Source organism: Cnephaeus nilssonii (assembly GCF_951640355.1).
Source record: "Cnephaeus nilssonii genome assembly, chromosome: 19".
Lineage (NCBI taxonomy): Eukaryota > Metazoa > Chordata > Mammalia > Chiroptera > Vespertilionidae > Cnephaeus > Cnephaeus nilssonii.
In genome coordinates, this window is record NC_137090.1 from 9699451 (window position 1) to 9843629 (window position 144179).

Sequence of the window (144179 nt, forward strand, 5' to 3'; positions counted from 1 at the left end):
CATTTTTAGTTTATTGGGGACAAGATGACTTTGGCTCAGTCCTGTGCATAAGCAGGCCATAAGCCAATTTCTAGCTTCTCCTACACTTTTTAAATGTTTATTAATCTTGATTCATATGCAAATTAGGGAAGCTGGAAGTGGAAGATTTTTATCCTCTGTTATTTAAGATATGTGGCTAAAACTCCAACGCGAATTGCTCTCATAAAATCACACCCTGTATAAAAGTAAAAATAAAACAAAAACAAATCACATCCTGTACGATGTGATTTGACCAAGTTGGCAGGCCTTAATGTCTTAGGTCTCTTTTCTGAACCCCACCCTTAACCTAGGGTTAGCCAGAGGTTGAAAATTATTCTCTTTGCCAGGCTTAACTGAGGGAGAACTAATTCTGATGTAAATTCTTGTTGTCAGGAATTTCAAAAGCAAACAGAAATAGAGCCAAGGGTGGGGAAACTGAGGCCACCTGACTGTTGGCAAGCTTCTAAGATTTCTAATCCTCTTGCCTACTCTACTGGTCTGGTTCAGCCTGAGCCCTCGCTTATTTATTTACTTATTTATTTATTTATTTGGATTTGAAGTCAAGGCAACATCAGTGCTAAGTCAATTCCAGCATGCTAGCTCCCAAATACTGTAACCTTTAAAAACTTGGGATTCCACAAGAAATGTAGCAGCATTCCAGAGACCCACGCATCAGACACAGACATATGCATTCTTGCCTGCAGCAAGGGGGTGTTGGCTTTGCTCCCTAACTCACTTTCTACAAGATTCTAGTGAGTAACCCTTCTGAAGAGGGCATAGCCAAACAGGTTCATCTCCATTTAAAGATCACCAGCAAAGGGCCTGGGTTTAGTCATGTAGTTGCCAGTCACTTGGGATTGGTAAATAATCGCAGGGTAGTGGTTGTGAAAAAGGAAGCAGAAGTACTGAAATAAAAGGGAGGGGCGAAGGGGCTAGGAAGGAAGTAAGACAGGTGGAAACGTATGACTTTTTCAACTTCCTGATGGAAAGATACCAAAAGAAATAAAACTTCCAACTCTGAGAACCTTTCTGTGGCCATATTTGGATGTATATGCCATATTGCCAATTTCAAATACATATACATATATATATATACAGATATATACATATATATATACATATATATATATGCATACAGATATATACACACGTAGATATATCATATATATCATATATAGTTGTTATTCATCTGTATAGGATACATTTTATTTATTTATTTACCTACTTATTAAAGATTTTAAAATTATTTTTTAGAGAGAGAAAGGAAGAGGGAGAGAAGGGGGAGAGAGAGAGAGAGAGAGAGAGAGAAAGACATTGATATGAGAGCGTAACATGATCCACTGCCTCCTCTATGATCAAGCCCAAAACCCGGGCAGCTAGCTGCCTTGACTTGGAATAAACTGGCAACCCTTCAGTGCACAGGACATGTCCAACCAACTGAGCCACACCAGCCAGGGCTAAAGCATATGGAATTAATCTACTTCCCTTTCATGAAGAACACAGGATAGGTAGGCAACATTCCATCTACTCTCCACATTTCCAACTGTCATCCCAACAGCCACTTAAAGTTACAGAAAAGGAAGCAGAAGGTTGGGATCTTGTGGCATCAGCTTCCTATGGATTGCTCTCCAACTTTTTGTGTTCCTGGTTTTTGGAACCTCTTTACCATCTTCCGCATGTAAGATTCATATTAGTGGAATTATAGTTTTAATTTCCACGCTTGACATTGACATTGAAGGCCACACTTTCTAAGTCAGGGAGGCTAAGTAGTAACAGCAATACTTTGTTTTTGATCTAATGTGGTGGGTTTTATAACGGTTTTCCAAACTCTTCCACATCTTTCTTTTCCCCTTTCAATGTTTTACAGCTAGTGTGTCTTCCCTTCTGCCTGAATATATATATTTTATTGATTTGAGAAAGAGAGAAAGGAAGAGAGAGAGAGAAAAAGAGAGAGAGAGAGGGAGAGAGAGAGAGAGAGAGAGAGAGAGAGAGAGAGAGAGAGAGAGAGAAAGAGAGAGAGAGAGAGAAACACTGATTTGTTGTTCGACTATTTATGCATTCATTGGTTGATTCTTGTATGTGCACTGACCGGAGACTGAACCCAAAACCTTGGTGCATCAGGACGATACTCTAACCAACTGAACAACCTGGCCAGGGCTTGCCCAAATATTTTGGCTTCCTAACCCAACTCCTTTATATTCTCTTTGCTCTGAAACATTTCTTTCAATGATTTACATTTGCTTTACCAGTATATATCCTTTACACCAACTCATTATCTACAACTTGCTATGAAGACCATTCTAATATTAAGAACATTATAGTTTTATTTTTGAGAAGTCCCCAAACCACAGGTAAAATAATACCTTTTTTGTAAAAAAAAAAAAATGCATTATGCATCTTACTTGCTTTACCAATGGGGAAACTGAAGCAGAGAAATTAATAAGATTTGATCTAGGTCATAGACAAGTTACTGATAAGATTCAGACTATGAGATCAGACTCTCAGATTAGTGCTTGAAAGCTAAAGACAAAAAGTGCCTAAGATGAGGATGATCTTGATTAATTTTTTTTAACTTTTTATTAAAGTATACAACTTGCATAGGTTTTTCATTTGCAGATTTTCAAGGGCTTCTAAATAGAGATGCCTAGAAATCTGTTATAGGTAGGACTTACAACTTTTTGACACATTACTGATTTTCCCACTCCTTCTGAAATACCATGGGGGGAAATGAATTTATTTTTTTAAATCAAAGACTGTTTATTGGACCTAATATTATCATATTATACTATCGGGTATTCACCATAATTTTATTTTATATTTGAAACATTTTTATTGAAATATAATTCACATACCATAAAATTCACCCATGTAATGGTTTGGGGCAAATTCACAGAGCTATGCAACAACCACCACAATCTAAGTATAGAACATGTTCAACTCTCATTCTTTTTTGGGGGGAGGGGGTTCAATTATAGTTGACAGTCAATATTATTTTATATTAGTTTCAGGTGTATAGTATAGTGGTTATACAATCATATACTTTACAAAGTGTTTCCCCTGATATTTCTGCACTCACCTGGCACCATATATAGTTATTACAATATTATTGACTATATTCCCTATGCTGTACTTTACACCCCCATCACTATTTTGTAATCTTTTCACCTTTTTCACCCCGTTCTCCACCCCCCCACCCCCTCACCCCCGCCCGCTCCTCTCTAAGGGAAATGAATTTCCAAGAGTACATATATCCTTCATTTCAGTTATTCCAGAGAAGCCTGCCTTGAGCATATGTGAGATTGTTAGCTAGTCTTTTTAAAAAATTATGATTATGGGAACTACAAGCAACCTTCAATTCCCCTATATCAAGTTGTAGGTAGTAAGTCTGGGTTTACTCTTGACTTGCTGCATTAGAACCTTCTGAGTCATGGGACTAGAGATTGGGACAATTAAGTCCCGCTCCCCCCCCCCCCCCCCGTCCCGCCCATTTTCCTCAACAGGGTCACAAGCACTGCTGCGATGAAGCCTATGGCCCTACTACTATTTTTTTTTGTTTGTTTTTGTTTTTGTTTTGTTTTAAAAATCATTTTCTGTGTTTTTTTATAAGAGATGGTGGCCTCTAGTCTTAGGTTCACATAGTAAGGCACTGTGCTTTCTCCCTGAGGCACACATCTTATATATAAAGGAAAGGCTACAGGCTGGATAAAATACTCTCTCTTGGTCAATTGGTTAGTTGGGTCAATAACAACTGAGTTGTACTTTGTGCAAGGCTGAGTACTGACAGTTGTAAAAATAATTAGAAGTCAAGCTCTTGCTAGTAGTACATCTTGAAAAGATATACATATAAAAACAAATTTAAAATATAACTACAGAAAAAAATTTACATAAATCAGCAAAAGCCAGTACTTGGGAGCTGATATTTTTTTCTGTACTAAGGCTTTGAAATCCAGTGTGCATTTTTCATTTACAACGCATCTCAATTCTGACTAGCCACATTTTGGATGCCCAATAGCCCCATATGACTAGTGGGTTAGTGTTGGATGGAGTTAGTCAATGAGGACTTTCTGGAAAAGATGAGTTTTAAAGGAAGGGAGGAGCAAGAGGTCTTTCCAGCAATAATGCATGAGCATAGTGGGGAAGAGAGAATAAGCCAGCTGTAAGGGCCAAATGGTAAACAGGTTAGCTTGCTAAGACTAGAGAATCTATATTAAATGATAGGAAGAAACAAGTCTGAGAAAATGGTAAGGACAGTTCACAGAGAGTCTTAAATGGTTATAAGTTGAATTTTCTTTAACTGACAAAAGAGAGCCTTATGGGTTCTTGCATAATGAAAATAACTTTTTAAGAAGCTGAGATACAGATATATTAGAATAAATCAAAATGGGAGACTTAGAAAAATAGAGAAATTGCTGCAAAATTTTCTAGGAGATGAGAGAGAGAGAGAGAGAGAGAGAGAGAGAGAGAGAGAGAGAGAGAGAGAGAGAGACTGGGTCCTAATGCCAGCTCTACCATGTATCACTGAATCTCTGTGTGCCTGTTTTCTCATCTGTAAAATGGGGATAATAGTATCAACCTAACAGTTGTTGAAAGGAGTAAATCAATACATAAAAAGTGTTTAGTAAGCACTCAATACATTATTATTCAATTTTTAGCTAATTAGATTACCAATCATTATTTCTACTAGAGGCCCAGTGCACGAATTTCGTGCATGGGAGGGGGAGTCCCCCTTAGCCCGGCCTGCGCACTCATGTAGTCTGGGATCCCTCGCTCCTTACCGCCTGCCTGCTCACTGCTCTTTACTGCTCGGCTCACTGTTCCTCAGCCCGGTTTCTGGCTGAGCGGCACTCACACTGTGAGAGCTTACTGACCACCACGGGGGCAGCTCCTGCACTGAGCATCTGCCCCCTGGTGGCCAGTGTGCAACATAGCGACCGGTCATTCTGATCATTTCACCGGTAAAGGTCACTTAGGCTTTTATTATATAGATGACCAAGACGTGGTCACAGATATGCACCCATGTGCAAAAGGCCCCATCTCACATGTTAGTTTGAAAGGACTGCAGATTTTCAGTCTGTCTTAAAAGGTACGAAGGATTCAGAGGATAAGAGGGCAAGCCCAGTGTCTAAGACTGTGCTATGTAATACAATAGCCACTAGTTGTATGGGGCTATTGGGCATCCAAAATGTGGCTCGTCAGAATTGAGATGCGTTGTAAATGTAAAATGCACACTGGATTTCAAAGCCTTAGTACAGAAAAAATATCATTAATATTTGTATATTGATTACATGTTTGAAATGATAATATGTTGGATATGTTAGGTTAAATAAGATGTATCAATTTCACCTCTTTTCTTTTTCCTTTTTATAAACTTTTGATGTGGCTAATAGAAAATTTGAAGCTAGTTGGCTCACATTATATTTATTTTGTACAGTACTGGTCCAGTACAACTTTCATTACTGAGATTTGGAAATTAAGGGGGTCTACATGAGAAGGGTCTATAAAAGCATAGGGGCTTATGGATAAGTCTTGTCCTTAACACGTTAAAATGTTTAAAAATGTATACATATAATTAATATATATTTATATTAAATATATATATATATATATATATATATATATATATATATACCTCAATTTGCTAGGTAGCTACAGGACTGAGGGAGCCACAGCTAATTTACCTTTCAAGAGGCCACAATTGGGAAAGGGATTAAAAAAAAAAATTTTTTTTTTTTACTTTAAAAAAAAAAAGCAAGAACAAAGATGAAAATGGAAAAAGGTAAAGCATATCTTATTTTGAACATTAAATCATGGAAACAAAAATCTAACTTTTGAAATCACTCCCTCCAAGGTCCAAATCACACTGGTTTAAGTAACGTGGGTTATTAAAAGTTTTCTGACAAAATTTTCCATAGCATCCCTTGACGTTGCTACTTAAAATAACAGGAACGGCTCTCCACTGATCTGGGGGTACAAATCCAGTTCGGGGTTTTGCTCTGAATGGATGTTTTAACCTTTACCCCTGACAGCACTGACCCACTCAGTAGGCTTCAGTGTCCGGAGACGGCTCGGGGCGGCGAGGCGCGGGCTGGGGGGCGGCGGTCACACCTTCCCCTCGGCGCGTCCGGTCCTTCCGGCTCCTCCCGGAAGGCTATCGGGGTCCCCAGCGTCGCCGACAGGTGCGCAGCTGCCGGCGGCCTCCGGCCCGCGCCCCCGCGCCCGCCCTCCCTCCCGCGGGCCGCACCTCGCCGCCCCGCCCCCTGCCCGGCGCACGCGCACACCGGCGGGGCCGCGCCTGGCCCGCGGGGCCGCGCACGCAGCCGCCGCCGCTGCCACCGCCTCCCTCCCTCGCTCCCTCCCTCCCTCCCTCCAGGCTCTCCTCCCCTGCCCTCCCCTCCGCCCCCTTCCCCGTAGGCAGTCCGCCCGCCCGCATTGACTCCCTCCCGGCCCCTGGCGCTCGGGCTGGGTCTCTCCCCGGCCCCCCAGGACCCCCCGGTGGCTCCCCTCCGGCGGTCGCGCTCGCTCGGTGGATGTGGCTGGCAGCCGCCGCCCCCTCCCTCGCTCGCCGCCTGCTCTTCCTCGGCCCTCCGCCTCCTCCCCTCCTCCTTCTCCTTCTCAGCCGCTCCTCTCGCCGCCGCCGCCGCCGCCTCCACAGCCTGGGCCTCGCCGCGATGCCGGAGAAGAGGCCCTTCGAGAGGCTGCCTGCCGACGTCTCCCCCATCAACTACAGCCTCTGCCTCAAGCCCGACCTGCTGGACTTCACCTTCGAGGGCAAGCTGGAGGCCGCCGCCCAGGTACGGCGACCCTCGGGCGCCGGGGGCCAGCTGCCGGGCCAGCAGTTAGTTAGGCCGCGCCCGCGGGCTGGGCTGGGGGGCCGGGCGGGCGGGCGGGCCTGGGCGCTGCGGGCCCGGGGCCGGGGAGGCTGGATCCCGGACGGGCGCGCCCCTCGGGGGCGGCGGCGGGGCGCGGGGTCTGGGGTGCGCTGCCCTTGCCGGGCTGGGGTCCAGGCCGCGCTGCGGGGAGCGCTGCGGGAGCCGGCGGGCCCGGCCCGGCCCGTGCGCCCCTCCGGGGCCAGCACACCTGTGTGGGGCATCCCCACCGATCCCCGGCCCTTCCGGGCTTGGTGGTGTTCTGGGAGAGGCTTGGAGGGTGTTGGGAGAGGCCGGAGGGGTCCTCATAGTCCACGCTCTGCCTCAGCCTCCTGACTCGGTTCTTTCCTGTGGTTCTGCCCACGCCCCGCGGAGGACACTTGGGCAGGGGCGCTCATCGGGGACTCCCCCGGCCCGCCGCGCGTTAGCGAGGAGGGGAGATTCTAGAAGCGGGGAGAGGGTGAGAAGGAGAATGTTAATCCCGGGCAGCCTGGCCGAGTTCTCCCCGCCTGCTCCGGCCCAGGGGCTGGGTTTCCGAGATGGTCCGCCCCTCCCCCCTCCCCTTCTCCTCAAGTGACAGTGCAGCGGTGGCTGTTCGCTCCTGACCCCTAGAGAAGCTGCAGGAGGACCCCGTTTCCGGTTGCCCTCCCATCTTCCTAGCTTTGCAGCCCCTGAAGCAGGTGGATTTATTGCCACAGCGATGGCTGTGTAGCAGCCCCGTCCCCTGAAAGAAGCGATTAGTTTTCGCATTCCACTGGTGAAAATATTCCATTACTCCTCGTTGCAGTTTTTGGTGAATCATGCTCTCCCCACCGCCCCTCACCCTCTGCAGCATTATCTGAAGTATTGTTTGATTTTGGAGACCATTAATACTGATGCCCTACAAAGGTCCTGAACAGTAGACATTGAATACCAGATTATATGATGTATTATGTGAAACCTGTAAGGAAACATGGGAACTGTGTAGCCGTTATCTTTAAAAAGAATGAGGGTCAAAATATTTTGTTTCATTTTGCTTCCCACTGCAGTCGGGAGGAAAAATCTGTAGGCCTCAGCCTTTAAAGAACAGGGTGTGTGTACAGCGGCGAAATGAAAGAGATGTAGACTAGGGTTTGAATGAGTTGAAAGTTGGCAATTGTCTTTGAAAGACGAGTACTCAGATTAAAAATATGTCTAAAAGCGTACAATTAAAAAAGTGTACTGTCAAATTTGGGGCACTTGTGTGAAAGCATGAGGACTCTAGGGTCTGGCTGCATCAAAAAGCAAAACTTAACCCTGTGAAAGTCAGGTGATTTAGAATTTTTCCATTAAGAACATGAATCAGAACGAATGCATCTTGGGTTTAAATTAGGATTTGAAAGGGTTATTTGGGGAACGATGTTTGTTTAAGCCAAGTGACTAGAGTGTTTGATATATATTGGCAGGGGGCAGATGGGAGGGATTGTAAACAGTAGCGTGTCTTGTGACTTGGCAAAGGAAGGACCTAGTGATGAATGAGTTCGCATTATGTGAAAAGACTAACATTTAAAAACATTATTTGTTTCTTTACCACATTAGCTGGCATAATAGGTTCATAATTCTGAGAGGAATGTATATTTAGGGGAAATTTTCAGAAAAAAAATTGTCAAGAAAGATTTTCAAATGATTATTTTGTTAGGAAGTGACCGTTTTATTTAAGTATTAGGATAGAACAACAAGCAGTGATGTACTTCTTATCCCTTTTCTACTTTTCCAAAAAGATGAGAAAGACTTAAAAGATTGGTTGGGTCATTGAGGGAACACATAGTAATGTGCTAGATATTAGCAGGGACTTGGGAATTTGATACAAGGAAATAAGTGAATTTTTTTGGTAACATGAACTTTTCAAAGTGTTTCTTTTCAGAAATACTTTTCAGGCTAGGTGCATGCAACACATGAAAGATGGCATTTCAATCTATAGTGAATTCTAACAGGTGTTATTAAAGGACAGTTGGACTCTTTAATTGTGTGAATTGCCACCTTTGGAAGTGTAAAGAGGAATTAACATTAGTAAAAAGTTACATTAGTAGTAAAAAGCAGATGTTAATGTTTTTTGAAATCCATGGATTGGAGCAATAAATTGTGGCATTAGGTAGTATCTTATAGTGGAAAATTTAAAATGTGGACAAAATTATATCTCTAGAAACCAGATTTATAACTGGTATTGGGTCAGTTTCCTAATAGTTGGAATCACATTACACAAAGTATGCAAGTTGCTTGGTTGCTTTAGTTACAGAATTTTATGATAAGCCCAGAGTATTTGTACAGGTTACATATTAGAAACTTAGTGGATTTTTAACCTGGCCTGGGGTGTGGACTCTTGGGGAAGGTGAAGAAATTGTCAATGTGGATAATTTAAAAAGTAGTTGTCTTCTACACAAGTGAGTGTGGTCTAATTCAGCAGGTTTTGAAAAGGTGTTTATCATGGGCCTAGAGCAGCTATTTTCAACCTGTGCCACAAGAATTTTGAAAACATGCAATCCCTGACTATTTAGTTGTGGCACTGACCTCTTTTTCCATAGATTGTCAAGTAAAAAAATGACAACAGCCACCACAACAATAGTTGTCCAGTGTGAATGAATAAAAAGTATTCTTTTTTTGTCAGATTATAAAAAAATATTTTTTTTTAGTGTGCCACAGATGAGAAATTAGTTTATGTGTGCCACGAGATGAAAAAGATTGAAAATCACTGACCTGGAGAAATGGAACATTCCCTTTCTCGTCCCTTTAGAATATTTGAGAGCAATAGATTTTTGTAACTATTTCAAATTCTGATTTTCTTGCTTTGTGGATAATTAAGAAATAGGTTACAAGTTTATGTGAGTGGCTACAATTCTTTGTTATAATTGTATTTATGCAATAATTGGTTTTTTCCTTATGGAAATGTTTCACCTGTGCCAGGGAAATTACCATCATCCTTCAAGGCCAGAAGTCAGGATACACCCTGGCCTGCGCCAACAAAATATTCATGTTCATGGTGACTAAATTGGCACTTACAGGAGAGTTACAGATATAGTAGTTTGTTTGGAACACTGAAAGTTGGCACATAAATGGATGTTATTGTCAACCCTGTGTTATGGAATTTTCTGCCCCAATTTAGCATTTGCAGTAATTTTGGTCATTTTTATTACTTAAAAAAATGATAAAATTAATAATTTGTCTAACATTGTGCTAGAACACTAAATGGTCTTAAGAAATTAAATTTGAAAGATTGATGATAAGGAATTGAATTTGTTCAGATTTTCTATTCTGTTTTTTGAAATGTATCTATGAAGAAACACCTAAGAAATTTTTATATGTGAAGCTTTATCTAATATCATCTGGCAATGAATTCTGCAGTGAATTTTTTAGATAAATGAAGCGTACCCATTGAGGCATTTAGAATTTTAAAAATATTTACTGATTAGGATGAAAATATTCCTCAAATCTATTATTTAAAAACAATTCTATACTTCCTCATAATCTAGGTTTGTTTCTTTTCTTTTTTAAAATACTGGACATCATTCTGAACATCTGTCTTTGATACTTACAGCCATAGATTACTCAAAACTATGTACTATGATACTATACATTAGTTTCATATCTGTTCTTTAAAGTTTTTTTTTGTTTGTTTGTTTTCTTACTCTGAGGCTATTATTTTTTGCTGCTTATTGTGCCTTGTTGCTGCCTGTTGTGAAATTTCTTGCCTCTTTTATTTTACAGAACTTGATCTGAAGCGGTCTAAGTAACCAGATAAACAGGCTTGTTTGAATTTATAAAGACATTTCTAAGTGAGGGTTTGATGGATTCTCCTTTGAGTGAAGGGTATGAGCTGTGTTGTATGGACTTTGTATTAACTCTTCTGGCTTTCCCTAGAGGCTTTTTTTTTTTTTTTTTTAACTTCCTGGTTCTGGATAATTGAGACTGCCAATACAACCTGGATAAATGTGGTTTTAAGTAGTAAACTGAAACTTATGAAATGTCTCTGAACTTTGCTACATAGTAAATGGGCCTGTGCTTATTGTAAAATTAAGTCTTATTCTAATCTGTATGTGAGTCATTGGCAAAGGACTGAGTCTTCTAATAGCTGTTTTGTTGTTAACTGAGATTAGTTCTGTAGATCTTGGAGATTTCATGTTGTACACCATACATGCATGTAGTTCTCAATTTATTTGGCCACTTTGTAATCACTTTAAATTTTTATTTTAAATTAGGACATATTTTAGAAATATGGAAAAGTAACCTACCACCTAGATTTTGCAGTTATTAATATTTGGCCCCATTTGCCTCAGACTGTGCATGATTTTGAGGGAGGGGGGAATAAAATGTCACAGGTGCCACTAAAGCCGTTCCCATCTCTCCCATTCATACCCAGAGGTAACTTCTTTCTTTAGGTAGGCGAGTATTTTTCTGTGTGTAATTTAAAAGTGTTATTGTGTATGTAAGTAGCCACAGGCAATAAATAGCAATGTTTTGTATGTTTAACATTTTTACATTAATGGTACTTATTATGACTTTCTGCAACTTGCTCTTTCAATGTCTTTATTATTAGAAAACTTGGCTCAACTTGTGCTTACTAATTATTTGCTCCTTATTGTCTTTCGAAATTATAGCCCTGTTCCACAAAGACAACAATTACAAAATTTTAACGATGAAATTGTTTGTTACGCAAAGTGACTCAGGCTTCAGATTGACTGGTATTTGGAATTGTCACACTGGAGATTTCCTTTTACTAAAATCTCAGCATTTGGGCAACCAGAAAAAACCTCATGAGTCTTACTATGTGAGGTGTATTTCTGAATGATTGTAGTCTAGACTCATTCAGGGGGAGAAAAATGTCTCAAATTGCTGTCTTTCCTAGTTCATGGGAAACTTCCATTGTAAAATTCTTACAAATGGTCAAGCTGCCTCTTCAGTAGAGCTATTACTTAGCTTTGGTTCTGTTGAAGTGCAACACAATTTTATATGCTAACTTTAGCATTTGCTCTCCTTTAAGCTTGAAAACTGAAAATCCTTTGCATGGTTACCTGTATTTTTTAAAAATAGATTTTTATTGATTTCAGAGAAATGAAGGGAGAGGGAGAGAGAGAGAAACATCAATGATGAGAGAGAATTGCCCCCTCCCCCCACTGGGAATTAATCAGGCAATCTCGGCATGTGCCCTCACCAGGAATCGAACCCTGACCTCCTGATTCATGGGATGACTCTCAACCACTGAGCCACACCGACCACGCTATTACGTATTTTGATAGTGGAACACACAGGTCATATGCACTATAGGATGATGTTAGTATGTGAGAAATCAAATATGGAATTATCAGGTCAGTGCTATTGGAAAAGCATTAAAAAGAAGTGTTCTAGTGTAGTAATCAACCACTTAAGCATATGCCTAAGTCTATAGGGATATTTTAAATTGCCTTCCTTGGGCAGTACATATATGCTGATATCCAAAGTGCTATATATCACAGTACCTAGTTCTTAAATTTTATGTCATTCTGATCAGGTGCTTTATAAACTGTTAGGTGAGTGCTGTTAGATGATATTCAGAGTAACATCTTTATGATTGGAGCACATTTAATCTTGGTCTTTGTGTGTGTGCCTTAATAATATCTATTCAGTGATGACTATGTATCAGGCACTAAGTGCTACTATAAGCACTTTCTATGGATTATCCTGTTGTTTTAAGTGCATCTCTAATATAAGACAGATATACTGTCAGATTATTAAAATGTGAGTTTAATTTCATTATTAAGTATTTTTGTCCCTTTGTTTCTTTACTCCCACCCTTCCAGAAATGGCAGTAATTCTTGGGGGAAAAAATTAGTAGCTCTTCAACAAGTAGCTTAATTCATTAGTATAAACAAGTGGGTTTTCTCTAATCATGAGAGGAATTGGAATGTACTTGTAACTGGATGTTGTGCACCATGTCTTTCCAAAGTACACACTTTCCTTCAGAATGTTATAATAGTAGTGAGATAAATGGTATCATTTGTCATATGTAGTGTTGTACTGGTATCTTGACATTGGTAGATTAACTGCTTGGCTACTATTAAATTCACTGTAGATGTTGATGGATGAAAATATAGTTGCCTAGATAAAGATTAAGATACATAACTAAACTCCTGTTATTATTTTGTTGGCATAAACTTCAAACTCTGGAAAGTTTTGATTCATTTTGCCCTTTGGCGAACAACCAGTAAGTGCTTCATTTCTCTGTTTCTGAATTTTTAAAAAGTCATATTTATGAATAGGCAAAGATTTTGTTGTTGTTCAGATGTAATGGTATAAGTGGCCAGTTGTGACATAAAAGTTTTAGTGCTGTTTAAATATGTTCTGGTGAAATAATACTAAATTTAAAAAAATATGTTTATTAAATGACATTTTTTGTTTAGCAACAAGAAGATTTGATTTATGAGAAGGATTTTTTTTGTTTGTTTTTTTTGTTAATCCTCACTGGAGGATTGATTTTTCAAGAGAGTGGAAGGCATGGGGGGAGAGACAGAGAGAGAGAAACATCGATGTGAGAGAGACACATAGTTGGCAGAGTCCCTTATGTGCTCCAACCTGGGATTGAACTTGCAACCTAGCTATGTGGTCTGACCAAAATAGAAACCTGCCATATTTTTGGTATATGGAAGGATGCTCCAACCAACTGAGCCACCCAGCCAGGGTGAAGGATTTTTTTTTTAATGAGCCAAAATATATAATGAGCCAACACTTTATGTGTTAGAGATTTTGACAGTCTGTTATAGGCTTGATAGCATACTATTTGTAATATAGGTCACATAATTTTAGTTTAAAATTAATCATGTTTGCCCAGTCAAGGTGACTAAGTGGTTGAGTGTCGACTCATGAACCCAAGAGGTTACCTGTTCGATTCCTGGTTAAGGTACTGGTACATGCCTGGGTTGTGGCCTCGATCCCCAGTAGGGAGTGTGCAGGAGGCAGCCGATCGATGTTGTTATTGCTCTATTCCTCTCCCTTACCCTTTCTCTAAAATCAATAAAAACATATTTTAAAAAATTAATCATGCTTATGTATGGTTTGTTAGTAAAATGATTACTGTTAGGTATAGCTTTTTCATACAGATATTACATTACTCCTGTATCCTTACCTAGTTTTGTGGTCTGTTCAGTGTTCTCAAGGCACTATTAACCTACATATAGGTTTTGCTTGGTCTACAGAGTGTTTTTGAAATTTTTGAATTAGTTGTCACCAATTAAAAATTAAGAGATTATATATAAAATCTGAATTTGTGACTTTTTAAAAGTTGGAAGATCTGTCAACACAAAGTCTGCTTTTCAGTTCAGCAATAATTAGTTGGCTCTAAGAAGTGGCTACTTCCCCCTCCTTTATGCATAGCTTTCCTTTATGCATATCTTTCATATAACCTGTTGCACTCACCTGCTTGGCTCTGCAGGCATTTGTTTGTCATTTAGGGCATCTATATTTTTATTATTTTAGATTTAGACCATTCAAATGTCTGAAAATGAATTTGAGATTATGTTTAATGCAATAAGCATATAAAAGCAGGATTGCAACCAAATTGAAAAATGGGCAAGGACAATTTGCAGAAGAAAAACTTAATGGCAGCCCTAGCTTGTTTGACTCGGTGGATAGAGGTTCGGCCTGCAGACTGAAGGGTCCTAGGTTCTATTCCAGTCAAGGGCACATGCCTGGGTTGTGGGCTTATCCCCAGTAGGGAGCATGCAGGAGGCAGCCCATCAATGGTTCTCTCTCATCATTGATATTTATATCTCTCACTCTCCTTCTCCCTTCCTCTCTGAAATCAATAAAAAAAGATATTTTAAAAAAAACTTACTGGCAAAAAAAAATTGCTTAGTAACCAATGTTACTAGTAATCAGGGCAATTCTAATTAAAACAACAATGGAATCCATTTAATACCTATCAGATTGTCAATAATTTTAAAGTTTTTTTGGAGGATGCTGAAAGTGGGATTTCTTTATTCTTTGCTCCTGGGAGTGTCAGTTGAGACTGCTTTGAAGGATAATTTGGCAATTCTTGGTAAAAAATGTGTGCACAAAAAAATATGGATCAAGATATTTATTTTAGTACTATTTAAAATAACTATTATAGTACTAGAGGCCCAGTGCATGAATTCATGCACAGGTGGGGTCCTTCGGCCTGGCTGGCAATCGGGGCCAGCGGGGGGCCATGGGAGGTTGGCCAGCTGGGGGGAGGGGCCGCAGAGCGGGAGGTTGGCCCGCTGCCCTGATCTGGGCTGATTGGGGCCAGCTGGCTGGGGGAAGGGATTGCAAGAGGTTTGGTCAGTGCGGGGGGGGGGGGGGGGGGGGAAGGGGGGACGTGGGAGGTTGGGAGGGACCACAGGAGGTTGTCGGGCCACAGGAGGTTGGCTGTGGGAGCACACTGACCACCAGGGGGCAATTCCTGCGTTGAGCATCTTCCCCCTGGTGGTCAGTGCGCATCATAGCGACCAGTCAACCGGTTGTTCAGTTGTTTGGTCATTCGATTGAACTTTCCTCAGGAAGGAAATGGATAAATAACTGATTTATTTATAAAGTGGAATACTACTATGCAGGAGTTAAAAATGAATGAATTAGATATAAGTTTATCAGCATTTACTCATCTCAGAAACAATGTTAAGTGAAAAAAACAGGTTGTATAAAATTATATACACACAATTTGAAAGCATTTATATAAAATTAAAAACATTGCTGATTGTTATACATGTAGTGGTCTTAGGATAGTGGTTATGAAGGAATGAGGAAGAGAGGAAAGGGCTTTTATTATTTCTATATTTCATTTCTTTTTTGGATCTGAAGCAAGTAAGACAAAGCCCAAAATAAAACTTTATTTAGTCTTGGTGGAGTGTCATTAGTGTCTATTATAGCCAAAAAATTTAAAGAGTGTTTTATGAAGTTCTGATATAGTTTATGATACTAGCTTTCTTCCTCCATCCTTATTCGATCATCTGCACACCAGGTGGCTGAGCCTGGATGGCTCCAGCCTCTTCCTCCATCCTTATAAAAGGTCTCATGATGGGTTTCAAGGGTTATATAACACAAATTAATTGCAACATATAAAAAGTGTTTTCTAATTTAAGTTTTTTTGAAATTTAAGAAAATTAAGAAGTAGTTATAAATCAAGGTTTAAGAAAAAAATTGCTTTTATGTTAGCTAACTGGTCAGATGTTTAAATTCTGTGAAATACTTATACATTTGTTATTGCTTTTAATATAATATGAATTGCTTTGGATTCCTTAAAACTAGTCATTTATTTCTACCATTGATGCATAAATAGTTTAAGTTTTAGTGAGTCTGGGTTTTAAAAAGTATGCCTCTCCCTAACTGGTTTGGCTCAGTGGATAGAGCATCAGCCAGCAAACTGAAGGGGCCCAGGTTTGATTCTGGTCAAGGGCACATGCCCGGGTTGTGGGCTCCATCCCTGGTAGGGGGTGTGCAGGAGGCAGCCAATCAATGATTCTCATTATTGATGTTTCTATCTCTCCCTCTCCCCTCCTCTCTGAAATCAATAAAAATATATTTTTAAAAAATAAAAAGTTTGTCTGCTACATATATTAGGCCAAGTTGAAGATATAAATATTAATCAAGCTATTTCTGACATTGCTGGTTTTTCTTTCCCCTTAGGTGAGGCAGGCAACCAATCAGATTGTGATGAATTGTGCTGATATTGACATTATTACAGCTTCATATGTACCAGAGGGAGATGAAGGTAAGAGCTGTTTTTCATTTTAATTTGCTGTTCCTGTTTATATGTGTATGTTATGTACAGGGTGGGGCAAAAGTGGGTGTTTACAGTTCAGTACATGAAAGACAGTTTATTCTGGTATTCTTTATTAATTACTAGAGGCCGGGTGCATGGATTCGTGCACATTGAAAGGAAATTAATTAGAAAGTGGCCAAAAAAGTCAATGGGGAAAAAAGGAGACATATGCACTACTATTTGTAATACTTTAAACAATAAAATAAAATTAAAAAAAAAATAAAGAAGGTGGCCGATAGGGCAGGACTGGGCGAGATGGGCTGGATATGCCTTGGAGCTAACTTCCCGCAGTCCCTCCCTGGGCGCTGGGGCTTGAAAGGCATCTGCGGAGTGAGTGGGGTTCCTCCAGCAGGTGGGGTCCCTCTGCCTGGCCTGCAGGGATCGGCCGAAACTGGCAGTCCGACATCCCCTGAGGGGTCAAGGAGTGCGAGAGGGCACTCAGCAAAGTTGCTGTCCCTCGGCAGCTCCTGTGTTGAGTGTTTGCCCCCTGGTGGTCAGTGCACATCATACCTACTAGCCAGTTGGCCGGTCGCCCAATTGCTTAGCCTTTTATATATATAGATTGTTTATTTTTCATACAAACAACTATAAACCTACTTTTGCTGCACCCTGTATTTGTGTGTGCTTTTGTGTGCATGTGTAAATATACATTATGTTAAGATATCAGTTTTACTTTAGAAATAGGAAAATTCTTAAGATATTCATGGGAAATATTTGAATAGTATAATCTGACTGTACTACGAGATAACGGAAATGTCACAATTTTAATTCTACTTCAGACATTAACTTATTTTGTGACTCTAGACAAATCACTTTTAAGTATAAAATGAATATAATACCATGCTTTAAAAAACTGAAGAGTTATTTTAAAAAGTAAGCAATTTGAACACGAAAGGTTCATAAAGTGGGCTTAGTTCATAAGTGGTTTTCCTAAAAATTTTTTCCTCTTGAACTATAAATTAAAATTTGAGATAAGTCTTACTCTTAACTGAGAGAAAAAATTTTGCTTTGTGATATCAAATATGAAGGTTAGAAGCTAAATGATGGAGTTAGTTACAGGGGAAGAATAGATTAAAAAGAAACATGGCATAGAATGTGTAGGAACTTAATGAACATCTTTAAAATGAGAACTATTTTAGATCTTGTAATTACAATAAGGATTAAATTTAGTAATCAGTTTTGGCATGAACTTATTTCTACATAAGGTGCATATATTAAAGTTATCCAGTTTGGCATAAACTCAAAGGTATGTTAATATTGGAGCTGAATTGCTTTTAATTTTTTACTTCACCTTGACATTCCTTGTCAAAATGATTGATTGGTTAGTTTCTACTACTCTAAGACTTCCTCTTAGAAACTCTTTTTTTCATTTGGTATAAAATAAGTTAGAAATTTGACCTTTTTACATTTTGCATTGCTGGTTTCCCTCTCCTTTACATTATACTGAAAAGAAGCATAAAAGTAACATTTTAAGGCTTGGCTATATACCATATTTTCTGGCGTATAAGACAACGTTTTAACCCAGGAAAATCTTCTATACGCCCAGTCGTCTTATACGCCGGAAAATACGGTATATAACACACACACACACACACACACACACACACACACACATATATATATTTAAATCATTTAGAAACACCAAGTTAATCATTTTCCTTTTTATTTATTTATTTTTTAATATATATTTTTATAGATTTCAGAGAGGAAGGGAGAGGGACAGAGAGATAGAAACATCAGTGATGAGAGAGAATCATTGATCGGTTGCCTTCTGCACGCCCCACACTGGGGGATCGAGCCCGCAACCCGGGCATGTGCCTTGACCGGGAATCAAACCGTGACCTCCTGGTTCATAGGTCGACGCTCCACCACTGAGCCACACCAGCTGGGCTTGGCAATATTTATTTCATGAATTTTTCTTAAATTATCCATAGAAAGACAAAAGTAGGTAGCAATTGAGTATATTATTGCCAAGAAGTACTTACGTTCAATTGATTGTAAATTAGATCAAACTGCTGCAATTTTAAGTTAGAGGAACAGATTCTTCAAATGGACTTCGAATGCATGCCCACTTTAAAAAGTTGTTTGGTGAATGGAAGAGAGATTATTTAATTTCTTTAACTGAAGAAAAAAGGAAGCACATTAGCCAAGAATATCAAGGCAAGCTTTCTTTGTTGTAGGTAGAGAACATTTAAATTCAATGTAGGGTTTTAAAATGGTGTCCAGTATATATAGGTAGAGATAGTAAAAGAAATATGCACCATTCAATTGGCACGGTTTCAGCTCAGGTTTTTTGTGTTTTTTTAAAAATATATTTTTATTGATTTCAGAGAGGAAGGGGGAGGGACAGAAAGAAACATCAATGATGAGAATCATTGATCAGTTGCCCCCTGTACACCCCCCATTGGGGATCGAACCCGCAACCTGGGTATGTACCCTTGACCAAAATCGAACCTGGGACCCTTCAGTCCGCAGGCCAATGCTCTATCCACTGAGCCAAACCAGCTAGGCCTCAGGTTTGTTTTTTATCTTCCTCTACTAAACTGTCAAGAATTCCAAGGACATATTTTGAAAATGTATAACTGCATGGTGCCAACTTATAATGATCTGAACCTTAAGGAAGTAGTGTTAATGTTCTCACTAAGAGGGTCAGGAGAGAAATGAAAACTTAAAGGAAGTGAAGAGGATTTGGAGAGAATTCAGATAAAATATTAATTTATTTTAGATACATAAAATATTTTCTTCAGAACTAGCTAAGGTATATTTCTCAACCCATTTCTCCTACAGCAACAGAAAATCCTGGAGTCGTGTGTAAACCCATTTTATTTTGGAGTATAAGAGAATGAAAAGTTGTACGAATTTGGTACTTTAGGGTTTCAGTCAGAAACAAAGATAGATTTTTGCCTTTCAGATATATATATATATATATATATATATATATATATATATATATATATATATATATATGGCTTATATGGCTTAATTTTACCCTTGGACATAGTAGCATTTAAAAAAATTTTTTTAATCCTCACCCAAGGATATTTTTCCCCATTGATTTTCAGAGAATGGAGGGGAGAGGCTGGGAGGGGAGAGTGGAGAGAAAGAAAAACATCAGTGTGAGAGAGACAAATAGATTGGTTGCCTCCCACACGTGCCCCAATGGGGGACGGGGGGTGTTGAGCCCGCAACCCAGGTGCATGCCCTTGACTGGGAATCGGACCCGAAACCCTTTGGTGTGCAGGCCAACACTCTAACCACTGGCCATGCCAGCCAGGGCAGCATGTTTTATTTTTATCTTATGAGAGAGTATAACATTGTTTCTTTATAAACTAGTAGTTATGAATTTGACTTCCAGCTCCTCCCAGGGCTGTATGCTGATGGCAGGGGAACAAATGAGTCAGTAGGAGAGATACCATTTATTAACCCAGCTAATCTCATGTAGTACCTATTAATACTGGTGGGTGCCTTCTGCAAGACCAATTTACATATTTGTAGCCACCAAATCATGGTGCTTTAAGGTAAAATTAGAAAATTATTTGAAGGCATACGATTTTTGCTTTTTTGTGTAAGTTTTTAATTATTGAAAAGGCCATCTTATATGTGCAGTAACTCAGAAATATCTATTGGCATGTGTTTTTTTAAACTAAGGCACTGCCTTTTGTAAAACAGAACTAATTTATTTTAAAATCTATCTGAGATCTTACTTTGTAATATTTTAAAAATGAGAAATCAGTAAGAAAAACGGCTGAAAACTGTTTTTTTACTGTTCTGCACTTCAAGGGTTGGTGAAATCACTAGCACTTAAGCCAGTGCAAGGAATGCACCTCCCTACACAGTGCAGGGATTAGTATTGTCATCAGCTTCTGCAAGAGAAATACGAAACTTTTGAGTGCCTGAACTCAGGTCCTGACAGGTAAAGAGTCTTTTAATTTATCATTAATAGATGGCTTGGGCATAGCCACATAGAAAATGATCACTTGAAAGATTTGTATCAATGTTTCCCTCACTATACTCTGCCAGGTATATGTTTGTAAGAAAAAAACTTTTTCATCGGTGACATAATATTTCATACTACATTATAGTATACTAGAGGCCCGGTGCACGAAATTCGTGCACCAGTGGGGTCCCTCGGCCTGGCCTGTGGGATCAGGCCGAAAACGGCTCTCCAACATCCCCTGAAGGGTCCCAGATTGTGAGAGGGCACAGGTCAGGCCGAGGGACCCCACCAGTGCACAATTGGGGCTGGGGAGGGACGCAGGAGGTTGGCCAGCCAGGGAGGGACTGCAGGATGGCTCCAAGGCATGTTCGGCCTGTCTCGCTCAGTCCTGATTAGCCGGACCCCAGCCACAAGCAAACCTACTGGTCGGAGTGTCTGCCCCCTAGTGGTCAGTGCACATCATAGTGAGCGGTTGAGCAGCCTTAGCATATCATTAGCATATTACGCTTTGATTGGTTGAACAGCCAACCGGATGACCAAACACTTAGCATATTAGGCTTTTATTATATAGGATAGTTTCAGATCCACCAGCATCACTGATTTATCCATATAAGACATGTAAGCTTTAGCATGTTTATTCTTGAAGTATGATTGTAGTTTTTAGTGTGTGCATATGTGTGTTTAATAAAAGGATAAAATAGCTTAAGAAATATTGCCAAACATTAATAATTTCAAGCAAAACTATTAACTTGAAAAAAAGGAAAGGTTCCTGACACTTGATCATCAGCTTTTGTCTAGCTATTAGTAATATATATTCTGTCATATAATTATGTGTGCATTAATAATAACATTAATAAACCACCATCTTTTTTGCAATAGAGTTGCTGTATCATTCTGAAGATACATATACAACTAGTTAAGCACTAACCCTCAAATCAGGAAGATTGAAAGAGAAGGGAAAATTGCTAATACAAATGTATTGAAATATGATCTAGAATTTCATACAGAAATTTTATGTAAAGGGAATCCAAGTATAACTTTTAAAAAAAATATATTTTTTTATTGATTTCAGAGAGGAAGGGAGAGGGAGAGAGAGATAGAAACATCAATGATGAGAGAGAATCATTGATAGGCTGCCTCCTGCATGCCCCTCACTGGGGATCAAGCCCGCAACCCAGGAATGTTCCCTGCTGGAATTGAACCCAGGACCCTTCAGTCCACAGACCAACGCTCTATCCACTGAGCCAAACTGGCTAGGGCTCCAAGTATAACAATGACATATGTTAGGGGCCTCAAACCAAAGTTACCCTTGGGGTTAAGCAAATAACAAAAATGAATGAATTGGGCTGGATGTAGGAAAGTAAGCATGTTGGGACAGAAGCTTAACTGGAGAGTATATATCTCATATAAGTATATTCAGCTTTTAAAAAATATATTTTTATTGATTTCAGAGAGGAAAGGAGAGGGAGAGAGAGAAATGTTTCATCAATTGATGAGAGAGAATCATTGATTGGCCGTCTCCTGCACGCCCCACACTGGGGATCGAGCCTGCAAACCGGGTATATGCCTTGACTGGGAATCAAACCATGACCTCCTGGTTTATAGGTTGACGCTCAACCACTGAGCCGCTGTAGCTGGGTTCTCTTTCACTTTTGAAGGATAATTTTGAAGGGTACAGAATTCTAGATTCGTGTTTTTTCTTTCTCAACACTTTAAATATTTCACTCCACTCTCTTCTTGCTAGCATAATTTCTAAAAGAGAAGTCTAATGTAATTCTTATCTTGCTTCTCTATAGGTAAGGTGCTTTTTTCTCTCTAGCTTCTTTCAAGACTTTTTTTTTTCTTTATCATTGATTTCCTAATGTTTGGATATGATATGCCTAGGTGTAGTTTTGTTTGTTTGTTTGTTTGTTTTCTTATATTTATCCTGTTTGGTCTTTTCTGAGCTTCCTGTAGTTGTAGTTTGTTGCCTGACATTAATTTGAGGAAATTCTTAGTCATTGCTTCAAAAATTGCTTCTGTTCCTTTATCTCTTTCTTCTTCTGGTATTCCCATTGTGGGTATGCTTTATCTTTTGTAGTTTTCCCACTATTCTTGGTTATTTTTTTCCCCAGTCTTTTTTTTCTCTTTATTTTTCAGTTTTGGAAGTTTCTATAATCATGTCCTCAAGCTCAGATTCTTTCCTCAGCTGTGTCCAGTCTAATAATGAGCTCATCAAAGGCATTCTTCATTTGTTACAGTATTTTTTATCTCTACCATTTAAAAAAAATATGGTGTGTTGTGTTTTTTTATTGATTTCAGAGGGAGGAAGAGAGAGGGAGTGAGAGATAAAAACATTGATTGGCTGCCTCCCTCATGCCCCCTACTGGGGATCAAGCCCACAACCCAGACATGTGCCCTGACTGGGAATCAAACCGGTGACCTTCTGGTGCATGGGATGATGCTCAACCAACTGAACCACACTGGCTGCACTCTGCCATTCTTTTTTCTTTCTTAGAATTTCCATCTCTTTGCTTATATTATTTATCAGTTCTTGAATTATATCTACTTTTTTCATTAAAGCCCTTAGCTTATTGATCATAGTTTAAAAGTTTTTTAAAAATTCCAACATTCCTGCCATATCTGAATCTGGTTTTTATGTTTGTTCAATCTCTTCAAATTTTGTTTTCTGACTTTTAGTATGGTGCTTTTTTGTACTGGGTAAAAGGAACTGTGATCAATAGGCCTTTAATAATGGAATGGTAAGATGAGGGGGGAGGGGAAATGTTCTGTAGTCCTATGATTGGGTCTTAGACTTTCGTTGGGCCTTTGCCCGGGTCTATGAGCTTCACTAGTGTTTCTCAGGTTTTCTTTCCCCCTTAGGTGGGACAGGATGACCGGAGGGACTGGAGTTGGGTATTTCCCTTACCTCAGGTAGGTTAGGCTCCCATAAAACCCCAATAGGTTAAGCTCTGGTAAAATAGTTTCTCCTGAGGGCAGGTTTTATTATGAAAAACAGAATGCAGTGTATTTCAAAGTGCTTCCTTTTCCTCTCTCCCTGCAAGAAACATGAGGGGACTTTTCTCTGATATTCACTGTTAGAACCTAATAGAACTCCTGGAGGTAAAATTAAAAAAGGTATGTGAGTCCCCCTTTGACTGGGTCCTTCTGGAATTTTTAACTCTCAGGCTTCTCCACACTGAGCCTCCAGAAGTTTGTCGATTACAGTTCAGGTTTTCCTACCTTAGCACTGGTTGCTAGAGGTGATTGTTTTTTGCTTATGGATTTCTGTTCTGGTAAATTGTGATTCTCTGTATCTGACTGTCTCCAATATTTTTGGCAGCAGTTTACCTCTGTGTTCTCACTTCTCTGATGGAACTAAGGAGAGTTGTTGATTTTTTATTTAGTTCAGGTTTTTACTTGTTGTTAGGATGCAGTGGCAACTTTTAAGCTTCTTACATGCAAGACCAGAAATTTTCCTGATGATTTTATTTTTGTTTCCAATCTAATAGGTTACATTTTAATATATAAGAACAATTTGTGCCTTTTTGTGGGCATATGTTTTCATTTCTCTTGGGTAAAATACAATGGCTACATCATATGGTAAATGGAGAATTTTTGGAGAAACTGCCAATTTTCCAAAGTGGTTGCACCATTTTATATTCCCATTAACTGTATGATATGTTCAGTTTCTCCATATCCTTGCTAGCACTTGTTATATTTCATCTTTTTAATTTTTAAAAAAAATATTCTTTTATTGATTTCAGAGAGGAGGGAGGAGAGAAAGATAGAAACATCAATGATGAGAGAGAACCACCGACTGGCTGCCTTCTGCATACCCCCCACTGGGAATCTAGCCCACAACCCAGGCATGTGCCCTTGAAGGGAATCGAACCTGGGACCCTTCAGTCCCCAGGCCAATGCTCTATCCACTGAGCCAAACTGGCTAGGAATCCATCCATCTTTTTAATTTTAACTATTCAAGTGGTTGTGGTGGTATATTGTGTTTGTTTTTTTTTAATTGATTTCAGAGAGGAAGGGAGAGAGGGAGAGAGAGAAACATCATTGATGAGGGAGAATCATTGATCGGCTTCCTCCTGCACCTCCCCTACTGGGGATCCAGCCCACATCCCGGGCATGTGCCCTGACCTGAAATCGAACTGTGACCTCCTGGTTCATAGGTCGACGCTCAACCACTGAGCCACACCGTCCGGGCTTGCTGTGGTTTTAATTCACATTTCCCTAAATGCTGATGATGTTAGGCATCTTTTCATGTCCTTATTTGCCATCCATATGTCTATCTTGGTGAAATAGCTATTCAGACCTTTTGCCATTTGGGGATGGGAGTTTTTTATCTTCTTACTGAATTTTAAGAATCCTTTATATATTCCAGATATAAGCTTTTCTTGGACATGTTTGCAAATACTCTCTCCCAGTCTGTGGCTTGCCTTTTCATTTTCATTGCTGTACTTTTTAAAGAGCATAAGTTTTTAATTTCAATTAATTCCAATTTACTTAATTTTCTTTTATAGTTCATGTTTTTGTGTGACCTATTTAAGATGTTATTGCAAAATTTAAGGACGTTAAGATTATGTTCTGTGTTTTTTTTTTCTGGAATTACATAATTTTAACTTTTACATGTAGGCCTTTGATCCATTTTGAGTTAAAATTTCTATATGATATAAAAGGTCTAACTTCATTTTTTTGCATGTGTATATTCAGTTTTCCCAACACTGTTTTTTCCCCATTGAATGGTCTTAGCCCTCTCATTGAGAATCATTTGACCACCATATATGGAAGAGTTCATTTTGGGGCTCTGTTCTTCTCCATTGCTCTATATCTGTCTTTATGCTAGTACTATACTTTCTCTCTCTCTCTCTCTCTCTCTCTCTCTCTCTCTCTCTCTCTTTTTATTTCTATAGCTGTGTAATCAGGAAATGTGAGACTTCAACTTTATTATTTTTTCAAGATTGTTTTGGCTCTTTGGGGTCCTATGAGATTCCATATGAATTTTTGGATGAATTTTTAAATTTCTACAAAAAACACTGTTGGGCTTCTGAGAGGGACTGCATTGAATCTATAGATCACGTTGGATATAATGGACATCTTAACAATATTAAGTCTTCTAAATCCATGAATGGAAGATGTCTTTCCATTTATTTGTATCTTTTTTTTTTTTAATTCTCACCGAGGATATGTTTTTTTTTTTTCATTTTTAGAGTGGGGTTTGGGGGGGGAGAGAGAGAGAGAGAGAGAGAGAGAGAGAGAGAGAGAGAGAAACAGAAACAGAAACATCGATCTATTGCCTCCTGTACATGCCCTGACTGGGAATCAAACCTACAACCTTTTGGTGTACGATGAAGAAGATACAAATTGCCCTGGATTGGTGGCTCTAACCAATGGAGCCACCAGTCCAGGGCAATTTGTATCTTCTTTAATTTCTCTCAGCAGTGTTTTGTAATTTTCAGTGTGTAGGTCTTTCACTTCCTTGATTAAATTTGTTCTTAAGTATTATATATTCTTTTTTATGCTATTGGAATGGTTTTGTTAAATTCCTTTGAGATTGTTCATCATTAGTGTATAGAAATGCAGCTGATTTTTTTTAAATGATGATTTTGTATTATATAACTTTGCTGAATTTGTTTATTAATTCTTATAGTAATTTGGTTTTTTGTTGTTTTGTTTTTATTTTGTGGAACTTTTAGGGTTTCCTACATAAAAGATTATTTTGTCTGTGAACAGAGATAATTATTTTTTCCTTTCTAGTTTGGATGTCTTTTATTTCCTTTTCTTGCTTAGTCTGGCTAGAACCTCTAGTACTATATTGAATAGAAGTGACAAAAACAGGCATTCTTGTCTTGTTCTGGATCATAGGGGAAAAGCTTCCAGTGTTTTCACTAAGTGAGATCATCTTGATCCAGTTAAGTTTGTTTTTTTCCTGTCAATTTGCTCTTATTGCTGGTTTGTAGCCCTGTCAGGAAGCTTTACTAAGGTTTTCCCTTACTTTTTAGGCCCTGAAATCTAATTTTTAGTTCCATACCATTACAAAACTGCTTAAATCTAGTAGTCAGCAGATGTCTTGAGGGGAAATTAAATGATGAATGTTAAACTTTATCTGTTATTCTACTTTTCTGAGAGCTTGGCCTTGAATCCTGGCTGCTTTGGTAGTCCTTAATTCCAGTTTTTCTCTCCTCAGCCCAGTGAGACTGCTGCAAACTTTATGACTCTTCTTTCTTTATTGGCCTCTGTGTTCTACTTAGAAGTCAATAAATACATTCAACAAATGAATAAAGAGCCCGTGAATATAGAGCGAATTTTTGTGTGATTCCCAAACACTTAAAACATTTTGACCCAGTTTTTATAGTTTTTCTGACACCAGCTAAGCTGTCAGAGCCAAATCGAAAGTCTAGATGCATCATTTTAAAATATGAAACATAATTCATTATGAGAACTATAGCAAGTGATATTTCTTTCAGCTACTTGTAGGTTCAAAGGTTATTGGCCTTAATCCATATACAAATTATCATTCGCAAATATTAAGATGATCTGAAGATTGTTATTAAAGTTTAAAATACTTTTGTAAACATTGCACAGGAATAACTTTTAAAATGTGAACAATTAGAGTTTATCATCATTAAATGTTTTTTTAATATATTGTTTTGCTTATATTTTAAAATTATAAAAGAAATACATACTTGTAATGAAATCAAATATAGAATATAAGATGTAAAAGTCCTCTTCTTTCTTTCCTTCATTATATCACCTACTCCTCCACTTCTAGAAGTATCCATGTTAATAATTTGATATGAAGTCTTTTATGCATGCAACTTTTTTCTTTAATTACAGAAATGAGATTATAATACATATAATATTTTCAACTTTCTTTTTTATCTTAATCTAGTGTACATCTTTTAAGGAAGTATATGTAGTATGTCTCATAAAGGCCTAGTAATCCTTTGTATAGATGTATCATTTTACAAAGCCGTTTCTTAATATTACACATCTTGGTTATCCCTCACTTTTTTTGGCAATTATAAACAGTACATAGGACATCTTTTGTGCACCAGTGAGAGTGGTATACCTATAAATTGTGTCAAAACTACCCTCCCAATGAAATTTGGCAAAATTCATATATCTTCTGTAATGAAATTGTTCAGGTTTCTGCTTGTGTTTTAATTTAGTTGCTATCTTTTTACCATTGAGTTGTAGAAGTGTTTATGTATCTCTGGATACAAGTTCTTTGTCATATAGATGACAAAAAAAATACACGCACATGATTTGCCTATTCATTTTCTTAACTGTATTTTAATAATCACAAGTTTTAAATATTAATTAAATCAGATCTATCATTTTTTATGGTTAGTGCTTTTTTTTTTTTTCCTCTCTAACAAATAATTGTCAACTTCAAATAGACTGAGCCTTTCATGCTGAATATTTTGGGACTCTTACTAGAGGCTTTGATCTCTCATTACCCTGGCTGATGTGTGAAGAAGAATAGATTATAAGGCGGCAAGAATAGAAACAGTTAGGAGGCTATTTTGTAGTGGTCTAGGAGAGAAATAATGGTATATTGGACTGGGGCTATAGTGGTGGAGGCATTAAATAGTCTGGGATTAAAGGTATAGGCTATTAAATCTGCATATTGGATGTATGGTATGAGAGACAGACACACATGGAGGGAGGCAGTTAGGATGATTCCATATTTTTGCCTTGAGTTACTGGATGAATGGTGGATATTTACAGAATATCCAAAACTATGTTGACCAAGGTTATTTCAAACTCTAATGTATATTTGCAAAGTAGTACGTTTTCCAGTGTAAAGTAATTGGAAGAGTATTCCTTAATACATGAGGCTTTTAAAAAATTCAAATACATGGCTACTCTCTCTTTTATAAGAGAAAATTTTGGAGGAAATTTTACTCTTTTTTTGTACACATGTAATATAATGTAGTTGATGTGTACATTAATGGAATCTAGAAATACAATATTTGTTTCAATTTTAAAACTGCTATTCTTTTGTTTTTCTACTTTCATTTCTTACCAGTTTGAAGCTTCTTTGTGCATTTTTTGTACATTCTTAAGCAAGCATGTCAAACTCAAAGGTTAACACTGGTCAAATAAACAAGGTTTAAGTTTATGTGGACCGCAAGAAAACAGAAGCTTCAATTTTCATAGAAACATAGGTCTATTTCGATAGAGACATGCTGAATACAAAGGGCTGAAATAAATGAGTAATTGTTAACATAAAATAAAAGAATATTTTAATAAAAATTAATATTTTTTGAACATTAACTTACCAGACACTGAATAACTGCACAAATTAATAAGTGTAACGCAAATAAACCTATTTTTCTTGTTCTCTGAAAGCAAAATATTTCCTGTTGCGCACACCAAACAAGTCAGTACAAGACTAATGATGTGGCCATCGGCGGCTAAGATATTCGCTGCTAGTATTAGTGATGTGCCTGCGAGTAAGGCCTGTAAACGAAATGAATGAAACACGATTATAGTAATCAGTCATTAGCGAATGTTGTAGTTCGTTATTAATAACTAGAGGCCCATTGCACGAAGATTCATGCAATAGGCCTTCCTTCCCTTGGCTGCTGGCACCGGTTTTCCTCCGGCACCTGGGACCCAGGCTTTCGCTCTAGCTGCCGCCTTCCGTCTTTGCTCCGGCCGGAGCCTTCAGTCTTTGCTCCAGCCAGAGCACTGCTCCTGTAGCTCCCTCTGCCCCCCCCCGCCCTCCCCCTCATAGCAGGCATCCTGCCCCGCCTGGCCGCTCCACACCTGCATGCATGCTGCCCAGAAGCTCGGAGCGGCTGGGGGGTGGGACCGCCGCCATCTTTGTCAGGTTAATTTGCATACTCCTGATTGGCTGGTGGGCATTGTGAAGTGACCGTCAATTTGCATGTTTCTCTTTTATTAGTGTAGATTATGTATAACAAGATATTGTAAAAATTAAGTTACAAAATTTTTATTAAAACATTTCTTACATATTGTTATATTGGCTGGGCCACAAAAATATTTGTTGTGGGCTGCATGTGGCCCGCAGGCCACGAGTTTGACATGCTTGTTCTTAAGCGTTAAGTTGATTCTTGGCTTTCCTATAGGCTAAGATCTAGTTTTTGCCAGCAAAAGTCATTGTTTCAATAGAGAGTTCATCAGTATTGTATATGTACCAGTTCTTGAGTTTCTGTTCAAATTTAGGAGCAAGCATATGATAGTAGAATGAATTTTCATTTTCTTCATCTATAAAATGAGGAGTAAATTTATTAAAGTTCTTTTAAAGTCTGAAATTATAGTTTCTTTTTGGTTTTGTAACGATTTTGGCTTTATAAAGATATTTGAACTATAATGATATTAGAAACATTGGCAATTCAGTCTTTGGGTGATTCATTTAAAAAAGAATGAATTGTGGGCATCTTGCCTGGCTCATGGAGTGTTATTAAATCTGAATCACTGTTACCTGTATCAGACTTAAACCTGTGGGTGATAAGGCTACCTCTCTCTCTCTTTTTTTTTTTTTTTTTAATATATTTTATTGATTTTTCACAGAGAGGAAGGGAGAGGGATAGAGAGCTAGAAACATCGATGAGAGAGAGACATCGACCAGCTGCCTCCTGCACACCCCCCACCGGGGGATGTGCCCGCAACCAATGTACATGCCCTTGACCGGAATTGAACCTGGGACCTTCCAGTCTGCAGACCGATGCTCTACCCACCGAGCCAAACCGGTTTCGGCCTACCTCTCTCTCTTATTTTTTTTTTTAATTAAAAAAATTTTTTTTGTTAATCCTCACCCAAGGATACTTTTTGCCATTGATTTTTAGAGAGAGTGGAAGGGAGGGAGGGGCAGAGGTCAAAGAAGGAGAGGGAGGGAGGAAGGGAGAGAGGGAGAGAGAGAGAGAAACATCAATGTGAGAGAGACACATCGATTAGTTGCCTCCTGCACACTCCTTATCAGGGCCAGGGATTGGACATGCAACCCAGTTATGTGCCCTTGACCTGGAATCAAACCCATGACCCTTTTTGGTGCATGGGCCAACATTCTAACCATTTAGCCACACCAACCAGGGCAGCGAGCTACCTCTCTCTTTAAAAAAAATAAAAATAAAAATTATTGATTTTTTTATAGAGAGGAAGGGAGAGGGATAGAGAGTTAGAAACATCAATGAGAGAGAAACATCGATCAGCTGCCTCCTGCACACCCCCTACTGGGGATGTGCCCGCAACCAAGGTATATGCCCTTGACCAGAATCGAACCTGGGACCCTTGAGTCTACAGGCTAACGCTCTATCCACTGAGCCAAACCGGTCAGGGCTACATCTCTCTCTTAAAAAAAAAAAAAGGGTGTGTGTGTGTGTGTTTGATTTTTTTAGAAAGAGAGAGGAAGGGAGAGCGAGAGATAGAAACATCTATAATAGAGAAACATCAATCCGCCGCCTCCTGCAGGCCCCCTACTGGGGATTGAGCCTGCATCCTGAGCATGTAACCTGACTGAAATCGAAACAGTTACCTCTTGGTGCATTGGACAGTGCTCAGTCTAGTGAGCCACATTGGCTGGGCTCTCTCTTTTTTAAAAAAAAATATTTTTAATATGTTTTTATTGATTGTAGAGAAAGAGTGAAGAAGGGAGAGAGAGATAGAAGCATCGATGAGAGAGAAACATCAATTGGTTGCCTCCCACACGTTCCCCACTGGGGACGGAGCCCACAACCCAGACATGTGCCCTGACTGGTAATCAATCCTGTGACCTCAGTGTATGGGTTGATGTTCTACCCCTGAGCTACACTGGCTGGGCTAGGCTCTCTCTTTAAATCATAGTTTTATTGAGAAATAGTTCACATTCCATACAATACATTCATTTAACATGTAAATTCATTGGTTTTTAGTATATTCACAGAGTTGTTTGCTATTATGAACATTTGTGTTTAAGTTTTTGTGTGAACATAGGTATTCATTTCTCTTGAATGTATACCTAGGAGTGGAATTGCTGGGTCAGATTGGTAACTCTATATTTAATTTGAGGAATTGCCAAACTGTTTTCCAAAGCTACTGCACCATTTTACATTACTACCATCAAGCAATGTATGAAGGTTCCCATTTCTCTGCATCCTCCCTTACACTTACTATTATATTTTTTGTTATTATTATAGTCCTACTAGTGGTTGTGAAGTAGTATCTCTCTGTGGTTTTGACTTGCATTTCCCTGATGGTTAATGATGTTGAGCATCTTTTCATGTGCTTATTAAGGCTACATCTTTGACAGGCTGACTTTTCATTTGGGTTGGGGATGTACTATGATTGGAAGTTGATCTGCTTAGCTCTTTCCCGAAAGTGTCAATTAAGTTTTCTAAAGTCTCAGTCAAATAAGCAGTCTCTTCTCACTCCTGGCAGAAATCAAATCAAAGCCTTAATTTAACCCACACACCTGTTTTCACCTTCTTTATTTCTGTAAAATGTAACAACAAAGAATTTTGCTGGACGTTAGTATGATTTATGTCTTAGTTGGAATTGTTACCTATCTTTGGGTGGGAAACAGAACTTACATGGATATCTCTAACACTGAAAGCTCAGCAATTTTCTCAATCTTCAAATGATCATGAGTAAGACTGAAACATAAAAAGCAATATTGCCACACAAAGGCAAGAATGAAGCAGGTCTGAGAATCTGGTAGAAAGCCTTTTCACATTAATAGTAACTCCATTTCCCTTATATCATAAAGTGTGAATTAATGTAGGATGTATAAGGATTATTTTTAAGGAGTATATTTAATGAAGGTCACATATCCTTAAGAGGTTAGTTTGAAATGACACTCTTCTTCGTAGGAGCTTAATTTATTAAGTTAAGAATTTCGTTTTCGTTTTAGTAGAGATTTTGCTCTTGAAAATGTTAATTGCTGCATTCTGCATTTAACCTTATTCAGTCAGATTTATTGTAACTTTTTTTTTTCCATTCCAGAAATACATGCTACAGGATTTAACTATCAGAATGAAGATGAAAAAGTCACCTTGTCTTTTCCTAGTACTCTCCAACCAGGTAAGAGACGTGGCTTTTGTAAAAGTCCGATGAAGAATAGTGGCATCGTACTTCTTCCAAAGAAATTCATTGTATGCCATTTTCCCCACTCATGTTTTAAGCAGATTAAAGTCAGGTATATTGCAGCTTTTGGACCACCAGGGGGAAAATGAGAGAGAGAGAGAGAGAGAGAGAGAGAGAGAGAGAGAGAGAGGGAGGGAGGGAGGGAGGGAGGGAGGGAGGGAGGGAGGGAGGGAGGGAGGGAGGGAGGGAGGGAGGGAGGGAGGGAGGGAGGGAGGGAGGGAGGGAGGGAGGGAGGGAGGGAGGGAGCCAAAAGTAATGCTCATTTTACCCTAGAACATAAGGCATTATTTTTCACCTTTTCAGTTTCAGTTTTTTAAAAATAGCCGAAACCGGTTTGGCTCAGTGGATAGAGCCTCAGCCTTCGGACTGAAAGGTCCCAGGTTCGATTCCGGTCAAGGGCACATACATTGGTTGCGGGCATATCCCCAGTGGGAGGTGTGCAGGAGGCAGCTGATCGATGTTTCTCTCTCATCGATGTTTCTAGCTCTCTATCCCTCTTCCTTCCTCTCTATAAAAAAATCAATAAAATATATTTTAAAAAAATAAAATAAAAATACATTTACCTAGCTCCATCTTTAACTAATTGATTCCAAATCTCTGAGATGAATATTCCATAGATAATTTTGATGTACAACTGGAGACTAGATAGATAAAATGTTAGTGAGGGCATGGAAGGAAAGATTTAATATGTTACTATTGGGTATAAAACCACAAAGAAAATAGAAGATTTTTCAAACTTAAAATAGTGGGAAAAATTATATACAAATTTGTTGGTAAAGCACTAAGACTTTGATTAGCCCTGGCCAGTGAAGTGAAGTGGTTAGAGTGTTGGCCCGAGAACCAAAGGGTCACGGGTTCCATTCCCTGTCAAGGGCACCTTCGTGGGTTGCAGGTTTGCTCCCTGCTCCCCAGTCAGTGATTCTCTCTCATCATTGATGTTTCTATGTCTCCCTCTCCTCTCCTCTCTGAACTCAATAAAAATATATATTTTAAAAAAAACACATGTGAAAAGATACTAATATTCAGCTTCCTAGTCATGAGAAATATCAAAACAACAGTTACTGATATACCAGTTTTTGTCTGTTCTATAAGCTGAAATTTAAAAAATATTCTTGATAATATGACTGACTTGATATTTTTGGTGGGAGTGTAAATCCATGTAATTTATTTAGAAGCAGTCTGGCAGTATGTTTCAAGAGACTAAACATGTTTATGTCCTTTGACCCAGCAATTCTGGTAATAGAAATATATCCTAAAGAAAAATCATAAATATGGAAAAGGCTTTATGCCAAGGTTATCTACGGAGACATTACTTAAGGTAGTAAAAAATTGGAATTAATGTGTTTGTCCAACATTAAGGAAATAATCAAGCTATGACATATTAGGACGTGTCTGTCTGGTGGAATATATATACTAGTAGCAATTAAAAGTGAGGTTTGTGAATTCTTAACATTGTAAAGTGCTTATTATAATGTGAAATTAAAAAGCAGAATACAAAATTACATATACAGGGTGATGAATCATAACTCTGAAATGGTACAAATAAAATTATATGTCTGGTTGTTGAAGTAATTGATGATTTTTATTCTGATTAATACCTTTCTCTCTGGTTTTTATAATTTTTAAACTGAGAATACATTGCCTTAATATAAAAGTATTTTTTTAAATATATTTTTATTGATTTCAGAGAGGAAGGGAGAGGGATAGAGAGATAGAAACATCAAAGATGAGAGAGAATCATTGATTGGCTGCCTCCTGCACGCCCCCTACTGGGAGGATCTAGCCTGCAACCCCAGCATGTGCCCTTGGCCGGAATCAAACCTGGGGCCCTTTAGTCCACAGGCTGACGCTCTATCCACTGAGCCAATCCACTTAGGGCTAAAAGTATTTTTAGAAAAAATTTAATTGGGCAAGTTATCTTTTATTCTGGGCTCTTATCGACTTTTCATTTTGCCTTTTTCTAACTAGGATTTTTTGTATGAAATTATTATAAATATAAATGTTTTGCTATGATCATTAACAGATACCTAAGAATATAACTTAAAAATTGAAATTCCCCCTCAAAGTTCAGGGATCAGAATAGCAGTTGATTTACCATCACCAATGGAAACTAGCCCTGGCCAGTGTGGCTCAGTTGCTTGAGTGTCATCCCATGCACCAAGAGGTTGCCATTGGACTCCTGGTCAGGGCACATGCCCAGATTGTGGACTCGATCCCAGGGGGCGTGCAGGAGGCAGCCAGTCGATGGTTCTCTCTCATCAGTGTTTCTCTCTCCCTCTCCCTCCTCCTCTTTCCTTTATTCCCTTCCCCTCACCGCCCCTCCCATCAAATCAATAAAAAAACATATTTTTAAGAAATGGAAACTAGACTCTAATGAAGCCATTCCTTCAAAGTTATGAGATTCTAATTTTCAACCTAGAATTCCATGCTTAGCCATTTAAAGAGGTTAAAATAGCCTTGGCCAGCATGGCTTAGTTGGTTGAGCATCTTCCCATGCACCAAAAGGTTGCCAGTTCAATTTCTGGTCAGGGCACATGCCTGGATTGTGGACTTGATCCCTGGTAGGGGGCATGCAGGAGGCAGCTCATTGATGTTCTGCTCTCACATTGATGTTTCTCTCTCTCACTCTCCCATCCTCTCTCTCTAAGTAAAATATCTTTTCTGAAATTGGCATCATTCTAGAATAGTGTTAAGTTACCATAATCTTTGTAAGACCTAACAACCTCAGAATCAGTGGTTAAGGATCCTGTAGAGTGGCATTTATTTGGAGAAACACTAGAAGGTATTAACATTTTGAAAGATCATAAGAAATTATCACACAGAGGCAAAGACCTTTACTCTCTTTTTCTATAATCTGTCTTGGATTTTATTGTATTTAGTAGGTTCATTAAATTTGTATTAAAGTATTTCAAGATCTACTTCAGTTTTTATAATAATTATTATACTCTCCTAAATATTAAATAATTAAAGTTTTTTAGTGGAAGTCTCAATTTTTCAGTTGTTTAATTTGTAAATGAGCTCATTGTATGTTTTAAAAGGGTTACCACCCCAAGCAGATAAATATTGGATATCAAAATATTATATATAATTTGAGGAAGCATTGTAATTTATATGTGCAAATAGGTATAAAATTAGACAACCTGGCAATCAGTTCTTCAATATGGAGTAAATCTGATAAGTGAAATTAATTTTTAAAAAGTTCTTTTTTTCTCCTGCTCTTTCTTGGCCTAAAATTCTACTACATTAATAATAAATACTTTGTAATTAATATTGTGCAATGTGACACTAATTAAATTTATTAATGATTAAAAACATTTTTAACTTGTGTTTTGTTTGAATTTCAGGTAATAACCCTTCCTAATACTTTGTATTTTGTTTAATATGCCACTTTTGGCAGTGGTCACTGTCAGTATCTTGTTATGGTTTGATGGCCTTGGAGATTTAATACCAAGTAAAAGTGTAAGCAGCCTTTCTTATTTAGTTTTGAGTTTTATTCCAAATAGAAAAAGTTGAAAGTAGATTTACCATGGAATCTGAGTTATATAAAAGACACCTTAACAGTTAATTTAGTGAAAACAGACTTACCAATTCTATTAATTGAATTGTAACATAGAAGGGAATGGGTTTTGATAATTTATTAGATATTCCTTGTAACCTTCATTAATGTCGATATATCTGCTTTTTTAAAAAGTCAGTGAATTCCTAAAGAAAAGAGAGAAATTTTGTAGTTAAATTTTTAAATTATCAGTAATTTAGAACTCTTTCAGATTCTTTTACTATATTCACATTTACTGTCCTTGTAATCTATCATTCTCTTTAAAAGAAAAAAACTATTCATTGTTCCCTTAAGACAGAATGTCTGATTTCAAAAAATATATATTTTTATTGATTTCAGAGAGGAAAGGAAAGGGAGAGAGAGAGATAGCAACATTAATGATGAGAGATAATCATTGATCAGCTGCCTCCTGCACACCACACACACTGGGGATTGAGCCCGAATCCCCGGGCATGTGCCCTGACTGGGAATTGAACCGTGACTTCCTGGTGCATAGGTTGACATTCAACCTCTGCGCCTCGCTGGCCAGACCAGAATGTCTCATTTAAAAAAAATAATCACAGCCCTAGCGGGTTTGGCTCAGTGGATAGAGCGTTGACCTGCGGACTGAAAGGTCCTGGGTTCAATTCTGGTCAAGGGCACATGCCTGGGTTGCGGGCTTGATCCCCAGTAGGGAGCATGCAGGAGGCAGCCAATCAATGATTCTCTCTCATCATTGATGTTTCTATCTCTCTATCTCTCTCCCTTCCTCTCTAAAATCAATAAAAATATATATATTTTTTAAATCACAAATGTCTATTCAGTTGAACTTCAATTGAGTTGTTTTCCCAGTATGATTACTTTAAGAATGTGGAACTTGCTTTAGTGATGAATTTGGTGCAAAGGTCTGAAATTTTCACTTGAAATTACTTTCAGAACCAGTTTGTGGCACATAAGAAAATCATCAGTTTAAGTAGTTAATAAATACACTTAGTGTTTTGTTTAGAAATGGTTTACAGCTCATCATTCACTTATTCGTAGACATGGACTCTATAACTTTTGGATCTTTCTGAAAAGCAAATTCAATTTTGGAAGATGAAGATTTGAGTTTTTGAACATCCAAGAGGATATGTTTGAAAACTAGAGGGAGAAATACCAGAGCATTTTGAACATTGTCAGTGTCATTGTTTCATGGCATTCTAAAATGATAGTTTAAAACTTTATGATATAAAAGTTTGGGTATGATTGGCCAATTAATTTATAGTTCTACTATATCTTGATTCATTATACTTCCACACTCTAGATCCTGTAATATATATGTATAGGCACTTTAAAAGGATCATTTTTAAAGTCAACATTTTTCTATTTCTTTTTGTGACTTGATTTGTAAAATGTAGGATGGGATTACTATTATTTTGTCGTGCATCTGAGTTTAGTAGGTGACTACTAGATAGTAATTTCTTTTATGAAAAAAGTATATATACTCAACAAAAAAATTCCATTTTGTCTGAGTTGGTTTTGTATCTGTACAACAATCTATCTATATATATATAAAAGCCTAAGTGACCATAATGACCAGTCGCTATGATGCACACTGACCACCAGGGGGCAGATGCTCAACTCAGGAGTTGCCCCCAGCCCGAAGTCCTGATTGCTGATGGGGCCTACTGGCCAACTTCCTGGTTCCTCTCTCTGGCTGGCAGGCTCTGATCGCCTGATTGGGGCCGGGCCCCCGGGCTGGGACGGGGAACTGGGGGTGGGTGGTGGCAGATGCGGCCCCTTTCCCAGTAGGGCCGAGGGCCAGCTCCCTCCTTGAGGCTGGCGGCAAACCTCCCTGGTCCCTCCCCGCAGCCGGCAGGCCCCGATCGGCTATCACGGTTGCAGTTGACTCCTCTCCCCTGCAGTGGCAGTTGGCCCCCGGGGCTGGTTCGGGGAACCAGGGGGTGGGTGGCAGTGGCGGATGCGGGCGGCAAGGGAAGGAGGAGGTGGGGAGTTGGGGACCTGAGGGGCCCTGATCTTCGGTCAGGCCTAGGGACCCCACCCAGTAGGCCCCATCAGCAATCATGAATTTCGTGCACTGGGCCTCTAGTCTCTCTCTCTCTCTCTCTCTCTCTCTCTCTCTCTCTCTCTCTCTATATATATATATATATATATATATATATATATATATAAGCCTAAGCTACTGTTATGACCAGTCAACCGGTCGCCATGATGCGCACTGACCACCAGGGGGCAGACACTCAATGTAGGAGCTGCCCCCTGATGGTCAGTGCACTCCCACAGCTAACTCCTTTGGCTGGCCAATCTCCTATGGTCCCTTCCCCCCCGGCCGGCTGGCCCCAATCGGCCTCGATCGGGACTGAGCGAGAAGGCTTTGATTGGCCCTGATTGCTGACGAAGCTGAGGGACCCCACCTGTGCACGAATCTGTGTACCAGGCCTCTAGTAGAATATATATTCAGGTTGAATATTCATTTTTATTTGTATTTAATAATTATTGATTAAATGTATTTCTTTCATATCAGATTGCAAATGATTGAGGTGGCTCTAAGAATTGTTTTATGCTCTTTGGATGATCAAATCATTGGTATTCCCTGTGGCTCCTTACAAAAGTATGGAATCACTGTTCCATTTAGATTGAGCAGATAGTGTCTTGTCTTAATGATAAAGGTATTGACATGAATTCATCTAAAAGGACTAATGTATGGTAAAATGGGCAGGAAGCATGAACTTTAGATTAAACAGGTTTAAGTTTTTATCTCATTTTTGCTACTTAACTAATTGTGTGATCTTAGACAAGTTATTTAACTTTGCAGCCTGTTTCCTCATCTGAGAAAATAGAGACAATACCTACTTGCAAGTTTATAAATACTTTTAAACCACAATAGCATGTTATACATTTAATAATAAATATTCATTTCCTTTTCTGTTTTTATCTTCATGTAGTGGTCATTTGAGACTAACAATACAGTTGAAGAACTTTCTAAGCAGTTACCCACCCTAAACATGACTTCAAATTTACTTTAGGATTAGTCGGCCATGTACTTTAGTAAATACTATATTCTCTCCATTGCCAGGAGGAGTATTTGAGAAAGGAAGGATTGATTTAAACATTGTAAATAGCCTGTCGAATTAGTGTCTTAAGGACATATTTTTGATAACTTGTACTTAACATTTCCCTAAAAGTGGTTTTCATTTATCTTCAATCACAGGTACAGGAACCTTAAAGATAGATTTTGTTGGAGAACTGAATGACAAAATGAAAGGTTTCTATAGAAGTAAATATACTACCCCTTCTGGAGAGGTACGCTATGCTGCTGTCACACAGTTTGAGGTATGGTATTCTTTTCTGAAGTATTAACGATCTTAAATGAGATATTCTGACAAAGGTTTATTTTATTATTTGTGTGATTATTTGATGCTAGGTGCCTTTGGCCATAATTATATTTATGATTTTTAGATTTTTATTTTATATTCAGCCAATTATTTTCATTATAAGAGGGAGAGAAACAGCATTACTATTAATTTAGTAGGAAAAACCACAGGTGTCAAATACTAAGGATAATTTTAATTAAGAAAGGTACATAGTATAAAAGCAATTCAAGAATTGAAAATTTATTGCCTGCATGTATTTGTGTGTGTGTGTGTGTGTGTGTGTGTGTATGTGTGTGTGTGTACATATTCTGAGCTCTTCCTCAGGAACTTCAGTTAACAATAGGTGTAACTCTAGTGTCTATCGCTCAAATGTGCCTTTGATTGCTTTCATTACTTTAGCCTTTGAATATTTCAGAAACCTTTAAATTTTGTTATTTGTATCTTTCATTTAATTTCCTCTAGTATAAATTTCTTTCTGTACTGCTTCTGCTCCTAATTTAAGTTTTTTTATACTACCATTTCTTTTCTTACACTCTACTTACTTTTCAAATGTCTTATTTATTCTTTGATAGAATTTATAATTTAATTTTTTTGAGAGTGCAATCAGTCATCTAACATTTTTCCTCTTTAGAAAACCCTTTTCAGGGTTTCTCTGCTTCTGTATATTTTGCTTTCTCTACCTCTGGATATTTTGTTACTTCCTTTTCATGACACAGAATATTGTCATTAGTTCTTTTATTTCTGTTTTGTTCTTTTATTTAATTCCTTCCTTTTGCAACTGATATTCTACTGAACCACAAAATTTTATTTTGCTTTAACAACTGTGCTCTGTTTTTACTTTTAAAGAAAGAATGAGGTCTATTTAAGTAGGTCACGTGGTGACAGTTTTATGTTTAGTATATGGAAATGCCATTGAACAAATTACTTGCTTAGAATTGATGGAACGTCTGTCTTTATTCCCATTGCTAACATTCCAGATAAAGAACAAAGTACATCAAAGATTCTGAAAATATTTTTACTTTTGAAATAAAAGCCAGAGAGGCAACCTATCATATTTTCCCAGTTCTGAATTCTTACAGTATACTATTGACCCTCCCTATGCTCTTGTTGTGTTAACATTATTGATGGAGCCATTTGCATTACATTTTCAAAATATTTTTATTAAAAATATAATTATAGCCCTAAACGGTCTGGCTCAGTGGATAGAGAGTCAGCCTGTGGACTCAAGGGTCCCAGGTTTGATTCCGGTCAAGGGCATGTACCTTGGTTGTGGGCACATTCCCAGTGGGGAGTGTGCAGGAGGCAGCTGATCAATGTTTCTCTCTCATCGATGTTTCTAACTCTCTATCCCTCTCCCTTCCTCTCTGTAAAAAAATCAATACAATCTATTTTAAAAAATACACACACACACACAACACAATTACAGCCCTGGCCAGTGAGGCTCAGTTGGTTGGAGCATCATTCTGTACACCAAAAGGTTGTGGATTCGATTCCTGGTCAGAGCACATACACCCAGGTTGTGGGTTCCATCCCTGGTCAGGGTGCAAACAGGAGGCAGCTGATCAATGTTTCTCTCTCACATTGATGTTTCTCTCTCTCTCTCTCTCCCCCTTCCTCCCTCTCTAAAAATCAACAAAAATATAATATATATATATAATTATAAATAACTCTAATACTATAAACCAGCAATTTTCAACCCTTTTCATCTTATGGCACACATAAACTACTAAAATTCTGCGGCACACCAAAAAATAGGTTTTTGCCAATATGGCAAAAAAATAGGTATAATTTTTATTTATTCACACAAGACAGCTATTGTTGTGTTGGCTGTTATCATTTCTTTATTTGGTAATCTAAAGGAAAAGAGGTCAGTGCCCTTGATTAAATAGTCAGATATTGCATGTTCTAAAAATTCTTGGGACACACTGGTTGAAAATCGATGCTATAAATTGTTATGACCTATAGAAGATCTAGTTCCTTACTATGTGGCAATTATAGTAAGCCTTGTGTTTCTTTGTAGTTAGTGCCTAGCTTGTTGCCTGGCACTGAGTAGAAAGTAAATATTTGAACAAGTGAAGGAATGATAGAAATAGAGAGGAAGAGATGACTGCTAGGTTAACCAGTGATACTTACATTTCATATTCTTTTTTTTTTTTTTAGGCTACTGATGCTCGGAGGGCTTTTCCTTGCTGGGATGAGCCTGCCATCAAAGCCACTTTTGATATCTCATTGGTTGTTCCTAAAGACAGAGTAGCTTTATCAAACATGGTATGTATGTGTTTGTAAGTATATTTAAATTTTGAATTTTAGCACATTTAGTTTACTAATTAGATGGGATAGCATGAAACCACCTAACACATGCTTCATAGATAATAGTTACACAAATGTTAGTTTTTTTATTTCTAGTAAGCCCTCTTTTTTCTAATTGCCTTATTTGGAGAGTTTTCCACCTCATGGGAGAAATTCCTTCTAAACCAGCGATCGCCAACCTTTCGGACCTCACGGACCACCAGTGGTCCACTGGTTGGCAACCACTGTAAACCATATCAACCAGATTATCTTCTTTTCATTTAGAGGCATAAATAAGTGATGAGTTTAATAAATATAACCCAAAAGAAAAAAATCTTACTTTTTAAATTGAATTTATTGGGGTGACATTGATTAATAAAAAAGTATATAGATTTCAGGTGTACAATTCTATGATACATCATCTGTATATTGTATTGTGTGTTCACTACCCTCAAAAAATCTGACTTATTAATTATCAAAAGATATAACCACATAATGAATTGTATTTAGATTTTTGGCTGATTGTATTTTTGGAATATGCACTGATCTCATTCATAAATAGAGTAAGCATTCACCACTTGAAGTGTTTTGTCTGGGACTGCTTTCAGACATAGAGTATATCCTATAGCTTATAATGTGAATCTGGGGAATTTGGGAAAGCCTACTGCACCTGAAAATAACTGGCTTTTGCCTCCTTTATTGGGGGAAAGAGTTCACAGATAGAATGCCATTCTCTTCTCAAATATTCTTAGAGAGCAGGCTAATATATTAAACTAAAATATTCATTTACAATTTAGTATGAATTTATCAGGTCTGTTTTTGAATAAGTCTTCCTTGGAAGAAAGATCAGAGAGATCTTGGGGAAACTGAGAGCCTGAATAGGAAAAAGGGGGAGAAGACCAAAGGGAAATTAGGGACTCCCAAAAGTATAATGGAGATTTCTTCACAAATTTGCTTAGAGCTAGTCTTAGTACAGAGAATGCTCTAAATCTAAATATCCGTTCCCTTTGAAATGTAGATTTCACAATTGCACTTTCTCTTTATTAATAATTATTGTCTCCTAGCCTTATTTCACTTAAAAAGTATTGAGCTCTGTCTTAAAACATCCCAGTGCCTGGCATATAATAGGCATTCAAAAAAAGTTGTTTCTTTTTACTCATTTTTTTAACACTTTAGCCTGGAACTTTTTAATGTGAATGCATGATCAAATCACTTTCCTTCTTAATAGGAAAGATTTTGACAGCATTAAAGCACTGGTTGAATTGGCATAGATAAGTTCTGGAAATGAGGACGGAGAGGCAACAAAGCCTACAGTTTTGGACTAGTGTTTTCTCTATATTTAATGTAAATCTGTTTAAATTTTATCTTTTTTTTTTTTTAAAGAATGTAATTGATCGGAAACCATATCCTGATGATGAAAATGTAGTGGAAGTGAAGTTTGCCCGCACACCTGTCATGTCAACGTATCTGGTGGCATTTGTTGTGGGTGAATATGACTTTGTAGAAACAAGGTCAAAAGATGGTGTGTGTGTCCGTGTTTACACCCCTGTTGGCAAAGCAGAGCAAGGAAAATTTGCGTTAGAGGTAAATGTACTTGAAGAGGATTGTTCCAACAGTCCATAACTCCAGGTTGGGGAATTTACATTTCTGATCAATTATTAGTACATTTATTTATAACTTAAACTGAAATTTGTTGTGCTACTTTGGTTTTATTTGTAATAGAATTTTTGAAGTACCAACCTTGCTGTTGCACTAACATTTTATGAGATAATGATTAAGAGAATATTGGAGTAGAATTTATTTATCCAGAGAGTGAGTGGGAAAATATGTAATTATATTTTTCATACTGAGTTATATATAACTAAAGTTTGGCCAACAAAGCTTATGGCTAACACATTCTTTGAACGTAGGGCCCCTGGGATTGATTTCTAGTAACTTGAGATAATTTGGCTTGCAACAGGATTCCTTTGTGGATTTCTATATGAATTCCAATAAAATATTTATTAGATGGTTTTTTTGTTTATACTTTTATAGGTTGCTGCTAAAACCCTGCCTTTTTATAAGGACTACTTCAATGTTCCTTATCCTCTACCTAAAATTGATCTCATTGCTATTGCAGACTTTGCAGCTGGTAAAGTAAATTTCATTTTATTGCTGAATTGTAATAACTTTTTTGATTTTGTGATTTTTGAGGAAGAAGTATGTATATATATCAATAAATGTTTATATTTATTTTATGAAGGTGCCATGGAGAACTGGGGCCTTGTTACTTATAGGTATGTTAATGATGCATTACCCTGCCTTATCTTTTCAATCACTGATTTCATAAAAGCTTCACTCATAATCACAGTTGAGTATCTTCTGCTTTATGATCTACCATAAATATTCCTACCTCCCCTCACTTCTGTGCACATTTCAAAAATGTGGATGAACACCCTCTAGTGCTACTATCTGAGATTGTATGATTTTTAGTGAGCATCTGGCATTAGTAACATTTTTAGATATGTTTTGGGCTCAGTTTCTCAGTTCGGTGCCTTCTATTCCTCCCAGTAGTTTCATAGTTATTTATCTAGCTTGACGAACCTTCCCTAATTTAAAATATTTTCTAGCCAAATTTTTACATGTCTGTCACTACATTATAAACATGTGGGTTATATAATTTTTGGAGCAGGGTCTATAAACAAGTTTTTGCCTTCTACTTGCAATTGCCTTCTTCAATGAGCCAAGTTTTAGACAACCTTCTTAGAGTTCTTTTTAGGATTTTGGAATGCATCTTCCCCCACTTGGCACTCCCATTCTTTTAATGGAAGAACTGTCTTCTCTCTATCTAGCACAGTAATCCCTAAATCACTAAGACAAAGTTCTTCCAAAATTTCAGGCAGCTGTCCTATCAATAACCTGATAATTAAACTTGTGTCACAGCTTTGTCTTCTGTTGTATGACTTCTACTGATGTAGTCTTTAATCTTCCTGGAACTTTTTCTATTCTTTATACTAAGAAAATGTTTTCTTGACATCTCTAAAGCCTAATTTGACCATTTTATTTACTATTTGAATCTCCCTTTCCTACTTGTGCATGTTTTTATTGTAATATTTTTATTGTTTAATTATTTTATTCTTTTTTTTTAACACAGGGAGACTGCATTGCTTATTGATTCAAAAAACTCCTGTTCTTCATCACGCCAGTGGGTTGCTCTGGTTGTGGGACATGAACTCGCCCATCAATGGTTTGGAAATCTTGTTACTATGGTATTTAATATTTTTAAGTGCTCAAATATATTTATCTTCATCCTGCTGCACATTATTTCGGCTACATAGTATTTCAGGGTTGCCTGGAAAATTGTCCCACAAAAATAAATTGAGCATCTGCCCTCCCGCCGAGAGGGAGGCGACAGGGAGCGGTGATCAGGGGGCAGGGCCGGCCAGCGGACGGTGCCAGGCCGCCAGCCAAGGCAGGTACCAGCAGGGCCCCCCAATCACTCTGGTCACCCCCGATTGCCCTGCCCACCGGTTGCCCCACAGATGGGCTCTGATTGCCGGAAGGCCTAGGGACCCTACCCCATATATTGGGAACAGTCTCTTAGAGTTAAAAATTAAAACCTGGCAAGGTTACTCTAACACTGAAAAAACAGGATGATGTAGTGATGATATGCATGGACTCTGGCTTGCACATTTTGTGGCCAGCCCTGATTCTGACACTTCCAATTATTTAACTTCTCTCTGCTTCAGTTTTTCTACCCATAAGATGGGGAAAATGGTAGTACTGCCTCAGAAGGATCATGCTATGTACTACTTTTTATAATCAGGACAAAAATGTAGCTGCCCATACAACAGCAAGATGCCTTTCACCTGTATGAAAAGTATGGTCACTGGTGCATGCAGCATCCCGGATTGTGAGAGGGATGTCTGACTGCCAGGTTAGGCCCCTAGGGATTGGGCCTAAACTGGCAGTCAGACATCCCCCGAGGGCATAGGCCAGGCTGAGGGACCCTCCTCACACACATGAATTTCATGCACTGGGCCTCTAGTTTGATTATATTGAAATGTTTTTAGGGGTCAGTTTTTTTATTGCCTAAAATGTTACATTGAAATTTAATAGAAATTCAAGCAAAGAAATTGCAGAATGAGTGTAAATAAATACCATCTACAATAGCCAATTATTTAAAGCATGGGAGCACAGGCTTTAACAAGTGAACTAGAAGTACCTCTGCAAAGGAAGAGCTGGAGACTCTGGAGTCAGCCAAATCCCTGATGGCGTTTTAGGCTGCCAAAGAGCAAAACCTGACTTGGATGTTAGTTGAGACCATATGTCACAGAAATAAGCAAGAAAGTAAGACATGTAGCAACTATGACACGTCTGAGAGAGTTTCTAAAGGAAGTCAGCTCTTGAAAGTAAACTCTATCCTTTTACTTTGGATGTTTAAAATTTTACTTAGGGGTGAAAAAACATTTTTTTGAAATATAATTTTATGTGAAATTAAGTATGCTTGTACCTGTATTCAGATATGTACATCAATGTTCTTTTCTACTTAATGCAACAAGTTTGTTGCTACTCAACAATTTCTTTTTTGGCTCAGCTTTCAGCCGACTTTATTTTTTATGATTTTTATTTTGAAACTACCAGTAATAACTCTTGGGGAAATGTGTGCATTATTATATTGATTTTAGGCAGCTTTTTACCTGATTTGAGTAACTATTGTAGTTATTAGATACTAGTTGTTTCAATAACTGAAATTCAAGGGCTTGGAGATAGGTTGGAGAATAACTAGCTCTGTACCAGCTATCTTAATGGAGGCTAGTAGTTAAATAAGTGTACAAAACACTTAGACAAATAGCCATTTATCACTTAATATTGGAAAATCTTGGTCTTTTCAGAATTTTAAAATGCCTTTTTGTTTTTTACCATTGCATTAGTCCTTTAGCATTTAGCATGGATTCATAAATATCGGAAAACACAGATATTTACATTACGATTCATAACAGTAGCAAAATTACAGTTATGAAGTAGCAACGAAAATAATTTTATGGTTGGGGGTCGCCACAGCATGAGGAACTGTATTAAAGGGTCGCGGCATTAAAAAGGTTGAGAACCACTGCCTTAGGTGCATGTGCCAATACTCTAACCACTGAGCAAGGACCTGTGTGTGTGTGTGTGTGTGTGTGTGTGTGTGTTTTAAGAGAGATCTTTATTAAGCTAAATTTTACATGACAATACAGGAAATAATATAGGGGGAAAGCCTACATTTATCCACTCTCTTCCCCTTTCCATATTAGGGCTTTCCCACTATTCCCCCCTCCTTCCTCTGTTTATACCTTTGGTAGTAAAATGTTACTTATTAATGTTTTGAAATGTCTCTTAGGCATCTCTTTAGTTCAGATATATGAATTATTGCCCTGGCCTGTATGGCCCAGTGGGTTGGAGCATCGTCCCATACACAAAAAGGTTGTGGATTTAAACCCGGTCAGGGCAAGTACAGGAGACAACCAGTTGATGTTTCTCTCTCTCCCTCCCTCTCTCTGACTCTCTCTCTCAAATCAGTAGAAACATATCCTCAGCTGGGGATTAAAAAAAAGAGAAATGTGAGTTATTTACTAATTTTTTTTTTATTTTAGTTCATTAAGTTGGCAAGTTTTAGAGTATAGTGGAAGGGACATGTGAGTTTTTCAAATGAGTGGAATGACAAGTATTTTGTTTTCTTTACATATTTCTCCTTTGTTTTTAGGAGTGGTGGACACATCTTTGGTTAAATGAAGGCTTTGCGTCCTGGATTGAATACCTGTGTGTAGACCACTGCTTCCCAGAGTATGACATCTGGACTCAGTTTGTTTCTGCGGATTACACGCGTGCCCAGGAGCTGGATGCCTTAGATAACAGCCATCCTATTGAAGTGCGCCGTAATTCCAACCATTGCTCTCATTTTTAATGAAGTAATTTGTTACAGAGATATTTAAAACTCTGAAAATTGCATGGGTGATTCACTTGTTTTTATAGTTTATATTTCCAGTCTTGAAAATCTAGCAAGACTGGTCTAATTATGTTTCTTCTTAAGATAGACACTGTAAAAATTGATCTTAGTAGAGTCAAGTACTATGTACCCTTAAGCATTCATTAAATACATTTTTATTGAATAGTATGGGAGAACCATACCTATTGAGTAATATGCATAGGGGAACATTATCATTCCATTGTTTGTTTCAAAGAAAATTCTGAACATATTCTTTTATTGTTGTCATTATCTGTTTATATATATTTTTTAATTCTCTTGACTTAACTTTTTGTTATTTTAGCTAGTTTATATGTATAAATTTTGCCTTCAAAGAACTAGACTTATAATCTACTTTGACATATTTAACCAAGGTCCTATATAATTATAAACCATAAAGAAAGAAAGAAAGAAAGTGTTTTTCATCACTCTCTTCTCCACTCCCACTCACCACCACCACCAATAAACAGATTGATAGTGACTTGCCTCCCAAGCAAAGTAGAGCCAAGACTGGACCCTAAGAGTTGACGGGGTCCACTTAAGTGTGTGTGTGTGTGTGTGTGTGTGTGTGTGTGTATACACACACACACACACAAGGATATACACACACACACACACACACTCTTAAGGATCATCGTTATACATTATGAGGGAGCTAAAGGTAGAAAAGTATCATATTAGAAGTGTTTTCCTAGAAAGCTTTTTATGTAATTCAGTGTTATAGATTGTCTGCTTCCTGTCATAACCTTGAATTACACTGTCTGCCAGGTCAGTGTGGGCCATCCTTCTGAAGTTGATGAGATATTTGATGCTATATCATATAGCAAAGGTGCATCTGTCATCCGAATGCTGCATGACTACATTGGGGATACGGTAAAAAAGCAATTTTAAAAGTTTTCTATTCTTTTATGGTGAAAAATGTCAGATCTTAATTAGATTAAGTTCCTAAGTAAATTTTTTTTTTGCATCTAGAAGAATATTACACTACTGAATTGTCTTTATTTTTTTTTATATTGACTCTTGTGATCTCTTAGATGAATGATATACAAATATGTTTGGAAGTGGGTGGAAGTCTGGTATAAAACTTAAAAGGAGAAGGCAGAGTATGCATTCTTTTTTTATTATTATTGATTTTTCTTTTTTTAAGAGAGAGAGAAAAATCATTGTGACAGTGGAACATCGATCAGTTGCCTCCTTTATCCACACAACCTGGGTATGTGCCCTGACTGGGAATCAAACCCATGATCTTTTAGTATACAGGACTTGAACGAACTGAGCCAACCAGTCAGGGCCAGAGTATGCATTCTTTTTTTATTTTTTTAAATATATTTTATTAATTTTTTACAGAGAGGAATAGAGAGTTAGAAACATCGATGAGAGAGAAACATCAATCAGCTGCCTCCTGCACACCCCCTACTGGGGATGTGCCTGCAATCAAGGTACATGCCCTTGACTGGAATCGAACCTGGACCCTTCAGTCTGCAGGCTGATGCTCTATCCACTGAGCCAAACCAGTCAGGGCCAGAGTATGCATTCTTAAATAAAAGGCAGTAGCCTGACCAGTGTGGCTCAGTGGTTGAGCATTGACCTATGAACCAGGCGGTCATGGTTTGATTCCCAGTCAGGGCACATGCCTGGGTTTCGGGGTCAATCCCTCGTAAGGGGCGTGCAGGTGGCAGTTGATCAATGATTCTCTCTCATCATTGATGTCTCTATCTCTCCCTCTCCCTTCCTCTGTAAAATCAATAAAAGTATATATTTTAAAATAAATAAAAGGCAGTAGACATATATGTATTTCAGTAAATCTGGCACTCAATAATTTTAGTAAAGTAGCTTTTGAGTATTAACATGTAAATATACTATAAATTCTAAGGTCTGACTCTTGGATTTTAAAAATTGTATTTTCTCAGGACTTTAAGAAAGGAATGAACATGTATTTAACGAAGTTCCAGCAAAAGAATGCTGCCACAGGTAATCTTTAATAGCTTGAGAGAGAAATGGAAGTGGGACATTTACTTTTTTCTAGCTGCTTTACTTTCTTTGTGATGGATAGGAAATGAAGTTGACTTATTTTATGCCATTTGTTAAGTCAGGGCCCATTGTCCTTTGGCCATCCTTCAATAGTCAGCTTTCCATAGCTCAATGTTTTGCCACTTAAAAGAGTCTGAAGAGTGCTGTTTACCTTACCAGAGCTTGTTCTTTTTTGACTATTTGTTGGTTTTATTGCCTTAAATTAATCATTAATTATTAAAATAGCTGCAGATTAACCATTTTTAGAAGTTAATATATGGAATTAGAGTTTCAATGAAGTAAAATCTTAAGAAATTTTTGCGTATGATGGTCTATAGTTTATTTGCTATCAGAGTTAGAAGGATGAATGAAGGCTTAAGAATTGATTGGATATGAAAAAGAGCCAGAGTCATAGTTTTGAGTTCTTTAGTGAACAGAAATATAGTTTAAAAACAACAACAAGATTTATGTAATGTCATTAGTGTTTAATAGAATGACAAAAGTTCGGAGTCCTGGCTATAAGGGTGTTCCTTAGGTTTGTAACCTGTGATTTAAAAATACAATCTCTCCTCTGTTCAGGACATGATGTAACCTTCACACCCCACTCCCAGCCCCATAAATTTCCATTTTAGTTTGTAAAATAGAGGCATTCTGTTCCTTAAAGAAAGGCTACAGAAAAATGTACTCTTGCAAGTTTTATGAATCTTTGGCATGCGTATACAGGCATACCTTGTTTTTATTGTACTTCGCAGATATTGCATTTTTTACAAATTGAAGGTTTATGGCAACCCTGCATTGAGCAAGTCTGTCAGTGCCATTTTTCAAACAGGCTCAGACGATGGTTAGTATTTTTTAGCAATATAATATTTTTTAACTAAGATATGTACATTTTTAGACATAATACTATTTCTCACTTAATAGATTATATATAATATAAACATAACTATTATATGCACTGGGAAACCAAACAATTTATGTGACTCACTTTGTTGAGATATTTGCTTTATTGTGGTGGTCTGGAATAGAACTTGCAGTATCTCCAAGGTATGCCCGTATATAATATATGAGGAAAGTACCTTGTGCTTCTTTAATTATAATGGACATATAATCACCTGGGATCTATTAGAATGGTTATAATTCAGTAAGTCTGGGGTAAGGTCTGAGAGTCTGCATTTCTAACAGGCTCCCAGGTGAAGCCAGTGCTACTAGTTCAATAGGCCACATATGAATAGCAAGGCCCACCATATACCTTTTTTCGGTTTGTTTTGTGGTTTATGAAAGACATTTGGCAGTTCAAATACATTGCAGTTACCATCCATGCTATTTATCCTCTCGCAGCAGTTCCAGTGCCCTCTTTCTATCTCACTGCACTTTCCTTAATTCATGCCTTCCTTCGTGATCTATCTATTGAACTTTGCAGTTGCCTATTAACTCACTACTTGCCTTGCCCCACTCTCTTCAGTTTCATCTCTCTCTCAGGCTAGCTAGGATTATCTTTCTGAAGTGAATGTCTGATTGCATCACCCTACTGATTAAAAATACTGGGATTGTGGAGGGGGTCCATGGGGAAAAGGGACATATGTAATACTTTCAACAATAAAGATTTTAAAAGTAAAATAATGGGTATGCCACATTCCCTTCACGATAGTCAGTACTTCTTTGTAAATCATACAGTCTTCAGCAGTTCAGCCCTACCTACTTTTATAGCCTCATTGCCCGTTATTCCCACACATGTGCCCTCTATTTTCAGCTAATTGAACATATTGCTATTTTTTGTTATTTTCTGTCTTTTATTATACTTTCATCTTTGTACATAGACCATTTATTCTGCCTAATTGGAATGAGCTAGTGGTTCGTATCTGTCTAACGAACAACTCCTTTTCAGGATGCAGGCCAAAAGTCAACTCTTGTGAAGCCTTTATTTTCTTTGGATTTTCCTTTAAGTGCTTTTTCTCTGTTCATACCCCCATTATAGTATGTGTCTCATGGCATTACTGTTTTGCTCACTCTACCACCACATCAGCTTTATTGAGTATTTTTTAACTCTGTTAATTGAGTGAATATAATGGTTTTATGTTTGTGAATGATTGTTTAGTTGTGATCTTAAATGTGTTTCCATTTGTTTGTTTCTATTTATTCTTGTTCGAACTCACCTGTTTGTCTTTGGTTTATTATAATTTGTAATTTTTAATAAATTGGAAAAGTTAGGAACATCTTAGAATATAAGACCAGTTTTTGTAATAGAGTTAACTTAATGAGAAGGCAAGGAGGATGTTAATTTGGCCCGCTGTTTGTTTCCTGAACATGAAAGAATCAAAGAGTTGGTCAGCAATGCATTGTCAAGAGATATATAAAACTTCTGCGGTTTTTTTAGGAAAATAAAAATGTAAACAATTACATTTTCATTGTTTGTGTTATCTCCTAGAGGACCTTTGGGAATGTTTAGAAGGTGCTAGTGGTAAACCTATAGCAGCTGTGATGAATACCTGGACCAAACAAATGGGATTCCCCCTCATTTATGTGGAAGCAGAACAGGTAAACTTAATAAAAAGTCCCTCAATTTGTCTAATATTAAGTGAAATTCAATCAATGGTTTCAAATTTATTTTTATGTACTTTAAGAATTCTAGGTGACATTTAAACCAGCTCTCAAAATGCAGCCAAATTTACATGGTACATTACAGTGTAAGTTAACCTTCCAAAGCCACATCTTAACCTTAAACACGATTGTATCCTCTATAATAAAACCCTAATATGCAAATTGACCGAACAGCGGAACAACCGGTCGCTATGATGTGCACTGACCACCAGGGGGGCAGATGCTCAACACAGGAGCTGTCCCTGGTGGTCAGTGCGCTCCCACAGCGGGAGTGCCACTAAGCCAGAAGCTGGGCTCACGGTTGGCAAGCGCAGCGGCTGTGGCAGGAGCCTCTCCCGCCTCCAAGGCTGTGCTAAGGAGCAGTGAGCCCGGCTTCTGGCTGAGCAGCGCTCCCACAGAGGAGTGGGCCTAAGCCAGCAGTCGGACATCCCCCGAGGGGTCCCAGACTGCAAGAGGGTGCAGGCTGGGTTGAGGGACACACACACACACACACACACACACACACACACACACACTGCACCAACGTTGTGCACCAGGCCTCTAGTTTTATAATAAAAAGGACACACATTGGAGGACCTCTCAGATTGGCTGTAAGCATTTGAAAAGGCAGTTTAGTGAATGCATCAATCATATTTGGTGGGAAATAGGAGAGCTCTTAAAAAAAAACAAATTTTGGATTTCTTCCTCTCCCCCTTCCTCTCTCTCTCTAAAAATCATGTACTTGCCTTTGTTGCTTCTGGCTTTTTAGCTTCCCCCATACTTTTTTGTTTCATTGCAAAGCTTATCCTTTAAAAACAAGGTGTGTGCTTCTTTTATGCTTATCAGTCATTCTAAAAGTTTTAATTCTGAACATTGAGTTCACATGCTAATCTAAAACAACTTTTTGTAGTATTACTTATTGTTATGTATCCTTTTGAGAACTTTAATCCTTTAAAGTTCTTATCTGGGTACATATCTCTTCTGAGGAACCATATTACATAGAAACTGCTCTTTTATTTAGACTACTAGTGGCCCGGTGCATGAAATTTGTGCACTAACGGGGGGTCCCCCAGCCTGGCCTGTGCTCTGTCACAGTGCGGGATCCCCGCGATCTATCACCCCAAAGAAGTAGACCTCTACGAGCCTCTCGTCCCTGGGGCTAGCTCCACAATCCTCACATCCCCGGGCCTGGCACCGGGAGCGGGGATGCAAGCCTCTGAGATCCTCACGTTCCTGGGCCCAGTGCCAGGGGCGGGGACACAAGCCTCATGCAAGTCCCCGACACTTCAAGTCCCTGCCCACCCGCGCCTGCTGCACATGCAGCCTTCTGCTGATCGGTCGTTATGCATCAGGGCATCACGACCATTTGCATAATAGCTCTTTATTATTTAGATTGTTATTTTGAAGCCTAAATAAGAAATAGTGACCTTTCACTATTCTATAGCATCATCATCTTCATCATCATTGCATTTTTTGTGTACTTACATGACATTTGATTATACTGGTTTTACCTTCTACAGGCAGTCCTCGGGTTACATCAGAGATTTGTTTCTACGGCACAACGTAACTCAATTTTCGCCGTAAGTGGGAACCCACCTACATAAGCACCTACGTCACTCACTTGGAATACATACAGCAGTAATGAAGTGAAACAGTAAAAAAAATTTAAAAGAAAGATAACAATCCCTGACCTTTACTTGTGGTAAATAAATAATAAAAAACATAAAGCACATATGTACATATATTGAAATGACAGAACTTTTTATATATATATATAAATACTGTAAATGGGAGACGTAACCATGAAACGACGTAAGTCGTCTGACATAACCCGAGGACTGCCTGTACTTTGTCTCAGAAATGTTGCCTCCTCCAAAAAAGAAAATAATTTTATACTACTATAGCCTTTGTTTTGTTTCTTTAGGTAGAAAATGACCGATTACTGAAGTTATCCCAAAGGAAATTCTGTGCCAGTGGACCATACGTTGGTAAGCAAAGGGCTGTAAGTGGCAGTTGATCAATGACTTTGGACACCATACCAGTAGTGTTCCAACTAATAGGAAATAATTATCCATTTTTAAAAAATTTTAATAGAATTAAATAAAAACAAGGAAGTGGTAATACAAGGAAGTGGTAATATAATAAAAATGAAATCCAGAAAATCAAGAAAGGAGATTCATGCTGTGGCTGGGTAGGTCAGTTGGTTGGAGCACTGTCCTGATATGCTAAGGTTGTGGATTTGATCCCTGGTCAGGTCACATACAAGAATCAACCAGTGAATGTATAAATAAGGGCAACAACTTATCGACGTCTCTCTCTCTCTGTGTTCCCCCACCACCACTTCCCTCTCTCTCTCCCAAATCAATTTTTAAAAATTAAGAAAAGAAAGGAGATTTACGAAGTATATATAATGTCATATTCTTAGATTTTTTTATGTTCCATGTCTCTGTGTATGAAGAAGCATAGGAACACCCAAGCAGTGATGCCTCTAGCCTTAATCCCTAAAAGAAGACTTAATACACGTTTGTGTGGGTGGCTAATTATTTTTTTTTTAAATTCCTGGGCATAAGTAAGTAAGTAAATAAATAAATAAATAAAGCCCAATGACTATTTAGATATATTATAGTGCTAGCTCTATAATTGACCCTTATTTTATACTCTCAGCAATCCTATTGGGTAAGTAAAATTATTTCCATTTTACAAATGAGGGAGCTGAAGCATTGGTAGGTTACTTACATTGCCCAAGGTCACTTTGAGTTAATTCTCTAATGAGTTAAAGAGTAGGAATTCAACCCAGCTGGCATGGCTCAGTGGTTAAGCAATGACCTATGAACCAGGAGGTCATGGGTTGATTCCCGGTCAGGGCACATGCCTGGGTTGCAGGCTCAGTCCCCAGAAGGGGGTGTGCAGGAGGCAGCCGATCAGTGATTCTCTCTTATCATTGATGTTTCTATCTCCCCTTTTCCCTTCCTCTCTGAAATCAATAAAAATATATTAAAAAATAATTTAAAAAAGAGTAGGAATTCAAACAAAATAATTGGATTCCATGAATTTATACTCTTACTTACCACTCATCTCTGCTTTTTAAAAAAATATCTCTACATGTCATTAGATTCTTTTATCCAGGAAATTAAAGATTAATTGAAAAATAAAAAATAAAGTTTTCTATACATTTTAAACTTCCTTTAGAATAGCAGGTCTCAGTAGGGGGAGGTGTATATCAGAATCACCAATGCCTTTTCATCTTCAATCCACCAAAATATGCACTCTACTAAGGTTAAAAGATACAGCCTTCTACCCTTAACCTTCTTTAGCATTTAAAATTACTCTTTTAATAAATATGTTTGAAAGTCAGAGGACACATGTATTATCCAAATAAATCCTTAAGTGTCACAGTTGCCATTTTCTGCCTCATATCTGCAATCTGCATTGTAGGACTGACAGGTTTTGCAGGTTTATCTAATACTCTATGACCAATATAGGCAGTGTTAAAACCTGAAATATCCCAGTGTTGAGAGGAAATTTTAATTTGTGGTTTAGCCTGATAGCATAAAGCTATATAACTTATTAAAATGTTCCTTTGATGTACTATTGGACAGTGACTCTCCTTTGTTTGACATCTTAATGCAAAGTTAATTTTGCTGTCTGATCCCTAAGAGTATGTATATGTCTCACAAAAGCTTTGGCTTTTAGATATGACTTGTCCATTTTGGAACCCAATAGTTCCCAGGGTGTGTCCTGTCTGTCAGAAAAATAAAAACCAGCCCTCTAGTGTTTCAGTAGTATATAAGGTACTGTTAAAGACTGTACCTAAGTATGTTTTTAAATGCCTATATGAGGGCTTTCACATACTTGAAATTTCTTTAAGACAGTAAAAATCATTGATGTCTTTATTGCTCTGTAAAGGGAATACAACAATTAAATTAAAATCACTGTATTTGGCCTGGCCAGTATTGCTCAATACTTAAGCAATGGCCCAGGAACCAAGAGGTCACTGGTTCGATTCCCAGTCAGGGCTTGAGCCCTAGTGTGGGTGTGTGCAGGATAATGTTCCCCTCTCATTGATGTTTCTATCTCTCTATCCCCCTCCCATCTTCTCTCTGTAAAAATCAATAAAAACGTATTTTTTTAAAAAAATCACTCTATTTGTGCCCAGCCAGTGTGGCTCAGTGGTTGAGCATCGACCCATGGACCAAGGGGTTACCGCTTCAATTCCTGGTCAGGGACATGCCTGAGTTGCAGGCCCGATCCCTGGTGAGGGGAGTGCAATAGGCAGCCAGTTGATGTCCTCTCTCATCAGTGTTTCTATCTCTCTCCCTTTCTCTTCCTCTCTAAAAAAAAAGAAAAATATCTATTAAAATAAGCTTAAAATCACTGTATTTGTGATCCTGCAAGTAAGTAAACTGTTATGTTTGGGGGTTTTTAGACTTTTGTGATTTTGTTAATAAATTATCTTTTCCTTTGCACCAATATTAATCAGGTCACCTGAAAGAGTTTTTGTACCATAAAAATGAGCTATTGGCTTAATAGTTAGGATCAAGCCTGTGCATAGTATACTAGTCCTCTCTCTCCACCTTACCTTCTTTTGACAGTGAGAAATTATTTTTCAAGTTTTCTATTTGTTCTCTTGCTTAAGGAGAAGACTGTCCCCAGTGGATGGTTCCTATCACAATCTCTACTAGCGAAGATCCCAACAATGCCAAACTGAAAATTCTAATGGACAAGCCAGAGATGAATGTGGTTTTGAAGAATGTTAAACCAGACCAATGGGTAAAGGTGAGTCCAGAAATGGCATGACCATTTTAATGTTATCTAAATTGATTTCTATCTCACTTCTTTTATGCATTTTGTGGCTGGTTCTAAATTCTACTGCTTCATATTAGACTAGGACTTGCAAAGAAAAAAAACATTTCTAAACTTTCCTATGTGAAATGTAGGGCCAGTTTTCAAATAATATTGTCTAGATATTTACCTTTATGGCAGAGAGTGGTAGATAAGAAGATACAAAGGGATAGCATTAAAGAAGGGAAAAAATAGTAGACTGTATAAAGTCACACTAACCAAAACATTTGTAGTCTCGCAACTTCAAACTGTACTGTCATTGTAATGACATGTTAACGTCAATGATGTGTTGTCATCGTATGTGTACAACTATAATCAAGTGAAATCAGATGTATAATAATCAGTTTGTGTCCGAAACATGAAATTCCTTTAGCTGGTGTTTTAAAACCATTTCATAAAAATAACAGTTGGACCGAAACCAGTTTGGCTCAGTGGATAGAGCGTCGGTCTGCGGACTGAGGGGTCCCAGGTTCGATTCCGGTCAAGGGCATGTACATTGGTTGTGGGCACATCCCTGGTGGCGCGTGTGCAGGAGGCAGCTGGTCGATGTTTCTAACTCTCTATCCCTCTCCCTTCCTCTCTGTAAAAGATCAATAAAATATAATTAAAAAAAAATAACAGTTGTATCTACTACAAACTTTTCTCCCAATTATAGTTTCCTAATAAGTAATATACATTGGCTGGACTTTTGTGCTTTCTGAAAAGTGTCATTTCTCCCTCTGTTTTAATTTTTATACTCAGTAGAATACTATATTTCCATTTGAAATTATAATCTGAAAGATTAAATAGCTATATGAACATCATCATATCTAATAAAATGGTAATATGCTAATTACCATCACTCTGCTACGCCCACGATTGGGCCGGCTGGAGGCGCGGGGGCGGTAATCAGGGTGGCCGATTGGCTGGCGGTAGGACCGGGGGGTGGGGACTCGCGAGTCCCCGACCCCCGCTCCCCCCCGCCGGCTTAAACAGCCGGCGCTGCTTAGGCCGGCGCTGCGGAAGACTCTGGTGGGGGAACTCGCGGTGGCCGATTGCGTGGCTGCTGGCACCAGTTTTCTGCCAGCAGCAGTTTTCCTCTGGCCACCCACCCGATCGGAGCACCTCCCGATCGGAGTTCCTCTCGGGGTGGCCGATCGTGCTGGTGGGAGGCGCTCTGATCGGCGGGTGGCCAGAGGAAAACTGCTGCTGGCGGATAACTGGTGCTGGCAGCCAGGTGAAGGAAAAGTCTATTGCACGAAACTTCATGCAACAGGCTCCTAGTTTTATTATAAATGAGAAAAGTTATGCACACTGTGATTGTAATTAGGTAAATAAAGTTGTTATTTCTACAGTAAAAGATAAGGTAACCAATATTTGTATTAGAATTATGAGGTGATTTTTTACTATTTCTATGTAAATAGTAAGTATCTTATACTATTATTTTATCATTAAAATGTTTTGTGTGAAAAAAAATGTTTTGTGTGTAAATACTATCACAAATATTTTTTATTGTTGGCAAATAGCCTACAGAGAATGACAGTCAGTGATAACCTCACTTCACAAATCATATGAACTGTTTTTTAAGTTCATGTAATTCTTTAAAATCTAGGACCTGACATTTGTTATTCTCTTGAGGCTCTGGGCTCAATAGATTGTTTGTAAAGGCTTATTAGTCTTCCTTAGAGATTCCACTATCGAGGTATTTTTACATATAGTAAATATTTTCTATAATCTTAAAACTGTTTACTAAGTTTAGAAATAGAAACTTATCCATATCATTTCTCCCTCCATGTTCTTCCTACTTTCCCTCACTTTGGCCTCTACCATGTCAAGTTTGTTTTCTTTTGCCTTTGTATTCATCTCTGACAACTGATTTCTATCTTTATGTGTTGTTTCATTTTAATCCCTATCTGTTGGCATATATGATCTTTGTTGTTTTCATCCAGATATACTAAAACCAGAACTCTTTCACACCTACAAAAGATTGACTTAAAAAATAAATGCAACTATTTAATAATATCTACTGGATATCTTTTCAGTTAAACCTGGGAACAGTTGGGTTTTATCGGACCCAGTACAGCTCGGCCATGCTGGAAAGTTTATTACCAGGCATTCGTGACCTTTCTCTGCCCCCTGTGGATCGACTTGGATTACAGAATGACCTCTTCTCCTTGGTGAGCCTTTCTCACGTAGTATGATGGATTTTGTTGATTAAAGGATTTTGTTTTTCCTAGAGTGTCTAACTGAAACATAATTAGAAGAAGATAGTTCTTCTTGAAGGTTGAATGCCTTTGGGATTAGAGCAAATGACTAATTATTAACTAACATGACAAAATTGAACCTATATAATTTACCAGAAACAAATGCCATTTCACTATTCCTAGGTCAGCTTTTTACAACTGTACTTAAACTAGCCTTTGTAACATAGAAATTCTTTTCAATAGAAATAGGTACGAGCCTTGAAGAAATTTCCCTACTAATGTGATTAAAAAAATACTTAATTGATTTAGAGTGATTTCTATTTTTCTAAAGTAGTGGTTGTACTTTGCTGGGAAAGTTTAGAATTTTTAAACAACTCTATAATAGCCCATTAGCTTTAGAATTATACTTGGCTTTGTTCCAGAAAAGATTTAAAGCAGCAATTATTAGTGCTATTTTTATGACTCCAACATAGGTTAGATAATTTCTAGATGTCTTTGACTATGATAAAATTGTCAGATTCATCCTAGTGTTCCTTAAGTTGGACTTGAAGTTTTCCCTCCCCTCTGCAGTAACTGGTTTTGGATTCCTCCTTTGTATAAACACAGATTAGCATTGATGCACAAAACCTCACATCTGCTGATCTCATTGCTGAGAGAGACCTGTCCCAGGAGAGTGGTGTGTTTGTGCAGTTGGCTGTTGTAACAGAAGTTCTTTTTCCTAACTCTCTTAGCTAATTCTGAAAGGACTCTGAATTTGTAGTGCTTTCCAGTATGTGTTCTTTTAGAAATGAGTAAAGGACAAGCTAAAGTTGACACAGTTTTGAAAGAGCCTCTGTCAAAAACCAAAGTCCCAACTATTTTTCGAACTTTTCTAAATGTATGAAAATTTTCAAAAGAAAAACAAAGCCAAGACCCCTGAAATAGAATAGAAATAGGAAGTTAACTGTTTTCTGTCTTTATTTTTTCATTCTCTGCAAATTGGTAGAATTTTAGCATATTTTAAAGTGGCTCTTTTATAAATAACAAAACAAAAAAAAGTAAATAAGGAATGTTGTCAGGATTTTTATTTTATAAAAGTCTAGTGTTCTGAGCTGATATAGTCTCATTTCCTTTAAAGCAAAGAGATGATTAACTAGCAGTAGATAATGCCAAAAATGCATGCTTGTGTTTTTTGTTTTGTTTTTGTTAGAAGACTAGATTAATTTATGTTTTTTCCTATCCCAGGCTCGAGCTGGAATCATTAGCACTGTAGAGGTTCTAAAAGTCATGGAGGCTTTTGTGAATGAGCCCAATTATACTGTATGGAGCGACCTGAGCTGTAACCTGGGGATTCTCTCAACTCTCTTGTCCCACACAGACTTCTATGAGGAAATCCAGGAGTTTGTGAAAGATGTCTTTTCACCTATAGGGGAGAGACTGGGCTGGGACCCCAAACCTGGAGAAGGTAATGGATGTACTGAATGGAGAAATAATTGATCAGAAATTGGTTCTTTTTTACATATCTGTGGTGGTTAACAATGGCAGTAGCCTCATCTTGGTATCTGCTAGATGTTATTATGTATTCAGCTAGCCAGAAATTAAGACTTGGGTCTTTTAAGCCTAGTTGTGAAGTTACATGGGTCACTAACATAAAAACAGTGGTGGTTATATTATGTGTATTTATTGCTAAATATGATTTGTGCATAAGCAAATGGTGGAAATAAAAGTCTCTTATGAGTTCCAAAAGCCTATTTATAGTCAAGAAAAGCTATAGGGAGTTTTGGATTATTTTCTTTATTATTATAATAAATACCAGTTTTCTTTTTTTGTGTGTGTTAATCTTTACCTGAGGATATTTTTTCCTTTGATTTTTTTTTTTTTTTTAAGAGAGTAGAAGGGAAGGGGAGAAACAGAGAGAAACATTGATGTGAGAGAAACACATCGATTGGTTGCCTCTTGCACATCCCCTGACCGTGGCGGGGATTTAGCCTGCAACCAAGGTACATGCCCTTGACTGTAATCAAACCCGAGACCTTTCAGTCCACAGGCCGACATGGAGCCAAACCGGCCAGGGCAGTGCCAATTTTCTGAATTAAACAAGTTATTTGGCCCTCTATGTGTGTTCTCTCCTCCGTGAGAGAATGTTGACAATATAATTATTTTCTACCATCTAATAACTAAAGGTGGTATTTCCTCCTAACCAGTCTTATTCTGGGAGGCAAACACTATTCTGACTTCTTTGAATGCTAGATTAATATTGTCTCTTCTAGAACTTTATATAAATGAAATCATTATATATATAGTAGAGGCCCGGTGCACGAAATTCGTGATGGAGGGGGAGTCCCCTCAGCCCAGCCTGCACCCTCTCCAACCTGGGACCCCTTGGGGGATGTCCGACTGCCGGGGATTGGGCCTAAACCGGCAGTCGGACATCCCTCTCACAATCCTGGACCGCTGGCTCCTAATCGCTCACCTGCCTGCTTGCCTGGTCGCCCCTAACTGCCCCCACCACCACCGGCCTTATCACCCCTCACTGCCTCTGCCTGCCGGCCTGATCGCCCCTAACTGCCCCCCTGCCGGCCTGGTCACCCCTGATTGCCCCCTGCTGCCGGCCAGGTCGTCCCCAACTGCCCCCTTCCTGCCGGCCTGGTCACTCCTAACTGCCCCCCATCCCCCACCGGCCTAGTCACTCCTTACTGCCCCCTCTGCTGGCCTGGTCACCCCTAACTGCCCCCTCTGCCGGCCTGTTCGCCCCTAACTGCCCCCCCCCCCCCCGCTGGCCTGGTTGCCCCCAGCTGCCCCCTTGCCAGCCTGGTCACCCCTCACGGCCCCCCCCCCGCCCCCCCCGCCGGCCTGGTCGCCCCAAGCAGCCTGCTTGTTCAGCCATTTGGTCATCCCTCACTAACCCCCCTGCCGGCCTGGTCGCCCCAGGCAGCCTGCTTGTTCAGTTGTTTGGTCGTCCCTCATTAACCCCCCTGCCAGCCTGCTTGTGAGGGTGTGATGGTCAATTTGCATATTACATCTTTATTATATAGGATTCTGTTCTTATATCTGGCTTCTGTCATTCAGTATGATGTTCTTGTCACTCACTATGATCCAGGTTGTTCATTCCTTTTTATTGCCGAGGAGCATTTCATTGTATGAATATACCACAACTTTATTTGGCCACTGTAGTGTTGCAAATCTGTCAGATTTGTATTAATTTTAAAAAAATATATAACCAATATACCATAAAATGCACCCTTCAAAGTATACAGTTCAATGGTTTTTAGTATGTTCACAAGGTTGCACAACCATTACTATCATCTAATTCCAGAGCAATTTCTTTAACCTCATAAGAAACTCCATACCAATTGACTGTCATTTCCCAGTCTCTGGCAACCCCAGTCTCAAGCAACTACTAATGTGCTTTCTGTCTCATGGATTTGCCTTTTCTGGACATTTTACAAAATGAAGTCATACCATTTGTGGCCTTTGTGTCTAGCTTTTTTCACTTAGCATGTTTTCAAGGTTCATCCATGCTTCATATATCACTTAATTCCTTTCTATAATTGAAATAATATTCCATTATATGGATATACAGTACCAAATTTTGTTTGTCTATTCATCAGTTGATAGGTGTTTGGATTATTTCCACTTTTTTACTATTATGACTATTGCTATGAACATTTGTATGCAAGTTTTTGTGTGGGCATATGCTTTCATTTCTCTTAGGTATATACTTAAGAGTGGAATTACTGGGTCATATAGTAATTCTATGTTTAACCTTTCGAGTAATTGCAAGACTGTTTTTCAGAGTGGCCACCCCATTTTACATTCCCACCAGCAATGTATGAGGATTCTAATTTCTCCATGTCCTTGTCAACACTTGTTATTATTTGTCTTTTTTATTCTAGCCATCCTATTGGGTGTGAAGTGGTACTTCATTGTGGTTTTGATTTGCATTTACCTAATGATCAATGATATTGAGCATCTTTTATGTGCTTATTGGCCATTTGCATATCTTTGGAGTACTAAATCTGTCAAATTTTATTTTTAAAATCTAAATTTTTAATTTCTTATATGCAGTATACTAGTATTGTATCTGGCCTTTCCCTGAATCTTGGGTTAAAATTGCATGATGTAAGCCTGTTCTTTCACACATAATCCTTACTGTGTAATTACCTAGATGGAGTGAACATTTAGTAAATTTAGATAGTTGGCATTTGTGAATATAGACAAAGTTAGCAATTTATTTGCTTGTCTGATCTGTTTAGCACTTCATTTAATTCATATGATTTGATCAATTTAAACCAAGTGTTCTTTCAAGTACTAAGGTTATTCTGTTATTCAAGATTGTAGATATGATATAACACAATTATAAGACATCTAGGTAGCATATTTGTATAAATAGGCTTTTTAAGTAGTTCTGTGTCTCTTTTACTTCTCAATCAGGTCATCTAGATGCACTCCTGAGGGGCTTGGTCCTGGGCAAACTAGGAAAAGCAGGACATAAGGCAACGTTAGAAGAAGCTCGTCGTCGGTTTAAGGACCACGTGGAAGGGAAACAGATTCTCTCCGCCGATCTGAGGAGTCCTGTAGGTTTTCATAATGAATGACCTTAATTTCTAGGTGACTGCATCATTCTTGTAGTGTGGAACATATTTAATAGTAACTAAAATGACCTAAGTGCTGACCTGCAAATCATGTCTGACCCTGTGTTAATATGTTCTATTTAAGTGATTTGTAGTCAGCTTCTCATTTGTTTAAAGTTTCTCAGTCTGCACTGTGGTGCTGAAAGGTGATTATCAAAGCACATTCCCCTGAGAAAGCTGTTGTGTTCTGCTTACTTACTACATGCCACCTGCCTTTCTGGTTCATGTGGGCTCTTAGCTCCTTGCCACAATTTGTATGCAACATCAACACATGGATATTTGCAATTTTTTTTTACTTGCTTTCTGTCTTTCCTTAACTTTAGAATATTTGGAAGATACATTTAATTAGATGCCTTCTTTTTTGTTCCTATATTCTCTTGTAGGTCTATCTAACTGTTTTGAAGCATGGTGATGGCACTACCTTAGACATTATGATAAAGGTGAGTAAATTTGGAAAGGGCTCCCATTTTCTGCTTTTGAACTTGGATTGATACAGATAGTATGAGCTTTATGTGGTTTTTTTTAAAAAAAAAGTCCTGGCAAAAGAAATATATATGGGTATACGTAATTGCAGACACCAAATATTAAGAAACTATGGGATCCTATATAATATGCAAATCGACCGAATGGCGGAACGACTGGTTGCTATGATGCGCACTGACCACCAGGGGGCAGGCACTCAACGTAGAAGCCAGGCTGACGGCTGGTGAGCACAACGGTCATGGCGGGAGCCTCTCCCACCTCCGCAGCAACGCTAAGGGGTCTACTGCCGGGTTAGGCCCACAGGGAGTGGGCCTAAGCCATCAGTCGGACATCCCCTGAGGGCTCCCAGACTGCCAAAGGGCGCAGGCTGGGCTGAGGGGGACCCCCCAGCCCCCAGTGCACGAATGTCATGCACTGGGCCTTTAGTAAATATATAATGTCTGTTCATGTATACTACCAATATGATACAAAAAGTAAAATAATTTTTTATTTCTTTTTACTCACCAGTTTATGTGACTGAAATGTTCATTTATTTTGATTAATAAGTCAGGTTCTTAAAATTTTCCCCTTCAATGTAAACTTACTTGGGGTTCTGTCCATTTAAAACAAAAGGTTTGTTTCTATGCTTAGAAAAGGGATAGATGATTGATCAGGTATCTGAAGGGTTTAAATTATGCCAGTGCCTCTTATGAATGGACAGGAAATGAATTCACCTGACTGCATAGCCTCTGTGGTTTCCCCAGGGTGGTTAGCATATAATTAAACTCTGGCTTAGAAAAAAATATAGGCAAAACTTTCCATATCCTTATAATGGCAGTGACCTGTTTGAAAGTCCTAATACTGTGGAACAGGTGATATCTCTAGTCCCTATGCATGCATTTATCTGTCTAAGAAATAACTTGATTATATGGGTTGCATTAGAGATGAGGGAGCTGAGTCTTCTTATTACCATCAAGTAAAATGTGCATAATGTGCTAAATACTCAAATTATCTATCAGACTTATAACACTCATGCATTGAAAGATCCACACTTAGGGGGATGAACAGGGTAGGAGTGTGATGTGCTTTAATACTTCCACCTATAATATATTAAGAATATTTACTGATCCCAAATGGATCAGAATTGCAAATCTAATTTCCAGTATTTTAGTTTTAAGCAAATCCTATTGACATGATTAGAATGTTCTGAAAAATACAAACTTGATTTAAGAAACTCCATCTCAAAATGTACTCCTTTAACTACCCATCTTGTACAAGGGTTTCCTTCCTAATAATATGCAATTATACTTTGGGTTTACCTTTCAGCTAAACGACATTAAGGTCCCTTCTCATTCTTAATAATCTGTGAACCTGTACACTATAAATCATATATCTCTTTGCATATAAAATGAGATATTTATGGGTTTTATCTATGCCATAAAGGGTATGAGACAAAACAGGGGTTCTAAAAAAATTTCATGACAGATACCTTGACATTTTCATGTCATGGCATACTTTTAAGAATTTATACTGGTATGTATATTTAACAAGAATTTGCATCTGTTTAATACAAGGGAACTCAATAATTCAGTTTTACTATGAAATAGCTCTCATATGAAGACAGAATCAGGTGTTGTTTTTTTAATTTGTTGATTTTAGAGAGAGAAAGGGGGAGAGAGGAAAAAACACATTGATTTGTTGTTATACTTATTTATGCATTCATTGGTTGTTTTGTGTTAGTGCCCTGACTGGGGATCGAACCCACGAACTTGGCTTATTGGGATGCTCTAACCAACTGAGCTACTCAGCCAGGGCTCAGAGTCAAAGTTCTTTTAAAAATAACAAAAACAGTTGATGAGAGATGAGGAGGATTGTTTTTTGTTGGTGATTTAAGAATAATGAGGCAAGATAAAAATAACTTTAATTCAAAGTATATTTGAAATGGGGTGTTGTGGTGCCATCTAGTGGACTAGTGTAACAGGTTCTCCTTGGGGGGAAAAATGCTTCCTAAAAGCCCAAGTTCAGACGTTGAGTACTAGAGCTGAAAAGGACCTTAGAAATCATCTGTCCACCCCGCTCATTTTACAGATGGGGAAACTGAGACCCGGAGAGGTTAAGGACTTAGTCAAGATCACACAGCTAGTTAGAGGCAAACTGGGACTAGAACCCAGATCACCTGACTTCCTATCTATTTTACCACACTGCTGCTCAAAAGAGTCCAAAGGAAAGGAAGAGGAAACTGGGAGCTGTGATGGGGTCTCCAGACACTGGTCAGTGTTAAATCTTTAGGGGAAAAACGGTCAAGAGAGTCTATAAATTAAGTTGTCTTCGAGAAGTATCTCATATACCTTTGTAGTCCTAATTTTTAAAAATATATAATATTGTTTCTGATTATGAAAGAAGATTTTGTATATTAACTATGAATAGACACTAGAAAAATAAAAATAAATAAAACTTACTGTAATTTTAAAATATCAGATCACAAAAATAGCAGGTATAATATGATCTTATTCCTGATTTGGTAATGTACACATAGTAGTATTTTTATTTTTTCTTTATACTTCTCTATTTTCTTAATATTCTGCATTCAATATGTGCTGCTTCTTGCAGTTTAAAAATGTAATGACGCAGAATCTCACTGATCAGAAACCATTATTAATTAAAGTTAACATTTTGATTGGTTTTCAGGGTTTTTTCCCCTTCACATTAAACTTCTTAAAATTAAGAATAATTTTGCTTTATCTCTCTCCTTTTTCCATTTAATGTATCAAGAACATGTTTACACCATCAAACATTCTTAAAATGTTCTTTTCAATAATGCATCTTATATATTTTTTACTGTTCTAAATTAAATTGATGATCATCAGTGGTATTAGTAGTGACTAGTTTGTTCATATAACATAGAACATTAGTCAGACATCTATGGTGAAAAGAATTTGGCCATGAAGGGTTTACCCCTTAGATGTTGATGTAAACTGCTCAGAACTGAGGAGAAGCCATTCATATAGTGAGCACTTATATACAGTGACTTACAAAAATGGCATGAGAAATTTAGTGCCAAACATCTTAAAAAGTATTCTTTTGTTAATTTTATGCCCTACAACCTTAGCCAGTGAGAATCTAGAGCAGAAGTTGCACCATATTGGGGAAGAAGCTCATATAAGCATATGCATAACTCCCAGGGGAGAGTTAACTATCTCGATCTTTATTTTTTTCATTATAGCTTCACAAGCAAGCAGATATGCAGGAAGAGAAAAACCGAATTGAAAGAGTCCTTGGGGCTACTCTTTCACCTGAATTGATTCAAAAAGTCCTCACGTTTGCACTTTCAGTAAGTTACAATGAAAACTGCTTTTAGAGGGAATTGTTACTCACTGATCTGTAGCAAGTGTCTTTGATCCAGTGTCTTCTTGATTTGCCTTAGCCGTAGAGTAAGGCATAGTGAAAACTGGAATGAGTTTGTTACTGACCTCTATATCTCCCTCTAGTGGTGAGAATCAAAATAGTTGGGAGAGGAAATACACTGGAAAGCTGCCTGTCTCTTTGCTTTTTTATCCTGTAGAAGCCCTAGCAAGTATTTCTTGAGCAACCCGTTTGTACCTGATTCAATGCCTTATTATCAGTTTGGCTGATCTTTAGGTTAAATGTCCTCTTTGTTGGAAGCTTCAGGTGCCAGTTATTGCTAAAACAGGGAACATTATCTTCAAGCAATTACTTGGGTTCCTCAACAACATTTGCTCTTTCTGGTACTAGAAGATGCTTAGGGTACAGTAGACTTTTAGTTCTCTTTCTGTTTTTAGGAAGAGGTACGTCCACAGGATACTGTATCAGTAATTGGTGGAGTGGCTGGAGGCAGCAAACATGGAAGAAAAGCTGCTTGGAAATTTATAAAGGACAACTGGGAAGAACTTTATAATCGATACCAGGGAGGATTCTTAATATCCAGACTAATAAAGGTATGTGAAGATACTTATTTTGAGTAGCTTGCTTATCATGGATGTTATTGAGAGACATCCATGATTCACACTAGACCCATAGATTATGGTCTTTGCTCTTTAAGAGTTTCCTTAGTTCAGTGATGGGCAACCTTTTGAGCTTGGTGTGTCAAACTAAGCCAAAAAACTGAGCATAACTCGGGTAGTGTGTCACTTTGAGGAAAAAACATTATTTCGCAAATGTTTCATCCTCGGCATGCGGCCGCCTCAGCGGCCGCGTGTCATCAGAAATGGCTACGCGTGTCAGTGCTGACACGCGTGTCATAGGTTCGCCATCACTGCTAGTTATTAGTCTTATTAAAGGGCATCTCCATCACCCATCCTGCACCGTCTAGAATAAACTGAAGTAGGGAAAGAATAGAACGGTTTGTTTTTAGGGTGAATGAAGTTGGTTCCAAGCCTCTTTTAGTTGCACTTACTGTTTAAACCATTGTGTGTGTTTTTTCCAGCTATCAGTTGAGGGATTTGCAGTTGATAAAATGGCTGGAGAGGTTAAGGTAAGGAAAATACTGTTAACTTTTCACTTTTCAACCTTGTAAATAAAAACACTAACCAAACTATAATCATAGCATGTAGGGGTAATATGTTAGTATCTCCTTTTATTGCTTAGAGAAAGACAGCTTAGGTTGATTCTTTAATGCCTGAAGAATTTAGGGTTGGAATCAACTTTGAGGAAGTTGAGATATGGTTGAAAGAATATGGAACTTGGAAGCAGTTGACCTGGGTCTAAAACTCTGCTCTGTGTTAGCTATACAACTTCAAGCAACTTTTTTAACCCCTATGATCCTGTCTCTTCATCTGTAAAGTGGGGTGATGATAAGATTGTTATTTAGATTAAGTATCATAGTGGGGCTGGAACAGGGTAGGTCGGTCATGTTAGCTTTTTCCTTTAAAAAAAATTTTTTTTTTTTATTGATTTCAGAAAGGAAGAGAGAGATAGAAACATCAATGATGAGAGGAGAGAGAATCATTGATCGGCTACCTCCTGCACACCCCCTTCTGGGGATTGAGTTCACAACTGGGGCATGTGCCCTTGACTGGAATCGAACTCGGGACCCTTCAGTCTGCAGGTCGACACTCTATCCACTGAGCCAAACTGGCTAAGGCAGCTTTTTCCCTTTCTAATAACCTATGTAGGTGACTATGTAGGAACTCCTCTCTTTGCCTTTAAAATGTTGATAATCAATATAGTGATAAAGTTTGGCATTTAGGGGAGAAATCTACACTGATTAGGAAAACGTTACCTTTAAGCCTTCCATTGCTTTTAATTGTGAAGTATTTTAAGTGTCGATTTCACCTTCACATTTGAAGGCAAGGGGGTTATCTGGTATGGATTTGGAAGATAATGTTTGGTTCACTCTGTGAGCCATTATTAAAAATTAAGGTTTAAGATCTTGAGAAAACAGTGAAAGACTTGATCTCTACCTTCATTTAGTATTGAGCATTGTATTATGTAAACAATTCAGATAAGTACTCTGAAGGAGAAATATACATAATGTGTTTGGAGGGGAAGGCAGTGGCCAATTTAAGGCTGTAAGGTAGGTAGAGGCCAGACTGTGGAGGACCTTGTAGGCCATATTAAAATTTTCCTGAGAATTGCCCAGGGTCTGGCTCAGTGGTTGATCATTAACCCATGCACCAAGAGGTTGCTGGTTCAATTCACAGTCGGGGTACATGCCCAGGTTGCAGACTTGATCCCACCCAGTACAGGGCATGCAGGAGGCAGCCAATCAATGTTGATGTTTCTCTCTCATTGATGTTTGTATCTCCCTCTCCCTTTCTCTCTCTAAAGTCAATAAAAACATATTTAAAAAATTAATGGAAAGCCCTTGAATGGCTTTGGGAAAAAAAAGCCTTTGAAAAAAAAGGAGTGACTTGCCCGGCTGGGTGTGGCTCAGCGGTTGAGCGTCAACCCAGGAACCAAGAGGTCACAGGTTTTATTCCTGGTCAGGGCATATACCCGTGTTGCAGGCTCAATCCCCCCACCCACCACCCCCCAAAAAATATATATCTATCAGTTTAGAAAAAAGGAGGACTTGATCTGGTTTGTGTTTTTAAAATTTGAGCCTGGCTGCAGTGTAGAGAATAGTTTGAAAGGGAGAAGAGAAGATGTTGGGAAGCTAACTCTCCAAGCAGGAATGATACAGTAGCCTGGAGGAGGTGAAGTAATGAAAGAGATTCAGAGGCCTGATTTTGTTAATCTTTAATTCAACAAATATTTACTGAATGGCTTCTCTGTGTTGTGAACATATTGGGGGCAGGGAGAGTCGAGGATAATTCCCAGGTTTCTCTTGTGTAAATGATGGTGCTGTAATAAGAGGAAGACTAGCATCTTACTCAGGCCCTAAGAATCCAACCATGATAAGGACACTTGGGGGAGGGACCATTGCCATCTATGTCATCTATGTATCATTCCTGCTTGGAGAGTTAGCTTCCCAACATCTTCTCTTCTCCCTTTCAAACTATTCTCTACACTGCAGCCAGGCTCAAATAAGGTTATTGATTTTTAGAAGGTCTAGACTTAATCTGATGAATTTGTCATTCTCTTAGTGATTACTAGTTCAATGGGACAACCCCATCCTTTTGCTGGTTGGTATTTAAGAGTTGTTTTGTTTTCTCTGAAACCAGGTAGACTTCATTAGAAAATTAATTCAATCTTGAATCAATAAGCATTATAATAAATCATAATAAAATTAGAAATAGTTTTATTGTGTAAACAATGTGAGTCAATGGAGTATTGAATTATTAGGGTATAGCAGCAATGTAAGTTTCTTGGTTTTATCATCCCTTACAAATCTTTATCTGAAGCAGCCAAAATGTGTTGAGTCCTTCAGTACTCTGTGACAACTGTTTATATGCATTGTCTCTTTAATCTTCTGGAGTAAATATTTTCTCATAGATGAGAAGACAGACTTAGAGCAGTTAGTTTACTCAGTCATAGACTAGTACATGATCAAGTCTAGAATCAAGTTTCAAGCCTGATTCCAAAGCCTAGAGTAACCACTGGACAGTGAGTCTAAATCTAAAGAAAGGTTGTAAGGCCCGGCCAGCATGGCTCAGTGGTTGAACATCGACCTATGAATCAGGAGGTCATGGTTCAATTCCCATTCGGGGCACATGCCCAGGTTGTGGACTCGATCCCCAATGAGGGGGGTGCAGGAGGCAGCCGATCAGTGGTTTTCTCTCACTGATGTCTTGTCTCTCTCTCCCTCTCCCTTCCTCTCTGAAATCAATAAAAATACATTAAAAAAAAAAAAAAAGGTTGGCCCTAGTTGGTTTGGCTCAGTGGATAGAGTGTCCCCCTATGGACTGAAGGGTCCCAGGTTCGATTCTGGTCTAGGGCACATGCCTGGTTGTGGGCTGGATCCTGCAGGAGGCAACCGATCGATGATTCTCTCTCATCATTGATGTTTCTATCTCTCTCTCCCTCTCCCTTCCTCTCTGATGTCAATAAAAATATATATTTTTAAAAAAGAACGGTTGTAGGCCCTAACCGGTTTGGCTCAGTGGATAGAGCGTCAGCCTGCAGACTGAAGGGTCCCAGGTTCGATTCCGGTCGGGGGCATGTACCTTGGTTGTGGGCACATCCCCAGTGGGGAGTGTGCAGGAGACAGCTGATCGATGTTTCTCTCTCATCGATGTTTCTAAAACTCTATCCCTCTCCCTTTCCTCTCTGTAAAAAAATCAATAAAATATATTTTAAAAAAGAAAAGAAAAAAAGAAAGGTTGTAGGTTCTGTCTCTTTACTGTTACTTAGGGGAGAATTCCTGGAGGCAGATCCAAGAAGCTGCTTGTTTTCTTTTAGCCTGGGGATGGCAGTAGTCAATTGTCATGAGTGAAGGTTATGATTCCTTTACAGACGAGCAGGTGTTTTTTCAGGCTCGTGGTACTAACCTCTTACTATTGCTAGTAATGACCCTACATTCTGGGTTGTTTTATACCAGGCTTTCTTCGAGAGTCACCCAGCTCCTTCAGCTGAGCGTACCATCCAGCAGTGCTGTGAAAATATCCTGCTGAATGCTGCGTGGCTAAAGCGAGATGCTGAGAGCATCCACCAGTACCTCCTTCAGCGAAAGGCCTCACCACCCACAGTGTGAACCCTGAGCGCGCTGCCACTACGGTTCTGCTGCTTCGCTGCCGGGATAAGGTGGAGCTACCCAACAGCTGATTCATATACCAAGAATTTGGAGTCTTCTTTCAAACCAGTGGGGGTTGGACAATGAATGTAGTTAACTGGTTCCTGCTCACACTCCAGAATTAAGTTCTATTGAAAAAGGAAAATCAGCAATTCAGCAAAAAAAAAAAAAAAAAAAAGAATAAAAAATAAAACTGTAAATATGATAGTAATAAAATAGAGCATAATGAAACTGTGAAACTTCCTGAAGCCTTGTCAGTGGTTAAAAGTATTTAACACTCTCCTGTTAATGACAGATGTTCTGTTTTTATAACCTACCCAAAGGAAACTCGAGGCTTCTGGGTGAAGAGGATATTTGTGAAGTGGGTTCTGCAAGCAGCCTACAAGCCAAGGGTAGTGTCCATTGCGGGGAAAGGTTAAACCTGAAAGACTGATAGCTGGTATAATACAGAGTCTGTGCATAATTCCAAGTGGGTTTTTTGGGGTTTTTTTGTTTTTGTTTTTTTGGCATGGGGACTGATCAGGAGACATATTTTCCTGCATAACTCAATCCAAACAAGGATTGTAGTTTTCCTCCTTGCCTTCCCTTCTGTGTGACCCCTTGGCAAAAAAAAAGAAGAAGAAGAAAAAGAAGAAGGTTAAAAAAACACACTTATCCTGGTCTGGGTTTTTCCTCCCCTTAGTTCCACCCCCAGCACCCAACCCCGGTGTCCTTCTTAGAGGTAACGAAATAATAAGGAAACATCTTTTATAGCCACATTAAATAAGAGAAACTGATATACATTATTTTTTCTTTCTTTTTAAAGATTACTTTTAAGAACCCTGAAAGGCATATAGGTGAGACAATAGAAATGAAAAGGTTTTCAGCCAAGCCTTTCTGAAGGAGTTATTCTGCTAAAAATGGTCTTAGTTGTCTTGGAGGCCAACTATCAAACCTCATATTGACAGTATCAGCACTGGCTTCTCGGGTTCACTGGGGGCACGTAAGGAGCAGTGGGAACGGCTGCAGGGCCTATTTATTAGTGGAAACTGGTTAAAAGCAGCAACAAGACTATATGCCTGTGGTGTGCCACTCCTTCAACAGTGTATCCTACTTACAAGCCTCACCTGTCTAACCCAGTGCGTTTTAACTCTACATCTCATTCCTGTCTCTGTCCCTACAGTTTTTCTTTTCTTTTTCCCCCTCTTTTCCTTTGATTTTTCTTTAAAAGTATTTTTTGTGTTATTAACAGAAATTCATATTTGGTGTGGCTTAACTGTATTTCAGAAGGTCATCAGATTGTGAGACTGCTTCCTTGAAACATTTTTGTGCTATTGTTTTAAAAAAATAATAATTAAAAAACAGTTGGCGTTAATAAAAATGTCAATGTGAAATTGATGTCCTGATTTATTTATTTTATCTATTTGATAAGAAACTAAAATCTTTCCTATCATTCACTACCATTGGATTTTTTGAGTCTAAGAAAATCTAATTCCTGAATTCCTATTGAATAGTACCTAAACAGAAAAATCCTAAGATTCCTCCTAAATTAGTTCTGGATTCTCAGAAATCTCTTAGAGCTCATTAGAGTCAGCATTCACGAGTTGAGACCAGTTGCCGTTTATTAAGGCTTCCTCATACAGGGGCCGAGCTCAGGGCTGTTCTGTGGACTCTAGGCATGTGCTTAAGGAAGCGGCAAAACAGGTTCACAAAAGACTGAGGAGAATTCTGCTTTAATAAAAGAACTCAGTTTTACATCAGAAATTCTGGAAAGTTTCTCCTCCCCACCACCCTCTCTCTCCACTCTTTCTCCCTTCTCTTTCTTTCCCCGCTCTTTTTTTCTCCCCTAAAAAAAAAAAAAAAAAAAAAAAAAGAATTCTGGAAAGAAAATATTTTCGTCTCAGCAGACATGTAAGTGTTGTGTGTAACAGCTCCGTGGTGTGGATTGTGTTGGGGGAGAGGTGGTGCTGGACATCTTCCATTTGCCCCTCAGAACAGCTGCATCCTGCTCTGTGCCCAGGAGTGCTGACCCAGGTGTATGGCATTAACAAGCCCCTTAGCCCTCTCACTTCAGGTTGTGTTGATGCAATTAGTAACACCCTCAGGTGATCAAAGGCCTGAGAAAAGGACGGTCAGGAAATTTCTTCTGGCGTCCTCATTGCCAGGTCACATGGTTGTCCCTCTACCAAAGACCGTGACTCCTATTACGCAGCCCTCTCTAGCTTCTAGCTCCTTCTCTCTGCCCCTTCAAACCTAGGGACATAAAGGACAACTCCTTAACTAGCTCTGGATTATTCCATCATCCTTCTTGGTTTCCCTGAACTCTGCCCATGTCTTTGTAAATAGTCCCTTTATTAAACCCTCCGCAAGTTACCCAGTTTGAGTGTGTTCTCTGTTTCCTACTATTATTTTGACTGATTTGGACACTAGAGTCCTGATTTTTAAAGGTCTTGATCTAACCTTTTTTGTGTCAGGTGCTTTAATTTATTATTGGTCTTCCAAATAGCTCCCTATCATAGGTAATGTACTCATTTCACAGATACAAAAGCAGGCTTAGAAAAATGAGGTAAAAGTTGTATTGCACATAACATTCAGAACCAGTGGTTAACCCAGGCTTGACAGTGTCCAAAACTGGTGTTCTTCCAGCTAATCGTCATGCTTCCACAATTAGAAGATCATATAGTCAGACTCTACCCAGGCAATAGCTTTAAGATAGTTAATGATTTCCTTTTCCCTAATATTTCTTGGTTTACACTTTAGTGGAAATCAGAACATTGGAAAGACGAATGTGTTGATCCTCCCTGTAGAGAATTTTATTTATTTACTAGAGGCCCGATGCATGAAATTCGTGCAAGAGTAGGCCTTCCTTTCCCCAGCTGCCAGCACCGGCTTCCCTCTGGGACCCGGGTTTCCCTCGCAGCCCCGGCTTCGTCCGGAAGGATGTCCGGTCTAATTAGCATATTATGCTTTTATTATTATAGATTTTTAAATTTTTATTGGGGTGACATTAGTCTACATGAACATATAGGTTACATGTGTGGGTTACTAATTTACAAAATCTGTATATAGGACCATGTGCCCACCACCCTAATGTGAAGCAGTAAAGCCTTTTGGGAACAGTAGGCAATGGTGGGTGAATTCCTTTTTTTTCTTTTTAATATATTTTTATTGATTTCAGAGAGGAATGGAGGGAGAGAGAGAAACATCAAAGATGAAAGAGAATCATTGATCAGCTGCCTCCTGCACGCCCCCTACTGGGGATTGAGCCTGCAACCCAGACATGTGCCCTTGACCAGAGTTGAACCCTGGACCCTTCAGTCTGCAGGCCGATGCTCTCTCCACTGGGCCAAACCAGCTAAGGCAGTGGGTGAATTCTTAATTTGCAATTTTTAAGTATGGGTTTCAGGGAGTAAGGAACCCCTTGAAATTATTTGCAAAGAATGTATCTTTCTGCCCAGGCTTGTCCGTCTCCTGGGCCGAAGCCTGGCTAGTCCCCATTCCTCTCTCATGAGCTCATTTGAGCCTGACTGGTCCCCATTCCTCTCTTGTGAGCTCATTTGTGCCTGGCTGGTCCCCATTCCTCTCTCCCCAGTGTTGAGTGAGCCATTTTGGGGTGACAGCATGAGGTGTGACAGCCATTTGCATATTAGCTCTTTATTATATAGGATATTTATATTCTAAAAAAGTTAAGGAGAAGAAAACCATATACTGAATGGCTGATGGTTTGATGGGAGAAGTCTCAAAACAAGAACATTGAACATAAGATAATGGAGAGGAGAGAAACAGTTTATAAAAAGTATAAAACATTAAAAAATTTTTAGATGAATAAGATTATTGCTTTTCTAATAGGTCAGTTCCTTCTATCAATGGAGCACTTGAATGTTAGGAAGATGTGCGAGTGTCCCCCCCAACACACACACGTCCTGTGTGGTTCAGGTTCAGGGTTCGGGCTCTGGAGGAGGCCGCATGCAAATGAAAGAGGCTAGAAAATATTCATTTGGAAATATTGGGGGCCAGGCGGGAGCCCAACTCAAGAGGAAGGACTCCACCCCGCTCTGGCCTTGCTATCCCTTTTATTAAGACTATGGGATACACCCATAGCCTTTAGCAGGGGTCCTCAAACTTTTTAAACAGGGGGCCAGTTCACTGTCCCTCAGACCGTTGGAGGGCCAGACTATAGTTTAAAAAACAACAACTATGAACAAATTCCTATGCACACTGCACATATCTTATTTTGAAGTAAAAAAACAAAACGGCAAAAACACCCGCATGTGGCCCGTGGGCTGTAGTTTGAGGACGCCTGGCCTTTAGGCGGGCAATTCCAATAATAGCCAATCAGCAAGAATTTACATAAAACTAAAACAACTGGAAGTTGCTTTATCTACCATCGTCTCAACTAAACAGTGGGTGGTTGGCTCTGACCTTTCAAAGCTTCAAGGTTGACCAGCCCTCCGGGTTCCTTGTCCACACCTCTCAGCTAGTGAGGACAATGGGCGGCTTCCAACAAAGATGTAAAGGGATGTTGAAGATGAAGTTGATGCTTTTTGTTGCCTTTATTAGTGTAAAGAAGTGTCTCCTTTCACTTCATCTTGAAACAGTAACAAGAGTACATAGACTATCTCCACTGGGTAGACAACGAAGTAGTACATGACTTATGTAAATCTCTTGGCTTCTCTCCCTGCCCCTGATGACACTCTTATTTCTTATTCCCAGCAAATGAAAGGTTTTAGGCTTGTGTCCAAACACAGTATATATATTATAGCCATATGCAGCTATTTAAGTTTAAATTAAGCTTTAGAAATTAAGTTCCATAGCTGTGTTAGCCACATTTCAAATACTCAGGAGCCACATATGGGCTAGTGGCTACTATATTGGGCAGCACAGATAAGGTCATACCCATCACTGAAGTTCTATTGGACCACCCTGTTCAAGTGTATTTTTTGTGTATAATAGAAAATTGTTACGTTTTCTCTACCAACCTCATTGTAATTTGCTATTCATCTAAGAACACTTATCACTAACTCGGATCTACTTTAAATTTTATTTCTGTTCACAAGTGTAATTCACATTCATTTTCCAAATTTTGAAGGAAAAACACAAACATAGGAAGTAACTATCCCTTCTTATAAAGCCACCTCCCAAAGACAGGCATGGTTAACCGATAAGTTTGGAGCATATTCTTCCAGTTACGTTTTCACACTCAGTTTATGCATTCAATTGTTTTAATAATGAAGGTAGGCTGTGGCCTCTTTGCTTATTCCCCTTTGTAACCAGCACAACACACTTCAGCTTTGCCTCATGAAGCTAAGGGTGCGGGGCTCTGTCGTGAAGCTAATCCCCAAAGATGACTGGAGAGCAACGTAACAGTTGGCAAGTATATTCCTTGAGACGCATGGCTTGTTTAGAATCATTGGCTGGTGAAAGTTGTCTGGCCTGACTGGTCACTACTGCCTGATGTGAAACGCCTGTTTTGTGGAGTGCACACATTCGAGGAATGTGGCCTTAAGCTCCTGGCTCAGTTGCAGTGGCTCGTGTAATGAATTCTCTCAATGTTCTTTCCTCACGGAGATGTGAACTGAGACTCTATCTGGAACATTTACAACCATATACGGTGTTGCCTGAGTGTTTAGCTACAGATTTTGGTTATTATCATCATTAACTGGATTTAGGAAGTTATATGGTGATGGATTTTTCACAAAGACTTTGGAGAGAAGAGATGTAACTGGCTTGGGGAAAAAAAAAAAAAGTGCCCCTTTTCACAGATTGCAACCTGCAGGGACTTCAGCTCGCTGCGCTTGCTGAAATGAGGTCACCAATTCCTCCCCCTGGGCCCTACTTACCTGCTGAACGCCTGCCGTGCGCGCCTGAGCAACTGTGTTACTTCCACTCCTGTGCTTGCACCATTCATTTGGTGACTGAACCTCACTGCTTTAACAAAAAAAACAAAAACAAAAATTCAGTGTGCCAGCCATCTGTAAATGACCCAAACCAAGTGTGCACCAAACCAAGGAAAGACCTGAGGTAGGAATAGTATGGACAGCTTTAACTGTTCCTGTCATCTGTGACTTGACCCCATATAGGATGCTGGACAAAGGTTCTCATTGCAATGAGCCTCACAGAGACTACAGAAGAGGTGAGCACACCAGCCTTTTCTGGTCGTTGCCAAACGAAACACAGCTGCTCGGACCCCACAGTCTGCTGTGGGAGGCGTGCATTTTGGTCACTGATGGGAGGACTTGCTTACTGACTTATCAGGAGAAGCTTGTCTGAAGAGCTCCTCAGCATTATCTTGAGGGCAAGTTCCATGGTTATGGAATCCAGATAGCAGACCGCGGTTACCAAAGCTTTCAGAGCAACAGGATATTGTACTGGGCACTGAAACTATCAAATAAGGCGGATTTGGCCCAGCCGGCGTGGCTCAGTGGTTGAGTGTTGACCTGAGAACCAGAAGGTCACGGTTCAATTCTCGGTCAGGGCGTATGCCTGGGTTGTGGTCTTGATCCCCAGTGTGGGGCGTGCAGGAGGCAGCGGATCAGTGATTCTCTCTCATCGTTGATGTTTCTCTCTCTCTCCCCTTCTCCCTTTCTCTCTGAAATCAACAAAATTGTTTTTTTAAATAAGGCAGATTTGGTCTCTGACGGTGAAGCTGACAATCTAGCAGGAACAAGAAATACTGAGTAAGACGTTTTCAGTGTGATGAGTCTGCACTGGGACCAGCAGGGTGGTCCAAGAGGGTGTTAGCAGGGAGTCCAATGTAGCCTGAATGTGCCGGAAAGGCTCCCAGGGAGAAATGTTAAGTGAAGACCTGGAAGATAGGTGGTTGGTAGCCAAAGAGGAGATGGGGAGGTGGTCTAGGCAGAAACGGCATGTGCAATGGCCTGTGGCTGGAAAGAACCTGACCTATTTAAGGAACCAAAAGAAATCCAGAATAGCTGGACCAGAGACCAGTCTGGGGAAAGTGGTAAAAGAGGGATCTGGAGAACAGGCAAGGGTCAGACTGGGGAGGTGCTCAGGCCATGTGAAAGAACCTAACATTAGCTCAAGGACAATAGGAAACCATCCGTTTCCTCATCTGTAAAGGGAGAATACTAATAGCTATCTCATAGAATTATCAGGAAACAAAACAAGAATACAAGTGAAAGGTCTTTGTAATCTTTACAGGGCCCTGGCCAGTGTGGCTCAGTTGGTTGGGTGTCATCCTGTGTACCAGGAGGTTGTTCATTGGATTCGAGGTCAAGGGCACATGCCTGGGTTGTGGCCTAGATCCCCAGTAGCGGGTGTGCAGGAGGCAGCACCAATGTTGTGCTCTCACACCAATGTTTCTCTCCCTCTCCCTTCTTCTCTCTCTAAAAGTCAATCATTAAAAAAAAAATTATAGGAATACTACTAACATTATAATATTAGCAGTAATTATAAGCTATGCTGCCTTCTTAAGTAATAGAAGTCGTAGTTCAGGTCTCCTACATGGGAACATGAAATAGTCTATACAACCCTGACTTACTCAAGGGAGCTGATGGAAAGGTCAGAAGTTTACTTCAGTCGAAACTTCCAGTGTGAAGTTCATGAAGCTGAGGGGTGAGCCCAGCTGTCTGGAGCAGCCTCACACCATTTATGGCCATGTGTATTTCCCAACTCCACACGGACTTCCAACACCACTTCCAGAAAAGATCAGTATTCTGCCTCCTCCTCACCCCCTCTTCCCCGCCAGCAGAACCCTGAGACATTCTTTCCTCTTGATTCCTCCCAGCCAGAGCGGAGGCCCAGCACCTCTCTTAAGTTTATTTGCAGCTACTTCTCAAGGGTAAGGGGGAAAGATTTATTCCAGCAAAGACTTCTGTTAGGTTACTCCTTTCCGTTGTCTCCTCTGTTCCATTCTGGCCCCTTTATTCATTAATTCATTCATTCAAGATTCAGAACATTTTAAAAGTATCGATGAAGGTGCTGGGACAGTGGCCTCAAACCATTTTTAGAATTATTATTTTTTAAATCCTCACCCAAGGACATGCTTAGAGAGATGAAGGGAGAGAGAGAGAGAGAGAGAAACATCGATGTGAGAGAGACATCCATCGGTTGGTTGCCTTCCATATGTTCCCCGACTGGGGATCAAACCAACAACCCAGGCAAGTGCCCTGACCAGGAATCGAACTGGCAATCTTTCGGTGCCGAATGCTCAACCAATTCAACCACTCCAACAGGGGCTCATGTTTAGAATTAGATGGAGAATTTAAATCCCACTTGTGGGTATATACCCAAAAGAATTGAAAACAGGACTCAAGGATCCCACTCACAGCAGTATTATTCATAATAGTCAAAAGGTGGAAGCAACTGTGTCCGTTGACAAATGAATGGATAAACAAAATGTGGTACATATGTACAATGGCCTATTATTCAGCCTTAAAATGGAAGGAAATTCTGACACATGCTACAACATGAATGAACCTTGAGGACATTATGCCCAGTGAAATAAGCCAATCACAAAGAGACATACTGTATGATTTCTCTTATATAAGGTACCTAGACTACAAATTCATAGAAACAGAAGTAGAATGGGGGTTGCCAGAGGCTGGGGTGAGGGAGAAATGGGGAGGTTTTTAAAAATTATTTATTCTAGAGAGAGAGGAAGGGAGAGGGATAGAGAGATAGAAACATTGATTGACTGCCTCCTACACATCCCCCACCGGGGACCAAGCCCACAACCCCCACATGTGCCCTGACTGAGAATAGAACTGGTGACCTCTTGGTTCATGGGTCGACACTCAACCACTGAGCCACACAGGCCGGGCAGGGAGTTGTTTAACAGATAGTTTTCAACTTTGCAAGATGAAAAAGTTCTGAAATAGTCAATAATATTGTAATGTATGGTGCCAGATGGGTACTGAATTTATTGAAGTGTCGTAAGTTATGTAGGTGTCTAATCACTGAGTTGTACATCTGAAGCTAATATATTGTATGTCAACTGTAATTTAAAAATAAAAATTATTTAAAAAAATAACTTAAATTTTTTTTAAATGTTCTCAAGATCTGTTGTACAATAATGTGAATATATTTAACATAGTTCACTAGAACTATAGACTTAAAAACAAGTTAAAATGGTAATTTTTTAAACCTCAATTAAAACATAAAAATGTGCCCTGGCCAGGTGGCTCAGCTGGTTGGAGCATTGTCCATACACCAAAAGGTGTGGGTTCAATTCCTGGTAGGGCACATACCTATGTTTCAGGTTCAATCCCCAGGTGGGTGCATATAGGAGGCAACTGATTGATGTTTCTCTCTCACATCAATATTTCTCTCTCTTTCTCCCCCTTTCTCTCTCTCTACAATCAATAAAAACATATCCGCAGGTGAGGATTAAAATATATTTCATATATACAAATATAAATAAATATATATAAGTAGAAATGTATATATGCATTATTGGGTGTAAGAAGACCTGAACACTGCTCCAACACTGACTTGTGTGACCTTGGGCAAGGCACTCTTAGGAACTCAGGTCCTCTTTTGCAAAATGGGAGGGTGGAAGAGGTGATAAAAACACCAGTCTCAGTGTAAGGCAGACAGATGTGACAGTGCTGGGTGGTAACTGAGTGCTCTGCAAATATCAGATGGGGTCATCATCTCAAATTGTGGCTTCTGTGGTGACTCAATAAATCTTAGATAAAAAAAGAAAGAGAGAGAGAGAGGGAGGGAGGGAGGGAGGGAGGGAGGGAGGGAGGGAGGAAGGAAGGAAGGAAGGAAGGAAGGAAGGAAGGAAGGAAGGAAGGAAGGAAGGAAGGAGAGAGAAGAAAGACCAAGGTCTGTGTTAGGTGCCAGAACCTTGCAGAGGAAAAAACAAGAACTTGCCCTTGAACTGAGTACAGCCTAGTGAATAAAAAGAAAATAGAACTAGAAAAAAAACAAAACACAAAAAACTTGCAATGTAATGTGGTAAGGGTCAATCTAACATATGCTGGATTCAAATATGCACAACTTAACTTCCCCATAAAAGGATGAAGGTGGGGTATATATAGTTTGGGTAAATCAAAGTTCTCAAATTAGTTAGCAGAACACAAGTTTAAAGCTTCAGACAATCTTTTACAGGTGTTTAGTACAAAAAATGGGGGGATAAAGTGTGTGTAGTTTTGTCCACGGCCTTTTGCTTAGACCCATTTTTCTTATTGATATTTTAATTCAACAATTAATTTCTTAATGTATTAATTTTCCAATAGAATGTAATTAAATCAACTCCGGTTTAACCAAAAGAAACCCAGAATAGTTAGAACAGAGAGCCAGCCCCTGCTGGCTGGAATGCAGACTGCAAGGAGAAAGCCCAGGAATGCTGGGATTAGTGGAGATCCATGCATATACTCTGTTTACACAATTATGCCTCCATAAATATCATTCACAGCCAAGTTATTTAGTCTTCTATAATTAAGCTTCCTTTTTTTAAAAAAAAATTATTGTCTAAACTTTTACATATGTCTTCTTTTTCCCCAATTGACCACCCCCCACAACCAGCCATTCCCATCCCGGGCAAGCCCCTACCACCCCAGTGTCTGTGTCCATGGGTTATGCTAATATGCACACATACAAGTCCTTTGGTTGCTCTCTAAACACCCCCCCCTCCCACACACACACACCAAGCTTTCTTTCTTTTTCAGTTTATTAAAAAAATCAATTTTTTAGAATAAAAACAAATTGGTTTTTGTTTAGTTTTCCATGTCCCTATAATGAGTTTATTATCCACTAGCACCAAAAGTGTACATGTTTCCTCTATTCATCTCATTTTATTTCTTGGGAACATCCATTCTGGTGCCTTCTGTCCTCCTGCCCCAGTCCTGACTGATCACTCTCTAAGCCTGCTGCCAGGCCATCTGTCACCCTAGGATTTCCCTTCGTCATCATCTTGGGGGTTCTCCTCATTTCTCACCTGTGCTGAATATCCTGTTTCTAGGACCACGTCTTCCTGTTTCTTAGTTTATGCTCTCGTCTTGGTGCACCACATCCTCCAGCAGTTTCCTGAGAAAGGAGAGATGGGTAGGAAGTAAAAATTTTAAGATTTCATACATCTGAAAGTGTGCTTACTTTACTGAATTCACAATTTGGCTAATTCCTAAAATTATAGGTAATAAATAATTTGAAAGCATTCCTCCACTGTCTTCCAGTATGGCGGAGGAGCATGGTACCACTCTGAGCTTTGCTCCTTTTCATGTGACCTGTGTTTTCTCTCTGGAAGATTTTTTCGTAACTTTCCTCTGTGTACTCAATGATCTGAAATTCATTTCTTTTTCATCCATTATGCGGGCCTCTCATTTTGGAGATGATTTCAGTTTGGAGATGATTTCTTTTTTTCAAATGTTTTTATTGATTTCAAAGAGGAAGGGAGAGGGAAACATCAACGATGAGAATCATTGATTGGTTAGTTCCCTGCACACGCGCGTGAGCGCACACACACACACACACACACACACACACCGGGAGATCGAGCCCTCAACCAGGGCATGTGCCCTGACCGGGAATCAAACCATGACCTCATGGTTCATAGGTCAATGCTCAACCACTGAGCCACCGTGGCTGGGTGTGAGATTATTTCTTTCTTTCGTTAGCCTTTTATTTTTATTTTTTTTATTATTGTTTAAGGTATTACAAATAGTAGTACATATGTCTCCTTTCCCCCCCCCCCAAATGACCTCCCCCTGGCCTCCCCTACCACATGGCACTTGCCCTCACCCCCACCTCAGTGTCTTGCATGAGATTATTTCTTGAATTATTCCTTCAATGATGGCTTTCCCTCCAATTTTCTATTTCTCTAGAACTCTTCTTAGTTAAATGTTAGTCCTCCTAGGCTACCTCTAGCTTTAAAAAATATTTTAATGCCTATTTTTCAGGGTGTTTTTTTTTTAAGGATACTTCTTTAATTTGATCTTCCAACCTTTTGAAGTTATTGGTTATCATATTTTATTAAAAAAATTTTTAGCCCTAGCTAGTTTGGCTCAGTGGACAGAGCATCAGCCAAGGACTGAAGGGTCCTGGGTTCATTTCTGGTCAAGGGCACATGCCTAGGTTGGGGGCTCCATCCCCAGTAGGAGGCATGCAGGAGGCAGCCAATCAATGTTTCTCTCTCATCATTGATGTTTCTCACTCTCCCTCTCCCTTCCTCTCGGAAATCAATAACAATATATTTAAAAAAATTTTTTACACAGGCAATAGGATGGTGAAGGCCTGGGGCAGGGGATGCAGGCAGACTATAAGGGGTCAAAAAAAAAGCGGGGGGGGGGAGGGAGCCCTGGTTTGTGACACTTGATCAATTTCTGTGGTGTAAATACGCCTACCATGGCCAATTTTGAGCTACTAATGTGATGTCACTAAATGCAGATTTGAGAAATGTACATAACTGATCCTCCCAGCTGGTACAGGACACTAGCCATCTTCAGTGCACCACTACAGAAAGGAACCAAAGTGATAAGATGTTCTGTTCTGCATCGTGATTGTTGGCGGTAGCATGGGTTATACATTTGTCAAAATGTATCCAACTGGATGGCGACCGGCAGGAAGGTAGGGAGAGAGAGAGTGTGAGTGAGGAACCCATAGAGGAGAGTGTAGATGTGTGTGGTGTGTGTGTGTGTATGAGATAGGGTCAGTTAGATTCTGCACGTCTTCCAAGGGGCTCCCGAACAGGGCAGCCCTAGACGGCGGAGCCCCGCGCACAAAGCGGACACTTCTCGGCGGCTGGTGCGGACGCAGAGACCACGCCATCTTGGGAAACAGAGCTGCCCGAGACTCGGATCCTGGCTTCTGACACAAACCAGGACCCTGCAGCCACCGGGGACAGAGAACTGCTATCACAGCTTCAGACAAACAAACAACAAGAATCCAGACTTCCCGGCAGATTTCCGTGAGTCAAAGAGCCTATCCCCCTCCTCGCAGGCGCTGATAGCGCCATAGTAACTGATAGACCTGCCCCTCCCCCAAGCTGCTGAGCGCCCACAGCGCGCGGAAAGCGCCATAGTAACTGATAGACGCGCCCTTCGCCCTAGCTGCTCACAGGAGCGCGCACAGCGCGCACAGACAGCGCCATAGTAACTGATAGACCCGCCCCCGGCCCAAGCTGCCTAGCTTTGCGCAGGGACGCGCTCCCTCTTAGGGAATTTGGCGCGCGCTCGCGCACGGGACAGAAGCAGCTCCCCGTCGGGGAAATCTGTCAGTGCGCACAGAGGGCTCCCCTTCGGGGAATTTGGGGGAATTTGGCTCGCGGGTCACAGCTCCCCCTTCGGAGATTCTTAAGAGCCTGCACAGAGGGGCTTCCCTTTGGGGAATTTGGCGCGCAGGACGGACTCCGCCCCCGTTCTGGGACTTTGGGAGAGTGCACTGAGCCGGCTCACCTTCAGGTTTTTAAGAAAGTGCGCTCTAGCCGGTTTGGCTCAGCAGAGAGAGCACACACAGGACGCAGCTCCACTTCAGGGAATTTGGCATGCCGGACACAGCTGCCTGGGATCCCTGACTCACAGCGCATTCACACTAAGAGCCAGCGACCCCAATTGTTGGTGCGTGCACACACAGGGACCCTGATTCTCAACGAGAAACCGCACAAGGCAACAGAGACTTTGACACTCGAGTCTTGGTGCAGACACAGGGAAACTCTGACTCCTGGCACATGCTAAGGATCTCATTCTCGGCACATACCAACAGTGTGGTGCAGACAGGGCCCCTGATTCTAAATGTGCACACGAGACCACACAGAACACTGGGGACACTGATCCTGGGCAAGTCTGGTTCCCACCAACCAAAGAAAGCCACACGTCCTAGTGTCAGAGCACTTCAGTGAAACTAGGGTGGAGCGAAGTCCCCACAGCACACGGCCCAGGTCCACGCAAACAGAAGCTTAAGCTTTCTGGTAATAGCCAGAATGGGGAAACGAAATAACTCACAGAGGAAAGAAAATGTGGAGTCGCCAAGAAAGGAAATTAGTGAAAATGAAGCTTGCAACATGACCGAAAAGGAATTCAGAGTAATGGTCATGGAATTTATACATCGGATGGATGAGAAAATCAACAACTTATGCAAGAATCAGGAAGAAATGAAAAGTGATATAGCTACAATCAAAAACACCATGGAAAGTTTCAACAGTAGACTACAAGAAGCAGAGGACCGAATTAGTGAGTTAGAAGATCAGGTACAGAAACAAGCTCAAGCTGAACAGCAATTGGAGAAAAAAATTAAAAAGCAGGAGGAAAGCCTAAGGGAACTTCGGGACAACATGAAACGAAGTAACATGCGTATAATAGGGCTGCCAGAAGGACAAGAAGAGCAGCAGGGATTAGAAAATCTATTTGAAGAAATAATGACAGAAAACTTCCCGGATATGGGAAAGATAAAAGTTACGCAAGTAAAGAGAGTCCCAAGCAGGATCAACCCCAAAAGACCCACGCCAAGACATGTCATAATTTCAATGGCAAATATAAATGATAAAGAGAGAATCCTAAAGGCAGCAAGAGAGAGACAGAGAGTTACCTACAAAGGAACACCCATCAGATTGTCAAATGATTACTCATCAGAAACACAACAAGCTAGAAGTGAATGGAAGGAGGTATACAAAGTGTTGCAAAGCAAAGGACTGAATCCAAGAATACTATATCCAGCAAGACTATCAATCAAAATTGAAGGGGAAATCAGGAGCTTTGCAGACAAAAAAAGCCTCAGGGAGTTTATCACCACCAAACCAGCAATGCAAGAATTGCTAAAGGGAATACTGTAAAAAGAAGAAACAAACAGGTAAGAAGGAATACAGACACAAAAATAGATATGACTGCAAACAAATACCTTTCAGTAATAACTTTAAATGTAAACGGACTAAATGCTCCAATCAAAAGACATCGAGTAGCTGAATGGATAAAAAAACACGACCCATATATATGCTGTCTACAAGAGACCCACCTCAGAACAAGAGACTCACACAGATTGAAAGTGAAGGGATGGAAAAATATCTTTCAGGCAAATGGAAATGAAAAAAAAGCTGGGGTAGCAATACTTATATCTGACAAAATAGACCTCAAAGTAAATGCCATAACAAGAGATAAGGAAGGCCACTTCATAATACTAAAGGGAGAAATCCAACAAGAAGAAATAATTCTGGTAAACATATACGCTCCCAATATAGGAGCACCCAAATACATAAAAAAACTCCTGGAGGATATCAAGGGAGAGATTAATAGCAACACAATCATAGTAGGAGACTTTAATACCCCACTATCACCACTGGACAAATCCTCTAAACAAAAAATCAGCAAAGAAACAGCAATCCTAAATGACTCACTAGACCAGATGGAATTAATTGACATCTTCAGAACATTTCACCCCAAAGCCACAGAATATACATTCTTCTCAAGTGCACATGGGTCATTTTCAAAGATAGACCATATGCTGGGTCACAGGCAAAGTCTCTTCAAATTCAAGAAGATAGAAATTATATCAAGCATCTTCTCAGATCACAGTGGCATAAAACTGGAAATCAACTACAATAAATACAATCCAAAGAAATCAAACACATGGAGACTAAACAGCATGCTATTAAACAAGGACTGGGTCACCAGAGAGATCAAGGAAGAAATAAAAAACATCATGGCAACAAATGACAATGAAAACACAACAATCCAAAATCTATGGGACACAGCGAAAGCAGTCTTGAGAGGGAAGTTCATAGCTCTACAGGCCTATTGCAAAAAACAAGAAACAATGGTAATAAATTACTTAACCCTACAACTCAAAGAGCTAGAAAAAGAGCAGCAAGAAAAGCCCAGTGTAACCAGAAGGAAGGAAATAACAAAGATCAGAGCGGAGATAAATGACATAGAGACCAAAGAAACAATACATAAGATCAACAAAACCAAGAGCTGGTTCTTTGAAAGGATAAACAAGATTGATGGACCTCTAGCCAGGCTCACCAAGAAGCAAAGAGAGAGGACCCAAATAAACAAAATCAGAAATGAAAGAGGTGAAATAACAACAGACCCCGCTGAGATACAAAGGATTGTTACAAAATACTACGAACAACTCTATTCCAATCAAACTGGACAACCTGGAGGAAATGGACATATTCCTAGAAAAATATAACCTTCCAAAAATCAATCAAGAAGAATCTAAACAGCTCAATAGGCCAATAACTATGGACGAAATTGAAGCAGTCATCAAAAAGCTTCCGACAAACAAAAGCCCGGGGCCTGATGGCTTCACAGGAGAGTTTTACCAAACATTCAAGGAAGAACTAAAACCTATCCTCCTCAGACTATTCCAAAAAATTCAAGTGGAAGGAACACTTCCAAGCTCCTTCTATGAAGCCAGCATCACCCTAATACCAAAACCAGATAAAGACAACACAATGAAAGAGAATTACAGACCAATATCCCTCATGAACATAGATGCCAAAATCCTCAACAAAATTCTAGCAAATCGGCTCCAGCAGTACATCAGAAAGATCATACACCATGACCAAGTAGGATTTATCCCAGGAATGCAAGGATGGTACAATATCCGCAAATCAATAAACGTGATACACCACATAAACAAATTGAAAGATAAAAATCACATAGTCATATCAATTGATGCAGAAAAAGCATTTGACAAAATCCAACACCCTTTCTTGATAAAAACTCTCAACAAGGTGGGAATAGATGGCTCATACCTCAACATAATAAAAGCTATATATGATAAACCCACAGCAAACATCATACTCAATGGACAAAAACTAAAAACATTTCCCCTAAGAACAGGAACAAGACAGGGATGCCCACTCTCACCACTCCTGTTTGACATAGTACTGGAAGTATTAGCCATTGCAATTAGACAAGAAGAAGAAATAAAAGGCATCCAAATTGGAAAAGAACAAGTAAAGCTGTCTTTATTTGCAGACGACATGATATTGTACATAAAAAATCCGAAAGACTCCGTCAAAAAACTAATAGACTTAATAAATGAATTTGGCAATGTAGCAGGATACAAAATTAACGCCAAGAAATCTATGGCCTTTCTATACACCAATAGTGAACTTACAGACAGAGAGACTAAAAAGGCAATCCCATTTACCATCGCACCAAAAAAATTAAGATACCTAGGAATAAACTTAACTAAGGAGGTAAAAGACCTATACACGGAAAACTACAGGACACTGAAAAAAGAGATAGAGGAAGACGTAAACAGATGGAAGAACATACCATGTTCATGGATTGGTAGAATCAACATCATTAAAATGTCCATACTACCCAAAGCAATCTATAGATTCAACGCACTCCCCATTAAAATACCAACGGCATACTTCACAGACCTTGAAAGAACTCTCCAAAAATTCATCTGGAATAAAAAAAGACCCCGAATAGCCACAGCAATCCTGAGAAAGAAGAATAAAGTAGGAGGGATCTCAATACCAGATTTCAAGCTGTATTACAAAGCCACTGTTCTCAAAACAGCCTGGTACTGGCACAAGAACAGACATATAGATCAATGGAACAGAATAGAGAATCCAGATATTGACCCAAACCACTATGCTCAATTAATATTTGACAAAGGAGGCATGAACATACAATGGAATAAAGACAGTCTCTTCAATAAATGGTGTTGGGAAAATTGGACAGATACATGCAAAAAAATGAAGCTTGATCACCAACTTACGCCATACACAAAAATAAACTCAAAATGGATACAGGACTTAAACATAAGACGGGAAACCATAAAAATACTAGAGCAATCCACAGGCAGCAAAATGTCAGACATATGCCAAAAGAAATTCTTCACTGACACTGCCCCTAGGGCAATGGAAGCTAAAGAGAAAATTAACAAATGGGACTACATCAAAATAAAAAGCTTTTTCACAGCAAAAGAAACCATCAACAAAACAACAAGAAGGCCCACTGCATGGGAGAACATATTTGCAAATGGCATCACTGATAAAGGTTTAATCTCCAACATCTACAGGCAGCTTATACAACTTAATAAAAGGAAGATAAATGATCCAATAAAAAAATGGGCAACAGACCTAAATAGAATCTTTTCAAAAGAAGACAGAAGGAAGGCCAAGAGACACATGAAAACATGCTCAACGTCACTAATTATCCGAGAGATGCAAATCAAAACAACAATGCGGTACCATCTCACACCTGTCAGAATGGCTATCATTAACAAATCAACAAACGACAAGTGTTGGCGAGGATGCGGAGAAAAAGGAACCCTCGTGCACTGCTGGTGGGATTGCAGACTGGTGCAGCCACTGTGGAGAACAGTATGGAGTTTCCTCAAAAAACTGAAAATGGAACTCCCATTTGACCCAGTAATCCCACTCCTGGGAATATATCCGAAGAAACTAGAAACACCAATTAGAAAGGATATATGCACCCCTATGTTCATAGCAGCACAATTCACCATAGCTAAGATTTGGAAACAGCCTAGGTGCCCGTCAGCAGATGACTGGATCAGAAAACTGTGGTACATCTACACAATGGAATACTATGCTGCCATAAAGAAGAAGGAATTCTCATCATTTGCAGCAACCTGGGAGGAATTGGAGAACATTATGTTAAGTGAAATAAGTCAGTCAATGAAAGAAAAATACCACATGATCTCACTCATTTATGGATAATAAAGAACATTATAATCTTGAACAAAAAGATAGATACAGAGACAGTAAAGCATCAAACAGACTGTCAAATTACAAGGGGAAGGTTAGGGAGAGGTGGGGAGATAAGAGATCAATCAAAGGACTTGTATGCATGCATATAAGCATAACCAATGGATGCAAAACTCTGGGGGGTGGGGGCATATATGGGAGGGGGGTGTGGGGAGGGCAATGGTAAGATATGTACACATATAATACCTTAATAAAAAAAATTGGAAAAAAAAAAAAAAAAAAAATGTATCCAACTGTATCCTTACATGTTTGATACAATTTTGAAGTATAACTTAATGCAATAAACCATTGATTATGATGTTTCAAATACAATATTAGCAACAACCAAAATGCCCAATAAAGGGTTGGTTATGTTAGTTTATTATCTATCCTTTTGACAGACTATGATGCACCCACTGAAACAATTCAGGAGATTTTTGCAAAATGCTTTGCTCTCTCTTCTGTCAAAAAGGAAATTTTATTTTTTACCATGTGTTTGCCTATGCAAATTCTGTAGACCAATGGAGAATGTCTGACTTTTTTTACAAATTGAGTTTTGTTCTTTCTATTTAAAAGCAGTAGATAGCAAGATGGCTGAGCCCAGATTCTGCAGCTGGACTGCCTGTTTAGGGTTCAAATCCTGGTGTCACTCCCCAGCTACATGACTTGAGCAACTAACCTAACCTCTTTGAACTTTAGCTTTTTGACTCCAAAAAGGGCACAAAAATAGTACCTATCTCATAGAGTTGTTGTGAGGATTAAATGAGTTAATATATGTAAAGAGCTTAGAACAGTACAAAGAGTGTGAGCTTTACAAATATTAGCAATGATTTTCATGAGGCAACGATACTGTTTGGACAACAAAAATGCTTACTATGTGCTATACATTTTAGGGGATACAGAATTTATAAGACAAGGCCTCTGACTTCAAGGAACTATTGCAGTGGTTCTCATCTGCTGGGGGTGGAGTGAGTTCTGCCACCAGGGAATAATAGGCAAGGTCTGGAGACTTCTTTTTCGATTAATCCTCACGGGAGGGTATTTTTTCCATTGACTTTTAGAGAGAGTGGAAGGGACAGAGTGGGGGAGAGAAAAACATCAATGTGAGAGAGATACATTGATTGGTTGCCTCCCACATGTGCCTTGATTGGAAATCGAACCTGAGACCCTCCTGTGCATGGGCCAATGCCTCTACCACTGACCCACACCGGCCAGGGTGATCTGGAGACATTTTTTGTCAGGAGAGGGGTTTGCTACTGGCATCTAGTGGGTAGAAGCCAGGGACGTTGCTTAAAAAAATCCTGCAATGTATAAGACAGGCCCCCAAAACAGATTATTTGGTCTAAAATATCAATAGCACCAAGGTTGAGAAACCCTGAGTTAGTCTATGGGGATAAAAAGATGTGTGTGCACACAAATGTGAACTAACAGAAAGAAGATATATTAGTCTCTGTCCCCAGCTCCTAGCACAGAGCTCCTAAAACCCTGGTAGTTTCCTAAGTGGTAAGAACACTAGGAACCTCTCTCGATCTAATATTTGGTGTTTTTTTGGTTTTGTTTTTAAATTTCAGACAGGAAGGAAGAGGAAGAGATAGAAACATCAGTGATGAGAATCATTGATTGGCTGCCTCCTGTATGCTCCCTACTGGGGACCGAGCCCACAACTTGGGCACGTGCCCTTGACTGGAATTGAACCCGGGACCCTTCAGTCCACTGGATAGGCTGACACTCTATCCACTGAGCCAAACAGGCGAGGGCTAATATTTGGTCTTTGACTCCATCGCTGACACAGGACTCCTGAAACCCTTGTACATTCCATGTAATAAGAGCATGAGGAGCATGTTCTGTTTTGAGGCGACTTCGGGTGGTAGTGGACGTGGGCTGGTCACCAGAAAGACTAAGCGGTAATTAGAAGTTGAAATTTTCAGCCTGCTGCATCCAACTTCTCTAGAGAGGGGAGAGGGTCTGGAAACTGAGTTAATAACTGATCATGCCTACAAGAGGAAGCTCCCATAAAAATTCAATAGTAGGGAGTTGGGGAGCTCAAGGGTTGAACTTAGCCATGAGCTGGGGGGATGGTGCACTCCAACTTCACAGGGACAGAAGCTCCTGCGCTAGGGACCATCCCAGATCTCACCCTCAGGGACTCTTCACCTGGCTGCTCATCTGTACCTCTCATATCTTTAATAACCTGGTAAATGTAGGTAACTGCTTCCCTGAGTTCTGTGAGCCGCTGTAGCAGAACCCAAGGAAGGGGTCAGAGGAACATCTCATTTGTAGCCAAGTCAGACAGAGGTTGTGGGTAACCTGGGGGCCCACTACTTGTGATTGGCATCTGATGTGGGGGGCAGTCTCAGGGGACTGAGCCCTTAACCTGTGGAATCTGCGGCTACTTCCAGGTAGTGTCAGAATGGAGTAAAATTTGGACACCCAGCTGGGGTCAGAGAATTGTTTGATGGGGGAACACCCCACACATTCTGGTGTCAGAGTGCTGTGAGTGCAGACGGTGTGAGAATAATGGAGACATACAAGAAGAGCTGGGATTTCCCCAAAACGACAAAGCAGATACTGGAGACCGAGTGTGCATTCAGTTAACTAAAGAAAAAAAGAACCGAAATAGAATAGAGCCCTGGCCTGGATAGAGGATTCCCTGCTACACCTGGCCAGGAAAAGGGGCCTTAGAGAGCTTTGGGTTTGGTGACCCAGTGGGCACACTTCAATAATTTTCCCATTTTAGCTTATTCTATTGGCACTTTTTTTAAAAAAGGTTAAGCCAAAGTTAAAAGGCTTTTTTCTGCATTGTTCTGTGTGAAATGCCTTCCAGAGCCAGTTCAAATGTTTAGTTCATCCTATTTCTTAATGCAACCTGATAGAGTTGAACCAATTTAAAATTCTTAAAAGTACATTTTGAGGAGGGATGACAAAAATGTTACAAGTTTGGCTCAGTGGATAGAGCATCGGCCTACGAACTCAAGGGTCCCAGGTTCGATTCCGGTCAAGGGCATGTACCTTGGTTGCTGGCACATCTCCAGTAGGGAGTGTGCAGGAGGCAACTGATCGATGTTTCTCTCTCATTGATGTTTCTAACTCTCTCTCCCTCTCCCTTCCTCTCTGGAAAAAAATCAATAAAATATATTTTAAAAAATGTTACAAGGTAATACCTCAGTTTTCATTTAAATTTGAACTTTGCTGGGAAAAATATACCAATTACTTTAATGGTGGATATAGTTTGGCATTACAGGTGATTTCTGCTTAACTCTTGATGCTTTTCAAAACTTTGCCAGTGAGAAGCATGTATTACTTTAATAACCATAAAAAGAACAAAGAGAGAGGATAAAAGAGGATTGAATAAATGAAAGGAGAAAGTGGCTCAGGGTGTCTGGTCTGCCTCTAAGCTCTTTGGTAAACACGGGAGGGGCAGGAGTAAGACTCATTAAATAATTTGCTCCACCTCCCTCACCTCTCTCAGAGGCCCTCCTAACTTAGAATTCAGGAAGCTTTTATCTCTATATTCTTACATTATTCCACCCTTCCTTCTATCTGTGTCCCCAGTCCTGAGTCCCTGTCTACTTTGGGGAGGAGGATACAATAAAGAGAGTCATCACCTGTGTTCAGAAAATTGTTTATGGAGGTCTGGTTGTGCCAGGTGCTGCAGGGTCCTGGCCCTTGAGCTTACACATCCTTCTTCAAACATTCTCCCTATCCCTTTTCCTGGATTAAAAAAAAACAATTAAAATTTTTTTCTGATCAAGTAATACCTACCTGTTTGTTGAACATTCCCATGTCATATTTGAAATGCCCTAGAGCAGGCGTCCTCAAACTACGGCCCACGGGCCACATGCGGGTGTTTTTGCTGTTTTGTTTTTTTACTTCAAAATAAGATATGTGCAGTGTGCATAGGAATTTGTTCATAGTTTTTTTTTTTAAACTATAGTCCGGCCCTCCAACAGTCTGAGGGACAGTGAACTGGCCCCTTGTTTAAAAAGTTTGAGGACCCCTGCCCTAGAGGGTGGGGGAAACAATGTTATTGTAGTTGAATGAACAAATTAACAAGAGTACATTTACAAAAAATTTTTTTTATTGATTTCTGAGAAAGGGAAAGGGAGAGATAGAAACATCAATGATGAGAGAGAGTCACTGATTGGCTACCTCCTGCACACCCCTCCCCCTGGGAATCTAGCCCACAACCCGGGCATGTGCCTTGACTGGGAATCGAACCGTGACCACCTGATTCATAGGTTGACACTCAACCACTGCACCACACTGGCCAGGCAAGAGTACATTCTTGAAGACAGAGGACAAGGAGGAAACTCCAGGCAGGGGACATGCCTAGGATAGTGACGAGCATTTCTTCAGGATACAGTGATCTGGCTGGACTGACTGGACCAAAGGTACAGTGGAACGCTGGAAAAGAAGGGAAGTTATAAAGTGCCTTCAACAAAGCCAGACGGTCACTTCTCACGGGCCACGAGGACGTGCTGCATGCTTCGTTATACACACTTCTTCCATTTAACAAATATCTCAGCACCTACTATGTGTGAGGCACAATTTTAAGCACCAAATTAGACAGACAAGATCCTTGCTCTCATGGAACTTGCATTCTAGTGGCTATAGGGAGACAGCAAAAAAAAAAAAAAGGTAATTTCAAGTATTGAGAGATGTTCTGCAGATAATGAAATAGGATCCTGGCATGGAGTAGCTGTGGGAATTACCTTAGACAGGTTGGTCAGGAAAGGCCTTACAAAGTGACATCTGAATCTGAGATAGGAATAATGGGGAGAAACAGCAAATACCAATGTCCTAAGACTCACAAATCATGGTGTGTCCAAGGAATAGAAAGGCTAGAGCCTCGTGAGCACAGGGAAGGGACAGGGAAAACTAGAGAATTCTTTTACAATAATGGTCTCTCTGCTTGAAGACGAGGAGCATTCTGTGAGTGCTCTCTTTTCTAGATTATTTAGACAAACTGTTGTGTGGGAAGTCAGGAAAATGGCTATGAAGTTTGCCCCATTACTAAGCAAGAGGACTCAGTCCTCCAAATGTCATATTCACCTCCCATTCTTCCACATCACGAATGAGGCCAAGGTTTAACCCTTCACCAGATCAGCCTTGCTCAGGAAGAAAGAGCATCAGGTTTCTTCTCCCCTGAAGGGGCGTGGGCGGGGCCATCACACTGGGAGGGGGAACTCAGCTGATCTCAGGCCTTCACCAATTCACTTGCTTAACATGCAGGTGAGCACCTCCTGGCACAGGACACTTGCACCAAGCACCTCAGAGAGGCTCCTGGTTTTTCGCAGGCAACCCATTTCACAGATCCAGATCCAAAAGGTTAAAAAACTTGCTCAGGATCATACAGCAGGAAGTAGCAGAGTAAGAGTGAAACTCAGTTTTTCTCTTCCTTAATTTCATAATTTGTTCACCAGACATGAATATTCCTGACATTCAAAAAGTTAGAGAATAACATATCAAAATCCATGTACTCCATAGAGAGGTTAAGAAATGCAATTTGAGCCCATCTGGTGTTGTCTCAGTGGTTGAGTGTCAACCTATGAACCAGGAGGTCATGGTTCGATTCTTCATCAGGGCACAGGCCTGGGTTGTGGGCTCAGTCCCCAGTACGGGGCGTGAAGGAGGCAGCCAATCAATGATTCTCTCATCATTGATGTTTCTATCTCCCTCTCCCTTCCTCCCTGAAATCAATAAAAATATATTTAAAAAAGGAAAAAAAAGAAATACAACGTGAAGCCTCCTATGTACCGCTCTCCTCACTCTTCTAAACAATGGTCTCTGATTCCTTCCACTTGGGAGATACTGTAAATAGCATCCTAATAGGCACCAGTGGCACTTCCCTCTTCTTCCAGTCACTAAGTTCAATTAACTCTGGTATCTATTTCCACTATTCTTCCTACCCTTCTCCTTTCTACAAGAATCATTTCTTATCTGGATTACTACAATGGCCTCCTAACTGGTCCCCCGCATCTACTCTTCTCCATTTCCAGTCTAATCTTCATATTACAACCACTAGCCTTTTAAAAAATATATATATTTTTATTGATTTCAGGGAGGGAGAGGGAGAGATAGAAACATCAATGATGAGAATCACTGATTGGCTGCCTCCTGCAGGCCTCCTACATATGCCCTTGACCGGAATCAAACCTGGAACCTTTCAGTCCATAGGCCGATGCTCTATCCACCGAGCAAAACCGGCTAGGGCTGTGGTCGGCAAACTGCGGCTCGCGAGCCACATGCGGCTCTTTGGCCCCTTGAGTGTGGCTCTTCCACAAAATACCACGGACTGGGCGAGTCTATTTTGAAGAAGTGGCATTAGAAGAAGTTTAAGTTTAAAAAATTTGGCTCTCAAAAGAAATTTCAATCGTTGTACTGTTGATATTTGGCTCTGTTGACTAATGAGTTTGCCGACCACTGGGCTAGGGCAACCACTATCCTTAAAACCTTTCAACAGCTGCTCTTTGCTCTTAGGATAGAGACAAATCACTTGAGTGGCATGCAAGGTTTCATGTGGCCTTTTGCCTATTCAACACTCCAGCTTTATCTCAACCCCTTGTTCTGTTTTAGAGGCCCCACCTTCTTGCAGTTCCTTATAATCTCCAAGCACTCTCCTACCTCGGCCTTTGTACACACTGTTCCTTTCTGCTCCACCTGAATAACTCTCTTCCCTTTCTCAGCTAAGTTTTCCTTGAGTCCCCTGACTGTAGCATTCCTTGGTACCTGTCACTTTGACAATTTTATTTGTGAGATTAATTAATTACTGTAGCTTCTCTAATCAGCTAGGGACCAAGAACTACTTGCTTAGTCCAAAATGCATGCTAAATAGGTAATAGCCAATGTGTATGTAACATATAACATGCCAGGCTGTGTTCTTAGCACTCAGCATCTATTAACTCACATAAGAACCCCCAAAGCCCTTTTTGAGGTGGGTAAATTAGCCTTTTATATATAAGCAAACTACGTCACACAAGCAAAGAAGTGCAGAGATGGGCTATGATGAACCCAGGTAGTAGTTTCTAGAGTGTGTGCACTCACTCACTTTGGTGCCTCCCTAGCACCTGCTGAATGCAGGAGTGTGAGTGATTTAGACAGGGACTAACTAGACAGCACCATCAGTCACTTCAACGGAACTAAAATCATTTCACTTGGATCTTATGTTTGACCGGAACTTTGCTGCAAAACATTTATCTCCCCAGCATATTATTCCAGCTACTTTAAAAATCCATTTGCCTTCACTGGTAATTATCATGACTGATGTTGAGCAGAGGAGGTGGCTCGGCAAACCGCCAGGGCTGCAGGAGAAAGTTGTCTTGGAGACAAAATTGTGGATCACTTGGAGTATGGGTAATCTACATAAGGCCAATTCAAAGATTTTCATGGGTGTCACCTCACTAAACCTTCACTGATTACTAATCAAGTTACACACACAGGGTAGTTCTTCCTCAGTTAATAGATGAAGCAAAAGGCTAGGGTTAGAACTGCTAACCCATCGGAAATCAACTAGTCACAGGTCGGGGTGAGGAAGGTGATCCACAGTTCTGCTTCAGAACGGCAACGGTATCTCTAGGAGAAAGACCTTTTCTTCCTCTTTTAATGATTAAAGGTAGCTGGCCCACCTTTCCTAATTATTAGGTGGAACCTCAGTGAGGACAGAGTTCCTCCTAGTTTTCTCAGTATGGCTAGAGTAGGGAAATTATTCCACAAGTTCAAGCTCGTGGTCAAGAGTTCTATAAACTACCTACATCCAATTAACCCTCGAGCAATATGGTGAAAATGTAACAATTCAGACAATGCTTCACGTGCAGCCCATGTAACAATATCAGCCCATGGAAGTCAAGAAACTGCACATTTTCTTTCTGTGCATTTTACTAAGGAAGGCTTTCATTCGTTCCTCCCAGAGCTTAGAACTTAAAAAAAAAAAAAAAAGGCTAAAAACCACTGTCCTTTACACCTGTACACACATTCTTTCCGGTTCCCTTTATACAGGCACCTTCACAGGATGAAACATTTCTATTCCTTTAAGTACCTGATCACTGTGGGTGGAGATCTAAGTGGAATTCAAATACCCACCCCATGTGAGTTAGAGCTTGTAACAGCACCGGCCTCAAACCCTATAAATGAGTCTAAGGGAAGTGATTAGTATTCACCTCCTCGAAGGGGGAAGCTGAATGCAAGGCCAAGGGCAGTCAGGAGCGCTTGAGTCCAGTCCCAGGCAGGCCACTACCCGGCAGTGTAACCTTGCACACGTTGCATACCCTCTCTGGGCTTCAGTTTCCACATCTGCAAACTGCAAGTTGAACCGCGTGGTCTTCAAGGTCCTGCCCTGCCGCGAGCCTGCTACCAAGTAGGCCTAGCCATTAAAGCAGCTTCCTGTGGGCGCGGTGCAAGGCTTTAACGCCCCCTCCCCCTCCCCTCCCCCGCTCAAGCCCGCGAAACCCTCTGCAACACGCCCCTCCGAGGGACGGCGCTTCCCCAACCGCAGCCCGAACACGGCTCCGCCCCTTCCCGGGGGCGTCCCATCCTGCCCCGCGCCGGGCTCCTAAAGCGGCGGGGCACCTCCCGCCTTTCCGAGGCCCCGACCCCGAACTCTTCTCCCCATTTCTCCCGGGCGCCCTATCCTATCAACGTCTAGTACCCCAGCCAATCATGCGGGCCCGGAGTCTTGCCTTAGGTCCACTCTCCTCTCAGCGCTCAGCCGGTCTGAGACCAAGGCCTTTCCCAAGCCCGCCCAATCAGCACCCAGCTCTCTCCGGCCCTCGGCCAATCCACGCACCCCATTCCGCTGCCCGCCCAACCAACCCGGGACTTGAAACCAGCGGGCGAATGGGTGCAGGGCGGCCCTTCAACGCAGACCGCCTGGCCAATAGGGAACTCCGCATGGCCACGGCGGCAGCCAATCAGCGTGGAGCGCGGTGCCGCCGCGGAGAGGTCCGGCCCGAATATCCCTCCGCCTTCCTCCCTCCCTCTCTCTCGCTGCCTGCGAGCCGCCGTTCACTGACTGCCTCCCTTCCTTCTTTCTCCCTCCGCCACCCGAGCACCAGCCGCGCTCTGAGCTGCCCCCGGGGTCCCTCCCCCGCCGCCAGAGGAGCAGCTGCCGCCGCCGCCGCCGCCAGCAGCAAATTGGGAGGGAGGAAAGAACGAGAGGAGGAAGGAAGGGAGCCAGAGCGACTAACCAGAGGGAGCCGGTGAATGGGCTGGTGGTGACCCCCGCTCCCCACCCCACCCTCCCTTCCCACCCGACCCCCAACCCCCATCCCCAGTTAGAGCCGCCGCCCCAGAGGCCGGACCGTCGTCTTAGGAGGAGTAGCCGCTGCCACCTCCGCCATGGAGCTGATCACCATCCTCGAGAAGACCGTGTCTCCGGGTAGGACGCGGGGGCCGGGGGTCGGGCTGAGGTGATTGGGTGGGGGGAAGGGAAGCCCTAGCCCCTCTGACCCTGTCCCCTTTCCCACTTTCCTTCCCCCCAGATCGGCTGGAACTGGAAGCGGCGCAGAAGTTCCTGGAGCGTGCGGCCGTGGAAAACCTGGTGCGTGCCATCCCGCCGGCCCCCATCCCTCTGTCTCCTCATCCCCTGCGTGCGGGCCTTCCCGCCCTCCCGGAGGCCCAGGCCTCGGGAACCCACCCCGCCCCATCCCGTCCCCCTCCCTCCCCCACCCGGTCCAACCTAACCCCGCCATCGGGAAGCCGGTGGGTGTGTCCCGCCCCGGACCCGGCGCCTGGCCAATGGCGCGGCGCGCCGGGGTGACTGCTGGCCAATCGCCGCGCGGCCTGAGGGCGGCGGTGCAGCGGGAGGGAGAAAGAGGGAGGGAAGCGAAGTTAGGTTGCGCCGCGCTGCGTGTTCAGCAAGGGTGGGGGTGGGGGAGCCGGGCCTAGGGGCCATGTGGAAGCTCCGGGCCCAGCTGCCCGCCCTGTTCTGACCCGGGCCGGCTTCTTCCTGTCCCGTAGCCCCTGTGATTCGATGCATCTACTTCTTAGAGCTCTACCCTTTCCTATCTCCCTTGGTGTGTGCTCAGAGACAGGTCTGGCACCCGAATGCCTCTTGACCCTTTCAGGGCAATATTTCTCCCTTACCTGCCTGATTATTCCTTTCCCAGTTTTCTTTTTAAGTAATTCGATGAGTAGAGAATTTGTATCCAGACAGCAGGCAGATAGGGCCTGATTCCAGATGAAATCAGAGGAAAGTTCCTCGTTTTTCATAACTTCAAATTTAAGGGGTACAGGAAAAATGAAGATAAGTCCCCTAAGAGTCTGGGCTTCTGCATAAAAACGTGGGGTGGATTGGTTGAAATAGCCTGGTGCCAGTATTGTTTCTCTTTGGTGTCCCTCTCCTTTTGGGGGAATGGAGAGCAGAGGGAAAGGTGGCTCATACTTGACATCTCTGAAAGGTAATAGGTAATAAGTCGTAATAACACTAACCAAATGTATTTATTTGGATTAATTAGACAAATAATGTAAGGGAAAAATAGTGAAAAGGCCTATTTTATACAAGTTGCTCTTGAGTGATTTCCCCCCCCCCCCCTTTAGGTTTCATTACTACTTTTTTTAACTTTCCATAGAAAAAAATTTTTTCCACTGGTATAGATGGATAGTATTTCCATTTGGAGTATATTCCTGTTCCTGCTTTTGCTAATTTGCAAGAAGCCTTTTATGTGATTCCTGGCATTATTTAGTAGTATGAAGTTAATAAAATTTAAGGAGTTGTCTTCTGTGATTGCAGAACTTGGTGGTGGTAAGAAACTGTCTGCTTTTGGTTTTTCCTGTTAACTTTTCAGGGAAAGAAAAGCTTTTGGACAGAGCTTTTTGCAGGGTAAAGGACTGTGTGTTAAATTTTTTAAAAAACAAAGAGCGTAGTTTTGGGGTTCTGTGTTAGAAAAGATTGAGTGTGCTTTTTGGGAATCCACTATGTTTAGTGGGCAGCTCAAGTCCAAAGTGTATAGGAGCCTTTATTGTGTTAACTGTTGGCTATTAAATATAAAGTCATTTGCTTTGACAGATTTACCATGACAATTTCTAAGTATTTATCATTTTCCCCCCTATCATTGTTCCCTACTTGATGAACACTCACAGCTAAAATAGAGGGCATGTTTCCTAATTCTGTTTTAGGTTTATAGGTAATATTCATACAAGATTACCTGCTTCTTTGAGATCAGAAGCCACTCTGAGCGTCATTCCATTTGGACTGAGGTGTTTTTTTTAAGTTAGAAAAAATTTTTACTTTTTTACCCTGTCATAACATATCCATTTATTCAACAAATAAGTATTGAGTAACAGGCACTGTAATAGGTACATTAAAAAAGTCTTCTGACTACGAGATTGTCAAACTTGCTTTAATTCTGGGGGATCTGATGTGACGATTTGGACACTAAGAATGATGTTGATAGGAAAATCTGTAACTTGTAAAACGCTGAGGCTGCATGATTAGATGGATGACTTCCTTAATGTAATATTTTTACAGGAGTCTTGAAGTAGATATTTTGGAGTTTCCTGAGGCATTATGATATGTCCTAAAAAATTTAGGTTTTCCCCAGTGTTTTGATGCTTCTTAAGCTATCCTCAATTGACATTTCTGAAGAGAGATTTTCATTCACCAATGCATCTTTCTTAACAGCCCACGTTCCTTGTGGAACTGTCCAGAGTGCTAGCAAATCCAGGAAACAGTCAAGTTGCCAGAGTTGCAGCAGGTCTACAAATCAAGAACTCTTTGACATCTAAAGATCCAGATATCAAGGCACAATATCAGCAGAGGTGGCTTGCAATTGATGCTAATGCTCGACGGGAAGTCAAGAATTATGTAAGTAACTTTTGTCTCTTTTTGGTCATGTAGCGTAGGGAACAAGAAAAATCTCTTGTCAGTTCTTTTATCATTTGCATGGGATAGAGCTGATGGTATAATAGGTTTCTGGTACCTAAACTTCACTTGAAGATAAAAATTGTATTTGATTTGTATCATTTCAGCTTGTCCATTCCCATTAATGGATTGAAATTCTTTTAAGATAACTAAGGTAGACTGCAGCAGTTTGGGAAACTTTAGTTAGATGCCAGAATTTGTAGAATCGGAGTAGTATACAAATTGATGGTTCCCAAACTTGGATTATCCGAATCACTTAAGGAATTTGTTAATATGTTTTCAAGCTCTCTCCAGAAATTTTGATTTGAAGTGTGAGGCTCAGGGATATTTTTTAACCTGTCTTCCCAAGTGGTCTTTCTAGTCAGCCAGCACCCAGCTCTTATTGAAATTCTGCTGTAGATAATTCTCGCTGTTTGGTGGTTTAGGAATGCTACTATGTGGAATCACAAGGTGAATTAAATCATCTCTTGGGCCATTGAAGCCCAGAGAATTTATGAAGCAAGATTGACATTAATGGTGCTTTGATCACATATTTAGCAAATTATGAAAAACTTTCTTTAGAAACACCGGGCTTTTGATCAAGGCATTTAGAGTAGGCTGATGGATTTTGTGGAAAATTGAATGTATCTTGTTACTCTGCATCATGGAGTTCTTGTGATCTTTTTAATGTTGTATTAGAAATTCATATTTTTAGATGTAGCAAAAGATATGGAATATATGAACAGATGTGTTTTGCTTTTCTTTTTTTTTTAACTGTCTGTCCTACATATATAAGGCACAGAGAGTAAGTCACGCATCATTGGTCCTTGGTATTTGAGGGGGAACTAGTGGGGGATTCTTGTGTGTACTTGTGCAGGTATGGTTATACACGTCTTATTTGTGATTTCTTGGTTCTAGGTGTCAGCATTAGGTACATTAACGCCCCTTTCGGCAATAAGTTCTCTTTTCTAGTTAATATACGTCTTTCTCCAGTCTTGCGTGGATATACCCATGACAAGGAATTAGGTTATGAAGGCAACTTATTTTGTATATTCTTTGAAATATATAGAACTATTTTTATGCACATTGAGTCTGCTTATGTAGTAAAATTTTAATCCACCCTTCAGCAGTTTGATATAAATGAAGTTTATTTCATCAATCACTGCAAATCTTGATTCCTTTGCTATAGTGCCCAAATTGAGATAAGACATAATTAGAACTGTAACTGACTTATTTATTTGTTTACTTATTTTTTAAATAAATTGATTTCAGAGAGAAACATCAATGAGAGAGAATCATTGATTGGCGTTGCCCCCTACTGGAGATCGAGCCCACAACCTGGGCATATGCCCTTGATCAGAATCGAACCTGGCACCCTTTAGTCCGTAGGCCAACCCTCTATCCACTGAGTCAAACTGGCTAGGGCCTGACTTATTTTTTTGTCACATCACTCTTGACACAAAAGTTTTTCTGAAATTTGAATAAGAACTTGTTGAGCCCTTGTGCATGAAGAAAAAAATAGCAATTATTGCCCTGCCAGTGTGGCTCACTGGTTGAGTGTTGACCTATGAACCAGAAGGTCACGTTTCCATTCCCAGTCAGGGCACATGCCTGAGTTTCTGGGCTTGATCCCCAGGAGGGGGCATTGGAGGAGGCAGCTGATCAGTGATTCTCTCTCATCATTGATGTTTCTCTCACTCTCCCTCTCTGAAGTAAAATACACACACACACACACACAGCAGTTATCTTGGCCTTTTCCCTTTCATAGCACATTTTGGTCATTAATGCCTTCTCAATGCTGGTGGTTATTTTTTGAAATCTGGATTTTGGACACAATTGAGAACTAGTTTCTTATTTTTCTTGTTTCAGGTTATTACCTATCATATGGGTCACCCCTGGTTTTTTTAAAACATAACATAAAAACGCGACCCTGCTAGTGGTTCTCAACCTTGAGAACCTCTGCTGTAGAGCCTAAGACCATCGGAGAACACAGATATTTACGATTCATTAACAGTAGCAAAATTACAGTTATGAAGTAGCAACGAAAATAATTTTATGGTTTGGGGGTCACCACAACATGAGGAACTGTATTAAAGGGTCGCGGCATTAGAACGGTTCAGAACCACTGCCTTAGACTTTTGACATACAGTTCTGTTACAGTGCACTCTAGCTTTAGTAGCCCTAGAGAGCAAAACCTTTATTTAGAATCAGAACTGTTTGTTTATTGGGTAGAGCTGTTGGGAGTATACTGTATAAGGGGGAAAGATGGGGGGGGGGGGGGAGTTCATTATTATTAGCTACAAAGCAGGATACTAAGTGACCTGACCCAGTCAGCAGAGTTGGCCTGAATAATTGGCAGCTACTCTTTGTCCTGTGTTCATGCCAGGAACAGTTAACTGTTTGCCTTTTGAGTGGACTGGTGATTCTTAGTTCATTGACTAAATAAGCTGATCATGATAATAATTAACCCTGGATCCATTGTGGCTTCAGCCTTTATCTGTACATGTGCCTTTACCCTTTACATAAATGCTTGTATGATTAGCATTTCAAACAAGGTATGTTTAATGATAAGTGGATTTCATTTTAATTGGCATATCTGACTAGTGCTTGGTATCTGTTGATGGTGGAGAGAACAGTTCTTTGATTTTGGGAGGAAACAGATCAAATCCTTTCAGATTGGAAGTTAAATAAGGATTGGTTCTTAGGTATTGGTAACATCAGTAACTTTATGTCTGTATCTAATGATGTTACTATGAAAGTCACCCAGGGTGCTAAATTGTCAATGACTAGAAGACAGAAGGTGTGTTCCACATTGCATGAGTGGGAAAATCTCTTCCTTGAATCAGGTTAGATTAGGAATCAGATCCACTTGAGTGCCCCAGAATTAGTTAACTTCATCCTAAATTCCACCCTTTACACAAAACAAAGCTGTGAGCATCCTTCCATAATTCCAGCAAGGAACATAGGCTAATTTTGTCATCTCTTTCTCCTTTTAATGCTATCTCAAGTGCTGCTTTTCTCCTTTGCGTTGAACATTGAAATGAGTTGTCTGGCTTTGGAGAATTCCATTTGGAAGTAGGGGTCAGGGTTTTTTGTTTTTGTTTTTGTTTTTCTGGGGTCTGAGGCAATGTTGATTGTGCTGGTATTGGTATTGAGGCTAGCTTTTTTTTTTTCTTTTTCCGACAACTGACTTATACTGTATATGCCATTTTCTACTTTTCTGTGTTATAGAAAACTCAGAGATTGATATGAGAGTTTAAATAGTATTAGAAATTAATATCTTTCATCTTTTTTTGGTGTATGTGTGTGCATGCAGGTTTTGCAGACTTTGGGCACAGAAACCTACCGGCCTAGTTCAGCCTCGCAGTGTGTGGCTGGCATTGCTTGTGCAGAGATCCCAGTGAACCAGTGGCCAGAACTCATTCCTCAGCTGGTGGCCAATGTCACAAATCCCAACAGCACAGAGCACATGAAAGAGTCGACATTGGAAGCTATTGGTTACATTTGCCAAGATATCGTAAGTGCTGCCTCATCTTATCTAACATACATAGCTATGATTTCATCTAGTTGTTACGTACACATATTAGGATGATCTTTACCGTATTATAAAGAAAACTAAGCTACTGCAAAGTGTTTTGAAAGTAGGACTGCTTTATTTGTTCATTTAGACTCCTAAATTAATTTACCCTCACATGGTTAATCATGTACTAAAATTAAGAGACTTGAGGGTCAAAAACTCCATGTGTTTGGAGAGACATAGATTCTGGACTTTTAAGGATATTCTTTATCTTCGAGCATCCCTGATCTGATCCTTTCTCAAGATCCTCAGTGTACCATGGATGCTGTTACATTTTCATTGACTGTTTTATAGAAACAGTTTGCCAGCTCTTGTAATTGGTTTAGTCATTGGAGCCACAACACAGTATATTAAATGCAGCCTTCCTAGGACTGTTGGTGCTGCTCACGTTACCACTCTTGGTGTCTGAGGTTTGTATGTGTTTTGGGGGACGGGAGGGGAGGGGGGCAGTGTCTGTTTTGATACACAGACTTGAAGTATAGAAGTCCCTAGCACTTGACATGGGCTTAGACTCCCTAGATGTGTGCCTAGGTGTTGATTCTTGGCCCTCAGATGTTCTGAAGCTATACTTCAGTTGGGAGAGACGACCTGGGGGCAGGGGGAGGGATCACACTGCCATTTCCATTTGCACAAAACAGGGGAAACAGTATTACCTCATGTCCAGAATCATGCTAAGAAGTCAGATGTAAAGTTGATGAGTTTAACTTGTTTCGGATCAATTTAGGACAACCAGCCGCTGGGATATTTTGACCCTACATGGAAATATGTGCGAAAAGATTAGAGAAAGTCATTATCCTCACTCAAGTGGATTTTACACTTAAAAAGACGTCTGATTAGTCATGAGTTCATTATTATATTTACTGCGCTTCTGTTCGTTTCAGGACCCAGAGCAGCTACAAGATAAATCCAATGAGATTCTGACTGCCATAATTCAGGGGATGAGGAAAGAAGAGCCTAGTAATAATGTGAAGCTAGCAGCTACTAATGCACTGCTGAACTCATTGGAGTTCACCAAAGCTAACTTTGACAAAGAGGTAAGTGCTTTTGAGTTAAATGAAAGTTTTTGGAATTTTTAAGTTTATGATTTAGAAAGGACTGTTTTGTTTAGAGGCATTCGTTTCTTTCTTTTTTAAAATCATATATGAGCGTTTATTCCAGTACTGCTGGTAGTATGGGAAAGCAGCAGGTCATCCACAAAAATCTGCTCTGAGCCCCCCATAAACCAGCTGCTGATATGGGGAAGTAGGGATTACAGGCATGGAGAAGTAGTAGGCTGGGGGGGGACTCCACTGTTTGGGCAACAGGGTTGTTAATCTTTCCATGATGACAGGCAGTTCTTGAATGAGAATGGCTCCAAGGTTGATTCCCAGGTCCGGGGTTGATAGAGGCTTTCATTCCTAGTTAACATTTGTGAGATGTGGCCATGGAATAGGTGTTTGCCATTTTTAATCAGGCTTTGGTAATAATGTAACCCGAAGGATTTCTAAGCTTAGGTTTTCCTTTTGCAGTACAAAGTGTACTTGGGAATCCCCACCCCCAACCCCCTTGATTATAGAAATTGGACTTTTCAGCTCTGGCCAGTGTGGCTTAGTTGGTTGGTACATCCTCCTGTGCACCAAAAGGTGGTGGGTTTGATTCCTGGTTGGGGCACTTAGGGGGTGAGCCAGTCGATGTTTCTCTCACATTGGTGTTTCTCTCCTTCCCTTCTTCTCTCTGAAATCAATTTTAAAAAAACATCCTTGGGTGAAGATTAAAAAAGAAAAGAAATTGGGCTGTTTCATACCTCCTGAGGAAGGTGCTTTTTTTTTTTTAAATTTTTTAAAATTTTTATTGATTTCAGAGAGGAAGGGAGAGAGAGACAGAAACATCAATGATGAGAGAGAATCACTGATTGGCCACCTGCTGCACGCCCCCCACTGGGGATCGAGCCCACAACCTGGGCATATGCCCTGACCGGGAATTGAACCGGTGACCTCTTGGTTCCTGGGTCGACGCTCAACCGCTGAGCCACACCCGGCTGGGCTGAGGAAGGTGCTTTTGAAAATTAATATATAAACAAAGTTTATTTTTCCTGAAAGTATTTTCTCATTATTTACTTAGTTTTAATTGTGTTAAAATAGACAATAACATAAAATTTACCATCTTAACCATTTTTAAGTGTACAGTTCAGTATTGTTAAGTATATTCACATTGTTTTGCAACCAATTTCCAGAACTTTTTCATCTTGCAATTGAAACTATATCCATTAAACAACGCCTGTTTTCCCCTTCCCCATTCCTGGCAACAATCTTTCTACTTTCTGTTTCTGATTACTTAACTTTCTACTTTCTGTTTTTGTGATTACTCTAGATAGCTTATATAAGTGGATCATGCAGTATTTGATTTGTCTTTTTGTGACTGTTTTATTTCACTTAGTGTAATGTCTTGGGTTCTTGCATGTAGCATGTGTCAGAAGTGTTGACCCATGAACCAAGAGGTCTCTGGTTTGATTCCCAGTCAGGGCACATGCCTGGGTTTCTGGCTCGAACCCCAGTAGGGGGTGTGCAGGAGGCAGGCAATTGATGTTCTGCTCTCACATCACATCGATGTTTCTAGCTCTTCCTTCTCCCTCTCCTTTCCTCTCTAAAAATGAATAAAAACAGAAAAAAATAATATTCCATTGTATGTATATACCACATTTTGTTTATCCATTTATCTGTCACTAGACATTTGGGTTGCTTTCTTCCACCTTCTATCGGGAATAATGCTACTATCAACATGGGTGTGTGTGTGTGTGTGTGTGTGTGTGTGTATGTATGTATATACATATATATATATATATATCTTTGAGACCCTGCTTTCAGTTCTTTTATATGTACACCCAGAAGTGGAATTGCTAGATCATATGGTCTAAAAGTATTTTTGTATATATTTTGGCACTTTAGCTGGGCTTTTTGCCATTCCTTGGCCTTATAGTGGACAAAGAAGGGAGGTCTAAAGAAGGCCAAAGCAAACTGAAATTCTAATTGCTTAGAAAATAGGGGTTTTCTTTTTAGATTTCAGAAGATTTAGGACACAATAGCAAAGTTCATTCTATTCTCCTATATCTTGCCGCATTTAGTGTGGATTTGCCACCTCTCAGGAAACCAGTTTTGTCTCTGAAATAAAGCAGATGTTTTGAATTCTCTTAATTTTTAAATACAAAGAAACAGATTTTCCTACTGTAGGTGTGTTTTTTTATTTGTTTTTATTAATCTTCACCCAAGGAATTTTTTTAGAGAGTGGAATGGAGGGGGTGGGGGAGAATATCAATGCGAGATTGATGGTTGCCTCCTGCTGCACGCACCATGGATCAAACCTGCAATCCAGGTAAATGCCCAGGAATCTAACCCGAAACCCTTCCAACCACTGAGCCAAACCAGCTAGGCTGGGACTTCCTTTGAGGGTAGGTCATATAGTAGACACTGGGGGCAAACTCTGTAGCCTTCACAGTGCTATTACTGTGTCAAGGTAAAGCTGCTTGATTGGTCCAAGATTGCGTGGGTTCCGGAGGGAGTAAGGTTTTTCTTGAAAATAATAGTCTAGCGATTTTCATATGGATGGTTTATACTCTTGTAATTCTCTTTTATTTCTGCAGTCCGAAAGGCACTTTATTATGCAGGTGGTTTGTGAAGCCACACAGTGTCCAGATACGAGGGTAAGTATGAGGTCATTGAATAATATGGCTTGTCTTTTTCTTTCCTAGGAAATGCCAACTCTAGCATTGTAGTTTGAAATGTTGAGAATCAGGTGACTTCAGAAATAAGGTTTGACCAATAAGAATATTTCTTCAACATTAAAGAAAAGGAAAGAACAGGACTTGGAAAGTTAACATATTAAAAGCTGACATCTTGAAAAGGGTTTAGGGGAGAAATGGTTTTTGATCCGCCTTGCTGCTTAATTGCAGTAGTTTTTTAATTGATTGTTTTCCAGTGTAGCCATTGAAACAGCTTTGCTATTGCTGTAACCTAATCTTGACCCCTGAAGTAACATCTAGTCTAAGTGGTATTAGTAAGTTTTGTCCTGCTATGGCTTGCATGGGGGAATGATAACCCAAATGTTCCTAGTTTGACCCTTTAGGATATTGACCCATTTGAGTGAAGTAGTTACTTTTGTCTGATTGCCTTTTTAACTAAACTAAATGGTAAATCATTTAATCTGCTCTTTGTAAAAGGTTCGAGTGGCTGCCTTACAGAATCTGGTGAAAATAATGTCCTTGTATTATCAGTACATGGAGACATATATGGGTCCTGCTCTTTTTGCAGTAAGTATTTCTATTTTATGTGTTTGAGCATGTAGCTAATTGCAAAGTCCGTCATTCTTATTGGGTGTTTTTGTGAATTCTATAATTTTTTACTTGCAATTATTAAATCAAGAAAATTTCTTGAGTTCCGGTGTTACGTTTATGTTCATTAGTAGTGTGCCAAGAAAGCTTGCCCTGTTTCTTCTGGTAAAAAGAATATATTTAAAAAAACCTGTTTCCTCTTTCTGCCTTTCACTTTAGACAGCTTTTATAAACCTACATTTTTGAAACTTGAATGTCTGTGGTTAGAGGAGGGGGTCTAACTTGAACCAGCACTTATGTGGGGCCTGGGTTGCTATGTTTTTTCCCTTAAGATCACAATTGAAGCAATGAAAAGTGATATTGATGAAGTGGCCCTGCAAGGGATAGAATTCTGGTCCAATGTCTGTGATGAGGAAATGGATTTGGCCATTGAGGCTTCAGAGGTGAGCCTGGGAGGCGGTTGGGGGCGGCGGGGAGCTGTTACTCTGCCTGGGCTTTGGGGCTATATCTCCTTTGTGGATGTGATTGTTCTCCTCTGGGAAAGCTTTATTCTGACTGGACTTCGTGGGTATCTCCATTTGTACAACTTTTTATTTTTCTGCTAGCCAAAGCCACTTAAGAGGGAGACCGATCAATCATGTGGCATCTCATGTTTTTCCCTATCAGCCTGGCATGATTTATTATAAATAAATACTCAGTTTAGTACTGTGACCACAAGGGGGCAGCAGGCAATCACAGTTCAACAAAGTGACATCTGGTGCTAAAGTACTTCCTTTTGGAAGTCCTAATGCAAGTATTGGATGTAGAAATCGATAGTTTACTAACTTCAGTGAAGAAATTAGATATGGAAAAGGGGGGGTTAGTTTTGCACTTGGAATCTTTGTTTCCCATCTTGATTGTCTTGGTGAACTTCAAAAAACACAATCTTATTTTGGCATTCTTAAAGTTATAGATGACATTGTGTTAATATGAATTGAGCTTATGAAAAAAAGAGTAATTCTTAAGATTGCGTTGGTCTTTTAAGGCCTAAAAGAATCTCATTGAAGTAGACCAAAAAATAAATGCCTTCAAAGATCATAGCGAATGTTACCATTTGTTCCATGTATTTCTGTACAGATCCCTGGGCAGCTCTCATTGTATGCCTTAGTATCATAGCTTGTTTCTTGCATCCAGAATTTGCTCTATGTTTGTCCTCAGGCAGCAGAACAAGGACGGCCCCCTGAGCACACCAGCAAGTTTTATGCCAAGGGAGCACTACAGTACCTGGTTCCAATCCTCACACAGACACTAACTAAACAGGTGAGTTACCTTCCAGTTCTAGCCAGGTACGTGATGAAACCTTGTTATGGGTTGGTTTGCTGTGGAACAGTTTCCAAGAAAGAATTCAGCAACTCTTCAACTAGTTGATACTCCGATATAGATGAATTGGGAACTGCTGAGCTGGATCTATAAGATCCTCTAGGCTCTGAGTTGTTTGTAAAGGAGAATTTTGCAGTTTTTATTGAGCAAAAATGAACCACATACAGCTCTGATTTCCTGAGTGCTACGTTGTTCAAACTAGCAGAAGAGACTTGAGCTACAAATGTTATTTATGGTAAAGAAAGGAAGATAGAGGTGCAGGTTTTAAGCCATTCAAATACAAGTAATAAGACTTCATGAGGAAGTGGATCTAATGAGTAAATATAGAAATTCTTTTATATGAAGTGTATCTTGGTTGCAGTCATTCCCTTTTGAATTTATGCCTTACAGTTTTCCTTGGTGAGGTGTTGGGAAAAATTGTTTCTATTGCTTCATCTCTTCCGGTGCATGTAAAATGTTACCAAAGAGCTGGCAGTGCTAGTGCTCTGAGGCAGCAGTGCTATAACTTCCAGCAAAATGTCTGTGCACAAGAAATAATTTGGTTTTGGGAAGTACATGACTCTTTCGATCTCAAAAGATAAGTGGTGATGTGTCTGGTTTGAAATGGACTAGGTGTTCCCTTAAAATTTTATCTCATCTCTCAGTTTTATAGCTGCTATTTTTTATCTTTTGACCTTAGTATTTTTGCTTTTGTATATTTTGGTTGTACTTTTCTGGTTTGGGAACAAATCATCATTTAGGTATGTAATTATCTGAAACTGCATAGGCACCTTAAACTACTATGTATATAACTAGAATCATATGGCATATACATTTTTGTTCTGCCTTTTACTCTTTAAGTCTGAGATCATTCTTATTACATGTAGTTGAAGTTGGTTCATCTCATTGTGTAATACTCCAGTGGCTCTTCCCTCCACCTGGATCTTATTTAACAAATCTGTGCTGTGATGAATCTTTGTGGAAGAGAATCTGTATATATAAAAGCCTTAACAACCGAATGACCAGTCGACCAGTCGCTGTGACATGCATTGACCACCAGGGGGAAGACACTTAATGCAGTAGCTGCCCCCTGGTAGTCAGTGCGCTCCCACAGCCAACCTCCTGGTCTGACCAACCTCCTACAGACCCTCCCCCCACCGGCCGGCCAACCTCCCATAGCCCCAATTGGCCCTGATTGCCAGCCAGGCCTAGGTACCCCATGCGTGCATGAATTCAGGCACTGGGCCTCTAGTCTTCTATATATATAAAAGCTTAAGTGACTGGCCTACTGGTAGCTATGAACTGACCGACCACCAGGGGGTAGATGCTCAATGCAAGAGTTGCTGAGCTACGGTGACTTGGCAGCTGTGGTTCTCAGGTGATACACCAGGAACCGGAGAAGAGGGAGCCCGATTCCAGGATGCATCACCCGAGAACTTCCCTCTCGCAATCTGGGACCCCTCGGGAGATGTTGGAGAGCTGGTTTCCGCCTGATCCCCACATGTCAGGCCGAGGGACCCCACTGGTGCATGAATCCGTGCACTGGGCCTCTAGTAAATTATAAAGGTTTTGTTTTATTTCCATCCACATAGTTTAAGTTCTAATGACACTTGGGAATAGCCAGAGTACCTTGTGAATGAAAGTGATTTTCTTTTTATTTATTTATTTTTAAGCAAAAACTTAACTAGTGCTACATTCTTTCTCCAGGATGAAAATGATGATGATGATGACTGGAATCCCTGCAAAGCAGCCGGGGTGTGCATCATGCTTCTGGCCACTTGCTGTGAAGATGACATTGTCCCCCACGTCCTCCCCTTCATTAAAGAACACATCAAGAACCCTGACTGGCGGTACCGGGATGCAGCAGTGATGGCTTTTGGCTGTATCTTGGAAGGACCAGAGCCCAATCAGCTCAAACCACTAGTTATACAGGTGAAGCTGAGGAAGTTTTGGGGTGGGAAATGAGATATTTATTGTTTGTTTAAATTATTTGCTTGAAAGTGTGCCTTTATTTTAAAAAAGCTGTAATTAGTCACCCACAAAAGTTATTTGTGGATAGCTATTTGCTGCCAATGAAGGGTAAAACATATTTCTGTGTGAATGTTCAAAAAATATATTTATTTTAACTTTATTACAAAAAAGACATGATTTTTGAAAAATGCAGAAAAGGCCAAAATGAACATGTCATCTCCAATTCCCTTGTCTAGGGATAACATTCTAACTCTTGGTATTTATCCTTGTAGTCTTTTTCAGTGTGACTATAATATGTGCAACAGGATGGAGATCTTACTGTGCAAATAATCTCTTAACTTGTTTTTTTCTCTTAATGTATCATAAACATTTCTTTAATTTTTAATGATGTGACTATTCTGTCCCTAGGACAAAATGACATTTATGTAATGAAAATTCTTATGGAAACATTGTACTTATTTTGCTATTTAAGATGACAGGAGTCCATTATAATTGAGTTTAGTATGTAGAGAACTGAACCTTTCAGTATATAGCCAAATGCCATCATAGCTGCTTCCTGGGATGGATCTCAACCTAAGCGATTTAGTAAGGACTTCTTGCTGAAAAGTCACACCAAACCCTGCAGAAAACTGTACTGGAATTTGGTGAAGAGAGGAGGACTTTTCACTTTACTTACTTTTATTTATTATATTACTGGATATTTGACAAGCATGTCTTTAAAATGACAAAACCATCTTGATGCTTTTGAGTTAAAACCTAACCATTAGAATTTCCTCTCCTGAGGTATTAATCAACATGAGTTTTAACCTTTGTTTTGCCTTGCTAATAACTATTGTATTTTCAGGCTATGCCCACCCTAATAGAATTAATGAAAGACCCCAGTGTAGTTGTTCGAGATACGACTGCATGGACTGTGGGCAGAATTTGTGAACTGCTCCCTGAAGCTGCCATCAATGATGTCTACTTGACTCCCCTGCTGCAGTGTCTGATCGAGGGCCTCAGTGCTGAACCCAGAGTGGCTTCAAATGTGTGCTGGGTAAGGGAATTTTTCCTGGTGAGATAAGGATCTTGGCTAAACCATTGGCAAGGAAATATGAGGTGTGGGAGAGAAATGGGTCTGCCTCCCTGGAAGGCTTTTTCTGAATAGCATCTCCTTTCTAATTTCTTCAATTAAATGTGGGGGAGATGTCAACTGCATTAGCCAGTAGGAGCTGTTGACTCATGGTGACTGGTTCGGTTCCTCAACCATTTAAAACAGTCATGCTAACCCAGTGGGAAAACTATCTGGACTCCATTTTCTTTCTTCAGTTGCTTGGGGAGAAGAAATTTAGATTAAAGTAGAGCGTTGCTGGCTACAAAAAGTACAATTGCTGAGAAGGGGGCAAGAGGAAAGGAAGGTAGGCGGTGTAAGTGCTGAGTCAATATGGGCTGAATGTAGTTCACTAGGGACATTTGGGGGTGTGGGGGAGGAAGTTCAAATGAGGAAAAGTGGGCACTAAAAGCCTTTCTGTGATTAGAAGTAGAAGAGGCAGGCACTTGTGGTAGGGGAAAGTACTCTGCTGCTTAGAGAGTTTTGGGCAGCACAAGCAGAATATAAATAAGTAAACATTTAATTTTAAGGACCCCTATAAAATGTTGTTTTGAGATGACCTTGACTGAAAAAGTTGAGAATTCACTAGCATTGATATATTCTTAGATCAGTTGGAGAGGAACACTGCCCAAGGTATCTTAAGGAAAAATGAGGTAATCCTGGGGTCGGGTTCTTTTCAGGACTTGTATTAACTCTCTTTGGTTTTAAGGCTTTCTCTAGTCTGGCTGAAGCTGCTTATGAAGCTGCAGACGTAGCCGATGATCAGGAAGAACCAGCTACCTATTGCTTGTCTTCTTCTTTTGAACTCATAGTTCAGAAGCTCCTGGAGACCACAGACAGGTAACTTCTTACTAGGTGTCTTTGCATTCAGCTCCTGCCTCCTGTGGGGGTGAGGGGGTTGTCTAACCTAGTCACAGAAACATTATAATAGGAGGAATTAAAAGAATCCTGTAGTAGATTATTTGTTTAAATAAGAGAGAGAAAGAAGTGTAACTAGAATTGTTCAGCTTACAGTTAAAGTCAGAAAATAGTCTCATTTCTTACAGAGTAATCTAGAGAGATTCTTTCATTTTGCAGTGCCTACCATTAGCAGGACTGTTTGATTATGGTATAAGAGAAATAGTAGCTCTTGTTATGAATTTAGTTGCCACGTGAGATCATTAATTACCATTTATGATATTAGATGCAAAACTTACCATTAAATGCAGTTGTTTTGTAAATGAGCTTTGAAATGTAGTTTTAAGGGGTTACAAGTTGGGGACAACCTTGAATTATTTTGGTTTTGTGTGAACTATACTTACTAAAGCCATGCTCAAAAGAAATCATTAAGGCCGGGCCAGTGTGGACAGTGGTTGAGCATTGACCTATGAACCAGGAGGTCATAGTTCGATTCCCTGTCAGGGCTGCGGGCTCCATCCCCAATGGGGGATGTGCAGGAGGCAGCCAAACAGTGATTCTCTCTCATCATTGATGTTTCTATCTCTTTCTTCCTTCCTTTCTGAAATTAATAAAAATATTTTTTAAAAGGAAAAGAAACCATTAAGGAAGAGGGCTATGTATAAATTCTTCAGGCTTACCTTGTTTATTTCCACTTCTCTGTTCAAAATTATATATAAAGGCATCTCTCATAGATGAATGAGGAAAATTTAGATGCTTTTTTCTTAGCTACTCAGGCAACCTCTTTAATTGTCCACATAGGTTCTTCATCATTTTTATCTAACTTTTTCTTATAATTATAGCCTATTTCCAAAAAGGCCATTCAATAGTTTAGCAGGTGTGGAGACCATAGTGAACATAGTCATTGGCTCAAAGGTTGAAAATTTATTTCCTGGCTGTATTTTGTTGCCAAACTCAAATAGGTATGCCACCATATCAGTTTCTGAGTTCTTTAATAGTTGAAACACAACAAAATGTTGTTGTTATTTTTTTAGATATATTTTTACTGATTTTAGAGAGGAAAGGAGAGAGAAACATCTGTGCGAGAAACATTGGCCACCTCCCGCACGCACTCTGATCAGGAATCGAACCCATAACCCGGGTATGTGCCCTGACTGGGAATTGAACTGGTGACCTTTTGGTACACTGGAGGACGCTCAACCATCTGAGCCACAGCAGCCAGGGCCTGATTTCTTATTTTTGATGAAACAATGTTTACAGTGTAACAATTTCTGTTCTTTCTCAATTGGGACTTTAAGATTTTTGCTGTTTTTTGCTTGCAGACCTGATGGACACCAGAACAATCTGAGGAGTTCTGCATATGAATCTCTGATGGAAATTGTGAAAAACAGTGCCAAGGATTGTTACCCTGCAGTTCAGAAAACTACTCTAGTCATCATGGAGCGACTTCAACAAGTACTTCAGATGGAGGTGAGACAGGGCGTTCCTGGCTGTTGGCAGAAAGGGTGCAGTACTTCTAACACAGCTTTGCTTTCAAGGCTGTTCTTTCTTTTCGGTGTTTAAGTGTATATTTTCTCAGAAAGATATAATGCTTATGCAAAAAAGTGTTGTAATTTTAAAGTTCACGTTGCTTGTCACAGTGTACTCATAAATGTGTTTGGGGTTTTTTGTTTGTTTGTTTTTATTGATTGACTAGAGGCCCGGTGCACAAATTCGTGCATGGTGAGGGTCCAGCTGGTCCCGCCCCCGATCAGGGTGGGGGGGCCAATCAGGACTGGGGCCGGCCCCGCCCCCCCACAGTGTGCATCATAGCAACCCGTCGTTCATGTCACTTAGGGTTTTATATATATAGATAGATTTGTGGGAGAGAAAGCAACATCAAATTATTGTTCCACTTATATATTCATTGGTTCCTTCTTGTAAGTGCCCTGACCTGGAATCAAAGGCACAACCTTGGAGTATCGGGAGAACACTCTAACCCAGCAGTCGCCAACCTTTTGGACCTCACGGACCAACCACCGGTTGGAGACTGCTGCTTTAACCAACTGAGCTACTGACCCTAGGGCACATGTGTTACATTTTATTTACTTTCCTACATTAGCATCAGTAATGCTTATTTAATGGTCCTGGCAAACCCAGCGAAAATGGAAACATTGAGGGACTTTAGAACCTCTTTAAAAAGTGTTTAATCAGAACATGATGATCTTTTTTTCCCTTGTAGTCACATATCCAGAGCACATCAGACAGGATCCAGTTCAATGACCTTCAGTCTTTACTCTGTGCAACTCTTCAGGTATGATGGTGCCATATCACACTCTCCAGGGAAGAGAATCATATCCCAGGATATCAAGTTTATGTGCACCCTGAACTCTGAAATGCTGTAGATGGTGCTTATGAGAAACTCTTCTCAAAAGGATTGGCAGAATAATTTTTCATTTTCTTTTCTCTGTCCATAAAGATGACATTTGTCTTCTGCACACTGTAGGGAAGAAAACTGCTCAGTTTATGATGGTCCTCCCTGCTATACAGTGTTTTTTGTTTATTTGAATTTATGAGTTTATTTGAGTTGAACAGGATACACCTGAAAGCAAGATCTCAACAGACTGATAAGAGTGCTTCTTTACAGCTGTTTAAGTGTTGGGGCAACTTTTAGTCTTTGATTTTCATTGGTCCAAGTGTAGCCCAGCAGATTTGGTTCCCAGCTGTAATTCACCCAGCTAAAAATAAAGCCTTGAGTTTCTACCATCATACCTTGAGTTAATACCTACTGTCAATACCTACTGTTGACAGTAGCCATTTTCTTAAAAGCTGGGATAACGAAAATGTCACTTCTCATGACAAGTCATGCAGTGGCTGAGGGTTTTTTACTTAAGAACAGGAAAACCCTGGAACTTGCCCGATGCTTAGGTGGGCACTAGATTTTAGTTTTGAGTGATGCTTACTAGGTAAACTTACCTGTGAACTCCCCTCTCTTACTCCAAACTTAATTTTAAGAAAATATCTTTTTATTGGTTTCAGAGAGGAAGGGAGAAGGAGAGAGAGAGAGAAACATCAATGATGAAAGGGAAGCACTGATTGGCTGCCTCCTGTATGCCCCTGACTGGGGATCGAACCGTGACCTCCTGTTTCATAGGTTGAGCCATGCTGGCTGTGCCAAACTTAATTTTTTAAAGCATGACTGTTAAGAGGTGTTTCCTTATTTATCAGACAAATACAGGAATTATTCAGTAACATTAGTTGAAACAAAGGTTAAGGAGGGAAATTGGCAGAATATTAAATTAGGAAAAGTCAGGTTGGCTTCATTTTATCAAGACTGTTTCTTGACCATTAGGATATATGAAGGGTTGTTGTTACTGTTTTATGAGTAAGTACTATATGACATGTTCTTTAAAGCGGAAGTAGTAAGACTGGAATATGGAAGCTGCTGATGGGTTTGTCAGACATAAAGAGTTGGTTTTATGCACCATGGAAGATCATCGTGTGTGTTCTGAATTGGGAAATAGAAGGGATATTAGAATGTATGTTGCAAGTGATTTGCACTGTCAAAACATTTGAGTATAAAAGGTATATTTGGCCTTTTATATTTATCCTGACCTGAGGATATATTTTACATTGCTTTTTCAGAGAGTGGGAAGAAACGGAGGGGGAGAGAGAGAGAGAGAGAGAGAGAAACATCAATTTGACTGGCTGTCTCCCACTCTCGCCCCACCTGGTGTGCAGGCTGACGCTCTAGCCACTGAACCATGCCAGCCAGGGCAGTATATTTGGCTTTTTTAAGAAAAAATTTCAAGGGACTTAATTGATTTTTTTTTTTCAAGTATAGTGTTCTGATTGGAGGGTTTGGAATCAACAGATCCTGAACTCTTGTTCATTTCACAGAATGTTCTCCGGAAAGTGCAACATCAAGATGCTTTGCAGATCTCTGATGTCGTCATGGCTTCCCTGTTAAGAATGTTCCAAAGCACGGCTGGGTCAGGGGGAGTTCAAGAGGATGCTCTAATGGCAGTTAGCACACTAGTGGAAGGTCAGTGAGCCGAAATCAGGCAGGGAATGTTTTTAGAAGGCAAGAGCTACAATGGCCATGAAGAATTTTTTACTGTGGAAAGCATAGTTCTGTTTTCTCATTTATTGTGGCATGAGTCAGTTCAAAGTTAAATTGAACGTAATTGTAAAATTGTGCATGACTGCCTTGCCACTTATTCTCCTTGAAGTAAATGGGGAGCCAGTTTGCAAATCAGATTGGCAACTTTTTTGGGGGAAACTGTTATCTCCCTAATGTGTATCGGGTTTCTTTTCTCCCTGAAAGTCTACTTGACTATTGAGGTTTGGCTCCTATCAAGGATAGAGGAAGCAAAGGTTTCTATTTTCTTTCCTGGAACTTGTTACCTCCTGGTTTGGGTTGTAATGCTTTAGACTCATTTTGACACATCTTAGTGCCTGGTATGGGATGGAATAAAACAATGAGTGAGTTCTTGGAATTTCTGGTTGTTACATGACTTAGGAGAAGCCACATCAGACTTAAGACTCTTTGAAGGGTCATTAAAAATACATTAAAGAGCAGTTTAGGAACCTGGAATGCTTCTTTAGGCGATGTCTATACCTGAGAACCACTCCCCTGAGGACCAAACCTATTTCTAGCTTAAAGAGCATGTCTCTAATTGGTCTGGCATCATGTGACCACCCTAACAGAGCACAGTGGTTCATTTTGGCTCCTGGAGTAGCTGATTTGGATATGAATCCCAGTCTGCTTTTCCTGACTGGCTTAAGTAAGTCCTTAATGGAATTGCCTAGGGACCCCAGTTGTAAGCTGGCTTCCAAAGAGGACATGTTATAATCAGATGAAGAGGTAGACAAGAGGCAGTATTGCTAGCTCAGCCAATTCAAATTAACCTTGACATTCCTAAGAGGCCCTACCACTTGGTTGTTTGAGCCAGAGTGAAATCCTAATCTGTGGCAATCTGGCGTGGAATTAGGCATTTCCAGCAGTTAAAATTTGGTTTATCTGAGGCAGCCTTAATGTCTTAATGAAGTCAGTAATTAACTCACCCAACCTGGTGAGTGGAGTGAATATATTTTGGGACTGCTGGCATGGTTATTTTTGCTCACTTCTGTGATATCCTGGGGTGGTAATAGTTTGTTTCTTTACAGTGTTGGGTGGTGAATTCCTAAAGTACATGGAGGCCTTTAAACCCTTCCTGGGCATTGGATTGAAAAACTATGCTGAGTACCAGGTAGGCTATACATTTCAAAATATAGTTGACCTTTGAACTGCGCAGGTCTACTTATATGCAGACTTTTTAATACGTTGGAAATTTTTTTTTGGAGATTTGAAACAGTTTGAAAAAAACCCGTAGACATGGATCACGTAGCCTAGAAATATCAAAAAATTAAAAGAAAATTAATTGTGTCATGAATGCATAAAATACATGTAGATACTAGTTTATTTTATCATTTACTATTACAAAATTATACATCTGTTATAGAGAGTTAAACTTTATCAGAAGTTATATACACAGATACATGGCGACAGTCAAGAGAAATGCAAACATAAAGATGCAATATTAAATTATAATTGTTTGAAATTAACTAAAGCAGAACTATTACTGTAATTATTTCATAGCCACCTTCTGTTGCCATTGCAGCATGCTCCAGTGTTGTGAAAAAGTTATATGTGGATTTTGGACTGTACTGGGGTTGGAACTCCAACCCCCACACCATTCAAGGATCAATTATAATACATTTATATTCTCATTTATACCTAATAGTCATTCTGGTACAAACTCGGTTTCCTGTAGCACAGGTAGTTCTTCCCTGTGTATCGACCCAAGTATTGAGCTATTTTATTTGTTGCTCTTTGTGTCTGATCTAAAAGCAGTTGGTGAGAAGCAGGATATTAGCTGCACCAAAACAGAGTAGTACTCTAATAGGCCTTTTCCCCCCGCCAAGCCACCTGCCTCCACCACCACCATTCCTGGTGAATATTGTCTTTTTCTTAGTGATATCTCTGATAGTCTCAGTTCTCTTTCTGCCATATTCATTAAAATGAACAAATCTCAGAGAGGAGGGATGTTTTTTTCTTTGACTCTAGGATCAAGTGTTAAAGGACCAGCAGCTAGGTAAACAATGCTTGACTCCTCCCTGCAGGCAGTCTTTTCTGTTGGGAAATCATTTCCTTGCTCCTCTGCAGGTTTGCTTGGCAGCAGTGGGCTTGGTGGGAGACCTGTGCCGCGCGCTGCAGTCCAGCATCCTGCCCTTCTGCGACGAGGTGATGCAGCTGCTGCTGGAAAACTTGGGGGTGAGTGAGTGAGGTGCCACACACACCCGTCCACCAGCCTCTGGGGAGGGGTCAGGCCCCAAAGTGTGGCTGTGGGCTTATGAAGAAGGGAATTATCATTTTCACAAGACAATTCTAGAGTCAGATTATAAAATTAAAGGAAAGCGTGGAACTTGGAGAGGAAAACCAGTACAATGCCAAGAAAAAGTAAATATAGAATCCCTCTATCCAGAGGTAACCATTGTTAAGTTATGTGTATTAATAGTTGCTTTTTTTTTTTTTTTTAAGAGTTTGTGTCTTGGGTAGAACAAATTGTGACTTTTAATAATTTGCTTTTCCTGGTTATTTTTCCTTGTCAGAATGAAAATGTCCACAGGTCTGTGAAGCCACAGATTCTGTCAGTGTTTGGTGATATTGCCCTTGCTATTGGTGGAGAGTTTAAGAAATACCTAGAGGTTGTATTGAATACCCTTCAACAGGCTTCCCAAGCCCAGGTGGACAAGGTAAGTTTAAAGCTATCTTTCAGTCCAGCCCTGATTAGAGGAGTAGAACTTTGACAAACATACTATAACTAAAAATTATCAATATGATGGAAATTCTTTCCTTTGTGTCTTACAGTCAGACTATGACATGGTGGATTATCTGAATGAACTAAGGGAAAGCTGCTTGGAAGCCTATACCGGAATTGTCCAGGGATTAAAGGGAGACCAGGAGAACGTACACCGTTGAGTATACAACCAAACTTACATAGTCCAGGGTGCACTTAGTCAAATGGGCTGCGTCTTTCATTCTGTAGCTTCCTTGTAGACTAGTACCTATTGCTACATTATCTAATACTTCTTGAGCATTGCAAGGGATGGGATACAGCAAGGCTGTTGCATCTGCACCAACCTGAGTGGCAGTTGTTGATCCACACACACACCCTCCTTGTGCAACTGAATTGCGTGATTGGGGGATTTCTGTCTTTTACCCCTTCAATATCATGGGCTTTGTTTTTGCTGTATTATATCAGCTTAATAGAAGAGGAATATCTGCTTTTTCTGTTGACTTGAGAAATGGCATGTTAATCTGAGACAGAATAATTTGGTATAATTATATTCAAGTAGTTCTCCAGCCTGACACCTGCCTGATGGGATTAGAGTATTTGGGAATTTTGAAATGGGGTATAGTCCTGCCAGATACGGGACAAGTTCATCAGACCATCTCTTTCTTTTATAGCGGATGTGATGCTCGTACAACCCAGAGTAGAATTTATTCTGTCTTTCATTGACCACATTGCTGGGGATGAGGATCATACAGACGGAGTAGTAGCTTGTGCTGCTGGACTCATAGGGTAGGTTATACCTGGCTTCTAATAGTTGAGTTTAACTTCTGGTGGAAAGTGAGAGGACATGTAAAAAAAATTGGGGGAGGGGGTAGACTACATGGTAATTAATCCACTTTGGTACAGAGGAGATTTCTTCTTTATTGATTGATTGATTTCAGAGAGGAAGGGAGAGGGAGAGAGAGATGGAAACATCAGTGATGAGAGAGACTCATTGATCAGCTTCCTCCTGCACGCCCCCTACTGGGGATCAAGCTCGCAACCCAGGCAACACGCCCCCGACCTGAATCGAACCCTCCACCCTTCAGTCCCCAGGCTGACGCTCTATCCACTGAGCCAAGCCGGCCAGGGCCATAGGAGATTTCTTTCATAGAACCCATGGTATCATGTTTTGAGTTCTCACAGATAATTCATTTAAGACGTTAGCTCTAGCCTCATTTCAGACCCTCCAGATTTCTAATCTCTCCCCACTAAACTCCTTATGAAGGGAATTAGGTATAAAAGCAGCATTAGATCTATGTCCATCCCATATTCTGATGTTGGTCAACAAATTGAGGGTTTCTGAAGCATCATTTAAAGAAAGAACATTGGTTTTGAGAATCTCAAAGACTTGGGTTCTAGTTCTGATTTTAGAGTGAAATAGCGGTGGAATGATTGACTTTGGTAAGTCATTCTACCTCTTTAGACCTCATTTTTTCATCTTTTGAGGGCAGGTGTTAAGACTTATTTATAAGATTTCTTTCAGTTTAAAAAAGTAATTGATAGAAGAAACCCATAGCTAGCTTAGCACTGGTTTCGGAGGCTTAACTCGTAATTATTGAGCTCAATACATCAGGTCAGGAGCTCATTTTCAGGTGTGTTTATTTTGCCCAGGGACTTATGTACAGCATTTGGGAAGGATGTCCTGAAATTAGTAGAAGCTAGGCCAATGATCCATGAACTGTTAACTGAAGGACGGAGATCGAAGACTAACAAAGCAAAAACCCTTGCTACATGGGCAACAAAAGAACTGAGGAAACTGAAGAACCAAGCTTGGTAAGAGCTTGTCTTTACTGCCCTCTTTCTTGTACTTTCTTGGCGGGGCTGGGGGCGGGGGGGAGCGTTTATTTAGATTGTTCTGACAAAGACTTCCTTTCATTTGGTATTTTGTTTTGTGCTGTTTCCCATTATAAGTGCGTCCGAGCAGGGCCTTTGTTCCTAAGCTTTGTACTAGTGGAAGGGTCAGACAACCTCAATCTTTCCTTGAGCCAAATATTTGATTCCTCGTGGTGTTGAAGAACAGAACTTTTATAACTAGAATTCACTGAAGTGCCCACATTTTGGGCCTTAATAAAGTCCTCAATAATGGCATTTCCCCATAATTCTCTTTTCTACTCTCTATTCCCTTCCCCATGCCCTTTTCTTTCTTGACTGCCGTGCTTTAGACATTGCTTAGCTCTACAGAAGATATCCAAAGTCAGAGTTGTCTGACCCCTGCTTGGCAATGTAGTTTTAATTTATTTTTCTCTCGCATACTCAGTTATTTTACTTTACAGATCCCAGTAAAATTGGCTATTTTGAATTTTATCTTTTTACTTTCCCTTCCACTTTCTGATGTGCCAGTAAATGGCACATAGGAAGGGAAGAAAAATAATCAGTCGTTGAAAAGTTGACAAATTCCATTCTGGCCTCTGAGCACTTAATTGTAGGAATCAGAGGTGTTTGGCTCTACCAGCTGTATGTGATCTCAAAGATTGACCTTTTTTCCATCTATTTTTAGATCTTGTTACCATTGGGATGATAACCTGAGACCCCCACTGGAAATCTCCAATCTTTTGAAAAACCCGGAAGTGAGGAGTGTGCACGGATGCTGAATGTTTGGGAATGAGAGGATGAGTGAGTGAGGCTTGAAAACACACCACATTGAAAATCCTGCCACAGCAGCAGCCGCAGCCGCCAACAGCAGTGCTGTTAGTGAGCTAAGTAAGCACTGACTTCGTAGAAAACCATAACGTCGGCCATCTGGGAAGAGAGAAAAACCGATGGATTTACTTATTACAAAAGAAAGCTGTCTCTTCCCAGGAGAGGCTAGAACTAGCTTTTCTGTCTTTTGGCCGGTGTTGAGTGAGTGGAATGACTAGTTTGCGAGAGGAGGAGGAGAAGGAGGAACTGGGTTCAGCTGTGGTGCTTTGTTGTAAAAGGCAGCCTGGCCTTTGCTACTGATAAGAAAGATGGAGCCTGGGTCTCGAGCCCACCTTTGGTGTACCTTTGCCATACGGTACTGTATGTGTGCCGGCTAAAAGGAGGGTGAGGGATTCTTTACAGTCTGAGAATGAGTGTGTGTGAATGAGGCGGTATCCACATTCTCAACTTCAAGTCATTGCAGTTTCTTTTTCCCAGAAAAAAAGGGGTTAGACATTGCATTTCATAAAACTAACAGAAGTTCTGTCTACTGATGCAGCACAAGAGATGTAAAAAGGGGAGGGGGGATGCTCTTTAGGTTTCATTTTTTTGTTTTGTTTTTTAATTATCTTCTAGGGAAAACACTGACGAATGTTCAGAGCTCCCATTCTGATCTATCTCATCAAGGCGCCTTTCCTAATAATATGGTTCAACTGTGAATGTAGAATTGGGGGGAGGGGGGAGAAAAAGAAAACTCTGGAGTTAGATGATATAGAAAAAATAAAAATACAATTGTTACAAATAAAGAATGCAGACTTCAAAAACAAAAGAAAGCCACAACCCCCCCAAAAAAAACAAAATTTAAATGCTCAGATTGGCAGCACAAAAGAAACGTTCTCTTCTGACGTGTATCAAGGCAGTCTGAACGCCCCCAGAAAATTGTGCCAAAGAGTTTAGAAAACAAATACACAATAAAGTAAACACACACACATACAGCAAACTTCAGGTAACTATTTTGGATTGCAAACGAGGATAAATTTAATGTTCAAACAATCTGATAAAATAACCATTTGGAAACTGCTTGGCCTTCTGTTCTCTTATTTGATTGACTGCAATGCGGTATTGGTCTCTTGCTGCACTTCAAAACCAACCACCACCAACAAAAGAATATATAAGTATACATATACATATACTTAGACTAGAACTCTTGTGATGAAAGTGGCACTTGAAAAAGGTTATATTTTTCCACTGAAGTTGAAGATTAATAAAATGGTGTCAAACATTCCCCTGGTCACACGCTTTAATATTTTTTTAAAAGTGTGATGTGCTGTGATAACCATAAATCAGACTTAATTATGTTCCCTTTACACAGGGAACAGGGCACCCTGAATTTGGGTTTTCGAATCTCAGCAATAAGGGATGTGGGTGAGCTTTGATCCTCTTCTGGTTTTGCAGTTATTAGAGGAGTTTTTGCTGGCGTTTTGAATATGCTGCTTTCAAAAACACCCAAGGAAGATTTTTAAATGCTTCCTAGTATTTGGAGGATTGAAAAACAAGACCTTAAAATTCCCACTTTCATTTTCATTCTAGCAAAAAATAGGGGCTTATGTATTTCTCTGCCATTTCCCCCTCCCTGTCCAAGCCTTCCATTCATATGTGGGTTTGGCTCGGTTTTGCCCATCCATATGGCAGCATCTCTAATAGCTCTTGTACAGGGTATCAGATATTGTGCCTTTTGGTGCCAGGTTCAAAGTCAAGTGCCGATCTATGAACCAGTGTACAAAAAATAAATCCAGGTATTTGAAGAAAAGACGCTCCATTGTGAATAGAGTGCACCAGCTCTTAAGCCCTAAGAAGAGACCTGGCCCTCTAATGCCTTGTGTAAATTTTAGTTGTTTCTTGAGGGAGAGGGTATACTAACCATTCCTGGTAGACAGGGTTTGGTCAAGGCTTAGGGATGCGGCAGGATTATTGGGGAGAAAAAAATGATCATTCCTCAGTGCTACCCATTTCTGTCCTGTGTGGGCTGCTTAGCTAGACAGCAGGAGAATAAAGTACACCAAGAACCATAATGAAAACAAAACCTTGCGTGTGTTTTGTCATTTTGTTCCAGGGAAGCAGTTGACAAGTGCTGTTATTAATGCTTTCTCCCAGATCCATTTAGTGATGGAGAGGAGGAAAATGGGCTGGTTGGATTGTGGTCTTGGTGCCTCGCAGTCATTCTGCACTGGTTATGCATTTAATCTAGTTACCTTTGGCTAGTGGGTATTCCATAGTCTGGGTATTTGTCCTTAATCAATTGTACCACCTAAGGCAACTGGATGCAAAATACATTCTACCCACTCTTGTCTGGGCCTTCCCCACCCTAGTCTTGGCACATTCCTTCAAGAATGTAGTTACCGTCTGCTTGGGAAGATGTCAGTGCAAATGTGAAGAAAATGGACATCGGACTAGGCTTTGGTTTGCCACAGTGGCAGCTGCCTATATCAATTACAATTACATTTATTATTAATTTTGCTTTTCATTTTTCCAGTTCCCCTCAGCTCCCCTCTGTTGAAATGTTGGCTGTCAAGAGGCAACTGTGATGCTGCCTTAGGGACTTGTGGAGAAAGGGAGGGGAATTGCTCAGTGTAGTGTTTCACTTTCAAAACCAAGTAATCTAGTCACTCATATTTAAGAAGTGTGTTAGTCTGACTTTAAGAGAAATCCAAACTCCATCAGCTTTTGATAGCATCTTGGTTTTCGAAACAACTTCAATCTGTAATTGGCATTTAAAATGCCCTTGGCATGCCAGTCTGTGATGGCATTGAAGACCTGTTAAAACACTTGAGCCCAACTTTATTAACCAAAACTGATACCACCACCTTTATCTTCTAAATAAAGTCCGCTTTATTTTTATTTTCAACATTTTGCCGCTTCATTTTTGGTTCCAGATGGTGTCACCTTGGAAGTGAAATGAATGGTTTGAAAGAAGCTAGAACGTGTGGTGGTGGTGTGTGTGTGAGTTTGGGAGAGGAAGGACAGACACATCGGTCTTAAAAATGGACTGTACATAATGTAGTGGGAAATACAAACATTCCCACAAATGAGGTAGTGCGAAGGTACTACATGGAGGAGGTGTCCTGTTCGGAGAGTGTGAAACTGCTAAAGATTGGCCTCGTGCATATTTTCCAGGTTAATGATCTGGGCTGCTAAAAGGCTCATCACAAAGATTGGCTTTTTAACTTAGGTTGCAACATGTATTTAATTTCTACTTCCACTTTTGCCCCAGAAACTTGTAGAGAAAAGAACACTAACTTGGGATTTAGGAACTGGGTCCTTTCCTTCACCCTGCTGCTTAGGAGCATAGGGGCACCTGCAGGCTATTTTATGGAAACACTCACTTGATTAGTTTACGTTAGGCAAATAAAATGAGGGCTAACCTTAATTCTACCTAGCCTCCTTGTAGCCTTTTACCTTTTCTAGATGCACACACTTGTCAAGAAATTTTGATCATGCCTACTCCCAACTGTTTATAAATCCTATACCTGTACTACTGTACCCATATATTGTGTATTCATAACAAAAATAGAATTAAAGAGCAATTAATCAAAAAGTAAATATAAACAAAAGTTCTAATGTTTTTATGTCCAATTTTGGAGATTACTCTGTTACAGAGGTAACTTGTAATTCTAATCAGACTGCATTAAATCCTGAGTGATGGTAATTGACCAAGGACATTTCTCCAGTAAAGGTGTACTTGGAAAATTATATCAATTGATTATCCAATGGCAGGGAGAGATTCCTTTCCCTGCTAAATTTGTTTTTTTCCTTTTCAACATTTCTCCAGATAACTCCCCATTCCCATATACCCGCTTCCCAGCAAACACTCAAAAAGAACACAACAAGGTTACAATTCCACCAGGCTTCCAGCCTGAAGTGAAACATAGTACTAGTAAACATTGAGATTTTGTTTGTTCTGTTATAGCTTTTTAAATTTATTTAAGGGAGAGAGAGAAACCTTGGTTGCCTCCCATATGCACCCTGACCGGGGATCAAACCCGCAACCTCTGTATATGCCCTGACCAGGAATCAAACTGGTGACTGTTTGGTGCATGGGATGATGATCACACCAGTCAGGGCTGTTCTATAGTATCTTAACTAGAGGCCCGGTGCACGAAATTCATGCACTGGAGCCGGGGGAGCAGGTTCCTGCACCCTCTCACAGTCCGGGACTCCTTGCTCCTTAACGCTCTCCTGCTTGCTGCTCCTTAGTGCTGCTGCCACCACTGCTGCACTCACCAGCTGTGAGCCCGGTTTCTGGCCCTGTGGGAGCACACTGACCACCAGGGGGCAGCTCCTGCATTGAGCATCTGCCCCCTGGTGGTCAGTGTGCATCATAGTGACTGGTCATTCTGGTCTTTCTGCCATAACAGTCGCTTAGGCTCTTATATAGATTCTCAGCAACTTGAACGGTCACTATTCCTGTTTACTGCTGCAGTTAGGAGGGGCAGAAAGATTGACACCAGACCAAGGTCACATGAAGCTTGAATTCAAACCCAGGTCTGGCAGATACCAAAATCCAAGCTTTTCTCACGTTTGCCCTAGACCAGTGGTCGGCAAACTCATCAGTCAACAGAGCCAAATATCAACAGTACAACGATTGAAGTTTCTTTTGAGAGCCAAATTTTTTAAACTTCTAACTCCACTTCTTCAAAATAGACTCACCCAGGCCGTGGTATTTTGCGGAAGAGCCACACTCAAGGGGCCAAAGGGCCGCATGTGGCTCGCAAGCCGCAGTTTGCCGACCACGGCCCTAGACTGATGCTATCAGCCATCTTACAAGGGCTCATGTACATATTTATAATATGCATCTATTTCCTTAATAGGACTATTTAGAAGTTCTATTTTAAATAGGACTATTTAAAATATTTTATATTTGTTGCTTACTGATTTTTTGCCAGTTTGCCCAACTATAATGTAAGCTCCCTAATGCAGGGACCTTGGCTGTCTTATTTATTGCCATATCCTCAGACTGGAGCGGCATCTGACGTATAGTAGACCTTCAATAAATATTTGTTGAACTAATGACATGTCAGTACAGGGAGATTCTGGAATGGCATCAGCCTTTGAAGGGCAGAGCATCCAGGGACTTGGGAACAGCAGGGCCTCAGAAGACGGGCTCCTAGTCTCCCGCTTCTCATTTGCTGGGTGTTTTCAGGCTAGTCTCTTAACCTTGGGTTAACTGGAGGGTTGGGAACAGGATGAGTCAATAGTTAATCATTATATGGTGTCCATTTTTTGCATATGTCAGGCTAGTAATAAGCATCATAGGTCGATTACTAGTAATAAAAGTGATCCCCACTATAACAAAGGCATCATTTTCATCCCATTTTACAGATAAGGAAACAAGCCCAAAGAGGCTCAGAACCTTGCCCAAAGTCACATGGGCTAGCAAGCAGTGCTGATTTCACAGGCTCTGCTTGTCCCAGTGGGCTGTTGCAGAGCCATGTGGTAGGAGCAGCAGATGGGTCTCTGCTCCCAAAGTTTAGTTTGTGGTGAAGCAGCGAGAGCCCTGGATGAAGTTTTGTAACTAAATAGCAAAGCCATTTTGTCTTGATTCTATTACGAGGTCCATTGTCAACCTTTGGCAACTGTCAGACTCTCCATTCGGGGACGAATGAAGTCAGCTTTCTTCGCCATTGGGATTTGAACCATCTTCTGCACTTCTGCTGTTTTCCCTCTGAGCTGGAAGCTTTTGGGAACCAGGGCTGGGGGTGGGATATCTGTTGGATGGAGCTGCTGAATTACCCCAGTGCTGTCAGCTGACCCTGGCCAGCGTATGTGGGCAGGAGGCCTTCCGTGTCTGAGCTATTCTCTCCCCAGGTGCTCGTAGGCCCCACGTTCCTGAGCTGAGCTTTCCTCAGTGTGAAATGTACCTTCTTTTCTGAAAGGAAAGCACATCTCCGCTTTGGCACCCTGCCTGGGCTCTGGACGCAGAGGGGCAGCTTGTCACCATCCTGAAGGAAAGAGGAATGAGAAGTGGCTCTGTATGAATAAGCTCTCCTTAGCAATAAGCAATGCCTGCTGTTTTCTGAGCTCTGCCCTTCAAAATATGGTACAGTTTTATTAGTATGACCTTGGGCAGATTCAACTTTTCTGATCCTCAGTTTCCTCATCTGTAATATAGGAATCCCAATGAAAGAAAACGCACATGAAGTTCTTAGCACAGGGCCTCACACATGAATTAATAGATTGAGAACTATTAAGGATGTGCCAGGCCCTGTTAAAGGCACTGGAAAATGAAGCAAATAAAATACCCATCCTATGGAGTCCACATTCTAATGGACAATGCCTCATAAGTATTCAAAACTGTAATATTATAATAATTATAATATCATTTTTTTTGGAAAATTCTGTTTGGGAGATAGCAGAAAGGAATGTGGTTGTGGAGAACATGAAGCACAAAGAGTTATTAAAACAATTTCCAGTCAAACCTGGCTAATTTGATTAGAGGGTGTGCGTTGCCCCCAAAGGAATTTGGGGATTTGGTGAAGAAGTAAAGGTCTTTCTACTACTGCGCAAACCTCTGATTTGATGGAAGCTGCAGTTGGAGTCCCAGAATGGTTCTGCATCGAACCCTAATTTCTAAGGTCTAGAACTGGAGGACGAAGGTGGCACCCGGGTCCTGTATTGTCACATGTGTCTAATCAATGTTCCTGCCTGCCTGGTTCTATTTGAGTCATCTGGGTTTTATTTTCATTCGATCTCTTTGCCGGCTGCTAACAAACACCATCTCCTCCTACTCTTTTCAGGCAAGAATGGGACCAGAAAGACAAAGTCTTTCTCCAGAACAAGAGTCCTGGAGTGGGAGATAGTCTCTCCCCAGTGGTTCCCAAGGAGAAACATGCAGGGGTGACTCAGGCCCTGCTTTGGGGTTGTCTCTCCTACCAGTAACTAGTGGAGGCGGGTCCTCTCTCACTGTGCCTGTGAGCGCCTTCTAGAAATGTTTACAACTCTTGCCTGACCAGCTGTCTGCCGCATCCCTCCTCTCCTTCTCCCACCTTAGCTCCTGCCTCACTTCCCCTTGCCCATGGCCATGGGTTTTCCCATTTTCTGCCTCCAGTGTGATGAGCCCTGATAATATCATGGTACTTAAAGGAATTTAGACCAGTCTCCCGCTTTTTCAGGTGAGGAAACAGGTCAAGAGAGGGGAAGTAACTAATCCAGAGTCACACCGCTTCATTCCTTTATTCACTCAACCGAGAGCACTCCTTACCCTTTAAGATTTAGCTTAAGCCGAAACCGGTTTGGCTCAGTGGATAGAGCGTCGGCCTGCGGACTCAAGGGTCCCAGGTTCGATTCCGGTCAAGGGCATGTACCTTGGTTGCGGGCACATCCCCAGTAGGGGGTGTGCAAGAGGCAGCTGATCGATGTTTCTAGCTCTCTATCCCTCTTCCTTCCTCTCTGTAAAAAATCAATAAAATATATTTAAAAAAAAAAAGAAAATAGATGGTCCCTGCTTTCAGAACTGTCCTGTTTTAGCCACAGAACCAGAAAATTCGGAATGTGAAGGTATCAGGTCCAGATTGGGGATCCAGATTGGGGATCCAGATTGGGGATGGGGACAGGGTATTTTAGGGGCACCTAAAACAGTCTTAATCTGCCCAGCCAGCTTGGCTCGGTGGTTGAGCATCGACCTATGAATCACGGTTCAGTTCTCGGGCAGGGCATATGCCTGCCTGGGTTGCAGTCTCAATCCCCAGTGAGGGGCATGCAGGAGGCAGCCAATCAATGATTCTCTCATTATTGATGTTTCTATCTCTCTCCCTCTCGGAAATCAATAAAAATACATTTTAAAATAATAATAAAACAGGCCTACTCTCTCTGGGGCTTTTGTTACCAACTGCTTAGAAGCCAGGATAAACCATTTGGCTGGGACTCAGGCCTGTGTCCTGAGCAGCCCAGCAGCATCAGGGGCTGACAACTCTAGAGAGTGTGCTCCCCTTCCAGTGAGGGGGGGCTTGGCAGGCAGTTTCCCAAGTCCAGCTGGTAGCCAAGTCCACATTCATGATAGCCCCACCCCTTCCAGCCTCACTTCCCATCTTTTACCTGGTCTTCTGCTTCAGCACGGAACCTGTGCAGCATTAAGGAAGGTGACACCTGCCTGGCCTTCAGGATTAGTGGGGTGACAGATGTCCCAGCTGGGTAGCCTCATACCCAGAGGGCAGATGGGTTGTCCCACATGGCCCAGGGAACACTAGTGCCCCAGAGAAGCGGATGGTCTGCCTTCTTGTTCAGGGAGGAGAAGGAAGAGGAGGGGGAGGGGGAGGGGAAGGGGGAGGGGAGGGGAAGGGAGAGGGGAAGGGGAGGAGGAAGGAAGGAAAGCAGTGAGAATCCCTTTCTTTGAAGAGAAAGAGTCCAAGCCCCTGCTGGCTCTCCTGGGAGAAGCTCACCCCTCAGTCCAATCTCCTCCCTACAGTGGGGCAAGATGGTAGTTGCTGCTGCTGTTTCTCAAAGCTCACAGCATGCAAGAAATCTTTTCTTGCCGAAACCGGTTTGGCTCAGTGGATAGAGCGTAGGCCTGCGGACTGAAAGGTCCCAGGTTCGATTCCGGGCAAGGGCATGTACCTTGGTTGTGGGCACATCCCCCGGTAGGGGGTGTGCAGGAGGCAGCTGGTCGATGTTTCTCTCTCATTGATGTTTCTAGCTCTCTGTCCCTCTCCTTTCCTCTCTGTAAAATATCAATAAAATATATATATATAAAAAGAAATCTTTTCTTTCCTCCTCTTCCCTTTCCAGATTCACCCCTCCACCCCACCCGCCAGGAGCCATAAAGGTGGACTCGGGCCCCAGCCACCTGAACCCTCCTTCCAGCTAAATGCTGAGCCTGCCCAGAGCCCCCGCCCGCCGCCTTACACCAGGGTTGGCTGCTCTGGGCTTAGCCGGAGTCCTCCAGCTTCCTCCATCATCTCCTACCTGCAGCCCGGCTGACCAAAATGACTCAACACCTTGAGTGTCACCGAGCAGTTTTAGCTTTCATGCCCATGGTCACAGGGGCTGGGAATCATCTCCAACTTGATTCAGAAAGGTTAGGCAACTTGCCCAAGGTCACACAGTGGGAAAGTGGCAAAAACAATCAAACCAAAAACCAAACTCGCCTCTCCTGCTCAGTAGTTTGGCAAGTGCTGAAATAATCTTTGTGGGAAGGGTGAAATCTGCTGTTTCTTCCTTTCGCTGGCCTGTGGATGCTTCTGTGTGTTGGGGAAGGGGATTGTGTATGTGTGTGTGTGTTTGGGGGGGGGGGTTACGGGGGGGCGCTGTCCCTTCCCAAATGAACCTTTGACCTCCTTAGTTCACTTTCGCTTCCGAAGAAGTTACTGCTTTAACTCATCTCTCCGACTGGACTCTACGGTGTGTATCTGATCAGAGCAATGCCCAATGGCGATGAAGAGTGGGTCTAATGTTTTCCTTCCCAAAAGAGCAAAGACTCCCCCCCCCAATCCAAATAGCCTCACTCTTCCCCAAACTGTGTAGCCCTGAAGCCAAATCAAAGCAGCACCTGACCCTGGCACAGCCCGCAGGTGCCCCCAACACACCACCCAAGCCCCGCCACGCTGCGCCGGGGAGGCGGCGGGGAGGGCGGCGGGCGCGGGGCGGGGGCGGGGGGTGCCGGGCGCGCTGCCAGGCGGGCCGCACCGCGGGGGCCGGCCGCCCCTCTCGCCACGTGGTGGTGGCGGCGGCGGGGTCCAGGGCGCCTTCCCAGCTGGAGAAACCCGGAGCAGCCGGAGAGGAGGAGGAGGCGGCGGCGGCGGCGGAGGAGGAGGAGCGGGGCGGGCGGGAGGGAGGGGGGCTGGGGGAGGGCTGGGGGGTGGGGAGGGACCCGGCGGCGGCGACAGGGCGAGAGCGAGCGCGGTGCCAGGGGGGTGGGGGCACCGGTGCCCGTCTGGGGAGGGAGCCGGCGGAGGGGTAGCTGCGATCACCAGCAGGAACCGCGGCAGCCGTGAGTCCCGGCGGAGCTGGGCGGGGGAGGGGAGCGCGCCCCGGGCCGGCTCGCGGGGGTCGAGGGGGGCCGGGGGGAGGTGGCCGGAGGTTGGCCGGCACTTGGCCCAGGATGGCGGGGAGGGGAAGGACCCGCCGCCCGCATCCTTCCCTCGGCCCTGCTCCGCCGCTCCTCAGGCCGCACCGCCTCCCGAGCCCCTGCCCCGGCCCGGGGACGGCCGACCGGGCCCGGCCCGCTGCGGGGAGGGGGCTGCGCGGTCCAGCCCGCACGAGGGGAGGGGCGACGGCTTCTGTCGGCGGAGCTGAAGGGGTTTAAAGGGCGGCTCTTAAAGGGGCCGCAGAGGGGCCCGGGCCGAGGAGGCACCCCCTCCCCATCCGCCCTTCGTGGTGCCACCCGGGGCCGCCGGGCGGAGGGGAGGAGGCAGGGGAAGGAAGCAGTCGGGGCGGCCCGGGGGCCTGAGCCCTGGCTCGCGAGGGGGCCCCCCGCGGTGGCGGGCAGGGGGTCGGGGTGTGGGTGTGGTGCGCGCTGGCCCGCGGAGTTGGGGGGAGGGGCTGGGCCTGGAAGGAAGGGGTTAAAGGTGGGGCCAGCCCTACACACGGGCGCACACACTCCGTACTCAGGCCCGGGCACACGCGTCTCCCGGGCACTTCATTGGGGGGCGGGGGGAGGCGCGGTGCGGGGTCCCGGGCCTGCGCCCGGGCCGCCCCAGGTCCTGCTGCGGGGCCCTGGGAGGTCGCGAACCCCGCGGTCTCAACTCACACCTCGGGAGCCCTCTCCCGCACACACACGGGCTCCGGCGCGCGCACACACCTCGGACATTCCCATGGTGCCTCACGTGACCCAAACGTGCCCACCCTTCACACACGCTCACGCACGCGTGCACACACGCGCACACACAAACACGCACGGCCACTTCCCGGCTCCATCCTGAGCCCCGCCGGGCGCTCCCTGAGTAGCACACCTACACCCATTCACAGACACACACATTCCCCCGCGCACGCCAGCGGCAGACACATTCATAAACGCGGCCGGGAGGCGCACACGCGCACCCCCTCGCCTAGCCTACTCTTTCGGGAGCCCTGAGTCATTCCTGCCCCCTCCCAGGGCTCCCCATTTCGCCGCGTGCACGCCCACAGGGCGGGCTGGGGGGTTCTCTCCCAGCCCCCTGCCCCGCTGTGTGTCCTGACGCTCTTGCAGGACTTCCCGTGGGTCCCGGGTCAGGGGTGAGGAGGGCCTGGAGGGCTGCCACAGCCCGGCTGAGCGTGGGGGAGGCACTTCCTTTTCCTGAACTCGGGGATCCTGCGGGAGGAAGCTGGGAAGTTGGGCGGGGGCCCAGCAGAGGAAGTGCTGGCCGTGGTGGGGCTGACCCTCCCAGGAGCACTGAGCCTCCTTTCGAGAGGAGCCAGGGGTGCCGGAGGCCCGGGATGAGGAACTGGGCAGAGAGGTATTTGGGGAGATGAGGCCTGGGCTGGAGAAGGGGCTGAGGCGGGAGTCAAGGCGGGCCCCTGGCCGGGAAGGCAGCTCTCTCCAGTTCACTGGGTTCCAAAAGGAGCCCATCCCTGCCGCTAGGCTGGCTTATGTGTCCCAACTTGCCACCTCCCCCTTGCTTGCCACCCCCAAGTCTTCACCTGGTCCCAGCCCCTCACCCCAAAGGGTGCAGAGAAGAGAAGGTGGGGCTTGGCCGTCCGGAAGCGGGCTGTGGGAGATGGTGGGGCAGGACCAGGCTGCCTCTCAGCTGGTCACAGGGCTCCTCAGGCCAAGACTATGGGTGTCAGGGGACAAGCTTCCGGCCGCCCCTCCACCATGTCTCCTGCTTTCCCAGGAGGCCCAAGGGGTGCTGCAGCCCAGGCCCTCGCCATGGAGTCCATGTTTGAGGATGACATCAGTATCCTGACCCAGGAAGCCCTGGGCCCCAGTGAGGTGTGGCTTGACGCTCCCGGAGACCCATCGCTGGGGGGAGACATGTGCTCCGCCTCCCACTTTGCCCTCATCACAGCCTATGGAGACATCAAGGAGCGTCTGGGGGGCCTGGAGAGGGAGAATGCCACCCTTCGGCACCGCCTCAAAGTTTATGAGATCAAGGTCAGGACTTGGAGATGATGGGGGTCTGGCTGTTTGTGTGTGTGTGGCGGCGGGGGGGGGGGGGGGTAGGGGGGCTGCTAATGACAGGAATTGGGGATTCAGCAGAGATTCTAGGGATCCAAAAGAGAGGTCAGGGTACAGACTCGTAAAACTTGAGAGTCCCCCATGAGAGGTGTGGCTGCTTTGGATGAGGACTCTGGAGAGTCCAGAGCCAATCAGGAAGAGATCAGAAGGGATACGCTTTGGAGTGGCGGATCTGGGATCTAAAGGTCTGGGGAGTGGGAAACGCTTACAGGCCCATGGGAATTGGGATGTGCAGATCCTACTAGAGGCGGGACTCTGAGGCAGGTTGTAGGGCAGGGGCACAATGAGCCTGCAGCCTGGGAAGGGGGCCAGGCACCCGCTCTCCTGAGGGCCTGCCCACCATCCACAGTACCCGCTGATCAATAACTTCGGAGAGGAGCACGGCTTCTCCCTGTATGAAATCAAGGATGGCTCCCTGTTGGAGGTGGAGAAGGTCAGCCTGCAGCAACGGCTCAACCAGTTCCAGCATGAGGTGAGCCCCTTGCAGGCCTCTCGGCTTTCCCTAAGCTTGCTCCAATCAATTTCAGACACCTCCCCTACCCACCGGCCTCTGGCCTTCTGACCCCTTCCTTAGGGCTGGCCACAGCTCCTCCCGCCCCTTTACTGGGTACTGGGAATGAGGGTGGGAGGCACAGGGAGCTGCTCAGCCCCTAAGTCAGTGATGGGCCCGACTGGCATGCACCCCAACCCTCTGGGCCCCCTCCAGTTGCAGAAGAATAAGGAGCAGGAAGAACAGCTCGGGGAGATGATCCAGGCTTATGAGAAACTCTGTGTGGAGAAGAACGACCTGGAGACAGAGCTTGGGGAGATGGTGAGGCCCGGGGAGCTGGGGTGGGAGAGTGTGACCCGGGTTGTGTGTCCCCCTGTGAGTGTGCTCGTGGTGTGCGCCCTGCTGCGATCCTGTGTGTCTGTCTGTGAGTGCCCGTGTGGCCTTGTAAGTGGGGCTGTGTGTGCCCTGTCGGTTGTGAGTGACCGTGCAGTGTCAGGGGGTGACTGTGTGAGTGACCCCCGTAGAACATTGTGGCTCTGTGTGTATGTTTGAGTCTCCCGCTGCGTCTCCCCTAGGCCTACAGCACCGCTCCTGGGAGGCTTTGTAAGGGAGGGCAAAGGTGAGCAGGAGTGCCTGCGGCTGCTGGGATGGGTCTTGGCACGTGTGTGATTCTGGATCAGGGTATGGCCGTGTGTGTGTGAGCAAGTGGGCAGGGGTCAGGATCAGGAGGCATGGTCTCTGTCCACTCCTGGCTGCCACCTGGGTCAGGTCACTTAGCCTGCATTCCTCCTCTGAAAAGCGGGGCAGATCACTCCGCTGAGCTGTTGTGGGCATGAGTGTAAAAATGCTCGGCTTTGATAATCAAAAGCACTCACGTGGCACTTGCTGTGTGCCAGGCACCATTCTTATCTCCTTAGATAGTTACTCATTTTCATCCTCATAACAAACCTACGAGGTAGGTGTGGTTGTCCCTATCTCATAGATGAGGTAGATGAAGCCAGAGTGGTTGTCACGTATGCAAATGGAAGTTACCCTGCTCCTGAGGTGGTGTCTGGACAGGGGGCTGAGGCTTCCTGAAGTGTCCCTGTGTGTTAGGGGCGTGGAAGGGGCATTCACTCTGACCTTGCAAGCGGCAGTAGCTGGGAGAGGAGCCCTCGAACTCATGGTCACTTGGAGGGTGGAGTGGCCTGGGGCCTGCTCAATTTGGGGGTGATGGCTGTTCAGACATGGCATTCGGGGGGGGGCTCCAGGGCACCCTGGCCCTGTGCAGACCCTCACCCCCTTGTTTCCCACACAGCGGGCCCTGGTGGAGACCCACCTGCGGCAGATCTGTGGTTTGGAGCAGCAGCTGCAGCAGCAACAAGGCCTCCAGGACACAGCGTTCTCCAGCCTGAGTCCCCCGCCGGCCCCTGCCCCGCCCTGTGCTGATCTGGACCTGCACTACCTGACTCTGAGAGGGGGATCTGGCTTGAGTCACGGTAAGATCTCAGCTCCCCCTAAATTTCCCTACCCCAAACTCCCCAAGCCAAACGCCTTTGGACACCTCCCGCTTCTCAGGTAGTCAACACCCCATTATAATGCTTTACATTTCTCCCATAATCACCCCACCTCACCACCTGTTCCCTCACCCCATCCACTATTACCCCAATTTCTGCCATCTAAGTCCCTCTCCCGCCACCCTGGCTACCCCCATGCAATTCTCGTAGGTGCCAGCAGAGGGCACCCCAACCCAGAGTCCCCTGCCTGCTTTAGGTTGTCATTAGGAGAGGTCCTGAGGATGCTCAGAGACTTGAGTCTGGCCAGGGGCGGGCGGGGTGGGGCGGGGGGTCCTTCAGGGGGCCATCCTATTTTCCCCTGGCCTCCAGGAAGGTTAGAAACAGCAGCTCAGCTCCTCTGGGCACACTGTCCTCAGTGGCGGTATCTCTCCTTCTGGGTGTCTGCCCTCTAGCTGTCTCTCTCGGATCCCTCCTGCAGCAGGCCTCACCTCTCTCTCTCTGTGTTGATCTGGGAGTCAGTGGAGGTGCCCAGCTGCTGGACTCTGCCTGACAGTGTCCTCTCCCCTGCCAGCAGGCTGGCCAGGCCCCACGCCGAGTGTGAGTGAGCTGGAGCGGAGGCGCCTGGAAGAGGCCCTGGAGGCTGCCCAGGGAGAAGCCCGGGGGGCTCAGCTTCGGGAGGAGCAGCTCCAGGCCGAGTGCGAGCGGCTACAGGAGGAGCTGAAGCAGCTGCAGGAGACCCGGGCCCAGGTAAGGACAGCGGGGCGCAGGCCCGGGGCCCTTGCTCTGGTACCTCTACCGCTCCGTGGAGGTCTGGGGGCTGCTGGAAATAGCATTTAGAGTTTAAGACTTCTTCGCTGGGTGCAGCCAGGCCCTGGGAACGGTAGAGAAGGGGAGTCCAGACCAGATGAGGTTGGCGTCAGACCTCTCCATCTTCTCCCTTAGGATCTGGCCTCCAACCAGTCGGAGCGGGAGATGGCGTGGGTGAAAAGAGTTGGAGATGATCAGTAAGTCGTGTCTGTAATCCTCTCCCTCTTAACCTCTGAACCCCAGGAGTGGTGCTTCCCAGCCCCTCCCTTTGATTGACGTCTCCCTTTGGCATTGTTTGGGGGACCTCTCTTCGGAGCCATCAGAGCTGTGGGGTTTGGGTTGCTTGTGTGACTGCATCCTTCACAGGCAGGAGGCGAGGTTCTGGGGGTGCTCAGGTTCCAGGAGGCTCCCTTAGCTTTCCTCTGGCACCCAAGGCCGTGTCTGCTCCAGGGGGCTGAGAGAGGCTGCCTCAGCAGCTTTGCTGCCATGTCCTGTGTCCCCTGCTGAGTTTGGGGGCCTCTCTGGGGCCACCTTTTCTGTCCCAGGAACAAGGCCCAGCCAGTTGGGTTAGCCCTCCCGTCCCTGACGGGGAGGAAGGAGACGGCCTCCTTCGGGATTTCAGGTGCCTCATCTGTCTCAGGAGGGAGAACGCTGAGGCTTAGGGCTGGAGGGCCTTCCTCGGGGGGAATTAGAATGTACTCTGCTGGGTGTCCTTCTGGAATCCTGCCAGGAAAGAAGGGAAGCAGGAAGTAGGGAGGGAGCGGTGTCAGTGAGGAGCCTGATGGTGGGGGCTCCTGGGGCAGCTCTGGGCAGCCGGCGAGGGTGAGCAGCAGCCGGGTAGCAGTGAGCCTGATGCCTTTCAACATCCGCATGCAGCTCATCCTCTCCCACTTTCTGAGAAACAGTGAAAACTTCCTTCCGCCTGAGCCCTCTCCCCTGAGATGAGGTGTAGGGCACAGGCTTTCTCCCTCCATTGGAGGGGAAGACCGAGGCCCAGAGGGGGGCGGGAACTCCCCCTCCATCACACAGCGTACCCAGCTATAAGCCCCCAGAGGTCCTCCCCAGCAGGCTTCCTCCTCACCTTCCTCCCAGCCTCTGGCCAGTTGGAGATCTCCTCACCTCCCTCTGCACCCTGGGGTGAGGGCCTGGGTGGAGCTGTGATAGCTGGGAGGGTGCGGGGTGAGAACACAGTTTGTGGGCCTGGTGGGTGGGACCCCTAAGCTAGGCTGCTGCGGGGCATCGAGAGGCCTCTGTGGAGAGGGTCCACCCTAGCTTGTGGCTGGGACTCAGAGCCCACACTCACCCATGTGCCCCGACCCGGAACACACGTGCGCGCGCGCACACACACACACACACACACACACACACACACACGAGCCTAGAATCTTAGCTTGTTCCAAAAGTCACACCGCAGGGCCCTTTATGGGTCACTGAGTCCAGCCCCTCTCAGAAACCAGCAGTGAAGACGCCCCCAATTGGCTGAACCCCGAGAGAAGACAGGGGTGGTGTTGGGGCTGAAGCCTGAACAGCGAGGCTTCGAGGCCAGGGATGCTGGGGTGCCGAGTGGCTGTGCTTTACTGACCTCACCTCTCTGGCCCCGGGCTTCCCTCACAGGCCCAGAGCTCAGTCGTTGCTGAGAGATGTGATGAGCGGGTGAGGGCAGAGGAGGGTGAGTGCGTGAGAGAGAGCACCTCCCGTAAAGTGCTTTTGGACGTCAGAGTCTCCATGCTGCTGTTCTGGCCGGAACAGCCCCTTTTCCTTCCTCTCCCCGGCACCTGCCTCGCCCAGTCCCTTTGGCGTAAGGATGAGCTGGTCTTACCTCCCTGGCCTCCTGGCTCCTCCCCTCCGTCCCAGTGGTTCACGCGCTGGCCCTGGGGCCAGCCAGGCCCTGCCAGCCGGCCTCACGCTTGCTTGCAGGCCGGGTTTCTCTGGACATCCCCAGCTTGGCAAGAGGTAATGACCAGAGGACGTCCTCGCTCCCCGGCAGTTTTATTTTCTGACAGACTCAGCTCCTGTGGGTAATAGTCCGCTTCCCCAGGGATGCCTCCCCTGTCCTCCCACCTGAGGCCTCCGTCACCTGTGTCGGCTCACTTTCCCCCACCGACCCCTCCCCTTCTTTCTACTTCTTCCTGACCCTCCAGGCTTGTAGGGAATTTCACAGGTGGGTTTACCCAGGAGAGGAATGCAGGGGCTGCATTATCCGGGTGGGGGCCCCAGAAATGTCTGCGTTCAGCCTACTCCCATGTGGGAATCTTCTGTGTCCCCAAAAGGTTCTCCCCTCTTCTCAGTTTGGACACATCCCGGGCAGCCAGTTGTATAGTGGGGAGTCCTGGGTGTTACAATACACCCCCTCATGCAGCTCCTGCCTCTGTGAATCCTCCGACATAGGTCCTTCCTGCGCTGAGGGGGGAGGCAGCCCCAGCCCCAGGGTTTCCCAGTTCCTCCCCTTCCAGTCCCTGGCCCATCGGCTCTGGTCATCAATGTTCCTCTGAAAACGGACACCCAGACCAGACTGCATCGAGGTCTGATAGCCCCAAACCTGGTGACCGATGCCCCGGGAAACAGATGGCCCCAGGGGAGAGCTGCAGGGGGCACTCAGGGGCCAAAGGCCTGGGGGCCCTCAGGGAGGGGGTGGGAGTGGAGACCACCTGCTCCTGAAGGTGCCCTGTCCAGGGGGAGGTGGGGACCCCCCCCCACAGCCACCTGCCCTCTGGGCCCAGCGCAGAGAGCCTCTCTGAGGTGTGGCTGTGCTGAGTGGGGAGGGGGCTTCTTCAGGGGTCTGAGGGCTCTGAGTGAGCAGGACTCAGTGAGGGGAGCGAGGGCCCAGTGAAGGAGGGAGGGTCCCCGTAAGAAGACACGGGGCTCAGTATGAGTGATGAGGGGTAAACTCTCCGTCTTTCTTCTTTCCCAACACGGGGGGCAGCCTGGGCCCTTTTCCGCCCACCCCCACGCCCCTCTCTCCGCCCACAAGCCTCTGCGTGGGCTGCGGTTAGCGGTGGGGGAGAAGTGTGAACTCCGAGAGAGAGGATGGAAACTCTGCACAGAGGTCAAGGGCAGTGTGGGGTGGGTCAGGGCGGAAGTCGGAGACCCCCGTGTACCCTGAGCTTAGCCTCATGCCCCAGAAGCCGCGGGCCCAGGGCCTCCCCCTTCACGCTTCTCACCCTCCCTACTTCCTTTCTTTCAAGTCTCCAGCCAGGGCGCCAGCAGTGCGCACAGGAATTAACCCCTGAGCACTTGCAGCCCTGAGGGCCCCCCCAGCGCGGCGCGGGGCAGGGCTCTGAAATTGAGGCCCACCACTCCCACCTCATTGTGGTCTGAGGGATTGGTGGGCCATTTCCCTGCCAGGAAGGCAGAGAGCAGCTCTTACCACACTCTCTCCCTCCCTGGGAAACTCCACATCCTCCTCTCATTTTTCTTTCTTCTTTTTTTTTAAAATATTTTATTGATTTTTTTACAGAGAGGAAAGGAGAGGGATA

General features: G+C 41.7%; 3 protein-coding genes across 5 annotated transcripts in view; all 3 read left to right on the forward strand.

Moving 5' to 3' along the window:
• Nucleotides 1–6372: 6372 nt before the first annotated feature.
• Nucleotides 6373–74037, forward strand: NPEPPS (aminopeptidase puromycin sensitive). 2 transcript variants are annotated; one of them, XM_079798383.1, is made up of 23 exons: nucleotides 6376–6809; nucleotides 16512–16596; nucleotides 32525–32602; nucleotides 39412–39533; nucleotides 41735–41842; nucleotides 43247–43447; nucleotides 43898–43994; nucleotides 44106–44139; nucleotides 44997–45111; nucleotides 47586–47750; nucleotides 48615–48719; nucleotides 49757–49817; nucleotides 52282–52391; nucleotides 54358–54421; nucleotides 57070–57209; nucleotides 59297–59431; nucleotides 60683–60902; nucleotides 63872–64014; nucleotides 64455–64511; nucleotides 67757–67864; nucleotides 68334–68489; nucleotides 68978–69025; nucleotides 72473–74037. In XM_079798383.1, the coding sequence occupies exons 1-23, from the start codon at nucleotides 6546–6548 to the stop codon at nucleotides 72623–72625; spliced, it is 2769 nt and encodes a 922-aa protein (XP_079654509.1). In that variant the 5' UTR covers nucleotides 6376–6545; the 3' UTR covers nucleotides 72626–74037. The 2 variants fall into 2 exon arrangements, with proteins under 2 accessions (XP_079654508.1, XP_079654509.1); XM_079798382.1 differs by having other exon boundaries at nucleotides 6373–6809; nucleotides 43898–44139.
• Nucleotides 74038–100256: 26219 nt separating this feature from the next.
• Nucleotides 100257–128671, forward strand: KPNB1 (karyopherin subunit beta 1; the record flags this gene model as incomplete). 2 transcript variants are annotated; one of them, XM_079798446.1, is made up of 22 exons in its annotated part: nucleotides 100259–100644; nucleotides 100748–100806; nucleotides 102889–103071; nucleotides 106424–106624; nucleotides 107566–107718; nucleotides 110301–110360; nucleotides 110877–110966; nucleotides 111320–111430; nucleotides 112185–112286; nucleotides 114033–114257; nucleotides 115141–115332; nucleotides 116096–116226; nucleotides 117606–117753; nucleotides 118505–118576; nucleotides 120163–120307; nucleotides 121432–121514; nucleotides 122471–122578; nucleotides 122917–123060; nucleotides 123176–123281; nucleotides 123776–123890; nucleotides 124755–124916; nucleotides 125641–128671. In XM_079798446.1, coding segments are annotated over exons 1-22 (2631 nt in total). In that variant the 5' UTR covers nucleotides 100259–100604. The 2 variants fall into 2 exon arrangements, with proteins under 2 accessions (XP_079654571.1, XP_079654572.1); XM_079798445.1 differs by lacking the exon at nucleotides 125641–128671 and having other exon boundaries at nucleotides 100257–100644; nucleotides 124755–124920.
• Nucleotides 128672–136340: 7669 nt separating this feature from the next.
• TBKBP1 (TBK1 binding protein 1) overlaps nucleotides 136341–144179 on the forward strand; it is an 18601-nt gene continuing 10762 nt past the window's right edge. The window contains 7 exon segments of the mRNA XM_079797099.1: nucleotides 136341–137188; nucleotides 137567–137826; nucleotides 138260–138382; nucleotides 138617–138721; nucleotides 139698–139878; nucleotides 140471–140643; nucleotides 140839–140900. Coding sequence (XP_079653225.1) covers nucleotides 137602–137826; nucleotides 138260–138382; nucleotides 138617–138721; nucleotides 139698–139878; nucleotides 140471–140643; nucleotides 140839–140900 — 869 coding nt within the window. The 5' untranslated portion in view covers nucleotides 136341–137188; nucleotides 137567–137601.

Excerpts from the sequence above, each read along its gene's own strand:
- NPEPPS (XM_079798382.1), top strand. The coding sequence starts at position 6,546 with ATGTGGCTGGCAGCCGCCGCCCCCTCCCTCGCTCGCCGCCTGCTCTTC. Across the intron at positions 60,903-63,871 it reads GGACCCCAAACCTGGAGAAG|GTCATCTAGATGCACTCCTG; the intron begins GTAATGGATGTA and ends CTTCTCAATCAG. Across the intron at positions 64,512-67,756 it reads CCTTAGACATTATGATAAAG|CTTCACAAGCAAGCAGATAT; the intron begins GTGAGTAAATTT and ends TTTTCATTATAG.